We start from the raw sequence: 144179 nt of genomic DNA, 5'->3' as shown, positions 1-144179 counted from the left end.
GGGGTGGCACTTTGGGACATGATTTAGTGGGCATGGTGGTGCCAGGTCGATGGTTGGACTGGAATAATCTTTAAGGTCCTTTCCAACCTTAATGAATCTATAATTCTGTTTTCCAGCTAGACACAAGACATACAAGTGGTCCTCTAACTGAAAATCTCCCTTAATCTCCAGATGCTTCCAAAGAACCCAGTGACACTCAGGAAATCAGTGCCATAGACCATCCCATACCCTGGCTCTCCCCACGGGTGGATCACTCTACATCTTGTTTTATGCAAGGGCACTATACAAGGACACAACCATAGCAGGGCTCTCTCCAGACACATCTTTTGAAGCTGTGTTAGGAGAGAGTGGAAGAGAACCCCCAGATTAACAATTGTCAATGACAAATTGCTCTGAAATCAACCGATCATGACAAAATGCACTTTACTATGGATTAGTCACATATCACTGATAGCAATATTGGAGTCCATAAACATGCTTTTAATGACCAAATATTATTTAATGTATGCTGAATCTCACAGTAAGTGGAAATTAAATGGGCAATTTAATATATCCTCTCTCTGCACAGGCTCAGAAGCATTTCTCCAGTGGATAAACATTGACAGTAAAGCTGTTGTTCAACAGAGCACCACAGCTGCCAGATGTTAAAGGTTGTGGCCTTTGAACGTCTCGTCCCAAAGAAAAAGGTTGACATTTGCTGTTAAACTGGCATATATTCTGTAGTGAGAAAAAAAGGAGTTTCTGTTCTACTCTGAAGACAAGAAGGGCTGGTGGGTAAAGCAGAGGACCTAAAAGACAGAAATGATCCCTGTTTCCAGGCCTGTGTTTGGGCAGCTGAATAAACTGCTCACAGATACATGTCTGAAGTAAATTATGCTAGCAGCTCAGTCAGGTACTAGCCCTGACATTGAGACCAAGTTACAGCCAGGATAGGAACGATTTAACTTTCCTTGGCATGACTCTGTCCATTAGTAGTCCTATGACACCACCCCAACTTCAGAAGAAAAGAGTTCTATGCATTAGGTTCTTCTAACTTGTATTAACCCTGCAAAGAGACACAGCAATGAAAAGTATTAAATTCATTTGGCATGCAAGACAGAGAGCACCTGTTAACTTTCTGCTACCACTCCACATTTGCAGAGGTGGCTGTTAAGAAAACAAATTTCTTTTTTGATTTGTGGACTGAACAAATTTAAACTGGAGCCCTTGAACACAGTCACTGAACCTCATTGTGCTTTTTTGTTTAAAGACCAAAAATGGAGACACTCTTCTCAAGAAAATGTTTTAAATACAATGAACTTTGCAGTTCTACAGTTCTTTCAGAGTCCAGTATATTTCAAAAAAACTGGCAAATCCACATAGCCCTACAGTATTGTAGGCTGAGGAACCAGGTCTTAGTACATCTGCTCATGTTGAGGTAAATCAGGGAAGAAGTATGTAGGAGGGGAGGGAAATGAAAGACCCAGACAACAGTGCCAGCAATGTACTGAGACAGGCTGTATTCACATCAGGATTCCTTCTCCTTGACTGGTTTGGATGGTCATTTGCATTTAAAAGTAAACCAAATGAAGGAACCTACAGCAGGTCTCCCTCATTAATGGAAATTTCAGTCCCCAATACCTTCCTATTCTATCCATGCTGTGATCCCAAAGTATTATCAAAGCTAGACCTTTCAGTGGAAAAAAAATGCTGCAGTAGAATTCCTGCAGACACAGTGAGCAAGATATTCTCCTCTGGGGAGGATATTTACAACCCCAAATCAAAATAACTGGCTTGCAACATAAAATTCCCCAACTGAAGCTTCACCCTCAACTCTGCAAATTCTGAAGGTGGCACAAGATGCATTTCCATTTTCAGAAAATACTTTTTAAGATTCTTTGAATAAATACCCAGAGAGAGCCCTGTTAACTGTGACAGGACAAGAGGTAATGGATATCAACTACAGCACAGGAGGTTCCACCTCAACGTAAGGAGGAACTTCTTCACTGTGAGGGTCACAGAGCATAGGAACAGGCTGCCCAGAGGGGTTGTGGAGTCTCCTTCTCTGGAGACCTTCAAGCCCTATCTGGATGTGTTTCTGTGTGACCTGTGCTAGATTCTATGATCCTGCTCTGGCAGGGGGGTTGGACTTGATGATCTTTGGAGGTCCCTTCCAACCCCTAACACCCTGTGATCCTGTGAACTCCTTTGTGCACTGTGATATCACCTGTATCAGCAGCCAGCCTTACCCCTGGTGGGATCATGAGCAGCTGATCACACCCGTCTGATACCCTGCTCTGAAACAAGCCCACGAGAGTCTCCCCACTCTTTGCTCAGGCTCCTAGACCCAAATCCCCAGCTCAGCCATCAAGTCACAACAACGAGGTGAGGGAAAAAAAAAAAAAGAAATCAAATTAAAGAAAAAGGATTTGGTTGGGGCCCCCCATTTTAATATGCAAGCTTGTCCCATTGCACAGACTTGCCTTCATGCACTGGAGCTATAAATCTGGCCTGTCACTTTTATGATTATTAGTGGTTAGACCTGATGAATATTGATATGTGGCAAGTGCTCCTTCGACATTAAATACATTTGCCAATTTTCCTCCTCCAAACCCCACCCGTTAATGCTTCATCCAATATGAATCAATATTGGTTTAATAATTAACATGTTTAAACATTTTTTAATGTATATTTCATGATGAGAAGATCTATGTTTATTTTATGATGATAAAATATTTAGGGCCCAGGGATTTTTACTGTGCTGTCATCACAGTGTTAGCTGGGGCCTTCTCACTCTGCCTGAGGGGGCATCTCTCTGTCCCTCCTCCATAGAGCCAAGGCTGGAAAGGTTTCAGCTGCTTGTGCAGGATGTGGATCTGAAGTTATCTGAAATATGTGGTGGGACTGGAAGGGAAAGACTGCCAGCATGTTTGCTGCAGAGGGAGAGTGCCCATCGTCAGCAGAACTTGCTGCAACAGTGATGGAGATGAACAGGGATCTGACCTGGAGAGGCTTCTAACAGGTTGAGCTTCAAAAGCAATTCAGAGAAGAAGCTCAGAATTCTGGAAAACATGCACAAAGGTAAGGAAGGAAAGAGAGAGAAAACCCAAATGTGGCACTGAGAAGGTTTTAAAGAGCCCATGGTGCTTGGTGCATAAAGGGGGGCTTACTCTTCCTCTTGAAGCCAGCAGGCTTGACTTTCTGCTGCTGTTTCTGTAGTGGAAAAAGGAGGTGTTAACACAAGTTTCCTGGAGTGGGAGGGTTTGGTGGGATTTTAAAATCTCCCTACATGAGTCAAGGGGTTATATCTTAGTGCCTGTGTAACATGCAGAGGATCCTGACAGCCTGACAGGGAAGAACAATAACTGTAGGGTGGAAAAAGTTTAAGAAACACAGATTTGGTGTTTTGCTGCTTGGCCTTAGTAGTGTCTGACTTCTCAGATCCAAGACCTCACCACTACATCAACCTGCAGAGGACAAAGCAAAGAGTACAGACTGCAGATCCACAGAAATGGCATTCAGGTGCTGCTTTGGTTTTGTACGGGCTCTTACACAAGGGTAAATTCTGCTCTGGCTGCCCAGGGCCACTTGAGAATCAGAGATAATGAACAGACTGGCTCTGAAGTCACCAAAACCCAGGTGAAGGTTTCCTATGATACTGTGATTAATGTGCTAAAGATGATTATGTTTATTTCCATGTATTTGTTGAAAATTATTCAACTGGTCACAGTCCAGCAGCTCCTGATGTTCCACTTCTGGGCAGCAGAACAAACACCTTGTAGTACATCTGATCTGGCTTTAATCAGGCACCAGCCCTGACAACAACCCTCTCCCAGATGGGTTGGTGGAGCACTGCAAGTTGTTTTCCACAGGGCTGCTGGTTGCAGGAAAATACTTCTCATGCAAGATTTGCTGTGGAATGTGTTTGTTCCAGAAATTGATAAAAAAAAAAAAAAAAAAGAACCAAATAAACAAGGAACCCCAAACTCCCCTATCAAATTCACAATGTCTCCTGAGAAGAGGCTTCCTCATCGAGGTGTGTTTGTTTGATAGCACATCCAGATGTCAGAAATGGGATCTGGTTTCACACTTTTAGAACCCATGTAAGCTTCTGGCATTCACAAAACCCAGAGTTCTACAGCCTAAATGTGCATTTTTTGAAGCTATTAGATGCTTCATGGGAGGAAAGAAATACCATTGAGGACATTAAACCCAAAGCTAACACCTCTGACTCAGGCAATCCCTGAGATTGTGATCACTGGAGGCTGTGAAAGAGTAGGAGAGACATACTGCTACTTCCCTAGCCTGTTTAGAAGTCTTTCCTAGTGGCAATTTTTGGCCACTGTTGAACATATGATGCAGGGCTAGGTGGACTTTTGGTTTCATCTGACAAAGCTCTTCTTTTATACTTACGGAATGAAATGTGAAAGAGAGCTGAGGAAAAGTCGCTTATGGTATTGCTGTCTAAAAACACCCCAGGTTTTGACATGAGCTTAAAAAAACCTTTCTGAAAGTTAGAGAGGAAAAGGTGAATTTTTTTGTACATCCTCTTTGACATCAGAGAACTTCCAGCACAAATAAATAAATTCAAACAAAAAACAAACCAAACCAAGCAACCAAAAGCAACCCAAACCAAAATAACATGGAAAACACCCAACCCCTGACAGGTTTCAAAGGTTTTATTTAACCTTTTATCTAACCTTTATTTATTCTGATTATTTGCTGCAGCTCTGGTTAGGAGTAGCAATTATAATAATCCTTCTCCTCCAGGTTGTTAATCCTAGTAAAGCAACCTGTTGCTTGGTAGATTGTATGTTGTTAAGGAGCTCCCTGAGAACGTTTACTCGTGCTTGGGGAGAGCATTTCTAAAGCGTGCACTTTTCATTTAGGCTGAAACTCACCCTTAGGAAGGGGGGAAGTTGTGCTCAAAGCCTAGATATCACTTAATTCACACTTAAACCCTTCAAATCAGAGGCTAAAATGAAATCCAATGGAAAACTTCACTGATGTGGTTAAGAGACCTCAGTGCAGAAATCAGTGGGGCTTTGGGTGAGAAAAGGAACATCGCTGAAATTAAAATCGCTTCCTCTGAATTTGATGGATCTGAGCCGGTGTGAGAGGTGGGAGACAGAGGAAAGCTGCTTGCACAGTTATATGAGATTGTGTATTTATGCTCCAAACCTGAGTGCCTAGTGTAAATCGGATAAGACAAGTAAATTGCACCCAACGAGCGGTGAAAGCAGGCAGCAGCATTCATGCGGAATCTTAATTTACACCGCAGCTGGGGTCTGGAGGAGCTGCACTAAGGAGTCTGAATCACAATCTGCCTTTTTTTTTTTTTGTTGTTGTTGGTTTTGTTGGTTTTTTTTACCACATTTTTCTCTACTGAGACCAGCGAAAGAGAACTAGGAGGCTTCGAACCAGTCACCCATTGCCTGCAAAGTGTCCCACATCTGAGGACGAATTCCACATACAGCTAATAGCCTAAGAAAGATTTGCATGGGCACCGTGCTCTGACAGGGATTGCTGTCATTTCCATGTTAATATGCTGCTGTTCACCAGCCAGCAACCTTTGTCCTTGTAAAATGCTCCCGTGGCTTTGTCACAGCAGAGTGGCTCAGGGGGTGAGCCAAGCAGACTTGCTGCCTAATGCTAATGGTGATACGGTCCCTGACTTCTGCCTTTACACCTAGCAGGGAAAAAATCTAAATGCAGTTATTCTGAGCATGCTTAAAACTCTTCAGAACATGGCTGCATCCCAACCCCTTGCAGATCTTTCTACCACCTGCGTCCCACAAGGTGCATGGTCATGGTGGTAGTGGGTTGATGGTTGAAGTCGATGATCTTAAAGGTCTTCCCTAACTGAAACAGAATTGTGGAACCACAGAATGTTAGGGACCTCAGGAGATCTACTCCAGGGCTGCTGTCAGAGCAGGCTTACCCAGAGCAGGCTGCCTACGATGATAGTCTCCAGAGAAGGAGACTCCACCACCTCTGGGCAGCCTGTTTCAGTGCTCTACCACCCTGAAAGTAAAGAAGTTCCTCCTCATACTTAGATGGAACTTCCTATGTTCTAGTTTGTGCCTGTTACCTCTTGTCCTATGTTTATGTGATTCCATGATTGTGCTGCTCCTGGGGAACTGCTGATGGATGCTTTGGGTCTGAAGTCAGCAATAGGTCATGTGGCTGTGGATAGGCACTGTGGGATGGACCATCTGCACACTAGGGCTGGGGTTTGTCTCTTACTTTTAGCAGCCCTAAAACAACTGTTTTCAGCTGAGCTAGCCATCTAGACTCCCCTTAGAGTTGGGAAAGAGAAACAAGCAATTGCACAGCACAATTCATCTGACTTGTTTTTGACATCTGCCTTAGAAAGAGATGAATTGGGCTCTGGAAGTGACAGTTTCTCTGCCTTGATCATCAAGGGAGGCTTTCCAGCCTGCAGGGATGCAGCCCTCCAAGCTCTGGATATCTCTACACAGCCAAATCAGTCCCAGAGTAACGCCTCACACTGGTGTAGCCCAGGGGCCCTCCACTCTCGGGGTGTGGAGGAACACCCATGGTTGTGCCTTCTCCTGAAACAAGATCTCTTCTCCCCAAAAAAGTGTGAGGTCCCAGCTTGGAGGCTCACAGAGTCTCATTTCTCATGATCATGGTGGTTTGCTATGACAGATATTCCGATCTGTCCCTGTATAAATCTTTTCTGAAAAGCTGTCAGGCCATGTAAGAAAGAAAGATAGAGCTCCTTCTTGCAAAGTGCTGACAGGGTGCTGCCATGTACCAGCACAACAGGGCACTGCACAGGAGCTGGTCACTTCTCTTCCCACATCAGTCTTGCTCCCTTGCTCAGCTCCTCCTGTCCCCAGCTGAGGCAGGAGAAGGCTTTTTGTTTTGGTCTTTTAATTTTAGTGCAGCATTAGAATGTTTTTTTTGGTTGTTGTTGTTATTTGGTTTTGATTTTGTTTGCTTCCTGATGGTCTTATAATATTTAAATCAGTGTTTCATTCAATTATGTTCTTGCCAGGTGTTTGTTTGTTTTCTCATATCCCTGACTGCAAAGATATTATTCGTAGATTTACTTCCAAGGGAAATTTTATTCAGTGGCAGCAGACATCTTCCCCTGGAAAATATTGATGCAGATATTGAGTGCCAGCTGTCCCCCTGGATTAAGAGGCATTTTAGCTCAGTTCTCCACAACCTGCTCTTCCTAAGTGTCTCTAGCAAGCTCCACTCCCACTCCACTATGCTGCAGCTCTTCCTAGAAGCCTCATCACCCACTGGGCCCAGTTTCTCAGTGTTGACCCAGCATCATGGACACTGATCCAGCATCAGGCACAGGGACCACAGTTGTGTGATATCTATCTGACAACACTCTCTTCAAAAAAAAGAAGCAAGAGAAGGCGAAAAGAGAAAATATTCACAAGCTGTCAATGGCAGAGGTGCATTTTCTCTGCACACCTCTCTCCACACTCTTCCATGGTGCACAGAGATCATGAAGACATAAATGAAATGCAACTGTGGAATCTCAGTGTTTGAATGCTGCTCACCTCGAGGTGCCCAGGTCACCTTCATCCCATGGGCACTTGTGTGCACTCTCTGAGAGGTGAAACGTGTCTTTTCTTGCAGGTATCTGACTCCAAACTGGAGGAACCAGCCAGCATCAGGTGTTTTGGTCTTCAGTCACACAGCTCAGCTCTCTGCTCTTTGCCATAGGCTGTGTGGTAAGCAGTGATGTACATGCAGTCAGAAACCTCCTTTACACACTCTTTTCTGCTGCCTACAAGCTCTCTGCAGGCACACTGGCTTCAAAAGGAAGCACTCTGTATGAATGCTAGACACGTCCTGCTATACCTGCTGCATCAGCTGGACGTTTCTATAGGAGATGTATATACATCACACACACACATGGCATGGAGACACACAAGAATGGGAGGAGGGACTCATGGATATTTACTACCTCATATAAAAGTAGTGACACAAATGACATGAGCAGCCACACTTTATTTACTGGAAAGCAGTCCTCTAAAGATCTAAGGAATCTCATACATGCTATCTCATCTCCGTGCACAGACCTGCGTGAGCAAACTCTTTCCCCTGGATTTTTTGTGCTGCTCAGTCTTCAGGGGTAAATGTACCTGGTCTGTCTCCCAGATCTATCACATTCCAGGACTTTATCCAGACCCTTTCAGTGAGGTTTCAAATGTTTCTGGGCATGTTTCAATCAGTTCAGGCATGTCAGACAAGTAAGTGCTGTGGAGGTACCTGCAAATTACACCATCTGGCTGCCTCAGTGAGCCAAAGAGGCAAACTGCAGAGAAAGGGAGAATCCAGACTTTAAAAGAAGGAGGGGAACATAAAACTGACCATTTGCAGAGGAGGAACACTTTCAAAACACTTCAAATTACCTAGCAGTAAAGGTTTACCCATTTATTTTTATTAACAAATCTGGTAAGTGTGCAAGAATTTTCTTTGGAGTGAGCCCAGTTCACTGGAAGATCGTTTCCAGCTTAACCTTCGTGGTTTAAGTAATGCCAGGAAATGTTCTCTGTGGGGCAGAATCTGCAGATTCCCAGGTCTGGGCCTCTTGGAGTATGAATGGTTCAAAAGTGGATGACAGTGAGTTCAGTACCACTGATATATATAGCAGATGACAGGGCCTTTCCCCCCAGACCCATTTTAAAAAGAATATAGGTAAATTTTCATGCATGAGTCTTCATGAAGCAATGTCATTTCCAGGTAAAAAATAGGCTGGCCAGGCTTTTTTTTCTCTTCTGTACAGCATTTCAAGTTCTCATCAAAAACAACACCCCCTCACTCCACCTGTACAAGGTGGGTTTCAATTAGAACTGGAGGATGATTATGGGAAAAGGGGGATTTTCAGGGGAAATAGCTTCTTTTTTTTTTTTTTCCAGACAATGTAGAACTTTTCTTTCAGAAAGTTTAAGAGGAGTAAGGGGAAAAAAAATCTACTAGAAAAATGGAGAAAACCAGTTAAGCAGGCTCAGACTGGATTCTCAGACTGGGATGGCTGGATAACCTTCTGACTGGGAGCAGGTACTCAGAGGCAGGCTGGCTTGTCCAGATTGAGGGAAGGAACAGCAAGTGGCACAGTGGCCATGTCACCATGATGGCAACTGTACCTAATCTGGAGGTAAATCAGAGACGCTCATCTGGTGCAGTGTTGATCTGCTAATTTTCCCTTAGCAGAAAGCTCCTAGTGGGAAAAACAAGGAGGGGGAGGAAGAGTGTTTATTTGTTGAAAGGGAAGCCTGTTTCTGTTGACTCAACCTTCATTAAATGGCTCTCATTATTGCCGCAGTGTGAGCTGCTGGCACAAGCCTCTGCTCTGTCACTAAACCCCAAAGCCATCTGGAGAAGGAAGAGAAGAGAAGCAGGACAGAAGTGCCTGGGCTTCCATCCCTCTTCCCATGCCCCATTCCCCAAGCTTGTCCTGATCTGAAAGAGATGCTGTGCTGGGAGGTGCCAGGAGCCCCATGGCTGAGCTATAAATCTCACTCAGTCAGAGAGGAAGATTTATCCTCACAGCTTGGAAACAACGCCTGTAGCATGCAGACATCCACACACACACATTCCCGCCCAGCAAACACCAGCAGCTTTGCCAGAACTGAGAGTTAAGAGAAGGTGCAGTCCCAGGAACAGCTTAAATTGCTTTCATGACTTTCCAGCAGCATTTGGAAGACAAATTGGGGGCTTGTGTTTTAAATGTATCCCCAATTTGCATTTTGATTGGCTAACAGGCCATGCAAATTCCACAGTAAAGCACTGATTTGTCAAAGGCATCTGACAGTTTTCAACAATTGCTGAAATGGCTTTAAAACAGACCTGTGAGAGCTGGGGAGAGAAGGGGAAAAAAAAATAAAAATCAAAAAGCCTCTGCCTGATGAGTGAGTTCTTTCATCTGCTAAAAGCTCTCCAAGCCCACAAGCCTGAGGCTGACTTTAAATAGAGTCAATGGAGAAATATCTTCTAGACAGGGGAATGATGAAGGTTCCAATAGTCTCTCTCCCTTTAAGTCACTCTGTCTCACATATTTACCTTTCCTCTCTTTCTCCCTCCAGAAAAAGTCCCATCCAGGATAGTGCTGGGTGCACTCTCTTCTCATGAAAGTCATACAGGTGTCTGCCATTCAGCATCTCATGAGGTTGAACTTCAGGATGACCCTGCAGCCATGGGGTCATGGGATCTTGGTCCAGTTGTGAACTATGTTGAGGCCTTAAGGGGATTTTATCACCAGGTAAAGGGATTCTTCATCTTTTTGTCACATAAAAAGGAGTCACAAGGGAATTTGACACTAGGTTGCCGATCAGACACAATCTGTTTCTGGATTCAACCAAGAGACAAAATATTTCCTGAGGACATGTCATAGGGAAGCATTAAAATAACACTTGGCAGTGTGAGATGAAGCTAGATGCATGCTCCCACAGCAGACCACTGCAGCAGCACTTCAGCCAGAGCAAAAGAGGCTTTGAGAGGCAGTGGCAAAGGGCCCACAGGGCCCTTTTGCCAGCTTGTCATGACATTTTTGGGAGCTATAAGGCAACAGAAAGGGCTTAGGATTTTCTGGGGTTATAGAGCTGTGCCATGCTACCTGTGAACATTTCTCTAAGTTCGAAAAATATTCATTACCTACAGCAAGTTGTGAAACCAAAACTTCAAATCCTCTGCAAAGTAAACCAAATCTCTTTTGGTCAAGTGAAACTTTCCTTTTCAGAAGCCTTTTCCTTTCATTCTGTCATGTGTTGGCAAAGCCAACACAAAGCCCTTCGATCCCATCCTATGCTCAGCTACAGAACGAGAAAGACACTGCAAATTGCCATTTCCCACACTGCACAGGAGGTAACCTTTGGACACTTTCTAGCATCATGCCCCTCCCAAATCCTTGCCTTCTTTAAAAAAAAGTTTAACATGAATTTTCAGTTTGGGTGGAGAAAGCCCTGAAACAGTCACATCCAAAGAAGTAGGTAGGAAATAGGACTTTCAAGCTACCAAGACTCTAAACTGTGTCTTACTCCAGAGATTTAAAGATCTCACCTTTTCTGTGTGAAAGAAGGCAGCTCATCTTTGAGTGCCTTTTCGTGGCTCAGCCCACTGACCTCTGCAGCGCCCCTAGGCCATCTCCTTGCACACTGACATAATCATGATGGATAAGAATCATTTACCATTTTGGGGGAGAGGCAGAGCAAAAAAAACAAAGTTTCCCAGGCCTGCCCCAAACCGTGGAACCTGGCTCTGCACCAACCTGTCCCCTTTCCCAGAGCAGTGTGCAACTTCTCAACCCAACAGCACATTCCTCTCCCTGCCCTACAGCTTAGCTCTGATACCCCAGCAGCTCCTATACTTTTGACCTCACAAGCATTGCACAACTGCCTGTGAGCCTGTTTCTCCTTCTGCTTCATCTCGATGATGCAGCATCAGCCTTAGGCAAATTCAGCTGTGAAGCAATGACTTGAGGCTGCAAACCTTTGGAGATATGCATGCAGACTCTACCAGCTTCAACAGGTATGTTTTACCTGCTCACTTCTCTTCTCTTGCTTTTTGTGCAGGGTTGGCTTTGCTGAATGCCAGGTGCCCACCAACCAGTTCTATCACTCCCGTCCTCAGCAGGACAGGAAAATAAGATGGAAAAAGCCTTTGGGTCAAGATAAAAACAATTTAATAAAGCAAAAGCAAAAGGCCACAGTGGATGCAAAGGAAAATATAAGATTTATTATCTACTTCCCATCAGCAGATCATATCCAGCTGTTTCCTTACCTCTTTACTGTGAGGGTTATGAAACACTGGAGCAGGCTACCCAGAGAGGTTGTGGAGTCTCCTTCTCTGGAGCTTTTCAAAAACCTTCCTGGATATGTCTCTTTGTGGCCTGCCCTAGGTGATCCTACTTTAGCAGGGAAGTTGGACTAGATGATCTCCCAAGGTTGCTTCCAGCCCCCCACCATTCTGTGAATCTGTGCATCCTGGGAAGCAGAACTTCAGTGCAGGTAGCAGTTGTAATGCAAACCAAATGTCAGAATATGAATGGCCTCATAGCCTGTCCTTTCTCTCAGCTGTTATTACTGAGCAGAAGTCAGATGGTATGGAATATCTTTTTGTCAGTTTAGGTCAGCTGCCCTGGTAATGTCTTCTCCCAAGATCTTGTCCACCCCTAGCCTACTGGTGAGGTGGGAATGTTGGAAAGACAGCCTTGGTGCCATGGGAGCACTGCTCATCAGTAGCTATATCACTGGTGTCTTAGTGACACCTTTCTAGCCACCCAATGCACAGCAGAGCACTATGGGGAAGGTTAACTCCATCCCAGCCAGACACAATACACTCTTCCTGGTTTCAGGTGGGACACATTTCTTCTGCACAGTCCCTAGCACACATCCTGCTGGATGCTGCTATGTCATAAGGTGATGTGTAAAGTCAACATAACATGGTGGGATGAGGATAGAAGGTTGGCACTGAACAGGTGTCAGCTGGGAGAAGTTAGTGGCACCTTGGGATTAGCCATGTTGACAGAAATGTGTTTAGGAGCTATCTGTGAGTGAACTACAAGGCTGTGAGGGCAACAAGTCATTTGTAACATGCTGTGATTCCTAAGTGCTTCAGGACTTAGGACCTATGTGGTCCATGAAGACAATTAATGTTTCTTTCTATGCTTGTTCCAGGTATGATGATCCCACCAGGTTAGAGACAACTAAGTGTGGTGCAGAAGTGCAGAAAGTAAAGAGGTAGTCAAGGGGCTCCATCCCAGAGCTAATGACCCTGCCCCAGCTCTGTGCAGTGATGTATGGCTTTCCCAGCCTGCATTAGCCTGGCATTAGCAGTGACTGATGAATCTCTGCACCACTTTTCTTTGCATGCTCTGGATGAGGCCTCAGCAAATTGCTTCAGTCATCTGCTTCTCCTACACACAGCTCTGGCCTCACTGCAACTCTCTAGTCATCTCTTCCCCTCTTCTGCTCAACACAGCTCAGTGTCTCCTTCCTCTAGTGTTCTTTACCTGTTTAATCCTTAGCTAAGGCCATTGAAGCTGTATACTTGAGAGAGGGAAGAGCATGCCAGGTGCTTTTCTCACTACTTCCCCTTCTCCCTGGGCATTCCTTGAGGAGGATTTCCCTTTGGCCTTAGTTAATCAGCGGGTCCAGCTCAGTGAGTGGGGAGAGCTCCCTCAGACAAGGTTCAAACCTTTTTCTCCTCAACAGGTTCTTTAGCAGCAGGTATTTGATTACTGATTTCCCATCTCCATCAGGTGGATGGTGAATGTGGATGTCTGCCCTGGGAATTCATACAATTTTTTCACTTGTAAACAATCATTTTTAAGGTGTTGCCTTTGGCACAAAGTGGACATCTTGGTGGGTTAAACACAAAGAGGAGGAGGTTGGAAGGAGGGACAACGTGACTTCTATACACAACTCAGTGATTAAAACTGGATTGCTCTTTTCTTGTTCTTTCCCATTTTTCCCTTGTGCCTTGTAATGGTCATTGGGAGCAATTTGTGTCTTGCCATCCTGGACTCTGAGATTCCACAAATCCATTCATTGCAGCCCCCAGGAACAAATCCCATCAAGTCACCAGTTTATAAACTGCGTTTCAGATATGTTACATGAGCACTGATTGCAAATCTGAAGACATTTCCATTTTGCCTGAGGCCAAGATTTTTAATTTAAAGAAAAAAAAAAAAAAAAAGTCCTGTCAGGGTCTGTGCAAAGGCTCTTTAGATATTCCAACCAGCACAGTTTATTTAAAAATTCAATAAGGCAATTTTCATGGCAGCAAGGAAAAAGCAGCAGTGCTGGTGTCTGCACACCCAGTAAGGAGGAAGAAGCAGCCAGAATCTCATCTCCCAAACCCACTCAAGCCAGGCTGTGCTGCTACTTCATTTTAGTTCCTAACAGCCTCTGGCCCAAAATGTGAGGTACTCTTTCTGCTTGGCAATTAATTTTCTCCAGCAGTGGAACCAGGAGTAGGGAGCGGGGAGCAGAAAAGACTGTTTTAGTATAATCTGTTGCCCAGGAGTCACATTAGCTAACACAGAGCAAATACAACTGACCAAACCTCTTTCTAGACTCCATGAGGTTGGTGACAATGGTCAGAAGCAGAGAGTGGCTAACTTTGAATAGACATAGCCATGGGAAATGAAGAGAAGGTAAGTAGGATGCATATAAAATATAGTTATCTGCATTCTATAAACCATTGAGGGGCTCTCAGGGAAGTAGACACAAGACCAGAAATGAAGAAACATCCCTGGCTGCTCTTAGACCATGTAGCAAAGGTAGTTTCTTCTACTTTATGACTGTTGCTACCTTGTTATCTGTTCCTTAACCAGGCATAAACAACAGCCAAGACATTCCCTTGCCACTGGCATGGCATCAGGACACATCCACACCCAATTTTTGAGGTTTAGAAGGTTCCTATCTCATTGAGGAAAGAAGTAGCTAGGAATTAGAGGTGCTTACAGAGTACAGAACACAGAGACCTCAGCTCACATATCCACCAGAGGAGCAAAGACACCTGTGTGACCTCCCCCATGCCACACATTCTGGTCTCAGCCCACTAGCACAGGAGCTGAAGCACTTTTTGAGCCTGCCGCTAACGAGATCATTAAGACAAACACAGGGAATGCCTGAACCTTTCCCTTCAGAAGGATGAGGTGGGGTTTTAATTAAGGTAGTTATACTCAGCTGGAAAGGCTATTTGCAAAGACATTTAGAGTCTGCAGGAGGGTGCTATGCTGACAGCCTGGGTTTAAGAGTGGTAATGCTGATAGAGTGTGTGAATTGCTTGACTCAGGTGACCAACCCTGATTCTGTTTTTCTTGAGAAACCTGGTGCTATGTGAGAGAGATAAGCAATGCTTTGCAAGTGGCCCTGTCAAGGATGAGTTTGTGCTGAAGCATGTCCATTATAAAGGACACTGCTCACTCAGCTCAGGGGACTTCTCAGTGTCAGTGCTTTTCTTCCTCTCCAAAAGAGGACAAAGATTTTTAACTTCAGAAGTGTTCTTGGGTCAGTAACTTGTAGGGTGTAGGCAATATCTGTGTCAGGTCAGCTAGCATTTTGTGTTTGCAACTGAGTGCTTTGGGTGTGTTGCTTGTTTGGGTTTGCTTGTTTGTTTCTTAAATTCTTTTAGTGCAGTAATCTACAATTGCTATATGAAAAGCCACTGCAGCTTGAAATTGGGGACCTGGCACTCTGACAGTGTCACACTTCTGACAATTCAAAACTTTTATGAGTTGTAGGAGATGGGTCTGAAGTGACCCTGGCCTGCAAGAAGCTGGCATTTTAGCAGATCAGTGCTTTCCTATGGAAAATTTCTAATCAGCTCTGGCTGTGCCTGAGTTTTTGTTGGGTTTTTTTAAGGTTTTTCTGACTAAAAGCTGTTACAAACTGTGACAGTTCAGGCTGGGTGCCTCCTGTTGCTGCCACATAAGTTACACCTCCGAGTGTCCACCCAATAAGGTGGACACAGGCATTGGTGTATTTCTACCCAGAAATCCTGCACCCTATAAATCCATCTGCAAAGTCATTCTCTTCCTCTTTCTTCCCTCTCTGTTCACTATGCTTTGCAGTTTTCTGTAGTTTCACCAACTGCTTTTCCATTTAAACTTTCCATCACTCTCCAATCCGTTTGTGTGCATGTCGTTCTTTTGTCCCTCTCGGGGTAAGAGAGGATCTGTCTGGCCTCAAACCAGCACACAAACCTACCACCCCTTGCTACAGACCTGTCCTTCACTTCCTTTGTATCAGCTTGGCTGAGCATTGGGGGTCCACAATAAGGACATCTCATTGTTTCCTTCTCCTCAGCAAGAAAGACAGAGCAGATCAATGTGACTTATGCTTCACCCTTTCCCATTCAGTGCCGCCTCTCATTTTGTTCTGCTTTTTAATATCATCTTTATTGCAAGTCTGTTCTAATGCTGCCTGTTTATTTATGGCTATTACCAAGATGATGCTTTAATTGTCGGATCAGCGCCTCCAGTCCATCAGCAAAGGAACAGGCAGCTCTTTATAAACATCATTTTTTATTCAGCTCTGCCACATGCACACGCCATGAGCACACACAATTAGGAACAACAATGGTGTTATTCCCAACGAACCCTGGTGCAGTGCTGTGTAATCTTCCCCCTCTCTTGCAAAGGACAGCCTTTGAGTCTGTTTACTGTTCTCCCTGCACTGAGCATTTGGCCTTGTAGATCTGGAAAAGGGAAATTTAATTAGAGTAGTATTCAGGATGGTTTTTATATATATTTTCTACCAATTAGCATTTCATTAAGGCAGTTAAATTGCATTTGCCAGAGACAGACACAACCCATTGCAGAGTATTATTTTAAGATCTCATTTCTTTTTTCTCATCTTGCAAGCTGGAAATGAAATCAGGTAGTGATTGATTAATTATTAATTCATTACTGGTGATTGGGTTAGGTTGAAGCTGGTCAGGAGTGTGAGACAGGGAGGAAAAAGTGCTAAGACAATCTTGGTTTATTTCTTTGGACAACTTTGCAGGAGCTACTTGAGGTGGGCAGGCTCATCCTAAAGCTAAGTAGAGCTGCTGGGTTGCCTTGGATGCCTGGCACTGCCTGCTGCTGAGCATTTTTCATTCTGGCCTCCCTGCAGGGCAGAGATGGTAGGTAGGGTGTGGTAACACCTCAGCAGTATCACCTCTAAAATCTTTTGGGCAAGAATCATTCCACTCCTTGGTTAACTCTCCTCTTCCTGGTGATGAAGCCAATCAGTGGGATTAGTGACTGCTCTGCTGGTCTTTCTGGAGTGCTGATGAATAGGACACATGCCCACATGTGGCATGGTCTTGCTGGCTGACACTAGTTGTCCAAATGGCACATCTGCCTCACTCTAGAAGAGAGTTGAGCTCTGCCACCTTTCCTTTCTGCTGCTCTTAAGGCTACTCTCCATCCTTCTCTCTGTTTGCAGCATGGCTTTGTCTCTTCATTGCTCTCAAGGTCACCATTGATCAGATTGAGTACTTCACAGTTGCAGCCTTGGATGGGCAGGAAGAGAAATTGACTGCAGTCAGTTCAGCAGCAGATTGAACTGTATTGACTTGTCCCCTATTCATGCAGACATGGAGCTTTGCTACCTTTTAATTACCATGGCTTTCCCCTCTCACTGTCAATGGTTGGGTGTGTATAGGAGTGGGGGGATCCTATGGCCTTGAGGAAAGTCTCTGGAGGTGTGTAGGGTTTTTAATTTTTCTGACCACAGAAGATAGGAGGACTAATGCTGCTTGGCCAGTGAGGGAATCCCATGGATAGGAAATCTTCTTTCCTACTCTGTGTACAGTGATTTCCTGGAGGAATCTCTATCACTAAAAGTGATCTATCATCTATAGCAGAGGCCAGCTTCTCAGGAGAGCAGGCACCCTGCTGAAGAAATGTCAGACACAGGTGGTATAAGGGTGCTGCCCTTCTGAACTGGGCATAAATCAAGAAAAAGAGAGATTCATCTGACAAAAGTCACACTGAAAAACATTCTTTCTTCCCTGTCCCTGCCTTTGAGCACACCAAGGAGGGGCATGCTGCTGGAAGCTTTCCCCTGTTTAGCAAAGTCCTTTGGCCAAGTCCTGAATTCTCTTGTTAAGGAAGAACAACTGTTTTTATGGTTCTTGCTTACATCTGGAGATCAGAGGAGGATGGGATGTACATGATTGATTTCCATGGAGCTTCTCACCCTGGGTTCAGCTTCTGGCTCTGTCTGTGGGTTTTCAGGCTTTACCAGCTCTAGCACAGTAATTCTTCACTATCACAGAAAGTGCAGTTGGCATTTTTTTGAAAGGTGCAGGACTGGCAGCATTAGAAGGCTGAAATCTTCTGTTATCTACTGAATTGATGCCAGTAGTACCAGTACTAGGAGTGAGAGTAGAGCATGGCTGGTGAATAACAGGTGTGTGTTTTTTGTTTGTTTGTGGCTTGTTTTTTTTTTTTTTTTTTTGTGTGTGGTTTTTTGGTTTGTTTGGTTGGGTTTTTTGTTTGTTTGTTTTGTTTTTTAGCAAAATGAAAAGTTAAAACAACAAACCCAAACCCAAACCAAACAAGAACAACAAATTTCTTCCCATCCAGGGTCAGGGAATGTGTTACATTTTGATAAAGGTTTTTTTACCATTCAAAAAAAGTTGAATAAGATAACATTAAAGGAAATTTTAAAAGAAAATAACTTTCAAACCAGAACTAAACCAAACAGTTTAATGACAAGTGTGTATGTGTGGAAGTTAATTTGCCCTCCCTTCTGCAACCTTGCTTCCCTTCCCCTTTTCCCTTTCCTCCCCTCCTGCAAAGAGATCTGAAAGTCTGTGCAGTGCTCTGATGTGATCAAATGCACCACTCAAGCCTCCTCCCTGGAACCTGTGTCCAAAGCATTTCTCCCAGGACTAAACCCTAGACCTGATGCTGTTTATAAGCATGCTGGGTGTGTGCACCTCGTATCCAGTCACTGGAAGCTGGGCTAAGGTGAACAGTTCGTCATTGAAACACCATCAACTGGACACAAAAACAGGCCAAAGTTTCCCTTAGAACTCAGACTGATGACCTATTGGATTCTCCCAGACAGACCCTTATAACAGGGGGGATTAGTCTTGGCTGGCTGGGTAGGGATCCTGACTCAGTAGGCTGAGATGAAATAAGCAAAGGGGTTTCATCATTTCAATTACCTGCCAAAGATAATAATCCTTTATTTTAATCTTGCAGCAGGCAAATGTTCTGAGATGAGATGTTCAGTCTGTAGATGCATGACTGTAGTTTCAGCCCCTGCTTTCCAAAAGGTCTTTGTATGAAAGTCATCCTTGTCTTAAAAATAAAATTCACAAACCCTCTGGACAAAATAAAATGGGTTCAGCCCTGTTCTCCGGCATCTGTGATAGAGAGATGGGGGTGTTATTTTTAGCAGACCAATGTTATCTACTGGATTTTGCAATCAACATTGAAAGCTAACAGAGACCAGCTCTATAGACATCCCTCCTGCCCTTGGAGAGACCCTTCCTCGTTTCTTTGCATCATCCCAAAGGGAAAAAGTGAATTCCAGCAGTTTACAACTCCCAGAGAGAGAATGTACTCTGATAAACTCTCCCCAGTTTCTAGCTGTTAAAATAAATTCTTCCCATGTTAGTAAGACTCCCCTGAGGCCTCAGGAGAACAGGTGCTCACTTGACCTAAGTGTCACCTGCACCCAATATATCACAGCAGCCTCAGGGGGAGAAAAATGCAGCCAAAGCTTTGCTCCCCACACCCACCCAGGGGAGGCCTGGCTCAGCACAGCTGCAGATGGGGACCTGCATGTGCACTAGAAACTGCACAGTGTCCCTCTCAAGGGAGAGAGATGAGATTTGCTTACTGTGTCACTTAGCCTGCCTGCTGCCATGCTCCAGAGGTGAATGGTTCACTGTGAGGTTCAAAGGAATAATCATGCAAGGCTCCTCTTTGTCTGCTGCAACTCTTGAAGTGAGGCATGTGTACCAAATGTCCTTCTACCAGGTGGCCATCCACTGACTTCTTGAAGAAAGCCTCTGGGTTCTCATGGGTTTGTATTTCATAGCTTGTACTGCTGGTGTTGGACATGGTGATGAACAGCTTCCTCTGGCTTGGGTGAATGAACCTTTTCCTGTGATACTTTCTTAGAAGTGGAAGGAAATCAAACAAAAGGGAAGGGTAGATTTAGATCAGACACCAGGAAGAAGTTCTTTGTTGTAAGACACTGGAACAAGTTGCTCAGAGAAGCTGTAGACGGCTCATTCCTGGAAGTGGATCAGACTGGATGAGGCTTTGAGCAACCTGGTCTAGTGGGAGGTGTCCTTGCCCATGGCAGGTAGGGTTGGAACCAGATGATCTTTAAGGTTCTTTCCAATTCAAATAAAAATCTATGAAAAACTGTAAATCTATGAAAAAACTTTCTTCAGGGTGTATGTTTCTTCCTGCAGCTCTTCCTCTGTCCTCTCCCACAGCAACCTTTGGATGAAAAGCATTGATCAGAATAGCTTGAATCACAATGCAGCCAGAGACAACCAGTGAGGGGGAGTCTAAGCCTGAATATGTGACTCTAGAATTATAGGGGAATATGATGGAAGAAGTGTCTGTACACCTGGTCCTTGGATGCCCACAACTGGTTTCTGGAGGTGGGTTTAAAGAACACTAACTCCTATCTCTTCTGAGAAAGTTGTGAAGAAAAGAAAGAAAAGAAAAAATGCTATGCAAAGAAATTAGAGGAGACTGCACCTGGTGTTAACAGGGGATGGTGGAAGGAAGATGTTATTTTGTCTGAATAGCATCAAGAGATCCATTACATCATTCCACCAGTTCCCCCCAAAGCCACAGCAGCCAGGTTCTGCATGATGGGCTTAAAACACACTTTGCATTCTGATCTTGTCTGCTGCAGCCCAAACTCAAGGAGCACACATATTTAGGCTTTCCTTTTTGTCCACATCTAATTATGTGCACTAATTATTTAGCAGGTTATTAATTATTTTGCTAATTATGTAGACTCTGTATGCAACTGGTCATTCCAAATGATGTACAACATGGGTTAATTTCACACTTCATGCTGTGTTTATACCAAAGTCACAAAAGGCTTATGTTTGCTCGTGATTCGAGAGCAACACAGAGAGGTGATTGCAGAACAGAAGTTTCCTTGGAGACTCAGCTGGAAAGTCCAAGTGGCCAGCTCTCTGTGTACACTTCCAAGCTAGAGAGAATCATGGAATGCACTGAGTTGGAAGAGACCTCTAAAGGTCACCTAGTCCAACCTCCCTGCAGTAAGAAGGAACATCCCCAACTAGGTCAGGTTGAACAGACCCCCCATCAATCCTGACCTTACATGTCTCCATGAACAGTCATATTTTGCTGAATGCAATGTTGTGTGAGGTCATAAACTTCCTATAAGCCTCTAGTAACAAGAGCTTGGGAGCCATCATCTGATGAGGAATTAGGTCCAACCTAATTTGGACCTTATGATTTAAGGGACCGATGGCTGCACAGTAATGATCAGCTTGTGAACATCTCTGAGCATTTATTAAAAGAGGCTGGGCTGTGATGCTAATGTTTTTTACACAGTAAAGATACTTCAGAAAATTAAAATCTGTTCATGGAACACTCTGGCAGCAGCAAGAGTTTATATATGGCTTGTAAATTCTTCACCAGGCTCTAAGAATAACAAACTGCTTGCATAAAAAATAAATTGGAGATGCACACACAGAATGTGAGTAAATAGGAATCACTGCATTTATTAGGTGTCAAATGGTGAGCAAATGGAAGCAGATAAGAAATACACTGATGCTTTCAGGAAACTTCAGGTCAGTTTTTCCAGGTGGCTGTTAGTAATTTACTGCCTCACTTCCCATGTCCTGGTTAATATTGGTATTCTTTCAAGGGTTGATGTAGGACCAGGAGGATGGGATGAAAAAAAAGGAAGAATAGAAAGGGAAATAACCTTGTGTCTATGTCATGTCATCATGTTGCATGCTGAGCAGCTAGAGGGGAGAGGACAGCCAGCTCCAGAGTGTGGGTGGAAAAGGAATGGAGTAACTCATTCCCATCATTCTCGTTTTGCTCCCATTACTAAGGCACAGGGAAAATGCAGTCCTCAGATGTAGAGCTAAAAGTCTGTGTGTGTTTTGCCCTGTAGCAGAACTTATCAACCTTTCCTGAGGGCCACCCTTAGAGCAAAGCCTCTGTGCTGCAACCATCTGGAAGTCACTAGAGGCAGGCTCAATATTGTTGTTATTTATTTCTCTGTTTCCTGTAACCAATTAAACAAAAGCTTACTCAGTCCATAAAGAGCAATAGCCTGGGGAATGTGGGAGGGAGAGGTGGTGTGAAGAGGCGTTTTATCTTTGACACACACTCCTGGGCAGAGGATTGAAGGTCAATGCATACACATCATAGTGGGCTGATTACAGTGTTGACAACCATTTTTTTTTTTAAACGAAATTATCAATTGATCTGGGATTGCAGAATCTAATCAACGCTTCGAAAATAGAGAGGGTGGAAAAGCCAGTTGGGCTGGATTGCTTTTCTGCATCTGCTTCTGTGGGAGGGGTCTCTCCACAAGCCCTGTACCTTCCTGGGACAAGGGTTACTGCCACTTTCCCTTTTATAGCACGGTGGGTGGACAACCTTTACAATGGGTGGTCTTGTTTCATAGCTCACAGGTCATCCTGTCCCTTTGTGATGTTTTAATTCAAGGAACACAAATTTGCTCACCTGCTGCAGAAATGACATAGAATTGTGAACTATTGATTTTTGGCCAAATGAAGGAAGCAATTCTCATGTAATCAAAACAAAGCAAATAGACAAAGCCTTGGCATGATGGAGCTTCCACAAGCTGAAAGGAAACTGTTCAGAATCATGAAGGGGTTGCTCAAGCAGTGGAGTTTTGATATTTGAAGTAAAGCCTGTGGTCAAAGACCCTCCAGAGCAGTTTTCCACCTTCACAACCTGGTTTCCAAGCCTGTCTGGTACCCTACCACCAGTTGGTAGAAAACAGGTGGATCAGATAAGTCCTACTGCTTTTCTTTTTTCCAAGACCATAGTTCTCAGAAGGCAGCAAAGAAATGGGAGAGATTATCCCATGCCCTCTCATGACCTGACTGAGGTGGTTCTAGCAAGCAAATGTATTTCCACTCTCTTTTAAAAATAGTTTACAGTTTAATAAAATGGAAAATCCAATTGCAAGGAACAAAATGTTTTTCATAAACATCGTTGTAGGCAAAGAGGTCCTTTGGATAATAGGACTTTTATCTCTGGTTTTGAATCTTTGGGCTGCCCTAAATGCATGTAATAACAGTAAGTCATTCACAACATGCACATTCTCACAGAATTATTGTATTAAACAACTGTGTTAAACCTGTGGGGACCAAAGGTATATCTTTTATTTATTATCCTTGCAAGCAGAAGAGAAGCTTATTGGTAGAAACTGCCTTTGCTGCCACGGGTAGTCGAGATCAAAGCCTGTGGAGGTCAACTTGGACAGTCATTTACTACTCAAAGGCTCTGTCCTACAGTCATACAGAGCTGCAAGTGGAGGGAGGGAGATAAATGGTGACATTTAGGGAGCTGTAGTGGTGGAAGAGACTTTTTAATGTAGAAATTTATGCTTAGCAGATATAAGTCAAACTGGAGAGCCATGGGGATGAGGTTTCCTTCTTAATCAGAAATGTTAAAACAAATCCTCAGTCAACAGTGTCTACATAACCTGTACTGTTACTAAGGTCAGGATTTGGCTAAAACTGAAATGACTTTTAATTGTCACAGGTGAGTCACCAAACTGGAAAGCAGTGCGGGAGCTGGGGATGAAGGGGTGAGACTATTGTCCTCAGAGCACCTCTGCTTGTCCTGTCTCGAGTTAATAGTTTGATATGTTATTTGCAAGGGAAGGGACTGTGTCTGTAGATATGGATGTGTTCCAGAAGCAAAACACAACCATTTCTTAATGTCAGCCCCTGCCTGAAGTTTATAGAGCAGAGATGGGCAGAAATCTCACTGCAGTCCCCCTGTCTGCCTTGCCCTTTGTGTGTCAAAGGGGACAGGGAGAGTCACTTATTTGCTACCCACCTTCACCTTCCTTCCCACGTACCTTCAATATCACTTGGTAGGACAGAGAGTCAAGCACAGAGGATGAGAGGAGTGAGAAACCCATAAGGCTGTTCCACAATGTCCTTTCCTACAAACTCTACTTCAAGGAGCACTCTGCTTAGTACTTGAGTAAAGACCCCAAGGGCATCATGTGAGGATTGAAAAAGACTCAAGTCAGGGTCGCAGCCTCTGACCTTCTGGACTTATCTGCACAACCTGTGGTGGCACACTGAAAGTTTCTTTCCTTTTTTTTTAATTTTTTCTTTTTTTTCTTTAACTCCAAGTAAAATCCTGCAGCTGGGAAGTTTTGTTGAAACAAAGACCTTTTCCGTGCAAAGTTCGGAGTCAAGAGGCTGACATTTTTGAATGGAAAAAATCATCTCTTCAGGGAATGTCTACCTGTCTCTATTCTGTAGATATTGGTTGGCTTGTGTGTTTATATTGAGTGCTCAGAAGGAACATTTTGTCTCCTGTGAATGTGGCCTTTTTGGGGGAACCTTGGTTTTGATGGATTACTCTCAGAGTCCTCTGTTATTAGAAATGTTTCCCCATTTGGACTCCAAGGGGTGTAAAAGTTAATAGCAGGAGGCAGACCTATTATAATCTAGTAGGAATATTTCCCTTCATATTGAGAACTCTTCAGTAAAAATTGTAGTGGGGAATGATTTTTTTTTCTTTAAACTATAAAACCTTTGCTATCAGACCCTCAAGAGAAACACTGGCAGAGGCAGGGGGGTGGAAATTGGAACAGCTTGTTATCTTCAGGGTTTCTAGTCTTCCTTTGTACACAAAGCCACATTAGTTAATTCTTCACTTATTTCTGATGATATGAAATCATGGGGTTTGAGGCACTGTGGTCTGAAAGCTTCCATTAGGAAAAGGTTGATCCAGGGGTTAGGAAACAGGCTTGCTATTTTAGAAGTTAAATTTGCTGTCTGGACACATCTTTTCTATGTTACTCTACAGATAAGTCCCCTCAGTCTGTCAGGTTCTCATCTGTAAAAATGATAAGAATGTTCCCACCTTATCCTAAATGTGTTAGGAAATAAATCTAGAAGGCTGAGGCTTTCTGTCTCCCCATGTGCACACAGACATATCCCTACACTCCCTCCTCCCTTTCCACAGAGAGGTTACTTCATTCTTACAGAGGATTCATTGCTTCTGAGAGGCAAATAGTGTTGGCTTGTCCCTGAACCTTCTTTTCTCTTTGCTGTGTAAAATAACATTCTGAAGTTAACACACAATTCTGCCATCAGTCATCAATTTCAGAGTGCTCTCTGTAGCTGAGGCACATCCTGGTTGGATGTGGCTGTGAAGAAGCTCATCAAAAGAGGAGTTTGTCCACTAAGATCTGAGTCAAGTGGCACCGAGTATAACAACGTGGGTCAAAAAATAGTATCCATATTTCCTACTTATGTATAATATATAAATAATGGTCAAATATTAACCACATTCTGTATTATTAATTATAATTTCTCTTATTTGAGTCTGGAGAATGGTAACATAGTTTGACCTCAGCACAGATGCTTTTTCTCTTCTTTTAGTCTATAACAAGCTGATGTTTCTTTCTGTGTGGAGGACACAAAGATTAGAGAACTGGTCTGGGAAAGCAAGGATCTATTCCAGTGATCCATGAGGCTATTCTGTTTAATGTTCTGACAGCTCTTGCTTGAGTTTCCCTACCTGCAGAAGTAACATAGAAACAGTGTCTCATTAGAGTGAAGCTAAATTTAAGTACCTTCAGAACAGAGGTGTTTGGAGCTAAGTGTGTGTCTATGCACATTCTGACATTTCCTGGGAAAACAGACTGTAATAGAATATTTTGCCCAGTCAGAGGGTTTGAACCTATCTCAACATCAGTGTCAGAACAACCCTATGCCCTAACACTGCTGGTCTAGGGAGTGTCTCACCTTGTCACCCAAGTGAACATCAATGTGTTGTGGATACATAACTGGAGTCACACAATATTTGGGATTGCCTTGTACACAGTTCTCCATTCAGCATTTCAACATTGGCGAATGCACCAATTGGGTGTTTTGTCTGTAGGTATTGTACACAGTTCTCCATTCAGCATTTCAACACTGGCGAATGCACCAATTGGGTGTTTTGTCTGTAGGTATTGTACACAGTTCTCCATTCAACATTTCAACACTGGTGAATGCACCAATTGGGTGTTTTGTCTGTAGGTATTGTACACAGTTCTCCATTCAGCATTTCAACACTGGTGAATGCACCAATTGGGTGTTTTGTCTGTAGGTCTTGTACACAGTTCTCCATTCAACATTTCAACACTGGTGAATGCACCAACTGGGTGTTTTGTCTGTAGGTCTTGTACACAGTTCTCCATTCAACATTTCAACACTGGTGAATGCACCAATTGGGTGTTTTGTCTGTAGGTCTGTTTAGAAACCCACCTGCCATCAATACATGCTGCAGCACCTCTCCAACAAGGACAGACTGAGAGAGCTGGGACTTTTCTGCCTGGAGAAGAAAAGGCTCTGGGAGACCTTAGAGAAGCATTTCAATATCTGAAGGGGATCTACAAGTAAGCTGGGGAGGGATAGTTTGCAAGGGCATGTAGCATTAGGACGAGGGGCAATGGTTTTAAACTAGAGAAGGGCAGATTTTGATTTGACATTGGGAAGAAGTTCTTTACAATGTCAGTGGTGGAACATTAGAACATGTTGCCCAGAGAGGTGGTGGAGACCCCATCCCAGAAGATAATCAAGAGCAAAATTGATGGAGTTCTGAACAACCTGATCTAGTTAAAGATGTCCCTGCTCTCTGCAGCAGAGTTGGACAAGATGATATTTGAGGGTCCTTTCCAGCCCAATGAGTTCTATGACTCTATGATCAATAGGAACCTTTCCTTTCAGCAAGCAGGATTTGGATGTGATAGTTTCTAAGACTACTTGGGTCTCACTGGGATGAAATGTAATACAAACCCTGCTCCTTCTTCCCCACACTCCTATTCACATGGTTATAGGCACATCCACCTGCTTCAGTACACTGAAATGAATATCCACTGTACGAATAAAGCTTATCAAAGTCTAAACACACTACAATCAGCCTTCTGTGTAGATGCAAACCCATACTGAGCAGCAGCAAAAAGAATTAGACTCCACAGAGGAAGACAGAGACTCATTAGAAAGAGTTGCAACAAATCAGTTATCAGACATTTAAAGAATAAACTTGTTAGAATAAACCTGTTAAATAAATCCTCGGCAAAGCTAATTAGGTCGGTGTTCCACTGGCACAATGGCTCCCTTCTTCCACAGAAGGCTTAATGATAGCATAAGCCTGTTAAGGGAACACACTAAGTATACAATAAGACAGCTATTTAAAGGATGCTTCAGTCAGTTCATCCTCTAAATCTGACCTACCTACAAATTGTCACTAGTGAGAAATATCTGCTCAGCTCCAAAGGTCTATTGAAAACTCAGGCCCATGTGCCTTGTTGTTGGAGAGAGAGACATCCGTGGATGTGCTCCTTTCTCTGAACAAATGGACTGGTGATGGCCATGGAAGAGCTATGTGATTGAGGAGTTTTGTTTTCCTTTCTCTTTGTGTTGTACTCAAGGTGCAGATTAACCAACTGAACCCATTCTCAGAGCTTTAATGACAATATTGATCGACTATTGGTGAAGCAGCGAGGGAAGAAAGAGAATAAAAATAATTACTTTGCCCCTATATAGTGGTTTTTTTTTTTAATTTTTTTTTTTTGTCAGCACACGTGTAAGGAAGGATGATTTGGAGATTAAAGACATTTAACTGTTTTTGTTCCAGTTCTGCTTCTGGTTTTGTGTAAAACATGCTCTTTCTACATCCTGCTCTTAAATAACAGGGTGAACAACAGGGTGACTACTGCTTCCTTTTGATTTCACATGTTGTGGTACTGAGGTGTGTGAGGCAAGCCTTGTAACTTCCCTCAGGATCCTCTATAAAGCCAAAGGAGGCCTTAGCAGAACACATTAGCATTCCCACGATGGCTTAGTCTTGATAGAGTGGGTAACTGCAGGAGTGGAGATGCAAACCATGGTGCTCTCAGTGCTGATATTTCTCACAACTGCCTTAATGTGTTGCTACCATTGTCCCATCCTGCTGCTGTACAAAGCTGGGTGGGGAAGTGCAGTTAGCTCAGATATGGCTTTTAGGTGGAAGTTTTACAAACAACAATAATCCTGACAAGATGAGAGCATTAGGTGGGTGTGTTGTCACTTGCATTACACACATAGAAGTAGAAGGGAAAAAGTGAACCCTTTGAGATTATGTGGCCATCCAGCAGCAGAGCCAAAAAGAAAAAAAAAAAAAAAAAAAAAAAAAGAACTCAGATGTCCTGCATGTTTTATGCAATAGATCACTCCTTCCAGAGGTGAACTGGCTGATTTTCCTCAAGAAACATGGCAAGAGTTAAATGCTGACTGGCTTGGAGGGAAATGACCTAAAACTGGCAGGGAAAGAAATATTTAATTCTAAAGAATGTGTCACAAACAAAAGAAAAGCTTGACCACAAGAAATGAACACTACATAAAGAAACACTTGAGAGCCAAACTCCTTTAAGTCACCTTGAGTGTTTGAAGAATTCATTGCTGGCAACCAAAAAGCAGTGTTGGCTCTAAATATTGAACCTAGAGTATTGTAACAGCACTGGGACATTGGGAGTGACAGTGCTTCAGGGGGTGCATCTGGGCTGGTTTAGAGCTGCCATGGACAAATAGGTACCAAGAGGGAAAAAGATAGGAAATAAGAACCAGCAGGATCCCCTAGACTGAGTTTCTTCCTAATGTTCAACCTGCTCTTGAAGAAATGCAGTGAATGAAGTGTTTAGCATGGAAAGCTGTAACTTGCTGGTACCATAGTGTGTCTGAACAGTGGGAGGTGAAGGAGCATGTAGGCAAAGTTCATAGTTAGTAATATTGCCAGTAGCAGGGAAAGGTAGCAGCTGAGTTCAGGACTGCTGAGGGAGAGGTGTGCTTACACAGAGTAAGTAGCAGTCTTTGCTTTGGGAGGGATCCAAATAAAATAAACAAGATGGAGTTTTTATACACACTCTTTATACAACATGCTGCTTGGGAAACTGTGGCATAAAAGCTGCATCTAAACCGTCTGGAGGCTGTGTTTCACACTACACACCAAGATCTTGGTCCTAGGCAGCTGGGTAGGGTAGACTACAACTCATTCTTGGTTTACTTGACTGTAGTTCCAGAAACAAATTCTGGAGCATTTTGATTTGGCCTTTCCTGCTCTGATCACTAACCAGAACAGGCTGAGAGGCTGTGTTTATGCAGAGTGTTTTTGTAAAGCACTCAGGGATATACCTTTCAACACAGTTCCTGAAATTGATCACATAGGTGTTTTTCCTTAACACCACGAAAAGTCACTACTGTGTGTGAGAAATAACGTTGCTCAAGGCTTGTGGTTACTCTATGGTAACAATGACTCTACTTCTCAGGGTGCTGGTATGCACCAGCTATCAACCTTGTGACTCATTGGCTACCTGAGGCAAAGTGCACTTATCTCATAGTAGCAGCACACTCTAAAACATGTCATTCCTTCGTGATTCAAATTCAGATTTTCCCCTAAATAAATAACAAGTGATACCTAGCAGGGGGGAAAAAATGTACAGTTACTTCTTGCTCCTCTTCCTATATTCAGTACTTGTCAGGTACATTACTTTGTCCAAAGACAGTGGTGAAAGTCCATTTTGACCTACTCTTGATAAAAAAAGTGCAGGTGGACTGTATGAATCTATTGAGTTGATAGACTTCCTACACTGGTGATTTGTATCCTCAGGCTCCAGAAACAGAAATTACCCCCATTGCTGTATGGTAGAAAGCCAGGTGGCTTGGCCCTTACTCGTAATCCAGAGACAAAAAGACAAAGCCAGCCTTTCCAGAAGCTGAAAGAAATTGCCTGTACAATTATGATATATCAGCTTCAATTTAACAGTCATGCAGTCAGATGTGGAGCTTGTTCTGACTTGATTTCATGCTGTGGGTGGTAGCATTATTCTGCACTAACATCCAATTGTACAACCTTAGCACAGCCCTGCTAGATGTGCACTGGCTTCTCTTGGGTAAATCAGAAAAGAAGCATTAGCCCTCTAACTCTCATTGACATGCTTTAGAATTAGCTTAGGCTATGGATGACAGTGGCTGCCCACTCCCTCCAGCAATCCCTGCTAATCAAGCTAAGAGGTCTTCTCACGCCTGCTTCATAAACATCAGGAGATATCAGTACCTCTTGCTTTGCCATATCCTCTACAATGAACGTTTCTGGGGCTCAGGGAGATATGAAACAGATGCAAAAGAACATAGATGTGTTAGAGTGAGGAGTAAGGAAAAAAGCTCCATTGAACATTCCAGTCCTTGCGTTTGACTGCATGCGGTTTTCATCTACCGACATTTTTTTGAGTGGTCTGAAGTGCTGAGTGATTGCAGATAGAGGCAGAGTGAGGCTTGAAGCCTTCTGTGCCGTGTACAGTTCGTGATGGGTTGGGAGTTACAAGTAGTTCCCTTTTGAAAGCCTTAGTCCAAGTTCAGAAGGAAACTGAGCCGCAGGTGATGAATACTGATGACTTGTACTTGGTACCAGACAATAGTAACAATAGTGAATATGAAAGACTGCTAATAAAGAGGATGGATTTGTGACTAAGATGGGAAAGTCAGCAGATATGGATTCATTTGTGTGCTCTTCTCTGTGCCTCAGCAAGCTCTAGAGGACAGTATTCAACTCCTGTAACTTCATCCCTCCAAAATTTAGGAATTCAGTGGAAGCTGGTGATTTGTCTCCCTTTAGAGTCAACACAGAGGGCACTAATTTTAGAAGGAAATTCATGTCATGTTGAAGATAGTGTCTAAGATAAGAGGAAGATTACACATGTGGAATTAAAATTATTCCTTTCTGTTAACTGGGGAGAATATTTAGACAAATACCTGAAGCTGAATGCTTGGCCTGTTCTAATTCCCCATGAATTCAATGGATCAGATCATTAAATGAGAGACAAACCACTATTGTTTATTTTCCACAAGATATCTGCTTCTTACCTAAGACCAGTAGGAAAAATACTAAAAAAGCTAATCAGAAAGCTAGATCTCAGGGGACAAAATCTCATTCTGCAATCCCCAGAAGCTCACAGAGCTCAGAACAAGTATCCTGAAAGGCAAGTGCCTAGGACAGCTTCTGTTCAATTTAGAAGCTGTGACATCTCTTCCTTTGTCAGTTTGATGCTGGAAAGGGTTCTACCTCAGAAGTTAAACTTGGGATATTTAATTTAGGAGCAGTGCAAAGATGGGGAAGCACCTTCTTGGAAAGTTTAGTGAGTTCAGTGTCTATCAGCCTTCCACACTGAAGGATGATTCAGTTTAATGCAGAGGAAGCATCTATGAAAAAATCCTTTCAAGAAAAAAAAAAAATCCAACTGTTTCTCTCTACTCTGCTGGGACCTATCAATATTTTTGTTTAGCTTGACAGGGCGTTCCAAACTTGCCCCAGGGATCAAGCCTTGACTGGAAACCTTTAATTCTGCATTGTGGATGGTGGAAACAGTCTCTGCCAGCTCCTTGCCTCTTAGCTCTGACCTTTGAGCCCACTTCCAGACTTCTTCCTACCATCCTTCAAAACAACCTGGTATCTGCCCTTTGTGTCACCCACCTTGCTTTGTGAACAGTGAGACAACCACCCATGTGTTGTGGAACACCAACAGCAAATGAATGTGGTTGAGTCTTTGGAGCTGGATATCTCTGCAGACAACACAAAACAGTCTAAATAAGATCACTATTTACTGTGATATTGTTTGCAGAGGCAAAAGAGGAAATACATTTCACAAGAGACTAGGAGAGCACCAGAATATCAATACAATGCTCACAAAGCAAGTTTAATCCATTTTTAGCCTGTAATAAACAATGAAGTCTGCAAAACCTTGACAAGAATACATTCTGCATCCTCGAGGAGGGAAACACAACAGGATATGTGGAAAAGAAGTTTGCCAGTAGCATGAGAAGAACTCAGAGAAGGGTCTGATTATTTTCACCAGCTCATGGGACTCTGAAGTGAGTTTTTGCTGCAGAATCACGAAGAGAAATGAAGTATTCTCCAGATGCAGCTAGCATGCACAACTCCTTTTGCACTAGATAATGGTACTTTGTACTGGCCTGGCTGGGATATAGCACCTCATGCAGTTTTGTGGTTGAGATTTGTGACTGAAACAATGCCCTTAACCTGCTGATGTTTTAGCTGTTGCTGAACAGTGTTTGAGCAGCATCAAGAACTTCTCTGTTTTTCACTCTGTTCCCACAGTACACAGACTGGGGTGTTTATAAGAGACTGGGAGAGGATGCAACCAGGTGGATGACCTGAGCCAACCAAAAAGATATCCCATGCTATATATCATCCTGCTTAGTGATTAAAAATGGGAAAAGGGGGGATTTGGGGACTGGAAACCTGATGAGTATTCATCTACTCATGGGAGGTGGTGAGTGATTACCTTTACATCACTTGGTTTGTTTTGTTTTATCTTTCTCATCTTGTACTTCTTCAGTTAAAAAAAAAAAAATCCCTCTTGATCTCTACATTTTCTTGCTTTTGTTTGTCCTTTTTTCTTCCTCTATCCCACTGAAGTGTGTGGAGAGGGAGGGGAGTGAGTGAGGGGCTGTGCAGTATTTAGCTGAACACTGTAGTTAACCCATACCAACCACACACTTGGAACACAGAGAGGAAATCCATGTGCTCATTTTTGTGGCAAGCTATATGTGAGCAACATGAACACTTCTCTCTGCTTTCTAGATATGTTTCATGTGATGTCTTCCTAAATTTCTAATAGTCCAAATGATTGTTTCCTCATTCTTACCATCACCTTAACTGTTGAGGGTGTGGGGATTTTTTGTTGCTGTTTTGGTTTGGTTTGGTTTTTGATTTTCTTAGTTCTTGCAAGAGGGAGACTCTCTTGTTGCACCATGACTGTTGTGAATTGCTGTTCTCTTTCAAGGCCTCCCTTGATTGACTAGTTTCCATTTTCTTCAAGGGTGAATATTATAGTTTAAAAAATATCTAAACATTAAAGATGTCTGTTGGAAGAGAGGAGAGAAAAAATAAAAGAGAATTGAACACTCAAAATTGTTAATAGCTCAAAATAATGGAAAAAAAAAGTCCCTACTGGAAGGAGAAATGCAAATGCTTGTTCAATGGAGCTTTCCTGATTTCGGGTGAGGATCCAGGCTTTGTTCATTGCAGAGAGAAGGTGAGCTGAAATATCCAAGACTAAAAAAACAGAGACTACTGAAAAGAGGAAGCTACTGAAGTGAAATAATTTTGTTTTTAGAAATGGCATCCAGAAACCTTATCTTTGACACATAAGAACAGACACATAGCTAAATATGCTGTAACCTGCTTAGGTTTCCAAAGCAGCAAATTAAACCAGTGGACTATGCAGTGAGTGTCCATTCAGATGAGCAAAGCTCATTGAACACAACAATACTGTAAGGGAACATGTTGAATACTCAATGCACCAAATAATCCTCTTTTGATCAGACACAGTAAAAGCTTTTTGGAAACAGGCAACAATAGTGTGTGCATGATTTGGGGGGAACAGAAAAGACGTTCTGGGACAGGAAAATAATAAGCAAACCTACTCTCTTTGCTTTCTTTATGTTTTCCTCTTATATTTTTATTCCACTGATAGCAATTCTTATTTCCAGGTAGGATCGTGGTCCCAAGAGTTTATTGATTCAGCCTTTCTGGCAGAAAATGTTACTTTCTAGACAATATTTGTTGTTGTTCTCTAGCTTCATGAGACATTTGGGTGCATGAAGAGTATCATCTCACCTGTTTTCTCTCCACTCATTCTCCACAGGAATATGAAATGGCAGGTTGGATGGTGCCAAGTCCTCCCCAGAGGTAGTGAGGAAGGATATTCAGTATTGCTGCACTAGTTGAATTGGTAAATTCTGTGTGATTACAGCACCTGTTCATGGAGACTTTGCTTTGATTTCCAACAACCTCACTTGGGACAGAAGGATTCCCCTTCCATTTCTGGTAAATACCAAGAGCACCAATGCCAGAACTAGTGGTAACCCCAAGCACCATTTACTCATTTAAACAAGTGCTTTGCATTTGTTTATATGTTCTGCATGAAACCTGATCTCCTGTTCTCTGATGTAATGTAACCCTCTGTAGCCTGTACCATAGGAATTGTTCAGCCTTTCATTTGAGACAATGTGACGGAATCAGAGGTGGCTTTCCACAAAGTGTTCTTTTCAGCTGAACAGTCACTTGGTAAAAAAGTAAAACTCAGGAGCTTTGGGTGTACTGTAACTGAGATAAGCTAAGCTTCAGCCCTATCAGAACAGCCTGGAGTTTAACCAAACAGCTTCTAATTCTGCTTAGGAAAGATTTGCTGAAGATTTGGCTTAAGACAATGTTCTGTAGCCACAGGGGACGAGTGGGAGGACAGAGCGTCCTTGCAGGCCAGAGAAAGGGGATGGAAGGAGGGCGTCTCCTGTTGCCCTCCTTGCCCTATATACCGTGGTGAGGTGCTTTCCTTCTATCAACACAATACAACCAGTGTCTGACTCATCTGAGGGGTCCCTGGCTGGAAAACCTTACACGGTGCCAGGGATCGTTCAACACTCTTCCTACGTTGAGACTACCCCGGCCGGGTCATGCCCTTGAAACACTCTCCCCTCCGTTCCCCACCCCAAACACTCCTTGATCCCAGCGGCGGGACTTCCTTCCTCCCTATTACGGCGATCCAACCGAGCAGCCGGTCCGGGAGCCGCCGGGAGCCTAGCTGGCTGCCCGCTGCCTCCTGGAGAGGCTCGGCTCGGCTTCGCTCCCAGTTGCTGCCGAACGCTGCCAGCGGAGGCAGGGCCGAGAGGCGGGGGCACCGGCGGGGGAGACGGACGGGCTGACAGACACACGCAAAGGGGCATAGACGGACAGGGACAGACGGACAGACAGACGGACTCAACCAGAGGCATGCGGGTCCCCGCGCCCGGTGCGGCCCCTTCTCCGCCCCGCCGCTGTCCGCGGTGCTGAACCGCACCCGCCCGGCGGGGATGGGTGAGAGGCTTCTCCTCCCCCTCCCCGAAGGATGGAAGATGGGATCTCTTCTCAGTGTGGAGTTAAGATGGGGGACAGCCTGCCCTCATCCTCCATCCCCCAGCCATCAGCTCCCTGCTCGGTGGATCGAGTCCCGTGCTGCCTGGCTCTGCCGAGGAGAAAACCCAAAAGGTGGGGGTGGAGAGAAAAATAAAAATTAAATGGATGGGGGCTTCCTGGAATCGCAACCAGTCTCGCTGAAGCCTCCTCACCATATCCGAGGAGCAGACAAGTTTAGATCACCCACAGCCCCGTCCAGAGGCCCTTCCTGGGCTCATCCTCCCTTCCCACGGCCCAGGCTCCGTCTGGCCGGAGCTTAAGTCCCTCCTTTTTGCTGCCCCCACCCTCCCCGCCCCTCCCCTTCCCTAATTATATACAAAACACTTCTTATAATAAAATGGCCAGGCTGGGGCTCCTCCCTGTTTGCCTCTTCCCCATTCATCCTCTCCAGATCGCTCCAAGCCCCTCCTCCAGTGGCAAGCCCAGCCTCTCGCTTCCCTCCTGGAGCCCTTTTCATTTTTATTTCTAACCCCCTCTCCATTCTCCCTGCTGCCTCTGCTCCTTCCCCCGATGGCTACGAACTGAGCAGCAGAAGAGGGGGGAGGGGGGGCACAGGAATAAAGCAAGGAAAAAAAAAAGGAAAACAAGAGAAAGGAAGGAGGGGGGGGGGAAAGATTTTTTTTTTTTTTGCCTCTGCCCTTAATGCCCGCGATCTGTATCAAGGAAGGGGATTTTCTGTCTGAGCATGAAAAGGACTGCTAGAGCCCCAGGATTTTCACGCCTGCATTATAAGCCCAGCACCCAGTATGCAAGCTGGACACAGAAGCTCTCCCACAAGTTCCTACCGAGCCGAATAAAACCCGCGGGCGAGCAGATCTCCGCCAGAGAGGGACATTAGCATCAGGTAAGGCGAGCGCTGCGCTGCGGCTGCGGCTCTGCCCCGGCTGCGGGCACCAGCCGCGCTCCCCCGTCCTGCTTCGGCCGCGTTGTGTAACCTCCCCCAGCCCCGCACGCGTTCGCCTCTTCCTTGCACCCCCGCCCTGGGCAGTACGGAGTTGGTGGCAGCAGAGGCTGGGGGGTGGGGGGGGAGGGAACTGGAGTCTCCGATTAGTAATTGTGTGTGCATGTGTGGTGAGTGTGAGGCCGAGTTCGCTGGTACTGGGAAGACTGGGAGCATTGGTTTCTACTGGGAAAAGACCTGGCCCCTGGAGGATGCCTGGCAATTGAGGTTTAGCCCCCAGCTCGGCGTTGTGGGGGTGGGAGGTAGCCAGGCTCGTTCTGTATTCGAAATATCAATACATCCCAGGGTGGGGGACACTGTCCCCAAGGAGATGGTGTCATCCTCACTTAATCCACTGCTCCGTTTTCACAAGTGACAAGCAAATCGCAGAGGAAAAAGGAAGTCTGTCTCCTCGAATCCCATACTGGGCTGATCGCCTTTACTGCTAGTGGGGAATGGGAGAGAGCGGTGGAGCCAGCGGAGGGCAGTGATTGGTGGGGGGGCTGCATCCCACAGTGCAGGAGATTGGTTTTCCCTGGCTCAGCTCTCAGCTCTGTTTGTGAGACTGTTGTGGAGCATAACTTTGCTTTTGCAGTCTGTGGGGAGTGGGGGACTGGGGGCATCTCCACACCATTACATCATCCCCCAGGTTCAGCACAGCCTGAGTCTAAAGACCTAGCAATGATCTGAGGAAAGGAGGGCTGTAGGTGTGAGCATGTGTTTTGGCTTTGGAGAGTCCCTCAGTGCTTTATTTGGAAGTGGGGAAAGGAAGAGGGTGTCACTTCTTAGATGTAGTCTCCTCTTCCTGGAGAGAAACAAGCAACAAGATGAAATGCTGGCAGAATTAATGTATGAATTTAGCCTCATGATTGACATCTGTGCTAGGTAGGACAGGAGGGTCCTTCATGCTTTGCTTTGGCTACTTGTCTGGGTGCATAATAATAATTTGCTAATGGCGATAAAGCTGCTTTCCCAAGAGTTGTGGAGAAGTATTTGGGGAATGGTGAGAGAAAGAGGTAGTGCATAAAGAAGAAAGAAGGCTTTGATGTAAGAAATAGGAAAATATTTCTGGTTTTTGATTCCTTATAAAGGAAAAGGATTGATCAGACCTGCTTGTGAGCGTCAGACAAACCCGGACTCTGCCTCCCACGCACCACATCGACGAGCAGTCGTGGTCTCCCTGGCACGCATGTACAGGCTAAGCACACAGAACACATGCTGCCAAACTCGTACAGTCCACCCCACGCAGCATCTTGGTCTCACTCTCACATGGATGCCAGCACCTCTTCATGCTATGCAGCCCCGCAGTTCCCCCACATGCAGACACACAGACTTGATCTACACAAGCACACACCGCAATGTGCAGGGTAACTGCGCCCATATCCTCACGATGAGAATCACTCTCCCCTTCTCATGAGCATACACATGGTGTCTTCTTTGCGGGTCTCAATAGAGGGTTTGCTTCTCCATCGTAGTCTTCTCCCTTGTAGTTAGTTCCAAGGATTGATCTGGGGTTTGTCTGACTCCAAAGTCCTCTGCCACTCAGCAGAAAAAGCAAACTACGTTTGGTGTGTCTGCGTTTGTTTTACTGCTCTTTGCATGTTCCCAGGGCTTGCTAATGATCGCACTCGTGGACAGGCAAACAAGCAGCAGATGGGAGCAGGGGAATGGCTGGGGGCAGCAGTGGCATTCCCATACCCATCATGCTCTCTCTGATCAAGAGCTGGAGTCTGTGTGTATGGGAAGTGCTCTGCTAGAGTTACATTGCTTTTTTCCATGTGTGAGTGTCTATGTGAGCAAAACCACAAACAGCTACATCACACACAGTGCAAGGCTCCACTGCAACCCTTACCCTGCTTCAGAGCAAAGCCCTCCCATCTTCCCTGCACAAACACTCCCCTGCCTTTGCAAACCCCTTCGAGCCAAACAGGTATAGTACTCACAGGGGAAATGATGCCACTGGTGTATTTAATTAACGTCCCTCTCTGACCTTCCTCCCATTACCCTCATTCCATAGGGCCTAATGAGGAGGTTGTGCAACCCTCCAAGAGCAGGAATATAATGGGGCCAACTAAAATCTGTGTTAGAACTTTGAAGAGGAGGAATGGCACATGGGCTTGTTATAGGTAAAAGATGTCCCAGAAGAGATGATGGAGCATGTCTGTGTTTTATCCTCACCTCCACTGTTTACTACGTTGGAAGTAGGTGTAAGGCTGGTGCTCAACACTGTGTGGGAATGGGTCTGCCAGCAGACAATAATCGTAGTTGTCTGTGTAACAGAAATAGTTCAAAGCTGAATCCTCACATTGTTGCTCAGGCACCAGTCCCACTGCCTGCTCTGACAGCCTTGAGCTGGAAAGCACTGCAGAAACTGACTCCAGTTCAGAGCTGGTTCATCCATACCCATCTTCCAACCCACTTCCAGAAACAGATGTGGATTTCTAGAGTTTATCCAGGGCAGTCTGCTGGCATGACATTTACAGCTGATGTTATGAAGGCAGGGAAAAATATTTCTTTTTTTAAAATAAATCTCTCAGAAATTAGGGTGAGGAGCCCCAAAAGCACTCTGAGGCACAACATTTGTAGATGGAAAATCAGGGAGGAACCCTTGCCGCGGCAAGTGGGGAGACACCTCCCGCAAATCCCCAGCCCCATCACTGCGCAGCTCCGCGCCCCACTGCGCCAGTGCGGAGTCCTTCTCGGGAAGAATCTACCTCCCTGCAGCCGCGTAGCTCCGCGTCTCGCTGCTTCAGAGCGGGGCCTCTCTTCATGGGAAGGGCCCCCCTCCACCTCTCAACCTCTTCGAAGCCTTGCAGATCTGCACCCCACGGCTGGTGGAATCTCACACCCCCCTCCCCCCGTCCACCTCTCCGCAGCCGCGCAGTTCCGCACCCCGCCGCGCCAGAGAGGATCCTCTCCGCGGCTGCTGAGCGGGCTGCGCCACCGTAGCCCAGGAGGGGGCGCTGTGGCTCCACGCAGCGGCCGGGCGCGGCGGCCGGGCGCGGATCGGCGCGGAGAGGCGCGGATCGGCGCGGAGAGGCGCGGAGAGGCGCGGAGCGGAGCGGCGGGGATCGCCCGCCTCCAGCCATCCCCCACCACCTGCCCCAGCATTTCTCCCCCACTCCGGGCCTCCCGGAGCTGGAGCCAAGCGCTAATAATAACCTGGGGGCCGGGCGATGGAACACAACAGGGCTCTCTCTCTCTTCTCCGAGGAGCCCAGGTGCAGCTGAATGGGTTAGGGCCGGATCCTTCCCGGCTGCACACCCGTTTGGATGAGTGCGGGAGCTTGTGCTGAGGATCTGGCCCGATCCACGCAGGAATCTTTTAGCCTGGTGATGAAATGCAGCTACTTCTGGGACAGAGCCCAGCAGCTTTTCTGTGCCAGCAAATACTACAGGGGAAGTGAAAAATCACTTCATGCATTGAAAGTGCAGAGATGAACTTAGTGAGGCAGAATATAAATTACCCAGAGTTAGGAGGCCTGTGCCCTGGGGTTTGATTTACACCATCTCTCTTGCAAAAGTAGCACCAGATTTTTAACAACCAGAAGGACCTTGGCCCATTTTTCCTTCGAGGGCAAGCAGAGAAGCTTCCCAGAAGGGGAGAACATCTCTGTGCAGGGAGATCTGGCCTTTAAGGAGGACCATGGTCTGATCCTGGTGGTTCTTACTCCTGCATGGAAGATGGCTGCTGGAGTAGGATGCTGAGGTACTGAATGGGCCTGTGCTGAGTCAGGGCAAAGCATCTCCTCCCAGCTCTGTGTGATACCTCAGCTGGTTCAGGGATGCCAGGAGAGGCTTTTCTCTGTTGCTGTGCCTCTGACTGCCATGTCCAGCCAATCTGCTGGGGATGGAGATCAACTGGACAGGGCTGCAACAGGCTTTAGGTTTGTAGTTGGAGTAGAAATGGGTAAGATTATTAAGCAGAGAGGCTTGGGGGAGTGAACTGAATTTATCTACTGGATTCTTCTGTCTGGAGAGAGTCAAACATTCATCAGGGTTCAGGAGTAGGCACAGAATGGCTCCTGCTGACTTCATGGACTGAGATGGACTGTTCCAAGGAAGAAAAAGTACCAGGACTAGTGGGAGGGAGGAACAGAAGAAAGAAGAGAAATCACAGGAGCAGCTGATTTAGACTGAGCTGAAGACATCTGAAAAACTCAAATTTATTCTGGGATGCTGAATCAGATCCTGAGTGAAGGTGGCATAAAGAGTTATGCCCAGGACTCCTTCCATGTCTGGGTTGGGGAGTTTAATAAAATCACTGCAGCCCCCTCCCAGTGAGCTGTTTTCTTGCAGCCTTGAGGCAGAACCTGTAAGCAGCATCACAGGAGATAGAGAGAAGGATGCTTATTTATTTTTGCTATTTGTTCTTCTGAAGTCATGTGCTCTACATCCATTTTATTGTTGCCTACAAGGCGCAGCTGACAGAGCTTAGCTCTGCACAAGGCTGCTGCTGTGTCTGCTGACAGCCCTGTTCTGAGCCCAGTGCTGGATGAGAGCGGTACAGTGGCACCAGTGCCCCTGAGGCTCCAGTTGGCATGTCCCTAGGTATTGACACAGCTTTCTTCAGTGCTTGAACTTTCCTACGCATTATTCTTTGCTCTTATTTAAGAAAAAAAAACAACTAGTTGCACAGCTGATGGATCACCTCTTACACTGGCAATAGAAATAACAGTAAGTCAGAGTAGCTGCAAATAATCTAAACCAGCTTCAAACGGTGGCTTCCAGAGGTGGACAGAGTGAATGGCCTTTGCCAGACACACTCTGTTGTTGTTCGTGGTTTATATTGGTGATAGAAATGCTGGGCAGAGGTAGAAACTGAGGTGCCAGCAGCTCCAGTAGGGCTTTCAATTCCTAGAACAAATTCTCTCTGTGTGTTAGCAGTGGGCACTGTTCAATGGACTACTGCCATCACAGTGACATTGTTCCTCCCAGAAGTTCACAAATGATAGCAAAGCCAGCTCTGGGCTGATGCATAGCAAGCAATGCCACAAAAGCTTTCAAACCAAGCTATGAGAGGTTCTCATCCATATGAGAAGCTCCAGAAAAAAAAAAAAAACAAAACAAAAAAAAACAACCCCAACAATTTGCTCCAGGGCTTTTTTTGTGGAAATCAAAACAAAACGTAGGAGCAGAGGGAGCTCTCACAATCCCACCCATTCTTCCATATTGCCTGAATTCCAGCACATTGGCTCTGGTTCTTGTGGTCTCTTCATGCTTGGGACCTTTCTCATGGCTATCATGATAGAAAGTCTGTTTTTTCTCTCAGTGTTTATAGAATATAAAGCCTAGACCCTTATGACACATCTTCTTAGAGCTTGGACTTTTATATCTATGCATATTGCAGCTGAAATATGTTGCACAGTGAGTACCTGAGCAAAGCTTGGAACCGTCTGCTGTAAATCATCACAGCCTGTCAAAACCAAGGAAGTTAACTGGCTTCATGGTGAGTGAGGATCTCTTTCTTAGGGTTTGATTTAGAGCATGATTTAGAACCTGGCCTGTGCTCTAGATTCTGCTGTGTCCATCACGATTTTGGATGCAGTTTTGGCCAGAAGTCCTGAGTCGGCACAACTGATCCCATTTAGCCATCTCTTTACCCTGCCAGAGCTGTGTCTGAGATTGTCAGATACATCACTAACACTGGAGACCTCTGTGGTAATTTATCCTTGCAGTTGTGGATGCTGACTTGCTAAGCAGGGTGGAGGACTGCAAAGGCAAGCTTTAAAGCATTGCCTCTTCAGGCCAATACATTCCAGGTGGGCTGAAAGAACAGAAGAATAAATAAAAGAAGTTTATTCAATACTTCAGAGGAACAGCAAATTACAAAGAAACTAAAAACAAGCAAGGAAGGATGGAAATGGATTGTGATCCTAGGGAGGGAGCTGATGATTCAGGGCAGGCTGGAGAACCAGGATGAGCAGGTGTGAACCTTTAGCTGGACTTCTGGGATCAGTGGGATTAGACAGCAAGAGGCAGGCTATGAGTGCTGGAGCAGCCTGGAAGCTTTCGGCACGTAGCTGCTCCTCGAGCAGGTACAGATGGTGAGCGGGTAAGTGAAGCCCTCAGACATATGCTGGGGTACATATGTGGCTCTGGGTCCCTCTTGTCTCAGACCACCTCCTTGCCTGGAACATGAGGATGCAAGAGCTATTGTAGATATTTCCCACATTGCTCTGTGCTGAGGGAGATCTGCAGTCAGAATCAAAGGAGTGTTTTGAGGGAGCAGGGAGAGCTTAGGAGTTACAAGCTGTGACTGGAGAATGCTTGGGGAATGCTGAGAAAGTGGAAGGAAAGAACTAAGAAAGCCAGCACAGTATTTGTGCTAAAATAGTGACCAGAGATAAGGAAGCAGCAGCAAGGATATGCCTAACATAGCCTTAAGACCAGCAGCTATTTCTAGAATTGCTTATGTCATGTTGTCCAAATTCAGACTTACTTCTGCAAAACAACTCCAGGCTTTGCTGGTTTATGCCTGAGAATGCTGATAATGTGTTTATCTGCCATTTCCACTCTCCTAAAAGAGAACTATAAAGTATTTGAAAACGGTGGTGGGTTGCTGTACCATATTTTAGGCCGGGGAATAGATAAATCTAATCAGCCAGGGAAAAGCCAGCAGTTAGGATTCTCCCACAATATTTGTACAATGCTGGCTTAAAGTAACCTAACAGTTGTAATTTGAGTTCTCATAAGTATTTTGATAAAATCCTTTCTATGCATTTTAAGATACATGTGTATCAATCCTCTTATTTGCTTCTTGGGGAGAAGAGTTAACATTAAAAGGCATCCAGAACTGAATGTGTTGCTCAGGGTATTTGGAGCGACATGGAGGAAGGAATGATCTGTTTTGGTGATGGAATTGGACAGGGTTTTGTTAAGACTGGAGAAAACTGAGAAGTGGTCTAACCAAAAGAGCAGGATACTGAAGGGATCAGAAAGGTGTGGATGGGTGCTACCAGTCCTGGGATAACCTTTCAGCTCTTTGGGGACATGAGATGCAGGTAGCTGTCATGTGCAGTGTCACCAAGAAGCCTAGATCTTGTGGATGTGGCTATTTCTTTCTTAAGTCATTTTATGCTTCTGATTTTCCATATTTCTGCAATAATGCAATTAGTGACAAGTTGTGTGCCAAAGTATTTTGTCTGAGATTTTCTGTAGACCTGGTACCACCTAATTTCCTTGGGCATCTCCAATGTTCTATTCTCTAATATTCATTATCCATCTCTTCCCTATCTGTGATTGGATAGACATCAAATCACCCCCCCTCCCCCCAATCTAAATGGCATTCATGCCCCACTTCTGTGGGATATGTCACTAGAGTGTTTAGATATTGCTCAAAAAAATACCAAATTTAGGCTTGTTTCAAATGTGTGCTCAAGTGTCACTTGAACAGTGCAGTCATGACTGCAAAGGGCCTGATCCTGCCATCTGAACCACTCAGAGAAATTTGTAATTACAATCCCACACATATAACAAAACCTGTTTCCAGGATCCAAGCAGCAGCAGCAGCAGCAAATCCATCCATGTGCTGAGTACAGAGCGAATCGTGTTTATGATCTGCTGAAGCTCATCTGCTTTGTTCCAAAATGCTGGTCAGGAAGGCAGAAGAAATATTCCCTGGGATATTATAAAGACTAACATATCATCAGAGGGAGAATCAATGAAGATTGATGGCAAATTAGATGGATACTTGAGCCATTAAGAGGAAGGATGGAAAATAGAAGTGGTATTATAATTGAACTGTATTAATATATTTTAAATTGCTTTACAAATATTAACAAGTTAAATAAGGGAAGCCTGGAAATAATAGTTTGTTTAGCCTGGGAAAGCTGGGAGTAAGTGGGGGAACAGTCAGGTTCCAGCACAAAAAGTATATGAAGGTTGGAATGAAAAGTGATCAGAAACATTTTAACACTTTGATGATACAAGAACAAGGGGACACACCAGAATTACAGGGCACCACTTTTAAAGCAAATTAAAAGGCAATAGTCCTTTCTTCAGTGTATAGTGAAGCTACAAAATTCCCTGCTGCAGGATGTCTCCTAGATGAAAGTCCAGATGGATCTGAAGTGTAAAAGGCTATATAACTTTGCAGCAATTAATAGCATTTGCAGCTCTGCAATTTAGGACAATGGTAATCAGATCTTATGCTTCAAAGCAAAAGCTGACTGTCTTCTGGGCTCAGGAAGGACATTGTCTCTCTGCATAGGAAGAACATAATATGGTTGGCCAGGTAATATGACTGGGTATGGTCGATCCCACTAGAAGCTAAGTCAGCAAGAGATTAGCAAATTGCTTCTGTGGGTGCTGGATTAAGGTATTATAAAAAGGTTTTCATCAATGTCAGACAGAATATCAATCCAACAATCTCTTCTTCTGTGTCAACTCCCACAAAAGTAATTTCACTGATTACAGTAGATATTGAAGTAGGACATAAAATGGGTGGTTATAAACAGCAGCAATAACCCTGAGCTGCATGTTTCTGTTTCCTCTATCACCACTCTCATCTGCAGGGTGGTGCAGAGCTGAGATGAGCCCAGACTCTCCCAGCTACCCTACAGACTGTCAAAGTACTCTCTGCTCTCAAAGATCTGCAGTCCAGACAGAGGAGGAGGAAAGGAAACAGGGAATGCTGTCACCTCTGCTCAGTCCCAGAGGGAGTGCAGCACAAGGCTCAGGGATCAATTCAAATCCCATTAGAGTCGGTGGAAGCATTTCAGTTTGCAGGAGCAGGAGCTCGGGCTTGGCCTTGACAGGTTCTGAAAGCAGGGAACATTTTATAAAACAAGGCCTTAAATACCACAGTGGAAAATGCTGAATGCTTGGAAAAGCAGCCTCCAAGGTGTGGGTAAAATACTACCTTAAAGAATTTGCCCAAGCTTGTGCAGGAAGGCTGCAGCAGAGGGAAATGCCAGGGGGCATTAGGTCTACAGAGGTAACCAAACTAGCCTGCTAGGAGGGTCAGACTGGAGAGACATCAATTTCAGAGCCCATTAGTGTTTTGTCTCCTCTCCCCACATTTTCTCCACAGTGCCACAGCCCCATGCACTAGAGAGTCCCAATGGGTCTTCTCCAGGCAGAGGTCCACCATGTCTGCCATGTGCTGAACACAGTCCTGCATCCTGCCCATGGCCTTCAGCTATTGCTGGGGGCATGTTGGTGGGAGGAAGGACTAACTTGCACTTGTCCACACTCCCTCTCATATCAGCCATGTTGCTGAAGAGAGGGCAGGCTGTCATATACAAACAGCAGGGTTCAGTTTTGACAGGTGACACTTGCTGAGGGCAGGTACTATTCTTCCACAGCCATCTGCCCTGGAGCTGAGACAGGTAATAAAACTGGGTTCCCTTCTGAAAGGTGGGAAGGACAAAAAGCTGATAGCTGTGAAGAAAGCCCACAGACTAGATGGAATAAAGCTGTGAGAGAAATCTGTGACTGGGGCTGGGAGGGAGGGGAGAGCTGGCAGATAAGAGCACAAAGTTCACCGGCAAGGCAAGAGCAAATGCTGAGACAAATTGCCACATGGGGACAAATGATTCTTTTGCTTCCTGGATTGCAAATAAGAGAGCTGGGACTGGAAGGTGTTAATTAATCTGGCCACGAGGTGCTGTGTAGGTGTGATGATTGCTCTCCTTATGGTCTTGGCTGGAAAGGGGAAGGATGGACAAGGGAGCTTTCATTCTGTGTGCATGAGAAGGGTGCTTGCAAAAAAAAAAAAAAAAAGCAGAAAAAAAAAAAAAGCTCTGAGGTGGGATTGCAGTTTACCTCCATTATTAGAAGACTGGTTTCTGATGAAAGGAGCAGAGAAGGGAGCAGAATAAAATTTTATGGATGGCAAGAATGGGGATCAGAGCTTTAAAATGGTAGTTGTGGGTTAGTATTCTTGAAGGATTGGTTCAAATGCGACTGCAGAGACTAGTGCTAGTTTCTGATTTCTAACCATCTGCATTTAAGAATGAGGGAGAGAGACCAGCAGTGAAATTCTGCTGGATTTCCCTTGAGGAATCAGAATTGTCCCTGCATTTCAAGTACCTGGAAGACTTAAAACACTGACAAGGCTGAGAGGTGAGGTGTGGGTAGAAGGAGAATGGCTGGCAGAAACAAGTAGATTGTAGACTGGGCTGGATAATTCAGGGATCTGTAATAAAACTGCATGGTGATGGACAGTGAATAAAAGACTACAGGTATATTATGGTTTATGGAGCACAGGACAGATGTGTCCCTAAGGAGACTGTGATAAGGAGTGGAAGGTAACATCAGATCAGGTGCAGCTGCTGCTTTGGGATGCAGCAGCACCGTGTGAATAAAGCAGCACTGTAGCGAGATAGTTCAATCCTGATGCTGTCAACAATGTGTTATAAATGACCTTGGGTAGGTCACTTAAGCTGATATCTTTCAGAAGAGCTTTTTAAATGCATGTGTTTCCATGCATAGCAGCTGAATTTCTTACAGTCAGTGCTGTGGTGCTGAGCCCTCCAGCTCACACACTGGATATGAACCACACAGGGAGCTTGGCTTCAAGTCTGGCAAGAGGAATGATCTGGATGCTTTGGAGAATTCAGCAACCTGGGAAATATAGCCCCCCACAGACTGGTATTCAGCAGTGCTGAGTCTCTACATTTCTGGATTGCATGGATTGCATCTTCCTCCTCTCCACTCCAGCAAAATGGCTTGATATTCAGAAATCTGGCCTGAATTAATTTCTCCTCTCATTGCCTAAGACCACTAATGAAGTTGGCCTTTTACTGGGATATACAAAGACGGAACATGCTAATTCTACCTCTTTTCCTTCCTTGCACACAGGTGTGGGGCTTTTACTTGTACAACACACAATGAAGTGTGCAAAAGCATGCATGTGCACACAAACACACTTACACAAACACGCACACACAATGTGCATTGCACTTTAAAGAGCCTGACTCCACACTGCTCTTGCAGTGCAGCATATTAGTCCTTTTACCACTTTCAGCATTTGCAGTGTGTAGCAACTAATGATAAAGTTGCTTACATTAAAAAGAAGGGCAAAAAAAGACCTTCCCACTGGTGGATTCTCCTGCAGGGCTTCTCATTACTTTCTTTGTGTTCAAGTTTGAAGGGAGAAATTTTGTCTCTGGCATTGTTTTTCTCTCACTGGTGCTCCTCCAAAGAAGCTCTTCCACAAAGCCTTGAGAGCAGTGAAGAACAGTCCCCAAATCCTTCTTGTCACAGGTAACAGGACTCTTCTTTGATGCTGGGAGCCTGACCCTCCCTGGGGTGCCATAATAGAGATGGACAGAAGGGCTGGGTGCAAATTCATGCTCTGCTGCCCTTGCAGAACCTTACTGCTTGTCTGCAGAGATCCTTAAATAAAATTTGGAGCTAGGGAAAAAGAAACCAACAGGGGAGCTGAAAGACACTCTGGATTTTATTTTTACGTGTAATTTTTAAAGTCCAGGCTCATGAAAGGATATGGAGGCTGATTTCCTGCTCAGTAATGCAATCTTTTTGTAGCAAGATGCTCAGGATGCATTTTCCATGCCTTGTGTGTACAAGCAGAGTGAGGCAGTGTCTTCTGGGACAGTGCTGAAGGACTGTGGAAGATGACAATAAGTCATTGGAGAGTTTATGCTTGCTCATATTGCCCAAAACTGATCTTAGTAAAGCAAAATATACCCAGAACTAGATTTCTTTCAGTGGAAGCTTGTTTCCTCCTGTGGGAACCTGAAAATCAAACTAATCCAAATGCAGTGTGTGTGGCTTAGGAATGATGTAGAGACATTTAGATGCCTAACTGCTGTATACACATCTAATTGTTTTTAAAGCCACTGGATGCAGGTGATGCTTCCCTAAATACCTCTGGAGTGAGACTGCCAGCGGGTGGCTGTGAGCAGGGTCCTGTGCTTGGGAGATCAGACACAGGAATGAAGCCAGACAATGCCTGAGGAGCAGGATCCCTGGCACATGCTGTTCCCATCCCTGCATGTCTGTGCCTCATTCAGAGTGCAGTTGGGTGGTTTGAATCAGGCATGGCTGATTGCAGGGGAGGGTTAGGCTTTTTATTTATTTATTTATTTTCTTTACTTAATTTTTTTTTCTTCTGATGTCTTTGCTTAGACATCAGACGTTCCTATTTTCTGCAGAGATTTTGTGCCTATTTGGTTTTATGTTGGAGACAGTGGTGCTTAAAAAGAAAAGAGAGAGAGAAAGGGCCAAGAGAAGTGAAAAAATAAAAGAATTCAAAGAAATAGAGAGTGAGAAAGGGATGGTGTGACAGCCATAAAATAAAACAGCAGTTTCTAATGGAAAAAGTAAATCCACTCTCAGATTATCTCCTGGGAACTTTTCTCTCATTTTTGATGCAATGATTTTCTCATTTATTTTGCCATAAATCTAATTATTTCACTTTAAGTTCTCTATTGAATGCAGGTTTAGACTAAAAGAGAGCAAAGGACTGTGACAGTCATCAGCTTAAGAAACTCACAGAAAACCAGCCTTGCTGAGATGCCTCATGTTGTTATGAAGATCTGACAGACAGTAATTGTAATTGATAGTAGGGATAGGTGAATAATGATTTCTCTTCTTTTTTTCTTTTTCTTTTTTTTTTTTCTATATTTTTGTCAGTTTGCTTCTGAAACAAGAAAGTGGAGGGGAAAAAAAATTAGCAATTCAAACATAATTGAGGTGGAGGGGAGAATGAAAAGATTATTTTTGAATGTGGGGCTAGAAGGAATTTAGAATAGAAAATCACTTCAAAACTTTGCATCTGGCAGAAATGCAGAGCTGTGTTTCACAGCTGTATCATTTCAATGCTGTTTGGGTTTTTTCTTTCATTTCCTTCTACATCCACTTTGTAAACATTTCAATAGGAAGCATTTAAGTTAAGGAATAATGCAGTCATGTACTTTGATTCTTTTAAAATTTTCCCACCCCATTTTTTTGACAGTAACCATCTAATGGATCCAGCCTGAATTAATAAACAGTGTCAGTCAATCTCTAAGCACTTTTTGTGCCTAATTTTAGTGCGTGTTAAAAACAATGTCTCGCATCTTTAGTGCCTAAGATTGCAATTTTCTTTATGCTCCACATAGTTAAAAACAATTCATACCTCAAATATATACTCACAGGGTGCATGGCAGTGAGAGATAAAAGGAGAAAATAAAAAGATTTGTCTGAAGAGTAAATCAGAAGCAGAAGCATTTTGGGAAGTCTATGATCTTGTTTCCCACTCCCCTGCTCTCTCACTAGACTGCAGATTAATTATAAATCTCTTTCTCACCCATTATATTTTCCTCATACTTCTTCTACTCCTGCACTTTCTCATTCACACTTTCAACTCTTTTTTACTCTTCCTTTTGAGTTGCCTGACTCTCAATTTTTGCATGCTTTCCTCTTTTCTCCTCTGCTGCTCTTGTAGAAGATCACTGATCAAGTGGCAAATGTTAGTTATGCATTTTGGTTGTGCCTTCTGTGATGGATGAAGAAGGAATAAGGTAGGTGAAGGAGAAGAGTACCAAAGAAGGAGGGAAGGGAGTGATATGAACTGATTTCAGATGTCAGGAGAATCACAGAATCATTAAGGGTTGGAAAAGACCTCTAAGACCATGAAGTGTAACCATCAACCCAGCACCACCATGTCTACTAAACCATGTCCCAGTGTGCCATGTCTACATATTTTTTGAACACTTCCAGGGATGGTGACTCCACCACCTCCCTGGGCAGCCTGTTCCAATGTCTGATTACTCTTTGAGTAAAGAAGTTTTCCCTAGTATCCTATCTAAGCCTCCCCAGTGCAACTTGAGGCCACCTCCTCTTATTCTGTTGCTATTTACCTGGGAGAAGAGACCAACCCCCACTTCTTTATAACCTCCTTTAAGGTAGTTGTAGAGAGTAGTGAGGTCTCCCTTCAGCCTTCTCTACTCCAAACCAAGCAACCTCAGTTCCCTCAGCTGCTCCTCATAAGGTATGAGGTGTGCAGGAAGGCAGAGGAATCAACTGCACAGTTGGACACCCTCACTGCACTGGGAGCACAGAGTCCAAACTCAGTGCCTAAGGAGGAGAGCATGAACCTATCTGAAAGGTGGGACTTGTACCCTCAGGGAGGCAGGGGCCCAAAGAAGAGCAGAGGCTTAAAGGATTGGGAGTTGCATGAGCAAAGGAGAACCAGCAGATTCCTCCTCTTTGCTGTGACAGGGCCTCAAATGTGGATGTCTCACACTTTGTTCGTCTGGATGAGTTTGTGCAGAGGGACTTGTTAGTGCTGGAGCACAATCAGATGGGAATATGCATATTCAACCAGACGGGGTTCGGGGTGCTCTCTGTGTGCTGGGCATTGCCTGCTGGCAGGGATTAGACAGCCATCTGCTCGGTACAGTGCACATCATAGGCTCGGTACTGGAGTCTGGGATGTTTCTGGGACTCCTGCTGACTTGCTCAAGTCCTGCAGGATAACATTTTTGTCATTGGAACCTCTGTTGTATGGCAAGCGGACAAAGCTGGAGAGAGCCTGTGGATTTAGGAAGGAGAGGGAATTTAAGGGGCAAATAGGAGAAGAGGCTGAAGCATTCATACCTTGAGCTGATACCTACAGCTCCCTGAGGAACACAGGCCAACCACACAACAGCTGGTGGGAGGAAACGGTGTTGAAGACATGAGAACAAAGCTGTTGTCTAGTCTGTGATCCAAGCAGGAGGAAAGAGAAAACAGAGATGTAAACTAGAAGGAAGTCTCTTTGAGCTGCTTTGGTCCAAGAGTATTATACTGAGAATAAAATGCCCGAGAATAGTTTGTTTGTCATTGTAAATAGTCATGTTAGACATGATAGATAAATTCAGGCTATGTCTTCCTGGGCAGAGTAAACTCTAAATACCCTTCTTTCTTTGAAAACTCCTTCCAAACACCTTTGATTTCCCAGGTATAGGCCAGGTAGCTGTATACCTGTTCTGTGTTTGATTTACCACTCATAGAAATATTTTTGGCTAGCTAGCTCTTCGTTATTTAATTCCATGGCTGCAGTCGAGGGAAGTCTGTTTATCCCTTTTCCACAGCAGTGTCTCTTCATCCAGCAGCTCTGACTAGCTGCTAGGTGCCCTGGGGAACATCGAAGCAGAATTAATTAATCATGACCAGTGATGGAGGTGTTTTTCAGATCTGGATTCGGCCAGCTGACTGCACAGGATCTTTCTGGGAGTCAGGCTGTTGGAGAAACAAATGTGATGCCTGCACTGGGTTGTTTTCAGGCAGAGTCACTTTGGGAGGCTGCAGAGGCATCTATCAAGCAGTGGGGAAATTCTGGCAGCAGTCAGCAGTGTGCATGCTGGTGGAGTGGACTGCTCATCCCTTTGGCAGGACATCATGCCAACAAAACTGTAAAGTACAGTTTAGCATGTCCTGTCCTGTTCCCAGCCTACAGAGGTGTGAGTCTTTCAGCATCTACAAGAAAGCCTTCAAGGCACTCATTCTGAATGTCACCTTTGGAGCAGTAGTTGTGATGGCACCTGGTGCATGCCAAACTGGAAGTTACCCCTTCAGCATGCCCATGAGTGATGGCAATGCTGGCCAACTGCACAGGCTGTGCTGAAGCAGCAGTGTTTGTTTTACAAATAGCTCTGAATTCTTCCAGGCCCTCTACCCTGCCTTTGCAAAGCTTGGTAGAGCATGTGCTATTCTTCCTGGTCAGTGATTTCCTCCTGGCGATGGAGAAAGGTCAAGTGTCCACGCCAATTCTTTTGATCTGTCAGCAGCCTTTAGATCTTCTGGCAAGGGAGGGCTAATGATTTGCAGTGTCTGGCATGGACTGGCAATCTCTGCCTGCAGGAGCATTCCTGCTTTCCAAAGAGACTCTATAGTGTGCCTTGGAGTAATGAAAAATTGCTTTCCAGGTCTTTTCTGGGGGGTAAGTCAGTGCTCAGTTGTACAGCTCCTGTCAGAGGGATGGGGCTCCAGCATTACAGATGTGCTGGTGACAAGGGATAAGATTTTCAAGTACATAATTCCCAGTTTTCAGAATTCATCCTCCTCAAACGTATTTTTTTTTCCCTGCCTTCAATTTGTTCCATTGTTGCCTAAAGCAGAAACAAATTGAGGCTCTTTGCTCCTTTCCCACCCCAGAGATGAGGCCACAGGTACAAAAATGTTGGCTGGGATGAAGCCATTTGTGGGGCGGGGAGGTGGAAACATCATCTCTTAATGGAAGTCTCAGACTACAGCAGTACTCACCACTAGCACAAAGCTGTAATCTGCAGTGACAGGCCAGCTGGAGCAACAGTAGATAAGCAGCCAGATCTGCATGCAGAGGTGCAGGTCCAGCAGCTGCAGGGGGGAGTTCAGATTTCCATCTACAGTGCCTGGCAGTAGAGGCATGTCCCTTTAACAGGTAAAGCAGACACTAAAGCCCTTTGCTTCTTTAAATCTCCATAGTTTGGGGATGCTTCTGTTATTTAGTCTCACTGCAGAAAATACCATGTTCAAGCCTGCAAGCCCGCGTAGTAGTCAGGACTGATCCCTCTCTCCCAGGGCTGCTGCAATGGGAAGGAGCTTCCCTTGCTACCTATTGAAACATTCTTTTGGCCTGATAGAATCACAGAATGGGTTAGGTTATAAGAGGCTTCTGAGATCATCAAATCCAACAGTTAGCATGGCAAGGTCAACATTAGACTATGTTCCTCGGCACCACATCCCCACGGCTTTTAAATCTCTCCAGGGGTGAAGAGTCTACTACTGCCCTGGACAGGGTTTGACAACACTTTCAGGAATATTTTTTTTTCTAATATCCAACCTATTTTTTTTTTCCCTAATACCCAACCTAAACCTCCCCTGGTGCAACCTGAGGCTGTTTCCCCTTGTCCTATCACTTGTTCCTTGGGAGAAAAGACCAACACCCACCTCACTCCAGCCACCTTTCAGGGACTTGTAGAGAGCAATGAGGTCTCCCCTAAGCCTCCTCTTCTCCAGGATAAACAACCCCAGTTTCCTCAGCCACTCCTCACAAGATTTGTGCTCTAGAGTCTTCACCAAGTTCGTTTCCCTTCTCTGGTATGCTTTAGCACCTAAATGTCCTTCTTGGAGTGAGGGCAAAAACTGAACCCAGTATTCAAAATGCAGCCTCACCAATGCTGAGTTCAGGGGGTCAGTCACTGCCCTAGTCCTGATGAAAGGGAGAAGGGAAACAAGGGTGGCCATTCATAGCCACAGCTCTCCTTCCACCATCACACACAGCCTTGAACTAAGGCTCTGCCTCTGTGGATATAGTTTTCTGTGCATCCATTCCAATGCACCCTCAGTCCTCTGTTCCTTCAGCTCTACACACTGGTGCTGGCAGCACCACGGTGCACAGAGCTGGATACCAAGACCTGCTGCCCTTCATCTCTAATCAAACTACAATGAATGCACAGGAGCCCTTGGGACATTTTTATCCATGCAATGGGGAATCAATAGAGTTGCCTCATTACAGGCTCTGCTCCATGCTGTCATTCTCTCCTTCCCTTTTGGTACTTGTTCTTTTTTTCAATCCACTTTTACCACTACCTACACAGACTTGATGGCACAAATTCCCGGGTAGCAATTCCCCTCTGCTATGCACAGAGGAACAAAAACATGGTTCAAAAGAAGAAAAAAAAAAAAAGCAAATCAGGTAGACTTCCAAGAAGGAGGTGGAATATATCTTTTAAAAGTATGTAAGTGGTTTGGAAGCCAAAGGCCCCAGGAGGTCAATAGTGTTCAGACTTTGAAATCTCTGATGCTCATGAAAATGTTACATACAAAGTCCGCCCTGGGAAAATCTGATTTTTCTTATTTTTCCTTCTTATATTTTTTTCTTTTCCCTTTTTTAACAAGCAGAGAAGGTTTCCTGACATGTAGAGGGGGGTGGACCTATGCTGTGTAGTCACTGAGATGACATAGCTTCTTGGAAAAGGGATATGCTGTTTCCTTGGGAAATTCATAGAATCATTTTGGTTGGGAAAGACCTCTAAGACCATTGATTCAGATTTTGATTCGTGGTTGGTTTTATCTAAGCTGCATTTTGAATGAGAACCATGAGCCACAAAGCTCTTATGGCCAAAAAAATTTCAGAACCCCCCCCCCCCCCCAACAAGTTGAGACCATCAATATCTTCTGTTTCTATGCTGTGGGAGTTATTTAGCATTGTACAATGCTAACACATGTGATAACTAAACCAACATCAACTGTTTCATGCAGTGTGTAATATATTTTAAAGCATACATCAAAACACCTATCAAAACAATACAGAAGATGCAAAAATGTCAAAACAAATTAGTGGAAACAACATAAAAATAGTGTGTTTGTCTCCTCAAAATGAAACAGTTTGGTAAAACTGAAATGAAGAGAGGGAAAAAAAAAAAGAATCAAAATTTGTTTTGACACTTCACACGCAAAAAAGTTTGTCAAAATTGACATGTTCCCATGCAACGTTTTGATTGCAAGAGAACTGCATTTTCCTGAGAAAAACTGTTCTGTCAAAATTTTTTGACCAGCTCTACTCACAGTCTATCTAAACAGACAAGCATCACAGCCAAGACTCTCAAACGCTCCAGGTGGTCAGGCGATAGATTTAGCACAGAGCAGAACAGTCTCAAAGAAGGAAATAAATAAAACTCACAGCTAGAGGTGGCCTGGAACTTGGGCACCAAACTGCTTTCATGTTTGAGATGCTCAGACCTGACGGGTTGTGTGCTTTACTCCTAGCAAGGACTGAATTCCTTCAGTCTTCAGCAAATCTGTGTGGCAGGATGGGTGTGCTGATGGAAAAGGCTCTTCGGGATGGTGAGGTGTCAGTGTAGATTCTCTATATCCTCTGGGATTTTTCAATTCTTGGCATTAGTTGGGGTCTAGTTATTAACAGCCCTCTGTGTTTGACAGATTAACACTGGTAAGCATGAGATGGCTTTATTTTTCATGCATCCTCCTGTCTCAGTGAGAATCCTAGGCTTAAAGCTCAGGGAACAGGCAGAAATGCTGTGCTGCAGGTAGATTGGCTCTGGGATTCAAAGCTGATGAGAATGGCTTTGGCTAGGAGTTCTCCCACCTTCATGAGACACAGATTTTAAATCTTCTCATTATATAAATGTAGTTTCAGGTTAATTTGAGTTTCTAATTTAATATGCTGTTCTGAATTAAGAGTTAATATGATATTTGATTATCTTTTTGCAATGAGATCCAACCCAAGGCTCATTGACTTCAATAGACCTGCCAGCAGAACTTGTGACTTGCAGAGCCTCTCTAGATGCCTGCTTAGAGCAGGAGACCTACTCTCAAAATTTCTGGCTTCTATTTCAGAAGCCACCAAAAAAATAGTGTTATTTGGGGTTGTTACACATTCTAGCTCACATTTCTAGCCTGAATTTAAGCACCTTTGTATTAATGTGCATGGAGAGGCAGGACAGTGAAAGGATCTGGACCTGGGTGTTTTCACCCTCCAGACTAAATACTTAAATCAGCAATTCATGTAAGATACCTACTTGATAGCATCCTTCAGGTAGTTGCAAGGGTATCAAGCCCACATCAGTGACAAATTGTCCTCACCCTGGTTCTACCTGCAGCTCTGTTCCTCTGCAGAAGGATGAGCCATGCCACCCTTGTGAGGTCTGCCAGCATGTCCTGGCAGAACTGTTGCACAACAGTCTAAGGCAGTGGCTGCAGGATGGCTTAATGTACAGGGAGATTTTTATAGCCACAGCAAATTCTTCTTCCACTCAGTGTAATGAGACTGATCTGCTCAAAGACAGAACATTCAGCTGCCAACAGTTTGGGGTCCCTTTTCCTGCTCCTCTTCAACTGCCCCTGGTTCCCTTGGCTTCATCCAGCAGGAATAGTGGCAGAACCTGGTGCCCATAGGAAGTGCTGAGTTAAATGGTGCTTTTCATCCTGGCAGTCATTATCCAAGCAGCAGGAGCTGTACCAGAAGCAAAGGCCTGTGGGTTTTAACCCCTTCTGCTCCTTCAGTGACATCTGAGGAGCACAAAAGACCCAGGTCAAGAGCCAAGCTCCTTTCTGAGGGATAAGAAAACCAGGAAGATAAATAATTGACAAGGCTCATTAGGAAACCTCAGCTTCCTAGCATACCAAATACGCAGTGTTAGCTTGCATTTTCTGAGCCCTGAGGAGCAGGACCACTTCATGTGGCTGTGGTGGTAAAGTCCCTGCCCAGGAATGAACTCCAGAACAACAGAAATATTGCAAAATGTGTCAGCTGTGGGATAACAGTTGACCTTTTGGATTGAACCTTACAGAACTGCTCTTCAAGGCAGTTTTGGCATTGATTTTTTTTTTTTTCCTTCAGGGTCTCTACTTTTAAAGGTCCAAATTGTTGCAATGTCATATGTTGGGAAGGCAAGAGTGGTGCATAGAATGTAGCAGGCATGAAAACAAAACCCTGGGTTATTATATTCTGACATGGACCTCTTTGGACTTAACTTTCAGGATCCTGTCTCAAATTTCCAGTAAAAACTGTAGGGAACAAGGTGATTTTTCTCCAGTTTATTGCATGTGGTTTCTTGCTCCAAACAGCAAGCAAAGTATTAAATGAATTTGGACATTTCCCTTTGTGCATAAATTACACAATCTATTTTGGCTCAGTCAAAACACACTGCGTAAGAAAACACTTCCATTTGATTTTTAATGTATATTACTCAACATGTAATGAAAAACAAAACACAATCTCAAACTGATCCTTTCCAAACAGAGCACTCCACACATTCTGTTCCAAAAGAAAAGCTGACTTTATCAAAATGTGGAGAGGGTTTTCTTTTTTTTTCCCTTTTTTCCCCTTAAATCAACAAATTTCTACAAAGCGTTTTTGCCTCTGATGAATTGGCATTTTCCTGACATAAAAATGAGCAATCCAAAAAAAAAAAAAAATTCTAAGCAGCTCTGTGGCAAGTCTTAGCTAATTCTGGAACAGTAGCATGAAGGTGCGTAGGAAGGGTACTGCAAGGAGACGTAGCATTGAGCTGAGACTTAAGAGATTTGGGTTGAATTGCTGAAGCAGTTATAAAACGATCTGGGACAAGCCATTAATCTACCCCATGTCTCAATTCCCATTTTGTGGAGCAGGAAAACCAGCATTTCCTCAACTTCTAAAGTTACTGCAAGGATAAAAACCTCGTAACGCTTATGAGATTACTGGATTGTGATATGAGGTGCATAAATACTGGGGAAGATAGAAGAGGGAGCTGCATTTTTGTGTAACTTAGAATGAAATTATGGGGAAGTGGACTTGCTTGGACAATAATTTAATAATAGTAGGAATAATTTCAAGTTCAGGGCAGTGTTTAGTAGAAAACACTGTTCACTACCCACCATATTTTTTATCTTTTTTTTTTTTTTTTAATAAGCAGCTCAGAAAAGTGCAATTTATCATTATTATTAGCATCTATATTCATTCTATCTCTGCCACTTCACAAATGAGAGGAGTTCCTCACACAACATCTACAAAGCTAGCTCATTATCCAGCCTCCCTATTTATAACTCTCATTTATGACAATAGCTCTCAGAATCTTGCCAACAGTAGGGCTGCTGGTGTGCTGACACCACTGCTCCACAGCCCGCTGAGCGGTTTTATCTCACTGCTCCCTTGTGTTCCCCCATCTGTCCTTGGCCATCTGCTGTCCTTGGGCTTCTAATTAGATTGTAAACTTTTTGGGGCATGGACCATCTTTCTGGTTTCTGTTTGTACAGCACCTAGCACAGTACCACCCAGGCTCAGATTCAGCAGGACTGTCTCCACGATGTGATGCTTCGCTGTGTCTCGGTGTCCACATGCTGAAGTTCATTTTAATTCGGTTCCCTGTCTTCACCAATTCCCAAGGTAGGAAGGCTCTGCAGAAGCATGTGGACAGGCTGGGTCAATGGGCTGAGATCACTTCTGTGAGGTTCAACAAGGACAAATGTCATGTCCTGCACTTGGGTAGCAAAAATCCCATGCAATATTACAGGCCTGGGTACAAGCGCCTGGAAAGTGCCCAGTGGAAAAAGACTACAGGGTGTTGGTTGACAGCATCTGAACATGAGCCAGCATGTGCCCAGATGGCCAAGAAGGCAAGCAGCATCTTGCCCTGTGTCAGCAATAATGTGGTCATCAGGACCAGGAAGTGATTGTCCCTCCGTGTACTCAGCACTGGGGAGGTGGCATCTCAAGTACTTGGTTCAGTTTTGGACCTCTCACTCCAAGAAGGACATTTTGGTGCTGGAGTGGGTCCAGAGAAGAGCATCAAAGCTGGTGAAGGGTCTAGAGAACAAACCTTATGAGGAGTGGCTGAGGGAACTAGGATTGTTTAGTCTGGAGAAAAGGAATCTGAGGGAAGACCTCATTGGTCTCTATAATTACTTGAAAGGAGGTTGGAATGAGGTGGAGCTTGGTCTCTTCTCCCTGGTAACTAGTGATAGAACAAGATGAAATGGCCTCAAATTGCACCAGGGGAGGTTTAGATTTTATATTAGGAAATTTTTCTTTCCCAAAAGAATGGTCAGGAATTGGAACAGGCTCCCCAGGGAAGCAGTGGAGTCACTGTCCCTGGAGTTGTTCAAAAAGTGTGTAGACATGGCACTTTGGGACATGGTTTAAGGGCCTTGGTAGTGCTAGGTCAGGGGTTGGACTCAATGCTCTGGGAGGTCTTTTCCAGCCAATGCAACTCTATGATTCCATGACTCTGATGAGCACTGTTAGATGGATCCTCTTTCCAAGCAGGGACCTGAATCAAGTCTCTGTAGATTTTGGATGTCAGAGCTGTGGCTTTGGCACCTTGGCTAGCAGATTTATGATGAGGACTAATAGAGTTTAATTCCTCCTGTCCAGCACCACCTGCTGTTGTGCCTTGCAGGCCTGCCACAATTCTTCACTTTCAAGCTGCTTCTCATCCTCGTCATAATAACACCAGCAGTTTATAATTAGCTGAAGTGTGGGGACAAATGAGTTGAAAACAGGTACCTGGTTGTTATCAGTGTGATTCTTTCCTTGCTGTAGGCAGGGAGTAATGAGAGTTTCTGCACAGAACCTGCTCCTTTTAGGCTGCTTCTTGAACTACATTCATAATGAAGGATTCGTGGGGTGGTTTTGGTTCACTGAATATTCTGACAAGTTGTAAGTAAAGTGTTGACAAACTGAAAAGAAAAAAAAACCTTTCCTCCTCCAAGTCATTTGGAGTCAAAACAAGTATTTTTATCACTGGTAAGAGGCTGGGAAGACAAAATCAAAAGGAGAAAAAGAAAAATCTCTAGTAGTTTCAAGTGGAGATTGGGCTATTTTTCCCCTTGGTGCTCTCATAACAAAACCACTGATGTCTCCCAATCATTATTTTTTTCAGCATGAATAATTTGGCAAAAGTGAAGTGAATTCATGGACTGTGTTGATATTTTTGAGAGGTATTTCTCATCCTTTCCCTTTGTCTTTATTCAACCCAAAATCTTTCAGCTGATGAATACCCCTCAGGTCTGACCACTCGTGCTTTTTTTTTTAGTCTGATACAGTTAAAGAATATGTTTAAATTTGTACTCTGATCGGTGCAGAATTACCAAGGTTTGAGGAGGGGTTCAACTGAAATGGAGAAATCCTACTTCTGAAACAAAATAGCTTTACAATCATTTGGGATTTTATTATGTTGTATGCCACCATCACCTAGAAAGTCAGAGCTGCTGTTGAATTGTAGCTCCATCTCTGACTGCAATAAGGTATCAGTGTCTGTAGTTTGAGCTATAAAGAAGTTTAGGTCAGAAGTGGCCAAATTCTGTTTTCCAGAATCTCAGGTTTATCCACAGAAGTTCACGTAGCTTAACAGACCCCAACAGATTGGCTACCCCAACAGACTGGATTCCCCATTCCCTTCCATCCATTTTGGCTTAATCACTTTAGGACATATTTTGATGGCCATGGTGGTGTTAGGTCAATGGTTTGACTCAATGATCTTCACAGTCTCACAGTATATCAGAGGCTGGAAGGGACTTCAAGAGATCATCAGGTCCAACCCCCCTGCCAAAGCAGGATCACTTAGGGTAGTCTGCACAGGAAAGCATCTTAGAGGCCTTTTCCAACTGAAATGAGTCTATGATTCTGTGATTCTATGATGTTGTGTCTTTTCCCCTGTCCCTGACACAGAAAAGATGTCCTCAGCCTGGCTGGATCAGTGGCCAGCATTTCCAAAGGGCTGATAAAGATGTTTCGTGGTTGGCAACTGCTCTTTTTTGAGCCATCTCTGAAGGAGGTGCAGGACATAAAGGTTATTGCTCCAGTTTCATCCAACGACCTAACACATGTCCTAAAGGTGTAGGACAGCAGCCACCTGTCTAGCAGGATTGTGAGTGCACACTTAACTTGCAGCAGGGGTGGCAGAATAAAATCCAGAAGAGCATCTCCTGTGCTTAGAATTAAGAGATGACTTAAGCTGTTTGTTGAAATGAGGTCAGACGTTAGGCACTGTACAGGGTCGAGCTCTAAACTAACATAAGCTGTTTCATCTCTCCCCTGACACTTCACTCTTTTACTAATTTATCAGCATCCTAAAGCAGTGTGTGAAGTTGCTGCAGAACAGAAGTGTTTCAGATACAAATAGCAATTGTTAGCCTCTTCCCTCTGGTAAATGGCAGCAGGCAGAAACCTCTCTCAACCTGCCAAGAACCAAATGTGGGACACAAGAAAGAATTATTGGTGCATGAAGCTTAAAGAGAGAGAGGACTTATTTCTTTACTGCAAATAATGTGTCCAGTAATTTCTCCTTCCTGAGCCTGCATTTCTGATGGAAGTAGTTTACAGCAATGAGCATGAGAAAACAGAAAGGATGTGTACAAGATCAATTTGAATCTAATAGAAGGGATAAATGAGAGGTACAGAGGTCAGAAGAAAGGTAGAAAATCCCAGGAGGCAGAGGAGTGGTGGAATGCTCACGGTAAGAAATGGAGAGTCAGAGCTCCTGTATTCTGCAGTGATCTGGGGCTACACAGCCTCCCTCATATGAAACAGACCTTGCAATATCATTTTGTGCAAGATCTATCATTCTGAGCTATCCCACTGTATAAAAATTACCTTTTAAGTGGCTAAGTAGACACCCAGCTTCATTCCTTTCTTCTTATTTCAAGAAACAATGGGAGTAACAGCACTTGCCTGCCTTACTAGAGTGCTGAGAGCTTTAATTAATGTCTCTAATTCAATTTGAACTCCTTGGATAAAAGGCACTGCCTTGTGACAGAAAAGGTATTGCCTAAAATAGAATATAATTAACACACAGATATCAATCACCATGAAATTAAGTGTACATTCAAATACAACTTGCACTTTACAGAAAGTACTTGCCTATTTTTCCTCCAAGAGTCCTAAAGACTCGTAAGACAAGGGACATTTAATGTTCCAGGCTGAATTCAGATTAGAAGAAGGCCATCTTCAACTACCCAGCAGACAGAAAAGGGGTTGTAACAGAAATCCTCATTTGCACTGATGGATGTTCCTTCATGATGGGTGAAGCTCGAAGCTGGCAGTTACCTGACTCACAGTCATGGACCTTCTCCCAGCACTGTGTGAACTCTGTCCTGTGTCCTACCTCACCTAGTGGATCCTGTCTCTTAACAGATGTCACAATTGCATGATCATATTTGCTGACACGAACCTGAAGGACCCAGGTGACTGCATTGTCCTGTAGTGGTCCTGAATGGAAATGGGGTTTGTAGCTTGAGATTTTGTAACTGCTGCATTACAAAGCTGACTGACACCTTGAGATGGTTGTCATGCACTGCCTGTAGGACAGGAACACCTGGGGAGCCACGTGGGCAGCTGGACTGTGGTGTGCTAGGTGATATGTCCAGCTGATGGCTTCTCCAACAAGTTCATGGCCCAAGTAGTCAAACAAATACTATTTTGTCTTAATGCTGATAAGGCAAAAAAGCATGTAACCGAAGAGCACAAAGCATGTATGGGGCAGAACTGAGCAGAGTGATGAATTTCTGAATCAAAACCCTCTATCTGACCCCTCTGAGCCTCCCTTTTAGTGCAGAATTGTCTTCTGAGCCAGATTTAGCTTTTAATTAATCTTGGATCTCCTACTCAAAGGATGTGTACTTGGAGACATCACCTCCTTGCTCCTTTTTCCCCTGTTTCTTCTGCAATATCCCCAGAACATATTTTGCATCAGTGGAGCCTTATAAAGACACCTAACAAATTAATTTCAGATTCAAACTTGTTAGGAGTTAGATTGAATGCACCTCACAATATTGGCTTAGACACAAAATAATCCCACTTTAGTAAGCTTTATATCCTCCATGGGGACCAGCACCAGGGTGTGTATTAATCTTTAATGTGAAACAACATCTCCACAGCAGCTACAGGGGGGAAAAAGATACTACTAAAAAATTAAAGTTGATGGTGTGATAGTTGTCTAGACCCAATTGCACTCTGCTATCCTCCATTGCCTCAGGCACCATTCCCTGTTCTCAGCACTGATACATCCAGATTCCAGACTGGAGATGTCTATTTCTTCTAGAGATCTCAAGGCTTCTTCTCCCTCTGTCTTAACCCTTGCTTATGAGCCATCTCAACTAGAGTCATCGACTCTAACTTTGACCTAAAAGGAAAGGAAAGAAGGATAAAGAAGTACCTGTGGAGAATTAGTCAATATTTCTTCTTTTATAAGCTGATATTTCCCCAGTGTATGATGCTCACATGTGGGAGGACTCATTGGGACTTCTCTGAAATCCATTTCATTTGGCTCTTCTCATGTTTCAACTCACACCTGCACTGCACTGGGAGCTGGAGGTGAGCTATCACTCCACTTCAGTCTGTAAAAGCTCCCTTTCTCTCTTAGCAGTAGAAATTCAATAGAAAGTGATATGTTGAAAGAAAAACTGATCCAGGCTGGCTGATGAAGGGAGCACCATGGACAAATTTAATGAACAGGCAAATTCAGACGATGTTTGCAGAACAAGTGGTCATTGCCAGCAGCAAATCTGCATCCATGTTTAATGGCAAATATGCTGAGCTGCAGCTGCTTACTGTGATGGGACAATGCTGTAGATCTGCAAGGAGCAGAAACACAGAGAAGTAGTCTGGATGGAGAAGCAGGAGAAACACACTCCTGAACTGGAGTTTGGAAATGCTGAGGGTGGGATGTAGCTGGGAGAATTTCCCAGTAATCACCTTGGGTTTATGACTGCTGTGAATGGGAGCAGAAATAAAATCATAGAACAACCGAATCATTTTGGTTGGAAAAGATCTCTAAAATGACCGAGCCAAATCATTGACCTAACACCACCATGGCCATTAAAACAAAGTGCCATGTCTACACATTTTTTGAACCCTTTTAGGGAAAGCAACTCCACCACTTACCTGGGCATCCTGTTCCAATGTCTGACCACTCTTTCAGTATATAAATTTGTCTTAACATCCAATCTGTACCTCCCTTCATGCAACCTGAAGCCATTTCCTCTTCTTTATCACTTGACACTAAGGAGAAGAGATCAACCCCCACCTTACTCCAACCTCCTTTCAGGGAGTTGTAGAGAGCCATGAGGTCTCGCCTCAGCCTCCTCTTCTCCAAAACAACCCCTATTCCATCAGCTGCTCCTCACCAGACCTGTTCTCCAGGCCCTTCACCAGATTTTCTGCCCATCTCTGGACATGATCCAGCATCTCAATGTCCTTCTTGTAGTGAGGGGCCCAAAACTGAACTCAGCAGTTGAGGTGCAGGCTCACCCATGCCAAATACAAGGGCAGATTTTTCTGTAGCTCACTTGAAATATGCTCTGCTTCCCTTAGTGTGGGGCTAGAATCTCCCCAAACTTTAGTTTTGTCAGGTAAAGCAGAACCAGGACTTTCTGAGATGCTGAAGCTGAAAGCACCAAGAACTGCCACGTTTATGGGTGAAGGCTAATATTAAAGACATGCCTCCAGAACACGACATCCTCCCCAGGATTTCATTAGGTTTAATAACAGCCATATTCTATCTGCAATTGGGAATAAGTGTACATATGCCCAAGAGAAAAAAAAAAAAAAACCAAAGGCTCACAGACTTTACTTACTTTCTGTCCTTTCCTCATCTGAAGCAGCAGCTGACTGTCATTTTTCACCAGGCTCACACCACTCGGCTGTGCCGAGCGCCGCTGAGCTCTCTGCAGCTCCACAGGCACATGCTGCGCACACGTGCAGCCTCCCACACGCCCCAGCACACAGGCACACTTGGCACTTGTGCTCCCTGCCACACTCCTGGCTTCAAACCACCCAGGCAGTAGGCACACACACGCTCACTGCTGTGGCCTGCAGCTTGGCCATGCTCCCCATGAAGGCTCCTGGAGCAGAGGAGACAGCCATGCTGACCATGAGTTCTGATGCCCTCCTGTCTATACTATGCTGCTCCCACCAGCCAAAGCCTCAAGTTTGCAGCCAGTGCATGGCTTCTCCAGCACACCTCACTTTGATCTTCCTTGTTCTCTTACCAAAACCTTTTCTCTCTGGGATTTGCAACCTTCTATGGTGATTATGGTAGAATTCTTGGTGGTGTTTAGGGGATTGGAGCATCTATCTTGGTTTAGGGGATTGGAGCATCTAGGGGAGAGGAGGAGAGAGCTGGGACTTTTCAGCCTGGAAAAGACTGAGAGGGGATATCAGTGCATTCAAATATCTACAGGGTGGAGGTCAAGAGGATGGGGCTGGACTCTTCTCAGAGGTGGCCAGTGATAGGAGAAGGGGCATTGGGTATAAACTGCATCACAGGAGGTTTCATTTGAACTTAAGAAAAAAACTTCTTTGAGGGTGCCAGAGTGCTGGAACAGGCTTCCCAGAGAGGTGGTAGAGTCTCCTTCTGTGGAGACCTTCAAAACCATTCTGGAAACATTCCTGTGCAACCTGATCCAGGTGTACCTGTGTTAGCAGGGGGGTGGACTAGATGATCTCCAGAGGTCCCTTACCAACCCCACCATTCTATGATTCTGTGACTCAGACTCAAAACCAGAAAGGTTTCTGGAGACATGCAAATAAGCCTGATGTTAAATCTCACTGTAGCAGAGCTCTACATAGCCTGAGTTCTTTTCCTTTAAAGAGTAGCTACAGTCTCTCTGTGCTGTGCTCTGCAGACATAGGGATGTGTCACCTGCCCTGAGGACAACTTTTGGCCAGGTTTGTGCTCCCAGGGTGGGGGATGCAGCCTCAAGATCACTCTGCTTGCCCGGGCATGCCCACTGTGTTGGCACAATCTCCACAAAACTCAGCAAGACAGCCAGATGGACAGGAGGTGGGCAGGAGGAGGAACACATCCTGTGTATGGAGAGGACTTTTCAGAGCAGCATCAGCAACTCCCAGTGACAAGGAGTACAAGCCAGTGAGCTGGGCTGCCGTTGCAGCTGCATTGTGGTTAGGAAGCAGAAGGGGAGGGGGTCTGTGCCAGGTGCAGGGTGCCAGCTAAGCATCCTCTCACCTTCCACCAACCGAGCACGAGGCTTCATTCAGAGAAGGGCATCATGCCAGCAGCATGACTGCGGAGGAGGATGATCTAATGGCTGAAACACTGGAAAAGGGAGTCAGGAGGCGAGGGCTCTCTTCCAGCTGTATCTGTGGCTTGCTGCGTAACCTTTGGCAAGGTGTTTCACTCCTCTGTTTTCCTTCCCACTCATCATATGTCTTGTCTGTTTAGCCCTCAAACACATTGGGGAGAGGAGTTGGCTCATAGCAGGGCTGTGCAGCCATCATTCAATGGTGGGGTGAAGCAGGATTCAGCGGTGGGGTGCAAGAGGACAGCCTCTCTCCCATCATGTAAGCCCCAGCATGCCCTGCACCAGGTGCTGTGAAGCATCCCCTTAAGCTCCCCAGTAAATCTCCTACACCAAATGTGCATGTTCAGTATGTCACTCTGCAGAGCCTTGATCTTGGGAAGAGCCTCAAGGTCCTCCCGTAATCGAAACAGCAACAGACCCTGTCCCCCTCCACCAGGCACACACCTCCCAAACACCCAGGCAGGGAAAGCAGGTCGAGGTGATTCTTCTCTGTCAAAGTTTGGCAGGGTTGGCTGTGTCTGTGTGTCTGTGCATGTGCATGTGTCTGTGTGTCCCCATGTGCTCAACACTGAGGCCTGAGTAATTATTTGGGTTTGTTTCTTTTTTTTTTTTTTTTTTTTTTTTTGGAACACTTTAAAGAAAAGAGCTGGGTCTTTATAGATTGCTCAGGTTGCATGGAGCATGGATTACAGATCATCAGAGAGACATGAAAGCAGAAGACAGGCTTCTCTGGCACAGCATTAAAGGGACAATAAAGGGGTAATTGTAGCCTAGGGTGCGGCCACCTCCTGCGCCCAGCCTTCAGCTGCCTTTGCAGCACGGCAGAGAACTTCATGAGGGGAATGATGGAGAAGCTGTGGTGAGGATGTCTCAGGTCAGGACCTGGAGATTTCAAAGGTGATATATGCTCAGGAGGTTAAAGGCACCACTTAGGTACATGAATAAAACACTGCCAAGTACTCTAAGCTGTAACACAGACAGAGTGAACTCTTTTAAATCTTGATTTTTTTTATGTCTGTTTTCGCCCTGAGAGACAGTTGTCAAAGGATCAAGGCAATTCCCATTTTTGATCTCTCTCTTTCTCTCCCTCCTCCCTTTCCTCCCCTCCATTTCTCTCTCTCTCTCTCTTTCTTTCCTCCTCTTCCCTCTCTTTTCCAACAGGACTCCACAGAATGGAGCAAGAATGAGAGGAAAAAGGCAGACAGAAAAGCATGAACTGGAGGCTTGTTGAGTTCCTCTACCTCCTGTTTATATGGGACCATATACTACTACAGCCCTCCCACCAGGACACAGCTGCTACCAACCAACATGTCTCCAAGGAATTTGATTGGCTTATATCAGACAGGGGGCCTTTCCATCACTCACGGAGCTACTTATCCTTTGTGGAAAGACATCGTCAAGGATTTACAACCAGATATAAAATATACAGGTACGTCTCTTTCCTACAGCTCCTGTAGCTTGGAGAAGTTGTTAGGTGGTGGGAACTCAGCCAGTTCCCACAGGCTCAAGGCTCAGAGTCAATGGGAGAAGGATTGTAGTCAACGGGAGACGCAGCATTGTCCCCGTTCCACCTGGAAACATTGCTTTGGTTCTTCAAGGTCCTCAGCTGGCAATGCAAATTGGTTCAAAGTCTGAGCTGCAGTGCTCTGGTAGTGGGATGAAGGCACTGCAGTACCATGGCAATGTGCACAACGTGCATGGAGATAAAAAGGGACCAAGGGTGTGGGTGTGCTTCACTTGTGGTGACAGATCAGTTCATGGGTAGGTTCACAAGTGCATTTTTCAATTTTCAGAGAGCCTGTGGGCAGGCCAAGTCTCTGTACTGAACCCATACAGGTGAACTGCCAATAGCTTCAGTTTCACATGGGCAAGAACAGACATAAAGATGTCAAGACACACATCAGTATCTCGTTTCTCACACTGTTGTGCATAAGCCATAGCTGTGTATAGCTGACCACAGACCCATGTAGATTGTCTCCATGTATGAGCTGAACATGGGCCCTGAACTGTGATCTTGGTTTAAGTCTTCCAATTAAATACCAGCAGAGAACAGGCAGAATTTGGACTTGCCTTAGCTTTCTATGCTTCCAAGCCTTAGTTGTTTCCTCTTTCAAGTTCTTCTTGCCAGCTGTGATATCCAGAAGCACACTTTTCTTTTTCCATTTTGCCCTGAAAAGCTGGGGTTCTCATATGAGTCTCTTATTAAAGCAGCAAGAGCTTTGAAGTGAAGGGGAATAAGCCAGAAAGCATCATGAGGTTTGTGTTGAAACCCAAAGAGACTGCAAAACTCTCACAGACGTGTGTGCATTTGCATAATGATGTAGTCCTGCTGTGATTCAGAAAGAGACTTGGAAACACAACCATGCAAACCAGTAGCCAGGAAGGTGCTGGTGAACAGCCCCCTAGCAACGTGCACAGAGATACCTGTACAGGATGGCTGGGGGATGGTGGGGAGGGCACAGAAACCACATGTGTGCAGGCAGTGTCCTCCCACGGGCAGAGAGCCAAAAGCACTTGTGGAGTGATAATGACATCATCTAAGTGTAGGGAAGAAAAATGAGTTCTGCCTGCCCCATGGCCTCCGGGAAGCGCAGCGTCTCCCTCCCCTTGCAGCAGCCCAGAGAGCAGGGGCAGGCTAGCATGGACTGAAGATACTGTTCTGGCTTGTCCTCTTCATTCCAAACACCTCAGGGGGAAGAGCCCCAAAAACTAGACATTATGCTGCCACACTTCTACTAAGGATGCCTCAGTGTGTTTGCTTGCACAGAGGAGCAGAGGGAACAGACTTTCTTCCTGCTTGTGGATATCCCCAACTCTCCTCCTGCTCTGTCTGACAACATCCACTCTGATTGAGACTGCAGATCTCTGCCCCATGCAACGCCCCTGGCAGTGGCACTGCCCTTTGCTAAAGAGCTGCTCAGCCCTGAATGCTACCACAGCAGTCTACAGGGGCTGCAGTGGGAGAGAAATTCATGCAATGAATGTATTCAGACACATCTAAGAACTGTCACTGTAGGTCAGGCCAGAGATCCATCAACCCTGGGATCCTGTCTCTAAGAATCATGGAGAAACGGATCTGGAAGGACCTTGAGAGGTCATTTGATCCATGCCTCTTCCTCAAGGCAGACTCAGACATACCTGTGTCACATCTGACAGGGGGTTGTGGGTAACCTTTCCTGAAAGGTTTTCCATGAGAGAATTCACACCCAGAACAGGCAGCCTGCACTGTGGCTTTGTTGTCTCCACTTTTATAAAGGAGCTAAAATCTTGTTTGCATGCAAAGCCTGTGATTTCTAGTTTTCTCTGCTATCAGGAACAAACTCCCCTTTGGTTTTCAGGAGACTGGGAAGAATTTGAAGGCTTGTCTTGGATCAGGATGTACTTTACATGTGGGAAGCAGAAAGTGATTTGTTTTTCTCCATTTCTGCTGGATGTTGCCAAAGCACTTAGGAAAGGCACTTGTAGCATGGGAAGGACACAATGTCCTTCTCCTTCTAGCATGGGAGAAAATGGTCAGCAGCATTCTGCATGCATGGGAGCCGTCTGAAAGGGTCTTGTGGATGGTCACAATGCTGGAGAAGTCATTATTCACAACACAAATTGGAGATGGGACAAAGTCTAATGGAAGTAGTTAGGGAGAGAGCTTAGAGAGATATGGGAAGACCTCAGGGACACCTAGGGAGGCATCTCATGGCCAGATATCATACACTAAGCTGAAAGAGGGGGCTGATAGCTTGGAGAAATCCAGCCATGTGTGTCATGGTTTGAGCTGCTGGGAGCTGAGCTCTTTGGATACACTCTCGTTGGGACTAGCTATTGCTCCTGCTACAGTCAGCTGAGGAGGAGGGGAAAACCTCCTGTGCTTCAGTCGAGCAGATGGAGCCATTAGGTAGGAGGCTGGCTAGATGTTGGATGGCTGTTTGTTTATAGTATCAGCCCTGATGGCAGAACTGGTCACTGAAAACTGGGGCCATGCATTTTTGAAGGAGTGTTAAAGTCAGTCTAGCTGTGGTGAATTAGTGGAGCCACGGCCAGTTCCAGCAGTTAAGAGCTGGACTCTGAGACCATCCCCCTCCAGAAGACATCATTTGACTGCAGGGGAAAATCTCATTTTGTGGGCTCCTTAAATTGACTTCGAGAACCTGCAAAGCTGTTGGGATTTTGTCAACTGTTTAATTCCAACATAGAAGCCTCTTTCCTCCCAAATGATGTCTCTCAATTGCTCTTTGCACTAGAGTAGCCCAAGGGAGGCACATATCCTACATTAAGGATATCACTCCTTCCTTTAGAAAAGCAGCTGATACGGAGCCTGGGAATTTTCTGCGTAGCCTTCCCTGACAATGTTCTTTTTCTCCCATACTTGTTTTTTGGTTGGCTGCTTTGTTCTTTTTCCCTGGGTCAGACAGTTCCTTGGGGCACTTGTGAGTTTGTGGAATGATGCTTGACCTGACCACTGCTCTTCTCCTAAGGACAAAAGCAGCAGACCTCAAACCAACCACAGCAACCAAGGACCTGGAGTGGATGTGAAATCAGGCGAGGGGACCTCACCCATCTCTAATTGAAACACTGGCTCTTGTTTTGTGATGATTTCCCCAGTGTCTTGCTGTGCTGGAGCATGGACACAACACATTAGGACCATGTCATTTACACTGGAACCCACAGAGATGAAGCCACTGTCCATGCTGCAGGGCAGCACGCAGCAAAACGCAGCATTTTCTTGATTTCACAGGTGGTGTTGAAGAGGAAGCAACACCAAACACACAACACTTCTCCTTGCATCACAGCTGAAGGCCAGCAGTCTGTCAGCAGCAGGCAAAGAGCCTGTCTTGGTTAACAAGGCTATTTTGTATGCTGGATGAGCAGAACTGCTGTGGAACAGCATCACTGCTGATATCTTTTCACAGGATGCCTGGGTCCAGATCTCCCCTCCTAGCATGGCAAGTTCAGTGCCACAGTCTCCAAAGGCTCATTCCCTCCTTCTGAGTATTTCTTTGTAGTTGTTTTTTCTCTCTCTCACACAAAACTTGGACAACTGATTTTCGTGGTACCCTCAGTCAAGGTTTGCACCTTTCATGTGATATTAGGAGGAAAGCAAGCAAAGGGGGAGATGTTTTCTATTAAATCCTGAACAGTAGGGGAAGATACAATTGCATTAAGGAAGCACATTAATCAGCATTGAGTCACACTAATAAGGATGGTTTGGGGGGGGCCTCTGGCAGGAAAATGCTGCTTTGATCATTATCTGTGCACTCTGATGCTAATGGAGATAGGATGGCAGATGCTGAGAGTGGTTTGTGGGGTATCTGAATATTCATTATCACCATCCTTGTTGCTGTTCCTAGTCATGAGAGCCTTGGGTGCTAGGTGCTGCATGAAGGCTGGAAAACAGATGAAGCTCAGCTTGGCTTTGAGACTAGGGCACTGCTCAGACCAGAAAACATTCCTGTTACCATGAGACAGTAGCTAACAGCTCCAGTCCACTGTGAAGAGTATTGTCATGTTGTCCTCTTTCCTTCTCCCAGAAACTGATTATTTAACCACAAGGCAAAGCAAAGGAAACAGCAGACTGAGCACTTGAACACACTATGCAAATGGCCAGGCAGAAGCACTGCCACAGAGACATTTCACTAATGATGCTGCTCATTTTAAGCAAGTTCTAGAAAACATAATCTTCTCCACTATATATATATATAGGGCTTGGTTGTTCAATGTCAGAGGTGAGGCATGGGAGACTATGAGAGAAGCAGTAAGATGATCTCTTCAGTTGGGTAGCCAAGCTGCCACTGCCACTTTTCCTACATCAAAGCAGGGACAGGAAGCACCACCTTGGAAAGAGCAACTCACAGCTGGGACCACCTTGGAAAGAGGCACTCCCAGTCAGGCAGAGGGATAGTGCAGGCAGTATCCATACATTTGTCCCAGGTTTATGGTGTGGCTGTGGGTAAGCTCCCATCTCACTGCCTTGGTTCCCTCCCACCACACAAGAATGGGAGCTGACAGCACTTTTCTGCTCTGTGTTGCTGGGCAGACTTAATTAAATGCTGCAAGGTGCTTGGAGGTAAGGGACGACAGCAACATAAAGTGGATGATCACAGAGGGTTGGAAGGGGAATGTGCATGTGCAAGAGGAAATGTGGATTTTCCTCATGTGGGAGTTTAATTCCCTTTTCTGAAATGATAGTAAGGACAGGGAAATCTGGTTCTCTGTGTAAGAGAGCAGGGAAACCCTGGGGTATGAAAAGGAGATCTGCTTGCCTTGCAATTTCTCCTGCAGCAGGACCATTTACAGGCTGCTGCTTTCATGAAACCTCCAAATACAGAATAATTCTGGCACCTCTGCCAAGTCTGGTTAAAATGCACCCACTGATGCAAAGCTAAGTGAGGGATGTGGCAACAAACCAGGCAGTCCTGCCCCATCCCATGAGACCCAGTTTTGTCCAGTGACAGGACAGGGCAGAAGGTTCTACTTAAACATAAGGAAAAAAAATCTTCCCTTTGGTGGTGGCAGAGCACTGGAGTAGGCTGCTCAGAAAGGTTGTGGAATCTCTGTGAAGGCATTGAAAACCCACCCAGGCATGTTCCTGGGTGATCTGCTCTAGCAGTAGGGTTGGACTAGATGATCTCCAGAAGTCTCTTCTAACCCCTACCATTCTGTGTTCACTCTGCCTGAAGTGTGATGGGACCAAATGTGCAACCATTACAGTAGGGTCCTTGAACATACTAAAAATAAAATAAAATAAAATAAAATAAAATAAAATAAAATAAAATAAAATAAAATAAAATAAAATAAAATAAAATAAATACAGCTCCTGTGATGGGAAAGGTTGTGAGAAACTGGCTGCACAAGCCAGCTGTAGATGGATTGGGATGGTATCTGGAGAAAAAAATCTGTTTGGTTTTGTTGTTTGAAGTTTATTTGTTTTTATTTTTTTTTTCCCTCCAAAAAAGGATGGTGCAGGTCTGGGACAGGTCAATAGAGAGTTGAGGGTTATCTCCATCCCTGGCAGTTTTCAAGGCTTGACTGGACAAAACCACAGCTGATATGCTCAAGAGTTGGTGATTGTCCTGCTTCAAGCAGGAGGTTGGATTAGGGCCTCCCCAGGGTCCCATCTAACCAACATTTCTATGATTTCCCTGTCTCTGATTCAGAGTGGACACTAAACTGGGTGCTCATAAAGGGATTTGCACTGCTGAATGCATTCAGCCACACTAGAGATTTTTATTTAGTCCTAAAAAAAAAACCTCACAAATCTGAGCAGCTACGTGCTCTCTAAATGTGTCATTCCCTCACAGAAGGGGAAGAGAATAAACATGAAGCAAGGATCTTTGCTGTACAATTGACTTAGAAATGCACATGCTGTTCTGCTGCTTAAATTTTCCCTTAGAGGAAAGAAAAAAATATAAAAGAAAGGGGAGGAAAAAAAAGAAAATCTGGCCTCACAAAACTGTCCCAGAAAACTTTCAAAGTTTTATGGCACCACAAATTAAAAACAATGGGCCAGATTCTCTGTGGCATAAATATGTGAAGCTGCTGACTTCAAGGAAAATTCACCAATTTATGGGCTGGAGAAGCTGTTGTAGTACATCCCCAGCACTGCCCAGAGCCTCAGGACCTTCATCCACAGCAGCCAGGTTTCTAAGGCTGCTTGCTCTGGCTCTCCAGCTGGGAGCATTATGAGCTTTTAATATGTCTAAGCAGAAGCAGACTGCAACTCCTACATTCAGTCACAGGACTTGGACAATCTGGCCACTGAATGTGAGGACTCTATGAGTAATTTTAGCAGCTTTCATTACAGAAATTTTGTCTTTCCTGAACTTTCAGGCAAGTTTCCTGCAGACCTGTGATATCCACAGCTGAGGAACTGACAGAAAACCAATCTGGCATGGAAAAAAAAAAAAAAAAAAAGAAGAAGAAGAAAAAAAAAAAAAGTTAATTTTCAATTAGATCACTTCTGCAGTTTTGTTCATTGTGTGGTGAGGTGACACCAACCCCATGCAATGCTCCAGGCTTGGAGAACAATAGCTAGAAAGCTGTCAAGTGGAAAAGGACCTGGAGTTGCTAGTCAACAGCTGTCTGAAGATGAGCCAATGTGTGCTCAGGTGGCTGTGAAAGCCAACAGCATCCTGTCCTGGATCAGGAATAGTGTGTCCAGCTGGACCCAGGCAGGGATTGCTCCCCTGAATTTGACACTGGTGAGGCCACACCATCAATACCAGGTTCAGTTTTGGGCTTCTTACTCCAAGAAGGACATTGAGCTGCTGGAGAGTGTCCAGAGAAGGACAATGAAGCTGGTGAAGGGTCTGGAGAACAGGTCTGGTGAGGAGCAGCTGAGGGAACTGGGATTGTTTAGTATAGAGGAAAGGAGGGCTGAGGGGGACCTTGTTGCTCCCTACAACTACCTGATAGGAGGTGGTAGTGAGGTGAGGGATGATGAAGTTCAGGTCGACCATTAGGAATAATTTCTTCCCCAAAAAGGTTGCCAAGCCCTGGAACAGGCTGCCTGGGGAAGTGGTGGAAGGGTTTCAGAGCTGTGTAGGTGGTGGTGCTGAGGGACATGGTTTAGTGGTGAACTGGCAGTGCTGGGCTAACAGTTGGAGTGATGATTTTAAAGGACCCTTCCAACCAAAATGCTTCTGTGGTTCTAGGTGACAGTAAAGGGGCAGAACTGTGTGGATGGAGGCAGTAATGGGGCTAACAGGGCTTGGAGAGTGCTGTTTTCCTCAGCAATGTGGATTAATGTCATACTGAAGTGGCTGTGAAAATGCAGGCTAACTTTTGGCAAAGACAAGATCTATTAGAGCTGCTTCCACCATTTTTTTCAGTCCATTCTTCTTCTCCCCTTTCTCCACTCCTCATTGACTCTTTTTGCTGTCCCTCTATTGGATTGAATTTAATCTACTGGTCACTAGAGCTGTACAAATAATTGGTTTTGTGGTTCACTGGTTGCAGGGCACAAAAATAGCATTAAAAAGGGGTTGATCTGAAATGGATGTTTGCTCAACTTTTCAGTAAAATGAAAAAATCAAAACATTTCATTTTGGGCTCTCAGTGAAAGGTTTAAGCTTTGTTATTTGTTTTGATTTTATTAATCCAGTGAATTTTTTTTTTTGGGAGGGCAAATTTTAAGGCATAAAAGCTCCTCTCAAAACACAAAGTCAACAAATACCTCTTAAAAATGTCAAAAGTGAAACATTTTGATTTTGGGTGTATTTTGTTTAGCTATTTGCTCTTCAGCTTGCTCCTTCAATTGATGTGGAATTGGAAATAGTTTTGATGCCCTTGAAATAAGGAAGGAGAAAGTAAAAAAGCTCTGGCTGTCCTTATTCTTCACTCTGCTACTCTGAAATCTTAAAACTCCCCAGGCTTCAGCTTTGACTTCCCTTGGGCTCAGCTTTTAGCATCTTAAGATAAAAAAGGAAAACAATCCTTTCCCCAGCACCACTGGGCAAGGGAGGCACAGCTAGATGAGCAGCAGGGTTGGAGCTTTGGTCTGAGAGGGCTCTTGCTTGTTCAAAATGAAGCTGGATGCTGAGACCTGACTGAGACAAACTGTACAACATGGGTGCAGACACAGTTCCTCTCTCACACACATATCCTGGCAAGCTTTCAGCCCTGTTCCAGTTGTTTGAATGCTCGAGGCATGCTAAAAAGCACCATGAAGGTTCTTCTCAAACAGCATTAAGGTGATGCTTTGCACTGGTACAAATTGATAGGCACTGTTTGGCTTTTTCATCTTTGCTTTGGCTTTTTTAGTCATGCTGAAGTTCTGCTGACAAGGTTTTCCTATTAGGTTTTTATGCTATGTGCTTAAAGGGGACATCAACTTTTATGTTTGCCAGTCAGAGGAAAGGTTTTTTTTTCTTTTTATTTTTTTTTTTCTTCCAGGAGAGGTAACACAGCAACTGAAGGACAGAGGGAGCTGAGATGAAAGGAGGCTCTTGCCTCTGTGTGGAATGAGCAATGGAAATCTGTGTAGCATCACATGGCAAAAGAAAAAAAAGTCCAAAATCTCCACAGTTTACATTATGCATGTAAACGAGTGGTGTACATTCGTTTGTAATCAGTAAATGCCTTGTAAGTAAATGTGTGCAAACCAAAAATTTAAATCTATTTCCATAGTGCATGTAAACAATGAAGCTTTCCAGTGCTCTCTTCAATGTAAATGTTAATCTAAAAATGACATTGCTACAAGTTTATGCAACTTTGCAAGAGAGCCACGATTTACATTCCTGTCTCACCAGCTCAAACACAGCAGCTTGGCAAACAGGAGCCATTCAGTGAGGGGCATAAACCAGCCAGATCCATCACTTAGCTTCTCCTTCAGCCACCACCTTCATTCTTCATGCAGTTCAGGGACCAGTGTCATTACATTCCCTGCACAATGCCTCTTCCTGAGCATGGGAAGCTTTTAATGTATTTGCATAAGCAGAATAAAGGCTGAAGCAGGGGAAGGCAGAGAATGAGTCGAGCTGAGCTGTACAGTGCTCAGTTCTGGGGCTGCTGGGCTGAGCTTAGCCCTCAAGCCCCCCTCACTGGGGCTGGAGGAGCAGCTGCTCCGGCTGTGTTTGGATTCAGATGGTGAGGACTTGTAAACATCACTGCCAGCTGCAGGACTTGACAGAAGGACACACCTCTCCTTCTCTTTGATATTCTTGAGAACAGAGGGCAAACGGAAGGATGAATATCACCAGCCTTTTATGTGCTCAGAGCTGCAAAGACATTAGAGCAGAACATCTGGCCAGGCTTTAGGGAAGGGGCAGACCCTCATCTCAGCGTGGCAGTGCACACCCAGGCTGTAGGGAACGGAGCAGAAGCAAGGCACTGGATGAGTTTGTGTTGTGATAGGGTGCTTGTGGTGAGGACATGCCATTTCCTCTGGAGGAAAGCAGCCATGGAAGCTGTGTGTTGGGAAGGGCATCTCACTGCCTGGCTGCCCTGCCTGCTGACCTGGGCAAGCTCCTAGATGGATGGGCTGGGTGTTAGCACGCTTCTGCAAAGTTGCATACTCAAGCACAAAACCCAAAAACTCCCTCTCTGAACCAGGAATGAAATATTTTAACTGTGATCCAAATGAATCCCAGAAACAGCAGAGGAAGATATTTTTAGTCAGTGAACCTTTCCAAAGAGATCTGCATCCTGCTGGCCTAGGAGGGAGCTTCCTACACAGTCCTCTCCAAGACCTTGCTTGGTGAGGGGATCTTTTCAGCTCTGCATGAAAGGTGGAGTGCTGTGCTGAGCAGGCTTCCTGAGACTGCTCCTCAGAATGCTGCACAGCAATGACTCTGCACGTTCAGCTCAGATTTCTCCAGACTAGCAGACTATGGTCCAGTAGCTTGGGAGCATATTTAAAGGCTAACAAGGCAAGGAGAAACCTTCAGTCTTTTATCTGTGAGCAGATTATTAATTCTGCTTTGAAATCAGGCAGATGCTTATTTCAGCAGAGGAGCTGTTACATTAGGAAGGGGGAAAAAAAAAGGCATCCAGTTAGATGCATGGAATAATTTTGTTCTGGCACCAGTGCAGCACTGGGAGATAGTATGACTGTACCTATTACAGGGGGTTTTCTATTTCTGGATCCCTCTAATGTTTCCCTTGGGTTCCAGAAAGTAGTTTTGTTGCGGGTTTTTTTTCCCCTTTCTTTTTTGCTGATTGCCACCCACCAGCCTCTGTAAATGGAACAAGATGTGTCCCACTGGGGCAGTTGGAGCCATCCAGGCTGGTTTCCTGTGTTAAACTGCTAAGTGCAGGTACTGATCCCAAGGACACATCTGAAAAGAAACCCAGGAACCAGCCTAGCCTGCAGAAGGGAAGGAGAAGGGTTTGGGTCAGCCCTTTTGTGCCAGGATGAAATCAAACATACCTTTGTGAAGCCAGCTTTTTCTCTCTGTGCTGCAGCATATGTGTACCTGGTGAAGGAGCTGACAGCATGTGGGTGGCTTGGTGAAGCCTTGGCTTCCCCTATGGAGAGCCCTGGGCAGGTGGAACTTGATCTGCTCCTGGGGAGCAGGGTGATGGCAATATTTAGGCTGCCAAGTCTGCACCAAGGACACTATTTACAAGTCTGGAAGCTCTTTGTCTCAGGTCATCAGACCTGGATTCCAAATCTGCAGCACTTCACAGCCTTCTACTGCTGACACAGTGACCATCATTTACAGGAAGATGCAATGAGGTTCCCTTCACCAAGGAGTCATTTTTGCCAGTTAAATACATCTCATCAGGCGAGAAAGAGAATCACAGACTCATAAAATCAAGGAATGGCTTGAATAGGAAGGAACCTTAAAGATCATCTTATTCCAATCCCTCTGCCATGGGCAGGGCTACCTCCCTTTCTTGCTCAAAGCCTTAACCAGCCTGGTCTTAAACACTTCCAGGGATGAGGTTCAACAACTTCTCTGGGACTTCCAGTGTCTTACCACCCTCGTAGTAAAGAACTTCCTCCTATTGTCCAATCTAAATCTACCCTGCTCTAGTTTAAACCGTTTGCCCCTTGTCCTATCACTACAAGCCCTTCTAAACAGACCCTGCCCAGCTTTCTGGTAGCCCCCTGCAGGTACTGAAAGGCTGCTATAAGGTCTCCCCCGAGCCTTCTCTTCTCCAGGCTGAAAAGACCCAACTCTCTCAGCTGAGAGGGAGGGGAGGAGAGGGTTTGGGACAGGAGCTGAAGATCCCACATGGTATTAACAGCCATTGAGATGGCTGGGCCTGAGGCTCTGAGCAGCACAGGCTGCAGGCAGGTGCTTCCTCCTCCTCCTTCCCTGCCAAACTCCTTGCAGCTGCCTTGGCTCACCAACCACTCTATTTCAAGAGGACAGAGGTCCTCTGCATTATCCCAATGCTCTGCAGTGCCTCCATCCTGCTCTAGCAGCTGCCCTGAAAGGCAAGCCTTGAGGTCTGAGACCAGCAGCTGGGAGCAGGGCCAGGCTGGGGCGTAGCAGAGGGATGGGATTCTCTAAAGTCTCTGCTATGCTTCTAAATCAAAGTCCCGCTGACAACACAGAGCACTAAATGCCTGCCTGGGGCTCTGCTCCTACAGTCATGTGACAACATCAGAATTTAAGCTTTAATTAAGAAATGAGCAAGGGGAGGGAGGGAAGAGTCTCTAGCCTTTCTGACTGCAAAAGGAAGCTTGGAAACATGACCCGAGTGCAACCAACATCTGCTTTAACGTGAAGACAGCTCCCAGCAGAGGGGTAAGCAGCCAGAAGAAGCCATTACATGAAATTCCCAATCAGGGCAGGCCTGCTTGTGCTTCTGCTTGCAGTGAAAGGCCTTACATGGAGGAAAGAGGGTTTCCATGAAAGCTGTGCTATGGGATAGTTACATCAACATGTCCTCTCTTGCTGTCCATGAACCTCAGGCACCCTGGCGGGGCCAAATTTTACCCTAACACAGACTCTGCTCATGGACAACCATCATGTAGGTGTGGCAAGAGCCAGCTGGCCACCACTGTGCCCCTGCAGGCTGAATTGTGCCCATGGTGCACAGCATCTTTTAAGCAGTGGCATGCAAATTCTCCTCTCTGGGATTGTGGCAGGAAGTGTTTTGCCACCTGGAGTTCCTTATCCCAAAAGTGGATGGACTCCTTTGTTACGCCTATATGGCATGCTTCACCCTTCAACACTTGACATGCTTGCTTATGCTGTGCTGTCTCCTGACATCAGTTTCAACAAAGACAGGGAGCAAATGGACATTTTAGAGACCAGTCAAGAAGTTTCTGGATGCTTTCCATCTCCCAAGCAAGAGAACCTTTGCACAAGGCTCATTGAAGAAGAACCCTGATTGCTGGCTATACTTTCAGCTAGCACACCAGGATCAGGTGTGTCTCATATTGTAAGAACTTCTTTCATGGTATCATGAAAAGCCAGTGGAAGACCTATTCCCCTGCAACTTACAGCTGGGACTTGTCTCTAGATTCTGAGTTAGGGATAGCTCTTGCAAGCATTCTGACACTGCCTTCTCTGCTGCTGTGGCTGGAGATCTTGTCATTTCTTCAATCAAAGCATCCCTTTTCATGCTTCAAAGAGTACATATGGGTTGGTACTAGCCTAGTACAAAGCACTACTGGACTTGTAGTGACTGGCAGGTCTGCTGGAGCACTGACTGGGGTTAAGCACTGATTTCAGTAGCTGACCATCAGAGTACACTCAGGGGATTCACCTTGGATGAGGGTGCAAACACTGACCAGGAAGGGACACAACATCCCCACAGCTACCTGGAGGAGGAAGAAGCAGCACTGTGTTGTGTTTCCATTGTCTGTGTGTTCATACCCAACCACACCTTTTTTTTTTTTCCCTTTCTGTTTCTCTTGTACCGGTTCTTTTGCTCCCAGCAAAGGGAAACTTGCCTATTGAGTATTCAGCATTAAATATTTCAGTGCTAGCTTCCAGCTCTTGAGCAAAACCCCAGAAAGAACATTACTTTCTACTCCCTTCCAAATGTCTGGGCCTCTCCCTGGGGAGTATAGGTGCACAGCCTGGGTAAGACTAATAAGAGATCTTGGTACACAGGAAGAACTGTGTGTTGCATGGTTAAGAGCAAGCAGGAGAGACAGGAATACGAGAAGAAGGTTGTTAGCTGCATCTCTGGTTAAAGCAAAATGAACAGTCCACAGCAGGCTAATGTGTTCTCCATGTATTTTGCCTCCCTTCCCCCCTGTTTTCTCCACTCCCTTACCCCCCATTCATGCACAGATTATGAGGGTTTTCCTATCTCCTACCCTAAAAGACTCCTGACTGCTTCTTGGGAGCATTTGATATTTGAAATCTGTGCTGGAGCGTTTCAGCAGGCGAGTGCTGCCGAGTCACAAGCTGAACTCTATCTCAAGACTATTTAATGTCTTTTCAAAGCCCACACTTTTAGAGTCCTGTGATTATGTAAGAGTCTCAACTCTTTTTTTTTTTTTTTTTTTTTTTTTTTCTAAAGTAAGTCTATGGGCCTCATAATTGCTGAGGCAAACTTGATAAAATGACTCCTACATACTCGGAAAGAAGAAGACAAAAAAGAAAAAGGAAGAAGAAAGAAGAAAAAAGAAAAAAAAAAAAAACCCAACCTGAAGTTTATCAGATTTAGAAAGTCTCATGAATTTTAAAACCAATCTCTTAATTCTTTTTTGGAGCCTGACTCATGATTTTCAAACAGTTAGCAATATGGCTGTAGGGATTGTCAGGCTGGTTTGTTATCTTATTAGATAACTTACATAAAATATCCAAACCCATGGAGGCTCAGAGATTGAGCACTGCACTTCAGCACACAGCTGGAGAGAACAGTGTCTTTTCTTCTGCATAGATGCTGAGGATCTCCACTTAATCCAGGTCTCTAGTCACCACTGCAGCATAAATATTTCCCCAAATTATATTATTGCTAATCACATGAATGAGAATAGCCATAATATTGATCCTCATAATACTTAGGTTATTAAATTTGAGTTTGAAGGTAGTTTTGCAGGGCAATTCATAACAGTAAATCTCGTCAGCATGCATAAGCAGGGAAAGCAAGCCACAGAGCAATAGCACTGCAAACCCAGAGAGAAATGTCTTCTGGAGCCTTCCATCTCACCATAGGATTGCACACTGAACAGACAATAAGAAGTGTGAATAAGTGTACAATACCAGAACGGAATTTTTGCTAATTATTTGATAATCTCAGATGCATTTAATTGATCCAAAAGGGGAGAAAACAACCTCTGGATGTGGAATCAACTAGTTCCACTGTTTTTATGAGGTATATGCACCACCCAGGAGCACTTTATCCCTGGAATGGCTACACACACAAAGACAGGGATGTTGGTGTGATAAGATGAAAGGGGGTTGCCACTATTATCACTAAGTGGTGGCCTTGCCTTTCACATTCATGTTCAATCAGGTTGTCCATGTTCACTTTAAGACTAATGCAGACTGAAGAGTTAGGGAGGTAACAGAGCATACTGTGCTTGTAGCTGTTCACAGAGCCTCACAGGTGGCTCTGTGCAGACAAAAGCATTGATGTTTGAGCTGCATGCAGATAGGGTGGCTGAAGCATCTTGTGTAGCTCAGAAAAATGAGAAGGCTCTATAACATGGGACAGGAAAAATCTTGCTTGCTCTTCTAGGGTTAGCAAAGGAGGAACCAAGAGTGTGGAAGAAGCTAAATACTACTATGTAATTAGCTTACAGGACAATTCCAACTGTATTTGGACTTAGTTTTCTTCTGCAGCAGAGTCATAAAAAGAAGTTTATTATATTCAGTCCTGGGGACTGAGATATTTGCCTCATGCCTTTTAAAAAAGACAGTGCTTTATCTCCTGTATCTCTGGGTGTGAGCATCCAAAGGTAAAGAATTTATATGCACAGCTGCTCTCTGCTAGCTGGAATAGAAGTTTCTCAGCTCTCTGTCAGACTCTTGCAAGTGTTTCCAACACTGGGGTGGGATTTTCACTCCTAGTGGTGGGGATTGTGCACTAAAAGGGGAGTAGATCTGATGAAGCTCTACAAGGATGGAGGAAGGCAAATGACAGGATGTCAAAGTCTTTGCATTTTAGGTGTAATCATATTGCCCCAGTGAGGCAGAAAAAAGATTTTCTCCAAAGTAAGGTTTTGTCAAAATGTTTTATTTTGTTAGTAGTGCAGTGTTTCAGGCTGATGAATTGGATTCAACATAGTTTTGAATCCCTGCCCTCTCAGGTAATTAGTGACTATGGTGAAAGAGAGAGATCTAAGAAATGAGCTGTTTTGACAAAATTTTGTCTAATGAAAACATTACAAACTGTTCCAGATTCTTCCAGCATGGAACAAAGCCAGATTCTACAGCCTTGGAAATATCTACAAAAAGGAATAATCTCCTTGGACAGCTCCAGCTGCAACTGAAGTCAGAGCTCTCCCATACGTGAACGATTTAAGCTTTGTCTGGAGACACAGAATTGAAGCCCTTACCAATTACAGATGAGTTATCATCAGGTGCCACAGGGACTGAGTAGTAGAGGATTAGCCAGTGCACACAGAAATATTGAGCAACTCACTACTACCTCCTATTGTGCTTGTGCCAGTGGAAATCCTTCTTAGAATGGCATATTTTATTCAATTTTTAAGAGCTCTCAATTTTTCATGTAGGAAAGGAAGTTGGAGCGGCGTCCAATCTGTAATCAATCAGTTCGCCTCTGCAGAACAGCTCTGAGGAAGCACTCTTGCTCTTTGGTCCTTTATCTCCTCTCTGAACTCTCAGAAATTGTATTTCTGAATGGGATTAGTGTGAGGGAGAGGGAGAACTATGGCCAGGGCAGTCCTCAAATGAATCTCATAGACCACCATCCTCTAGCAAGTGGCCTCACCAGAACTATTCCTAACCCACACACCTCTGTCTCTAGTCGGAAGCAGCAGATGATTTTCAGATAAACTTGGCCCAGAGTTATAAAGCAATATTTAAGCACTTTGTGTAGGTGCTTAACTACCTAAGTGTTAAATTCCTGTAGATTTTAGCAGGCATAACAAAATCAGGAGCTTTTGAGCAGGATCTGTCATGATCCTTAAATGAGGCTTTCTATAACATAAGCCAGGAATTTATTACCCCTGGTAATAAATCACTAGAAACACACCATGATAAAAGGAAGAATAACAGACTCAGCTCATCCAGGGTCCTCAAAGCTCTTTGCAGCCATTACTTAGAGTTCCTTATGATAGCTGGGGGGAAAGGCTGGGTGTTGTTTGTTTGTTTAGAATGAATAAATTAATCATTAGTAAAATATTATGCGGTTCATCAAATATATTATTCACTAGCTATTTGTCAAAATAACAGCTCAGTCATACATTATCCAAACTAAACAGCTATAGTGTGTGCATATCTACTCATCAGATGATTTATTCAGCCTTTTGTGGAACGAGTTAGTTATTGACCGTGGTTTAAATCACCACTCCCATGGGAGGTGGAGGCTTAATAGGTTGTGACCTCTTGGTGAACTTGGACGATCACTTTCTGATGTGGTGGTGTCCATCACCTGACACCACAAGCAGAGTCCTGTGTCTGGGCTTCCTTTCAAAGCTCCTTCAATAAAAGTAGTTCTGGTTCTATTTATCTATAACCCATGCAGGTCTATCTCAAGTAGAGAAACTCAGCTAATTGCTTAAGATCAAACTATGATGTGCATTCTCCACGTTCTTGTATAAACAGAGCCTGAAGCCAACACTAAGATCCCCATCTCAACAGGTTAGAGTCCCTCTACTTCCAAGCTGCAAGAAAAGAGATTTAGGAATCCCAGTTCATGGCTCCATAGGACAGATCACACCATTTTAATAATGCTGGGAAAGAACAGAGGAGCTCTTTACCAGGTCCCTCCCAGCTTCCTCTCCCATGCCAGCAAGCTGGACTTCTTCCAAAAGTGCCTCAGCAAAGCAAAACTACGTGACTGACACTAGCTCCCCTTGTCAGTCGTGACCAGCATCCCAGAAGGCTGCAACTTCTTCCATTGCCTTTATTGGTGTCAAACACCACAGCCTCTCCCCTGGGTTTTATTAGGGAAGCTGGTGCCAAACCACCCAGCTTCCTCCTACTCGATAAAAAATGTTTATTACCCAGTAAATTCTAACATATCAGCCGCTTGTTATGGAGGGAAAAGGTCACTGGAAGAGAAAGGAAAGGTGGCCTTCCATTGGAAATTCTGGCTGGGTAGGCATGAAGGAGTCAGCACCAGGAAAATATCTTTTGATATGATAAAGTCTCATAATAGAAAATGTTGCTGCAATACAAGCCTCGTTTCTTCAGATAAATATTTAATATAGATCACTAAAGATTAATCGAGTACAGAAAAGAGTCTCTCCTATGGTTGGTGTAAAGAAAACATCTTCTTGTTAATTTATTATGGAGCCTGAAATGAGAAAAAATCCTATAGAGAGAGAGGGAGAGATGCTGGGGACGGTTTCCATAGAGAAGCAGAGCGCCGCACCACAATTTATTTAGTGTGTGGGCAGAGGCCTTCCCAGAACCAGCTGCAGCGTGGCATTCGCATGATAAAAAACCCCAATGTAGGAAGAAGCCCCACAGACTCCTCGTGTTTTGCTGCTCTGACTTGTGCACATCCCAGAGGTTCCAGAAATGGTGAGACTGTGGGACCTATAGGCTCTCAAAAGCATGCTCCAGCTGGGATGAAGAGTGTATGATAGCGTGTGTAACATCCCATGGTGCTCCTCCAGGAAAGGGCATTCAGTCCTTTTGGGAGTTAGGTGGGACCCCAAACTCATTGTGGGGAGATAAGCCTTGAGTCTGATCCTGTAAGTCTGCTTGCTTTAGCCAGAAGTTCCCACAAAATGCTCCCTCCAAGTTTGTCCAAGTTGTTGTGGCCATTCTCCTCTGTGCTTCTCGCTGTGTTGGGCATCAAATACAGGGTGATGATATGAGATTTCTACCTCCCATGATGTTGGGATGTGTTTATTGACTTCCAACATGATGGGTAGATGACAGGACCCTTCTACTTTCTCCAGCATCATCTACAGAAGCCATCTTCCCAGCCATTTTGCAGCTTAAATAGGACAGTTACAGAAAGTAAATCATGAATAGCAGGAGAAAGAGCATGAAGGAGAAAATAAGAGACAGACATGGGAGGAGACAAAAAAAAAAAATACAATTTCAGCTGAGACTGAAATGGAACAAAATCAATGAAGTGGAGAGATACATGAAGGCTGTTCAGATGGCCATCCCCACTGATGTGAAACCTGTTGCACCACCGGCATCTTGTGATCAACTTGTGAATAAGGGAGGACCATTTGCTTTTAGATCAGCAGTGGAAGGGGGCAGGAAAATCTGTCAGATCTTTCTGTGCTCAGGAGTGGGGGAAATTGAGAAGCCTCTTCCTGAAATGCAGGTTTTAGAGGCCAGAAGCACCTCTGAGAAATAAAGAACCCATTTTTATTTGTTTCTCTACAGGTCATATTTTGTTTTCCTCCCCAACCTTTTCCTGTTTATATCTTCCCTGAGTGGGGAATGTTTGTGTTGAGCAATTGACAAAAGAGTAGTCCACCTGTTTAGCTCTTCCCAGCAGAGAGGCCAAGGGAGGGAAAGTTTGATGCCACCAACCAGATCCTAATCATGCTGCTTTCAGACATTCAGGCTATGTAGCTAGAGGAAGAAGGCAAGAAGAAGAATGGTTAGAAAAGAATGGTTGCCCTTCCTTTGTGTGGCATATGTAACTGATATCACAGGATGCACATTTGTTTCAATCACAGGGATGATCAGAGAGGCTTTAGCATCTGGTATCAGAGAAGCTTTAACCATCTGCAATGGCCAGGGGACTAAAAGGACTTTCCAGGGTTGCAGCAGTAGTCTTGGCACTTCAGGACATGGTTTAATGGACATGGTGGTATTAGGTTGATGGTTGGACTCAATGATCTTAGAGGTCTTTTCCAACTGAAATTAATCTGGGAACACTTCAGTGGTTTAGCACCAAACTTGGTAGAGTTTGACTCAATGATCTTAAAGGTCTTTTCCAATCAAAACAATGCTATGGTGATTCTATGATTCCCACCTCACACTCTGCCAGGAACAACTTTTTGCCATTTGAAGAATTACAGTCCTACACCTGAGGACAGTCGTGGTGGTCTCTTTTCAGAGTGCATCTTGAAGGCTTTGTCTGCTCCCAGAACCCAAGTAGCAACCAAAAAGCTAAATAATAATTCTCACTAGTGCTACCACAGGCTGTTGGATTTGATACAGGTGTGAGTGGCAGGCCCTAGCCTGGGGCTTTCTAGGGGAAAGACTAACAGATTTTTAATAGCAGCAGGGACTGTTGCAGTCATCTAATATAAAACTAATCTGTGTTTAGAACATTTACTTGTGGCATGTATCTGGTCAGGAGAATTGCAACAGCTGAACTACCCCCCAGGATAAGCCATGGCTGATCAAGGGGCTCTCATTTTCATCTCTGCAAACACTGTGACTGCAGTTCCACCCCTGTCACCTTGGCAGTGGCTTTCATCAGCCATGCCCCTCTGACTCTGCCTGTCACGCTTCCTACTCCCACCCCAGTGAGCCACAGAGATAATCTATGGAACACAAACATGATTTCATAATAAGTTTTCTATGCAGCCAGGATAAAGTGCCAAACAGAATCAGAAAACAATCAGTCAGCGAAAGTCGGCACCGCCGGTGAGCGCACAGCTTGTAATGCTTCAGTGCCCAGGAAGATGGAGGCTTTAAATACAGCCACAACCTGCCCTTCCTGCACGGGATGAGGGGGGCAAGGAGAGAGGGGCACTTCAGGGAAGTGGGAATACCCAGTGCATCTGCTGGAACAGGTCCAGAGGAGGCCACGATGTCAGTGGGAGAACTGGAACCCCTCATTCTGTGAGGACAAATTGAGAGAGTTTGGGTTGTTCGGTCTGGAGAAGGCTCCAGGGAGATGTTTTGTTAGGTTTTCACTGCTTAAAGGGGGCCTACAGGACAGATGGGGACAATCTTCTTAACAGAGCCTCATGTGACAGGACAAGGGGTGAAAGTAAAAAGGGAGACTGAGATTAAATAGGAGAATGAGATTAGATAGAGGGAGATTGAGATTAGATCAAAGAAAGCTTCTACACTCAAGGTGGTGAAACCCTGGCCCATGCTGCCCAGAAAAGTGGTAAACCCCCCATCCTTGGACCAAATCCATGTCAGGTCATTTGGGGCTCTGAGCAACCTGCTCTAGTTGCAGATATCCCTGATAACTGCAGGGGAGTTGGATTAGATGATTTTAAAAGTCCCTTCCGACCCAAACCATTCTGTGATTTTATGAGTCTATGACATCCTGTTTGGAGTAAGTTAAACTAGGAGTAGAGCAAAGCTGCAGAGATACCCCAGCATGGAGTTGCTGCTTCTTATGTTCAGAAATCAGCAAGCACACCAGCATCTGGATTTTGCAAAGACCAGTGTGAGAAGCAGGGACAAGTAGTTGTGCTACAGAGACAAGCCTTTGAGATGAACGTGCACTTATTGTGGAGGCCTCTGGGTGATGCTCTTGCACAGGACCGCATAATTGATTCCCACTGTAGGCAGTTTGAGGATGCATCTCTCTCCCCCATCGTCCTTGCAACAGCCCCTGCCCTGAGCTGATTGAAGTTTACATCAAGTTCTACGTCTTGCCAGAAGAATATGATCTGTTATACCCTAAATTTGTTCTCAACACAATGCAATAGCTGGGAGATAGGAAAAAAAAAGAAAGGAGTGCTGGGAAGCGTGAGGAGGGGAAGCAACTCCATAAAAAAACAAACAAACAACAACAAAAAATCCAAACAAACAAACAAGAAACGAAACAAAAACAAACAAACAAAAAACAAACAGGAGAAAGAAGAAAACCAAGTGCATGGAGGGGAGTGTTAAAAAGCATCCTGCTGGCCTGAGCAGCAGCACAGCCAGTCTGGCAGTCTACCCTAGGTCAGGAGGATTAGGGCTGTACCCCAAGAGTTAACTTGCTTGTGGCAAGGAGAATGTTTCCCCCTTGCTCCCTTCTTGCTGGTTCACTGACAATTGTGAGGTCTCTAGTCAATCAAAGCAAACATTTGGACCAGCTCTCTCCCAGACTGCACAGTTATTTTATTTATTCATTCTTCTTCAGTATTTGTAAGAGTAGGGGGATTCATGCTCTTTTTTTTCCTGTCTTCTTTACGCACCTCAGGCTTGAGTCATGTAATTGTCTAACTCACAAGTTCCATTTAAGACATAAGAATAGGCTGTCTGGTAGGATTGCAAAGAAAACGCAAGTCTTTAAATCTCAGAACCCAGAAGGCAAATAAAAAGCATTGCAGACATTGTTGCATTGTTCAGTAGATAAATATATACATATGCATGTGCTTCAGAGTCCTGGGGTCCAGTTCATTACTTCTGAGCAGAGGCTCAGATGTGCAATAGTGCATATCCCTTATTCAGCCATATGTATGGCTTCAGATGGCACAGGACTGCTGCTTCCACTTTGCACAGCTCTCAGCCCCTTAAATAGCTGAGAGGGGAGGTCTTCCCCTTAGCTTTACTTCAGCATCTGATACCCCCAGCCTAAGTTTTCAGTACTCAGCGAGAGCCTGGCTTTAACTTAACACAAACAAAAAAGCTTAGCGGGAAAGAAAGCGCAGGCAAGAGAGGAAGGATCAGCTTGGTAGAAGCTCCCACCCAGACTCAGCAAAGGATTCCTGAGCCATGGTAAAAGAGCAAAGCAAATACCTGCCAAGCCAAAATGAAAATCTGAGATATAAGAGCCTTTATCCTCTATTTCACTCTCTACTAAACATAAAATAAAGTCCCACCAAAACTCCTCCTAATAAACACAAAACCAAACCAGCTCTTCCCTCACCTGCCCTGTACTCAGGGAAGGGGATGGTGTTCTTTGGGCTCTTTGTCCCAAACCCTATGTTTTGATGCAACAGAGTAGCTCTGCTGACAGCCTAGAGACCTGCTGGACTTTGAGACTGCCTTTTCATGTGGGGCTGGACACTGGCTGCACTGAAGTTGAGGAGGTCTCACTCTTGACTTTTCCGAGACCTGGATTTCACACCTGAACCTCAGCACGGGAATGGGTTTTTTTTTTGTAGCTGAGCAGGCACAAGCACAGTGTGCAGATGCCTCAGACAGTGAGTTCAGCCTTCAGGGTGGTGAGACACTGGAAAGGATTGCCCAGGGAGGTCATGAATGCCTCCCTGGAGGCATTCAAGGCCAGGCTGGATGAGGTCTTCAGTGACCTAATCTAGTGGAAGGTGTCCTTGCCCATGGCAGAGGTGTTTGGAACTAAATGATCCTGAAGGTCCCTTCCAACCTAAACCACTCTGAATCTATGAGTCTGTGATCCCACCATCTACTGTAGACCTTGTTGGTGAGATACTTTGGCCTGCCTCTAGGTCTGGGTTCATTTTGTTCATGGCTGTGCTGTGTGCTGAATCTGCCTTTTGGAAAGTTGTTCATCTCCTGCTGCTTTTGCTTCTCTGTCCACAGTGACACATTTGTTTAACAGTGCTTTGAGATCCATGTGTCAAAGTCATAAACAACAACTAAAGGAAATGTGACTCGTGACTGGGAAATTGCTAAGCATGAGCCTGAATAACCAAGTGCCTCAAAGCCTCACAAACAGATCCCAGTAAACAAAAGCATTTGCATTCACTTGTCCCTGTTCTCTGGCTAGGACAGAACAAGAATAAAGCTTCTCCTTTATGACATGCTGCCTGAAAAGCATGGTTGTCTTTTTTTTTTTACTATTTTTTTTTTAATTCCAAGGCACTTTGCAACATGCAAAAAGATTGCCTTTCTTCAGGAGTCTCTGAATTTTATTGTAGTGTCTGTTTCTTTCTTTTTTTTCTTTATTTTTATTTCCACCATCAAAACATGTCTGAGTTTGAAATGGCAGGACTAGGGATGAAAATTAAATACATCAAACCTGATTTTTGTCGAAATGAGATTTTGGAGCAACCGGGGGAACGTTCAAGGCTTTCTCACAGCTTGTGTTCAGTTGTTGGTTGCTGGTTTTTTTTTCTTCACTAAAGAGGGATGTAGTCTGAGGAAATGGGTTACCTTTTTCCTAGAGAAAATTTCTTCAATTTTCCTGTAATTCTGAGATGTCAGAGGCTTTTTGGAACAGGCTTGGTTTTGTTTTAATCTTGAACAAAGCACAAATATCTCTAATTACAGATGGCTTGAATTTTGCTGCAGCTATGCTCTGCAGCCCTATTTTTTTAGCCCTTCACCTCTTACATTATGCTTTTTGCTAGTAATTTCAAGTTAGTGACCATCTGAATCCTCCACTGAGGGACATTCTCTGCTCATAGACACTGTGTATATTCCTTCTTGCTGGACACCATTGTTATATTAACCCTTGATGAGTGGCCTGAATGTAACAGCACAGCTTGGAAACTAAACGGGTGTTGAGCCACAGAATTTAGGCACAGAAATGGGTGTCCTGAGGAATCATGGGGAGGAACCACTCTTTTCTCCCACACCAACTTGGAGGAAGTAATGTCACAACAGCATAGGTGTAAAGCAGCAAGGATCAGAGTGGGAGAGGAGTGTGGGTTGTTTCACAACATCACAACAGGTTTTGTTCATTTGCACTTTCCTACCTCTATCATGTACTCATGAATGTGTTCTGCAAGATCCCTTGCAATGGGTGATGATTCTGGATGATTCTGAGGTTGGTGACCCTGTGTCACATCTAGTCAGGCCCTAAGGAGCAGGCAGTGATTGCTTTGTCTGCCCTGTTTTGTCTCTGCAAGTTGTGATTTCTCTACATCTTCTCTCCATGCAGCCTGGAGCAAGCCCTTCCATTTGAAGGATAATCCACCTAGAGTACTGTGTCCAGCTCTGGAGTCCTCATCATGGGAGAGACATGGAACTGTTAGAGCAGGGCCAGAGGAGGCCATGAAAATGATCAGAGGGCTGGAGCCCCTCTGCTGTGTGGATAGGCTGAGAGAGTTGTGGTTGTTCAGCCTGGAGAGGAGAAGTCTCCTGAGAGACCTTCTTGTGGCCTTTCAGTACTTAAAGGGGACAATAGAAGCACAGGGAGGGACACTTTATCGAGGCCTCTTTTGACAGGACAAGGGATGATGGTTCTAAACATCAGGAGGGACATTTAGATGAGATAGAAGAAAGAAATTTTTTACAGTGTGGGTGGTAAAACTCTGGCACAATTTGCCCAGGGAGATGGGACATGTTCCATCCCTGGAATCATTCCAGGCCAGGTTGTTTGGTGCTCGGAGCAACCTGCTCTAGTTGCAGATGTCCCTGCTGACTGCAGGTGGTTGGACTAGATGACTTTTAAAGGTCCCTTCTAACTCAAAGCATTCTGTGATTCTGGGGATATTTCCTGACAGGGAAGGATATGGATCCCCTTCACTTCTCCTAAGTTGGGCAGAACTCACTTAGCTGGCCTGAAGCAAAAGATGCCTGGTGTAAACAGGTGGCTTTGCCAACTGGCAGTCTTTGTGTATCTAAGCCACCCACGAGCAGGAGCCTTGCATGCTCACTGGTGTTTCCATCAGCTGAGAATGACTCAGGGACGAGGATGTGGGCGAGAAAGGACAGGTTTCCTAGCACTGCTGAGCCAGCAAGTGTGGTAGCTCTGCCCAGGTGGCACTGCCAGGACTGCCTTCAGGGCACAGCTGAGTGTAGGAGGCAGGGTGGGCTTTGTATTTAAATGTTCCTTTTTATATTGTCCTCCAGTCTTGGTGAATTTGAGCCTTTGCCAAGTGAGTAGCACAACTGACCAGAGGAGGGTGATGGCTCCATTATCTAACAACAGTTCAAATTTTGAAACATGGTTGCATGCTGGGCTGGAGGAAAAATTTGTGCTTTTTGAGAGAAAGGGGCAATCAAAGCTTAATTTCCAATCCTTATTTTCCCACTGTTGACAAATGCTGGGCGTAAGTTGCCAGCAGTGCAGAAGCCAGGTACCCTAGCCTGGAACAAGAGAAATCAAAGTTCAATTCTGCATTTCTCAGAGTGTTTTTTCATCTGAATTTAGCTCTGAATCATAAATAAAGAGCAAAGTTTGGGGCTGTGGTGTCACAGGCTGAGGTTATCAGCTTGCTACAGGTAAAATAAGGGGAAAAGCCAGTAGTGCACACACCTGGATGTGCAGGAAATGAAGCAAGTGCAATTTAATAAAATGACTTGTTCCAAACTATTCTTGTTACAGACTTTGATTCACACTGCTCTGCTGATGTGAACACTTGTAGGCAGTGAATCTAGCTGGTGAATTTTGGCGTAAAGAGTGCTCACTGTGACCTAGTGTGGACCAGTCCTCTCTGGGGTGATTTAGCTGCTCTCTAAATTAATATCTCTCCATCTCCCATTTCAAACTTGATTTCCAAATCAACAGATTTAAACACTTTCATGTGCTACTTAGCCACAGGAAGAGGGACTTCCTCAAGAGTTTAATCCTCTAACTTACTGGAGTCCAAGCAAACACTTCCATGTGAAAAGGTCCCCTTTCTTCTTGTGATTGTTGGTTGATTGTTTTCTTTTTTTTTTTTTTTTTTTCTTTTTTCCCCCCGTACCAATTGCTACAGCACAAGACTGAACAATCTGGGGTCTTCTCCTGTCCATGCCCCATGATCCTAACAGGTCTTGGTTAATTGCCTCACCATCATGCGTCTTAGCTCTCTTTCAATCTGTTGTCCAAGTCTAACAAGCTGATGTATGCTGTCAGATCTCAGACATGATTTTATGTATAACAAAGGTGTACAAGAAGGGAACTGGAAGAAGTGTAGAGAACAGAACCTAAAATTATATCAATTACCCCAGGTTTCCTCGAGGTAAAATAAGGGGAAAAGCCAGTAGTGCACACACCTGGATGTGCAGGAAATGAAGCAAGTGCAATTTAATAAAATTACTTGTTCCAAACTATTCCTATACCTAAAATTCCTGCTATGACTCCTGACAGTTTCATCCTTTGCTTTAAAAGTGTTGTTCTTATAAACCATCTTCTGACAGCTACTTGAATTCCCTGAATCAAACTCGTAGAAATATAAGTGCAAGAAATCATGCCCTGAAAAGTAACCTCAGTGCCATTGCAATCCTAACTGGAGAACTCCAAATGTCTGATTCAACAGAGGAGTTTCTCTAGGCTAGCTCAGGTATCTTAGTGCAGAATTATTTTGTAATGTTTATGATGATTCACAGTGAAGGAATGGGTGTTCCTCTTTTGTCCATCCCAGACCCTGCAGCCTATTAGAACAGGGTCCTCAGTAACTTAATAATCCATGTCTGCTTTAGGTAAGCTTTTAGGAAGAAAACAGCACCAAAACAGAACATTTCTTACTGTTGATAATGTTTGTTAAGCTGCAGTGGTGCTAACAATGCTGGGAGCTCTTGTGGAGATGTCACTCTGGCTTCTAGCAGCTAGGATCAACCACTATGTAAATTGTAGTGGCTTGGAAGAAGTGCTGTCAGCCCAATGCTGCAAACAGCTGAAATGGTGTAAAGTGTAATGGGAACTGCTTAGAAGCAAGTCTCCAGGGTGGATGAGGCTCGTGCTGGGAAGGGTAATCTCTAGTGCCCGAGGTGTGTGCCATTTGCACTGAAATCTGCATAAAGAACATTGTGGGGACAGTTGAGTAGAATAAATGTCCCACAGGCAGGCTGCACTGTCACCTGACGAGTGTGATGAAAGGGAATTGCAGCAGCTGACTCAGGTGAAATATGGGAATGGATCAATAGATTACAGATTAAGGTAGCTGGGGAGTGTTGGAGAAGTTGAGAAGCTACTTTGTGTTTTCTGAGGATGCATAAACATGCAGGTAACCTTGCTCGGTTGAATGCCTTGTTTGCTTGTGATTTTCTCAGCTGTGTTTAGCATTGAATGCAGAGCTAGGAATCACAGGCACGTCCTGGCCATGATCAAATTTAATAGTAAGTAATCTTAGTAACAGTCAAATTTAATGATCTAACTTTTAACTTGTACTTACCTATGCTGAATCACTCTGCTTTGAATCTCTAGTAATAAATTTATTCCAGCTTCATCTTTTTTTAAACAAATCAATCTTTTCAGCACCCAACCATTAGATGTTGCCTCTGAAGGGACCCAAGTGTGTTCCCATCCTAAAAGAGAACACCAGGCTCAGAGTCATGTCTGTGTGATTGGTTTTTAATTCAGTGCTGGAACAATCTGTTTACCAAGGTGCTCTCAAGGTTGCATGAAATCCATCTAACTTTGAAGCAATTTTCTTTCTTTCTGCTTCTTGCAAACTTCATCACTGAATAACACTAAATAATCACTCTGGACATATTATTTACCTCCCTCTCCTACAAGAAAAAAAACCAAACCATACCAAACCAAAACACAAAATTCTCAACGTTTTCAACTCTGGAATAATTTCATATTTGTAAGAAAAATATCAGGGAGATGAAAGCAAAACTGTTTGCAACAGGAAAATGCAACAGGCTGAGAAGTTTGCCTGGAAAAGGGGAAGGAGCTGAGGTTTCAGATACCTCAGTCAGCACCCAGCACTTGGCCAAAGTGCAGACCCAGAAAAAGACAAACACACAACAGATTCCTCCATTTTCCTGTGGAGCCAGGTGAAGGAGGAAGTAGTCCAACAGTGCTGTTTTATTTCTGCTATATGATTCTGTTGAATGATGGTCTTCTCCTTGGGTTCAGTCCTTTATAGGTAAATGCCTTTACAGGAATACAGCTGCTGCAGACAGCACAGCACTTATCAATAGATCAATAGTCAATTTATTTATCTTATTCACCTGCCAGCTGTCATGTGTGAGCCTGTCTGCTTGCCTGGTTGTTATGCAAAATGCTGTCAGGCCTTCAGCTTAAGTGATTTCTTTTTCATACCTCACTGGAATTAGATTTTCATATTATTTTTCCCCCTCTCTTTTATGGCAGAGCTTCATTCTGTCTAATTTAGAACTAGCTTGAATCTACAGACTGGAATTTTCTTAACTAGATTAGGGAGGCTGAGTGCCAAACCCTCACAGGAAACTAATTCTTGTAGGTCTTTTGAAAAGCTCAGCTTTGAAGACTGATTTCTTCATGCTGGCCTAGATAGGGAAGAGGCCAAGCTGTAGAGGAAGCTGCTGAAGTAATATTGCACTGCTCAGCCTGGGGCTGTCTGGCATTTTGAGGGCACAGACTAGAAATAAAACATCCCTGACCCCACCATAATCACAGATGCTCCATACAGACTCCGATTAAGGCAGATCTGGCAGCAAGAGATCAGCTCTGTAAGTGCTGTTGTCATGCTCGTGTCCTGGCCCCATGGCATTGTTTGCAGAGTCAAAGGCTCACAGTAACCTGGAAGACCTCTCACCCTGAGGACTGAAGATAACTAACCACAACTTTGTGAAGCTCATGACTGGGAAAAAGGAAAGACAAAACAAAACTCTCAAACCAACAGCTTTGTTGTAGGAGCAACTGGGAGGATTGTGGAGGTCTTTGGACTAAGTTCCTGATGCTAGCACAAAATTTGTTTTTCTCCTGTTTCTGTCACACTCCTTCTAACAAATGATAACACAGGGGTGTCTAAAAATGTTCTGTCAGTGTTGGTGAGGTGCTTGGATGAAAACGAGGGGCAGAGACATGTCTAGTCATATACCACTGAATATATACCAAAATCCAAGAGAACAGGAAGGCTCTAGGAGTTCTGGATCTCTGACTGAGGCTCCTACAGACATCAGAGAGTCAATGTGTGCAGTATGCCAGGTAGAGGACATTAAGCAATGTTTGTGTCATGCTCTTACTTAGAAGGATGTTGCCTTTGGAAAGGCTCTGTCTGCTCATCACCTGAGGCAGCAGTTGAAGGCTTTTGAGCTATGTTCTATAAAACACAAAGATAAAGAACTGCTGAGCAGAGAGGAGCTGGTGCCTTCTCCTTGCCCAGAGTCCAGGGAGTGGTGGGACTGGTCCTGTTTGCTGAGCATGCAGTGTGTGTTATGCTCTAACTGCCCTGCAGCCCCTGCAGGCCACATCACACAGCAGGAGGTGTTGGGATGTTCTAGTTAGCATGACAGTTACAGGCTTTGTTTGGTGTCTTCCAGCTCTGCTTTTTTCCCTTCATCAGCCACACTCTGTCTCCATCATAGTTTAATGCATTTCTTTCTGGTTTCAAGTTCCAGCCCCCGAGGTCTGTACTGAACTTGTTTCTTCACTGATGTCCTTTACTTGTCTTGGCCATTTTAAGATGGGGAATTTAATTTGCTCTGATGGCCTTTCTCTTTCAGACTTCTCTCCCTGGGTAGAGATGCTCATGCCCTTAGAATCTGCATGGGGGTACCGTAGGGGGTAAGGGTGATGTAACCATTCCAGGCTTTTGGATTTTCCTTCCTCTTCACTATTCTCCCCCCCCTTTTTTCTCTTTCCCTGGAGGGGTCATAGTGGTAATGAGCACTGAGACATCCCTCATGGCTCCCTCTCTCTGACACGCATGGCCTTGATGGCGAGCTCATTAACACAGACTCTGAAGGGCCAAGTGTTTTCTCAGATAAAGCTGTATACAAATAAAATGTATCCCCTGCCTGTAACAGGCAGGAAGGGCTGGAAAGGCAAATCTGCCTCCCTGAGGCAGTGCTTCATCCCTCTCTTTCCTCTCACCTCCCTTCCCTCTTCAGGCATTAGCACTTTCTCCCCCTTCCAGCCATTAGCAGAGTGGGCTCTTCAGTGCTTTCACCAGGCATTAGAGAGCAGACTCCTCTCTGCTGACCTGGCAGGCATTTTCCTGGGGATGCTCCACATTAGCATTGGCTGTCTGCACTACCCAGACATTAGAGCATAAACAAGCGCCTCTGCCCCTGCTACTCAGACGTTAGGTCATGGTTTCTCCTTATCCCATCTCTGCATCAGGAAGAGAGGCTCTTCCTCCTCCTTGCTAAGAGATTTAGGATTTTTCCAAAACCCTTAAAAGCTTCCCCACTGGCAGAAGTTCAGGTCCCTGCCAGGGGTTTCCCCTGTGGGTCAGAAGGCTGTACTAATCCTGACCGTATCATGGGGTGCCATCATAATCCTGGTCAAGTCCTTGCTACTTCTTCACCTGGAAAATGAATATACAGTGCAGTACTTGTCCTGTGTGAAATGCTTTGAGATCTGTAGAGGCCTCACCTGTGCCTTCTAGGCAGTGGCATTTATACTGTGGTGTCACTGATGGTTCTGAGAAGCAACAATCTGTGAAACAGAATCAAGGATCGATTTCTGGGAGGAGCAATTTCCGTGCCCTTTGGCACACACCATTCATAAATCCAAGGCTTTGGTAGATCTTCCAGAGATTCACAGATTCAAGGATTCAGTGGTGACAAACAGGTGACATCATGCTTAGCTAGCCCAGTGCCATGAATTCAGTTTGGGCCAATAGCAGTTTCTTCTGCAGAAAATGCAGTTAAGTCTAGAATCAAAAGCCAGTAGAAAACCTGTTCTTGGAGGTGTTCCTTCATAAACTTCAGGAGTTATAGATTGGATCATTCCATAAAGCTGGAACTATGCTAGTACCTAAAAATATATATCTTTTTGTATCACCTGAACAGTTCTAAACATTTTCACTGGTCATGTCCATTAATATTAAAGCTATTTTCCCAAACCGTACCCTAATCTTGACACTGGGTGCATCTTACACCACTGAGTTTCATAAGTTGCTTGGAAGCAGGAGTAGGGAAGTGATTGTCCTCCTGTACTCTGCACTGCTGAGGCCACACCTTGAATAGTGGATTCAGTTTTGGGTCCCTCACTACCAGAAGGACACTGAGGTGCTAGAGTGGGTCCAGAGAAGGGCAATGCAGTTGGTGAAGAGTCTGGAGAACAATATGTGTGAGGAGCAGCTGAGAAAACTGGGGTTGTTTAGTCTGAAGAAGTGGAGGCTGAGGGAAGACCTTCTTGCTCTCTACAGCTACCTGAAAGGAGGTGGGAGTGAGGTGGGTGTTGGTCTCTTCTCCCTAGTATCAAGTGACAGAATGATAGGAACTCGATGATCTCAGAGGTCTTTTCCAAGCTTAACGATTCTGTGTAGTTAGAGGGCTGCTTTCAATGTAAAATGTTCTGGAACTGGGTAAGCCAAGTCTGAAATGTGTTTGTGGCCACCCATCAGGAAGCTCAACAATGCCATACCGTTTGCTTGACCATTCCCAACCAATCAACAGCAACAGAAAGAAAGAACAAAGCCAAATACTATGCAAAGCCTTGAAAATCAAGCTTGAAAACTGTCACTAAGTAAATTCAAATACTGTATAAATTAGAGGGAGATGCAACTGGCTCATGGATATTCTATGAGCAGAAGATAAACATCTAAGTTAGTTGCATAAATTATTCATCATAACGTATTTGCTCAGCTTTTCTCATCAGCTATGAAAGCCTCACAGCCAAGCATTTGAAGAATACAACAGAACTGGGCTTTCACCTAAAGACATGCCCTAGGACTGGGAGCCCTGTGGAGGGATGGCTTGTATAAGAACTGAGAGGAAAAAAATCTCCTTCACTACAATGTTTTGGATGTGGATTATGCTAAGGGCTTGTCTACTGAATGAGTGGAATCTGAAATTGTCTCTTGGCAGCAGACAAGGTCGATGCTATGGCCATGGTTTCTTCTAACCTCCTCCTCTTACCTCCTGCCAGTGGTATCAGGAGATGATGGACCTGATGATGGGTTCCCTTTGGACCCAGTTTACCACATTTTAATTCTCTGTTCCCATCCTTACTGTTCACTGCTTTCCAGTCCATGGTCCTTGTTTTTACTGTGCCGTGTTGATCTCCACATGCTGAATGAAGTCACTCCTAGGCTTTGGGTGTCAATACACCAAGAGAGCTCTCCTTGATCAGTTGCATGTTTCAAATCTGTGATCTTTGCCTTGGCATAGATAACCTGACAGTATCAAAAACAAACTTTGTATTTTGTTGGGAGACATGAAGCATTCCCCCAGCCACTTCTGGGGTTCTGGAGGCCTAGTGCCTCCTGACTTTATTGCTAGTGCTTGCAGGAAGAAGTAATCTGACAGCAAATGTATGCTGGAGTTCTACAGGAAGCTGTAACAGTCTCTTTGGTAAGGAAGCACAGATGGCATTTTTCCTATGCTTGCTTGTTATGAACTTTATGACAGCAGTGTGGGAATCTCTATTTATTATAAAACCTTGCTGGCTGTTTGGCACCCAGCTCTGCATCTTCCCATGCAGTGTAGATGCTGAAGAGACCCTTCCTCCTTCATGCAAAGGGGATTTCCCTGTACAGCAAAATCTGGGCTTGCAACTAACCAGGAATGATTAGAGCAACCACCCTCTGCAGTCAGAGAAGCTATTTTGCTTTACTTTTAAGGTTTTATCTATCATAAAAATCAGCTGGGGGACCTCCAAACGTAGGTATCACCCTTTCCAAAGTTACTAATTACCAGACTCTTGTACTGTTGAGAGATCACAGAGGAAAAACATAGTGTTATCCTTACGTTGAATACATGGCCATTGGTTATCTGCAGACAGCTTTGGAGCCAATGGTCTGTATTTCTCCACTCCTAGTACTAAAATACAGGTGTTTCTTTTGGATTGGGTTTTCTTTGCCATTTTGAAGAGATTTTTCTAGGAAAAGCTGATGTTTTGTGGATTTCAACATTTGGCACTAATGACTCTGAGGATGTGGTAAGAGGAGTGTTTTGTTTTGGCATTTTTACTCAGCTTGTGAAAGCCTACGAGCTACAGAGGGGGCATTAGCTGGGCTGTAAGGAGATTCTTTTTGAACTAAAAAGCTGGCTCTTTGCTATTTTAATGCTTGCAATTGCTGTTAGGCAGCCTGGGGTGCTGTGATGGGGTGCAATCAAAATAAATACATGTGTAATTGCATTAAGTAAAACAACACAACACACATAAAATGGACTAGATGTAGAATCAGCCTGGGAAGAAAAGATTTGGTTTGTGGACCTGGCTTTGCAACTGGTGTACAGCATCTCCTAAATCTGTCCACATGTCATCTTTTCTACCAGCAAAATGGGATTTCCAGTGCTGGCTGACAAACATTGATGGCAAGTACCATGTCAGTGCCAGATATTGTCATTCCTATCGTTTACATGATTTTTTTTGTCTTAAACCCGAGTTACAGGAATAAATGAATGAAAAGTGACAGAGAAGCTTTGTGACTTGATTATCTAGGAGATAGCTTAAGGTAGGGCAGGTGCATTGCAGGAGAGCAGTTATAAATAATATCCTTTCCTCTTAAGAAGGTCTTGCTCAATATTTTTTTTTCAAAGGACATTAATAGGTTTCTCATCTTTTAATTCCTCAGCTGGTGATGTTTCAGAGGCCTGACTTTTAGATCACAGGTGTGCAAGGTTTTCTCTAGGCACTTCCCTCTGTCGTTTCAAAATGTATTCCTGCAATAAAGAGCTGCTTTTGCAAACATTAACTTGATTTTTTTTCCCCAGTTGCTCTCACTTTAAAAGAAGAGATTTGAAAAATCACTTTATAGGCTGTTTTTTTCTTTTGCTTTTGCTTTTTTATAAGAGGAATAAAACCAAACAACTTCCATTTTCATCCTGGCCTCTGCTTATATCTGAATCGATCCTTTTAGATGGTTTATCAAGCCTTCAAAACTACTGGGTTTGAAACCACTTCAAGACAATCTTTTGCTGTACTTCTGGTGCTGAAAGATTAGGATGTTTAGAGAAAGTGTGTTTTCTTCAGCCTTGCTTTGCAAAAGCACATCAGAAAGGTTTGTGGACAGAGGGATAGAGCAATGATAAGATTGATCTAGATCTACAGCCTAAATGAACGACTTTTTTGATGAGAGAAACCAGAATTTGCTGGTTCATGGGAGGTGTAAGACCCCAAAGTGTGTGAGGGGGAAAGGAACAATCTGTTTTCTTTGTAGGGAGATGCAACTCTTTGCCACACATCTCTGGAGATTCTGAGGCTTGTCCTCATCAACCCAGACCCTGATCCTCAAGGTGTATTATGTGCAGCAATGTCTCACTTTTCTATTCTCATCTCCTTTCTCCTCTGTCTAGCTTCTGGTCTCACACGTGAAGGTGTCCCACAGAATTGTCCCCAGCCTCACCCTTCTTTCCTGCCCTCGATGGCTTTCCCTGCCCCTCCAGCCTCAAAGCCTCACCTCTGTTGTGTTTCTGTGTTGTTGCACAGGGAGTTTGCCCGTTGGAAGGTGAGGAACACAGCCATCGAGCGGAGGGACCTGCTCCACAATCCACTGCCCCTGATGCCTGAGTTTCAGCGGAGCATCCGCCTCCTGGGCAGAAGACCCACCACACAGCAGTTCATTGATACCATCATCAAAAAGTACGGCACCCACATCCTCATCTCTGCCACCCTGGGAGGTAGGTGGCAACCTGGGCGGTCTCCTTACGTGGGTGTTGGCGGAGGGGTAGTGGGGTGGTTTTAAGACTATGTCTTCAATTTTAACTCGCAGAGTTCGAGCAGAAAAGTGAAAGAATGTAAATAAATCACTACTGGGTGTAAGAAAGCAAGATAATGATTATTCTGAACCCTTCCACTGGAGAGAGAGAAAAGTTTAAGAGTCAGTACTCAAAACAAGGTGCAGGCAGTCTCTCTCAGTCTGCCTGCTCTGTTTCTCCTTCTGGCTGGATAACACACACACCTGCATACTGACCTTGACAAGCTAAGTTTAACAAACCTCTCTGCTTCTTGGCTTTCTACCCTTTTGCCTGCTTGGGAAGGAGGGGGTAGGAAAGAAGCAGGGCCCCTCAGAGAGTGGGGCCAGGGTTTGTTTTTTTTTTTTTTGTGCTTTTCTGTTGATTGTACGTATTTGTAAATGTTGTGAATAGTGTCTATTTGTACAGATTCATTGCATTTCATTACAGATTGTAGTTTTGCATGTAAACACAGCTTCATTTGCTTCCAAACTGAGTTAGCCTGGTTATTGTCAGCGTGGAGGGGGATTCCAGCTCTCCACGCTGTAGCAGGTAGTGAAGGCACTGGGCAGCACCTGCAAGCCTTGGCCATGCTGGTAGTACAGAGTCAGGCTGCAGCTCCTCCAACTAAAGGCCAACTCACCTATCAGACAGTGTGAAAATCTCCAGGGTATGGCAAATGAATTCCCAGTACAAGGTGTGTGAGGTGGGCATCTGTGATACCTGTGCACCTGAGCTCCTCCACCAGTGTGTGTGTACTGCTGTGCAGCAAGATAAACATGCTTCATTTAGCCCAGGAGCCTGCCTGTCATTCCTCAGCCTCCCTCCCCAATCTGACAATAGGAAAGCATCCTTTCTTGCAGGACTGGAGGAATGTTAAAGAGCTCCACAAAAAAAAAAAAAAAACAGTTCAAGGAGTTGGGCAGGGAGCATGTGCAGCAGGGGAAGAGATGGCCAGAAAGGTCTATGTTGAATCAGAGAATGGTAGGGGTTGAAAGGTGACTCTAGAGAACATTAAGTCCAACCTCCTGCCACAGCAAAGTCACCTAAGGCAGGTCGCACAGGAACACATCCAGATGGGGCTTGAAAGTCTCCAGAGAAGGCAAATCCAGAACCTCTCTGAGCAACCTGCTCTAGTGCTCCAGCACCCTCACAGCAAAGTTGTTTTTCCTCATGTTGAGGTGGAACCTTCTGTGTTCAAATGCCCCCTTCTCAACACCCACCCTGCAGATATTTGTAAACATTGATAAGATCCCCTCCCAGTCTTCTGCAGGCTAAAAAGAGCCCCAGGTCTCTCAGCCTCTCCTCCTCAGACAGATGCTTCAGTCTCTTAATCATCCTTGCAGCCTCCATGGTATTTCCAGTATTTCCCTGTCCCTCTTGAACTGGGGAGCTCAGAACTGAGCACAATACTCCAGATGTGGTCTCACTGGGGTAGAGTGGATGGACAGGAAAACCTCCCTTGATCTTAATGCTTAATTGAAAGCAGTATTGTGAAGTAGACTTTGGATAAAGAAATAGTTATGTAAGACTCAAGGACCTGACAATTTTAGAGCTCTTTTCTAACCTTAATGATTCTAGGAAAATGCAAAATGTGTATGTAAGGGCTGAAGAGAGATTTCCACGTGCAAGCAGAACGTGTCAACGATGATGTAAGGCAGAAGTACTGTGAGGGCACTAACCCATGAGCAAGCACTGGCATTGATGCTGCACAAACATTTCAAGTCCTGAAAAAAGAAGAACCCCAGAAGTGAATATCAAGAGGAGCTGTTCATTTTCACCCCTCCTCTTATCAGGAGTTGAAATGTTTATGCAGCACCAAAAACTCAACAGCTCCTCTTGATATTCACTGCTAGGTTTCTTTTCTTTTCTTTTCTTTTTTTCCTTCCTCTTTTTACATTATTTTTACCATTCTTTACCCCATTGGAGTATGCATGTAAATGCCTTTCTTTTGAGAACTACTATCAGTAAAAGGAATTCTTCAGTAGTGAAAGGTCTTAACTGCAGTACAGTTTGTTGCTGTTGCTTCTCCTAATGTACCTGACCTCCAGCCTTGCCATTCTTCAGCATTGATAGTGAACTTTGAGGAATTTCTGGCCATCTGTCTGCTCCCAAAGCATTCTGCAGACACTGGAGTGAGACATAGATGAAATTAGAGGTGTGCATATGATTCATGCACAAATTATGTGGTAGGTAAATTGGCAAGGTTCCACTGAAGTCAAATGGCCTCTCTATGTGACATGTGTCCTTCAAAGATCCTCAGGCTGTCCTTCCAGTCCAGGTATTCAAACCTTCTGCTCTGTCAGCAATAAATGTGAGATAAAGCAAGTTTCCATGTGTTGAAGGGTACAAGTGACTGCCAGCATCAGCTCTTAATGAAGTCTGGATAAAGATAAACTCCTCTTTATTGAGGAAATTTCTCTTCAGGATCATATTTTACAGAGCCCCAGCCATGTAAGAATGGGGTGAAATGTTGAGATTACTTTTTATTTGTGGGTGTACTTTTCTTTCCAGTGACAAGTCTTTTTCCTTCTTGCCACTCACATTCATGGAAATTCAAAATAAGAAAGACCTTTGATGGTAAAATATATTTTTAATTTTGCCTGGGTGAGGTTGTGAATTATTCACAGGGGCTTGTTTCTTCTTCTGATTTTACAACACAACAACTTTAAATATGCAGAGACTTGTAATGAGAAGTGGTGTTGGAGAGGAGTGTTAAATGCTCCATCAGCCCAGAGCATGGTGAGCAATGGTAAGGGAGAAAAGAAGGATTTATCTTGGCAATGGCAATCTGAGAGAAAAATGTAGATGAAGCTGGGCATGCATTATGCAAGAAGGATACACTCTAATCACAGTCTGTGGGCTAAACAAGACCACTGGGATATAAACCCAGACATGTCCTGGCACTCTTGCTCTCCAAAGGCCTCATGTCTCCACAGAAAAGGTACAAGAATTCTGCTTTGGATTACAGTTGTTTGTATCTTAGCCTGATGTCTTATTAAGTTGCAAACAAGTGACAAACACACAGGAAATTGTTTTGCTTTAAAATGCCAGCTGTTGCATGGACCCCAGGAGAGTGGGTGATGGATCAGGCCAGTCCACCTGAATCCAGCAGCTATTTTCACACCTGGCCACATGAGGACCAGCTCTGATGCCTTTCAACCTGCAGAGCAGCTGAGTCCCCCTGGAGCCTAATAAAAATCCAGCTCTGCTCCAGTTTAGTTCTGACAAAGGGATTGGTGAAGGGTCATTTTGAGGGCATCCATGCTCTGGGATGGAGCACAGAGCTGAGAGCCAATTTGCAGGGAAAGCCCTGAAGGAAAGACAACTTTGAACATAGCATCCACTTAATAAACGAGAAATTAAGACTTAATAATGCAGCAAAAGTCTATTAACCTCTCCCAATCTAAGGGTTGCTTTCTCATGTGCACTCTCCATGGGGATGTTGTGCCTTTCCAGGTCTGCACAGATGTACACAGAATAAGTTTCCAGCAATACTGGGTTTGCTCAGTGCCCTGCCCCCCTAGGAGCAGTATTTTTCCCTCAGGAGAAGCATCAATTACCTTAGGCTTTACTTTCCTGTTTTCTTTCTCCCATTGGAAAAATTCCAACACCTCAGGGAGGAAACATGACAATTTTTGTTGGAAAATACTGATTTTTCACTGCCCTTGAGCACAGGTTTCTCTTGGCTGATATCTAGGACCTATCTTGGTTGCTCATTGCCTGCTTGGTGTTGTCTGGGGACCAAAACCTAATGGTGAATCTCCTGGTGATTTGAAACTGCTCCTATGGCCTGATGTGATTCAGTCCATGCTTCCTGGATGCTCTCTGTCCAAGGGATCTCCAATATCAGCATCTCTCTGTTAAAATGAGCTGATTTGGACTGAAAAGGTCCTGAATTTTGCAGCTTGGTTATGAAAAGAAGGGATAATATTTTTTCCAGAAAATGATGGGTTTAGACCAGCTACTGGTGGGACTGAGTAAGAGTTGATAGCTGGATCCTACAGGTTCCTCTGAGAATTACAGCTGAGGGGAAGATTATTCCAGATCTTCCCTCTTCTTTCACATCTTCAGGAAATGGAGACAAAGCATTGTTTACGACTGCTGCATCTGCAGGCAGATAAGTAGTTCCATGGTTTAGTAGTTATGAGGTCTTGGGTGACAGGTTGGACTTTGATGATCCTTGAGGTCTTTTCCAACCTTACTGATTCTGTGATTCTGTGATCACATGAGAGAGACAAAACTTTTGGCTCAAAACACAACACTTCCAAACCAATCCAGCCTACTTTCCCCTAGGCTTCTTGGCTAACTCCCATGCAGATATGCTCTTGGTGACAAATGAGTTGCCTTGAAAAAAAGTAACAAAGTCTGACCTTCCTTCAAATCCCCCAGTAAAATGCATTCTAAAGACAGAACCTGAACCTGCACTGGCAGCAGCCAGGCACCTGATGTGTGGTAACCACTGTATCTAGCACTAATCACACTCACCTCCTTATCTTGTGCTTTGCTGATTGTTGCACCCATCTGGTGTGCCTATTCAGGTACGTGGGCTTTAAATCCTCTGGGACAGGAACCATCTTTCTGCTGTTCATGTGGATAGAGCCTGATCTGAGAGAGCCTTCATCCCTGCCCAGGCCTCCCTCACACTGCTCATCTCATAATAATGTTAATGGTGATCAAGGAAATCAGTGTTGGGAAAGTGGGTTTTGTGAGAAGTAACAAGGGTGATACTGTTACTACCACAACTCTGATTGTGGTCAAAAGACAGTAGGATATTTTAAACAAAATATTAAAGGGAGAAAGTTTTGCATGCCAAATTTCTCTGCTTAGCTCTTGTGAAGCCAGTTAAAAGATTTCAGCTGATCAATTCTTTGTATCTTTCTCCCACAAAACCTTCACATTTTCATCTAGAGCCAAAGGCTCAACCATCAACATATCAATCGCCTGAGAAAATTAAATTCAATTAAAAAGAAAAAAAAAATCTTGCTTTACAGCCAGAATATTTTTGGTTTGTTTTCAGGCTTTTTGGCTTCCAGATAAAAGCTGGACATTTTCCAGGCAAAGCAAGGAAGAAACTTACTGGCTTTTTAAAGGTGTTGGATTTTGGGGTTTTTTTGGGTTTTTTTTTGCATACATGCAATGAATGAAATTATTTGGACAATGATATGATTTTTTTTTTTTTTTTAAGAAAAGCAAGGGCTTCTTCTCTCAAAAAAAAAAAAAAAAATGTTGAAAAGCAAAATATTTCTTGGCCTAAAAAGTGGTGGTGCATTTTTTGCCCATGCTATCATCGCCAGAGGCAGTGTTCATCAATGGATCATCTATCAAATTGGAACAAGCACCGTTCCTCTCATTAAGAGAGCTGTGTAGAAATGGCACATCACTAGCCTAGGAATCTCTCCTCTTCATTTGTTAAAATCACAACCTCAGGTATTAGGAATGCAGATGATATTCTATCTTTTTACTCTTTCTATAATGCCAGTCTTACATTAAGGATGAGCTGGATTTTAATCTGGCTCGTACAGCATAAATCGAACTTTTAGGTAAATATTACTTCTCAGCTTCATGTCCTTTTCATAGCTTTTGTTAGGTTCCAGTTCTTGCTAATGTTTGGGATGCTTGGTGCTATCAGGTCTCAACTGCTGCACTCCCAGATTCCTGGGATTACTGGCTCAAAGACACTTCTTCTCCCTTATCCACTTTGACTTCATTTAGATTGACTGAAAAAGGCTCTAGGAAGGGGAAAAGAAAAAAAACAAACACCCCCCCATAAAAAACCAACCCAAAACCCAAGCAAACAAAACCCAACAACAACAACAAAACCAACCCAAACCCAACCAACCAAACAAAAATAAACCCCAAACACAACAACAACAAAACCCCCAACAAACAGAAAGGGTGGTTTGGTTTCACCTAACTTTCCAATTTGCTTTTTCCTCTGCCTTCCTTTACTCAACCTTCTGCTTTTACCTAAGCTAAAGAGATATAGCCAGCACTTTTTTATCCTCTGGACCCACCAACCTTCCTACCTACCTATGTCCTATTTGCATCTAAAATCAGCATTTTTTCCCTCTACAAACCAGGTCAGAGAATTGCATAAAAGTGGCCTCTTCTCTGGTTAGGTGTGCATCCTTTCAGAGGCACTGCTCACAGAGAAAAGCATTCCTCAAGTGAGACATATGGTCTGAATCCTTTCCAACAGCTGGGGTAAAGCTATAAACTGGCTAATAAATATCTAAACTGTTGCTTACTCAATCCAATGGAGCTGATCCACAAGTGTGGTGGACCTGGCCTTCTGGCTGAACAGAGAAGGAAGCTCATATATAGTTCACTGAGGTTCTGCAACTGGTGGGGAAGGCTGGGTTGATTTCAGAATGTTTTAGGTGCTGGCCATGTCTTTCTCTAGGTGTTGTACATGTTTTTCTTCAGGTGTTGGACATGTTTTTCTTCAGGTGCTGGACATATCTTTCTTTAGGTGCTGGACATGTCTTTCTGTAGGTATTGGACATGTTTTTCTTCAGGTGTAGGACATGTCTTTAGGTGTTGGACATGTCTTTCTTCAGGTGTTGGACATGTCTTTATGTGCTGGGCATGTCTTTAGGTGCTGAACATGTCTTTAGGTGCTGGACATGTCTTTATGTGCTGAACATGTCTTTATGTGCTGAACATGTCTTTCTTTAGGTGCTGGACATGTCTTTATGTGCTCCATGAGACATCACATGTTCCTGCTATGATGACCCCATATGGCAGCTTCCTGCACCTTAATGACATCTTTTCTTTCTTCTTAGGTGTAATATAGGACATCATGTGCTCCTATTAAGATGATCCTACATGGCAGCCTCCTGGACCTTACTGAAATCCTCTTTTCTTTCTGCTGCAGGAGAGGAGGCCTTGACCATGTACATGGACAAAAGCCGCCTCGACAGAAAGTCAGGAAACGCTACCCAGAGCGTTGAAGCTTTGCACCAGCTTGCATCCTCCTACTTTGTAGACCGTGATGGCACCATGAGGAGACTCCATGAGATCCAAATCTCGACTGGAGCAATCAAGGTGCTGTATCTTGCATTGGAAATAGAAGGAAAATTGCATGTCCATACCAGTACTGTAGGGATTTGAGGCAGGACTTTGCCAGTCCTGTGTGACGACTGTTTTGATCGCAAACTCTTTTGTTCCCACACTGATTTCCCAGGGTAAATTGTTCTCTTATAGACCTTACTGAAGAAGTGATTTCCCCAGGCCCAATAATATCTGGAAAGAGATGAGAGTTCAGTGTGATGGGTTTGAAGGACAGGAGACATCCATTATGTGTGGTGATGACTGCTGGAAGGGAAAGGGGGAACAGATAATCCAGCTGAGCAATGGAGTTTGGCAGAGAAAGGCAGGTCTGTGAAATGGTCAACCTTGTACAACCCAGGAGTATTTTCCTCTTGTGGGTGTAAGACTGTTAACATCTCTCAGAGGAGTTTACTACAAGAAAAGGTGAAAAACTCAGTGTGGCATTACTGAGGTGTCTGGAATGAAATGGACTGAGAGACAGCTTGGGGGTTGCAACAGGAAGGAAGGGGAGCTGCTCAGAGCATACAAAACAGGGAAAATGGCTCTGCAGACAAAGGCTGCCTTCTCTAAAAGCAATCATCCTATACTGGGGAGGGATTTTATTGTTGCAGCGTTCACTCCAGGGAAGGAGATGTGGATGGAGTCGTCATTGTTAGCCATTTCTGAAAGGTTTCAGCCTGGTTATTGTTCTGTGGTGTCTCATGGATGAGTCTGTTCCCTTCTGGATGGGAAATCGAATTGAGATATTGAAACAGTGACAGCAGATAATCACCCTTTGTGAATTCAGGAAGGGCAGCTCTCCTCTATGGCTGGAAACCAACAGCAACAACCACAGCAACAGCACTGCAGGTCATCTGTGCCTCCATCCATCCTCAGCACAAGGATGGTATGCACATATGTTGTGGGAGCATTAGGCACCATGGTGGGCTGGCAATCCATCTCTGTATCTTGCTTTCCAGCAAGAGAAGCCAGGGAATAATTCCTCTGCTGGCTTCTGATGTTCTCCAATGGAGATCCTCTATGAGAAACATCAATCTGCAGGATCTCATTGCCAAGCTCAGAGTAACATGCAGTACCATAAAGGAGGCAGATACCATCACTCTATTTTTTCAGCTTGTGAATGTGCCAAACATTAGCTCTGTCTGTTCATTGTGGGGCATCTTTTTCTGTTAGGGAAGATGCATTTTGGATTGCACTAGTGGTGACAAGGGATAGCTATATTACAAGGTCTGAGCCTGCCTGGGGAAGATGTGGTGATGCAATCAAAGGGAACATTCTTTCTTTTTCTGCATCCTCCACAGGTAACAGAAACTCGGACTGGCCCCCTGGGCTGTAACAGCTATGACAATCTGGACTCTGTGAGTTCTGTCCTTCTGCAAAGCACTGAGAGCAAACTCCACCTGCAAGGTAGGGCACAGGAACAAAGGAGATGGTAACTGAGAGCATGGAGTGTGTGTTTGTGTAGGGTGTATGTAAGAAATGAAAGGGGACAGTATAGTCTTTTCTCTAGCCTTTTCATCTCCTCAGTTTGCCTGTGATCAGCTTCTTCACTGTAAATTCCCTGAAGCAGCACTGGTGGCTTCTGGTGGCTTCATATGATGCTCAGCACATCAGGCTCAACAGGGAATGAGCTGAAGGCACAAGAAGCAGTAGAGTGGAGCTCAGTGAAGTGTTTGGGTGTCCCTGCCATTGAGTTTTGATGGATTTTTGTGCATGAAACACATAAATAAATGTGACCTTTTCCATTACCCTTGAAGGGGAATTCTGTCCACGTCTCTCTCTGTCCCTCCCAAATTGCTGATCTGCGTAAGAGGTTTGCAGATCAGATTTTGGGACTCTCTAATGACTGTAATCTTTGGGAAAAGTCACAGAGGTTTTATTTGGATGCTAGAAGCCATGGCTTCAGTCCCAGTTGGGGAGCCAGTCCAGAAGTCAACAGATAGAGGTCATGACTGAATTAATAAATAAATACATGCTGGTTAACAAAAAGTCAGCTTCAGAAGAAGGAGGAAATTCACTGGGCCTGTAGTTTATTGAGGTTATTCCCAAGTTTTTTTTGACAAAATAAGGAAATGTGGGATTTAATTGCTCATTTGCCCAGATGGTTTTATTTCTGGAATCCTTGTACTTGCACAAATTTTAATTTTTCAGATGAATGGGCCACATTACATCTTCCGCTTTGAGTATAATTTGGCAAGTGCTGCTTTAATCTTGGTTTCACAGAAACTGGGTTTCATTTACTGAGTCATGTTGTGGATAGATTATTATTGTTTTTATTATTTGCCTTTAAAAATAATGGGCAGGTTGTTTTCACTGTTCCGGTGATTATCTAAATCACTGAGTTCTGGTTCTTACCTAATGAACAATAAACAATTTGAGGCTTTTTATACCCTGTGATGATGACTGCTAGTAATGAAAACCTGAGGAAGGCACAGCAGATAACTAGGTAAGCAGCTAAATAAGCAGAAAAACTGCTAAGTAGGTGAATCAATAGAACTCAGTTGGCTATCTGAGAAGAGAAGAGAAGAGAAGAGAAGAGAAGAGAAGAGAAGAGAAGAGAAGAGAAGAGAAGAGAAGAGAAGAGAAGAGAATAGAAGAGAAGAGAAGAGAAGAGAAGAGAAGAGAAGAGAAGAGAAGAGAAGAGAAGAGAAGAGAAGAGAAGAGAAGAGAAGAGAAAAAGCAAGATGCCTGAAAGAGCAAAGGAGATGGAGAAGGAGGGAATAGTTAGGAGGAAAACATGTAGGGTGGATAATTTCTGATGGGAGTAAATAGGATCTCAGGGTCAACCACACGTGGGTTTCATGGAGCTTCATGGCAGAGAGAGGCTAGACCCAAGTCAAGGGAGACAGCAAAGGAAGGGAGGAAGGTAAGAGCTCTTCCTAATAGAACAAAGTGACCTTTAAAGTTACACTTGAGTGTTTTCTGCCTAATCTGGAGTGCAGTTCTTGGGATAATTACCCAAGATCCTTCCTCTGCTCTGAGAGGCCTCATTAAGAATTAGTCACAAGGCTGCAGGTAATGGATCATGACTGAGTCTCCTCTGATCTGATTAGCAGCTGAGCATGAGCTCCTGACAGAAATCCATGTCTCTACCTTCATGTCACTCTGCCTTCAAGGCCAGCTCAATAAAAGAGCAGCATCTCTGTGACAGGAAGAATTTCTGTTTCTGAACTTGCTTGCTGCTGCCCATCTTGGACAGTCATGGTTTTGAAGATGTGCCCTTTAGGAGATACAATGGCCAGACCCAGAGCTAAGCTACCTTCATGCCTGCATATGGGTTTTGAGAAGGTCAGCCAGCCTGGAGATTTAGAGGAGGCTGCATGCACAGTGCAAGGTGTCTGGTTCTGCACCTATGGTTACATGCATGAAAAAGCATCACTAATGTATAAAGCAGTATCCACATGGACCCAGCATGCATGTATGGTTGTCAGATGCCTGCACTGGGGTAAAAATTCAGGGACGTTTATCATAGTATCTCAGAAGGATTCCCGTTTTCCCAGCACTAGCTGGGGGCAGGTTCCCTCTCCTGTGCATGGGGAGGGCTGTGCAGTGATGCATCCTCCCTGCAAGGGACTGAGGAGATCCAGTTGTGATCTCACAGGTGACTGCACTTATTTCCACTTCATATCCTCTTGGCCCTGCCACCAGCATGAAACTATTCCTTCATCTGCCTCTGCCTCCAGCACAGCTGATGCATGAGCTGCCTGTGCTGCCTGGAAAAGGAGTAAACTAGAGCATGGGAGGGGAAGATGTTAACAACTCTACAACTCTCCTACCTGGAAAACTGAAAATTGCAGTGAAAAAACACCCCTCAACCTTTTGACAAGTTTTGGGCAATGAACACAAAGTGGAACACAAGAGGTTCCATGCAAACATAAGGAAAAAAATCCATTACTTTGAGGGTGACAGAACACTGGACCAGGCTGCCCAGAGAGGTTGTGGAGTCACCTCCTCTGGAGGCATTCAAAACCTACCTGGATAAGTTCCTGGGTGATTTACTCTGGGTGATCCTGCCTTAACAGGGGGGGTGGACTAAATGATCTTCAGAGGTCCCTTCCAACCTCCACCATTCTGTGTTTCAGTGCAATGAAAATTCCAGGGACATACCCTCTTGGACAGTCTGATCCTGTATGCCAATACTGCCACATGGACTGCTTCAATAGAGTAAAATCCTTCTGTCCTATTCTAAATGTTGTGACATTAATGAGGAAATATTTCCCATCAGGTAGTTTGTTACCTCAAATATGGCAAAAGAACATTAACATTTACATTACAATTAAAATTAGTCTCTTCCAAGATGGGCAGAGTGTTAATGGCAACACAAAATGTTTCAGCTTTGCAGCAGAGCAGAATGAGGAGGTATGAGAAATACATTTAGACCTTTCTCTGTCAAAAGTGCTTTTGGAGTCGACCTGCTCTCACAAACTGCTTCAATGAAACTGCATTTCCAACAGTGAACTCTTCTGTGAAAAACGTTTCAGATAGCTCTAATTTAGAGCTGGGGAAATTTACTTCTTTTAATGCAGGAAACCTTTTATATACAATCCAAAGCCAAACATCCCTCTCTAATAGTTTTTCTAGGTGAATTAAGGACATTTTCCCTTGTCAAATGCTTCGTCGTCTGCCTGTAGTTAAGACAAACTTATACCAAATCTGTGCTGCTCAGAGGAATTTTATGCTTCACAGTGTGGCAAAATTCCTCCTTCTGATCAGTAAGTTACCTTCACAACTAAGATATTCTCCCTAACACTTGTCACCAGCAAACTTACTTTCTGAATCTATTATCAGCTGTAGAGGATGAGCCCATTCCTTGAGCACCTTGGCTTTGGTTGAGTTGTATACCTCAAGAAAATTATCTAATATCTGAGTCTTTTAAGACCAACCTGCCCCTCTGCTTAGCTGCTGACATGAGGTTGCTTTATCAGTAGACAACACTGTAAGATTAAAATTACATGTTTGGGTTTTTTTAAATGTTTTCAATATTCAAAGAAATTTCTTAAAGAACAAAGGCATCTTGAGATGTTTTATTAAGGTTGTGGCTGTCAGTTGGGCTTTCCCAGACTTGGTAGTTAGATAATGGTTGGGTGTGATGATCTTAAAGGTCTTTTTCCCAACAAAATGGTTCTGTGATTCTAGGACTGGATGCAAGCTGCCCTCTGGGACTGGTGTGCTGTTACAGTCCTTGGGACTGCAGCTTTCCTGTTTTAAAGGTGCCTCCAAATGCCAGGCTGGAAATTCTTCCTTGTGCAAATGTCACAAATGGCTTCTCCACCAAGGGTTGCTCTGTGTTCATCCTGTCTGGCAGCTGCCACTGCTCCACACTTGGCTGTGAATTGGGTCAGACAGTGGAGCAGCCCCTGACGACCACGCATGGTGCTCACAGAGAACCTGGTTGGCAATAGCAGGAGGGGAGGAGAAGCAGAGGTGTCTGTGCCATCAAAAACCTCAAGTATGATCCCCTCATACTCGGTCTTCCAGAAGGACCTCATCAAGGCTGAGGTGTCTCTGTGGAACGAAAAGCAAAAGGGTAATGTGGGTTCCACTGCTTTTCTCTTGTCTGAGGTGAACATGACCCATCTCAGAGATGGGCCTGAACCCCTGAAAGGAGTCACAGCCCTTCCTGCCCTTCCTGAACACTCTCAGCCTCTGAATTATTGTCTTATTTTCATTCCACTCGGATGAGCTGTCAGCCACGGATACAGTAATTCAGCGCACCAGAAACACAAACAGATGGGTAATTGACCTGCGTGCCTTCATTACACTGGAGTTCAGTGCTGCTGTTCAAGCCATAAACTCCTTTATCTGCCACTCCAAAATCCCTCTGCCTTTTATGAGGGAGGTGAGTGGGCCAGGCTTCCCATGAACAGCTTGCTCAGAGTTATTGTCCTCTCCTCCTCAAGCAACACAGGCACTGACCAGGTCTGACAAGTAGGACTCACCAGGTAGAAGGAAACATCTGTGAATCCTCAGGGACATCTGTAAGAAGCTTAGAAACAGGAGCTGGAGAAGGACAGGATGGAAAAAAACATTACTCTGTCCATAGGGCAAACACTGAAACTATTCTCATATCCTCTGGTGCCTGAGTAAGCCTTCACCTGCACTAATGCCTACACAGATGGATGGATACACTAACACTTGCTGTGGAGAAAGAGACAAGGGGATAGATCTCTTGGTTAATGTAAATCTACAGAGCACCACTGTAATCATTGGCATGAAAGCCATTTGCACTTTTATAGGCTTTGGCAAGTAGCTTTCCTGATAGGGAGAGAGCTGAAAAGCCTGAGGTACCCAGCTCTGCTGTGTGAGATGGGCACTTAGCTCTGCAAGGGTCTTTTATGAATCCCTCCTGGTACTATTTTCCTTTCATCTGTTTTCCCTTCTTTCTTCTTTTCTCTTTCAGCATGGAGTTTGCTTGTTTCTGTGGTACCAAACCTCTCTCAAAACAGGGTAGAAGAGTATAATGCTCATCACTTCTATCTAGCACTTGGTTGCACAATGTAAAACGACCCTGGGAATAAGGGAGGTTTTGCATTCAAATGCTTTGTGCTGTATTGGGATCCAGAGCTGGAATAAAGAGGGTACACTGCCCATTGGGGAAGGGAAGTTACTTGCCATCCTTTTCTCAGAGCAGATGGGCTCTGCTTGCAGCTAACTCACAACTTACAGTGAGACATGCAATTTGTACTCTACCTTCCTTACTTATGACATCTCCACAAGAAATATCCCAGCAGCTTTTAATTCCTCAGCATCACTTTCCCAAGCTGTTAATGAAACAGGTTTTGAACAGAAGGACAGATACCTGAAATGGCTTTTTTTTTTTTTCCCTCCTTCATGTTCCTGTCTCTTGTTTCTATGCCAGGTCTCCAGATCATCTTTCCTCAGTATTTACAGGAGAAGTTTGTCCAGTCTGCCTTGAGTTACATCATGTGCAATGGGGAGGGGGAGTACATCTGCCGGAACAGCCAATGCGGCTGCCAGTGCGCCGAGGAGTTCCCGCAGTGCAACTGCCCCATCACTGACATCCAGATCATGGAGTACACCCTAGCAAACATGGCCAAGACCTGGACAGAAGCCTATAAAGATCTGGAGAATTCAGGTAACTGAGCAAAACCCGTCTTCTGATTGATGTATTTCAAACAAAACATGTCACAGAATCACACAGAATCATGGAGCCCGGTTGTTAAGCCTAACACAAGTCCTCCACTTAACCATATCCCTAAGCACTACATCAGCATGACTCTAAAATACCTCCAGGGAGGGTGCCTCCACTGCTGCTGTGGGCAGCCTGTTCCAATGCCTGATTAACCCTGTCAATAAAGAAACTAATACCCAACCTGAAATTCTCTTGGCACAACTTGAGGCCATTTCCTCTTCTGTCACTTGCTGCAGGAGAGAACAGACCAAGAGCCTCCTCCCCACAACCTCCTTTCAGGGAGAAATGAGAGAGCAATGAGGTCTTCCCTCATCCTCCTTTCCTCCAGGCTAAACAGCCCCACTTTCCTCAGCCACTTCTTATAAGACTTGTTCTACAGACTCTTCACCAGCTTCATTGCCATTCTCTGGACATGCTCCAGCACCTCAATGTCCTTCTTGGAGTGAGTGGCCCAGTACTTGAGATGCAGAGTCAGATTATACCAGTTACAGATTGTTTCTTCCCTCAATATAATGCCACAGTTTGGATGAAAAATGGAGGCTATTGAACCCAAATACATGATCTCAGTCTTGAAGGAGTGACTTTTCGTTCTCTTTTACAGGTACAGAGAAAACACACACCATTCATAATTCTGTGTGTGCAGGGATATTTTCCGTGGAAAAATGTGTTTGATTAAAAATCTGATTTTTCATGCCAAACCAACTCAGAATCTCTCTTTAATAGTTCTACACAGAAGCTTCCACAATATGAATGATGCAGAAATTGCTTTTCAGATTTGCATGAATGATTTATTCTGCTTTGGTGAAAGGCAATTCACAGAGAGAGCACACAGGCCAGATGACACCTCATTTGAGACAGAGAGAAGGGAAAATGACTTCTCTCTCCTACACTGCTGATGCCTGCTAGTGTGAACATTTCTCCTCTCCCTCTGCTTTCTTCTAGTGTGACACTGGGGGTGTCAGTGGAGTTTATTACACATTGAGGCTGGTAACATCCACAGTAAATGCGCTGTAATGCTTAGGCACTCTCAAGTGTTTGAAATAATAAAGCAAGCAAAAGCATCAGTGCAATTGCACCCTTTCCTTCAGCAAAAGGGCTGCCTACCCTGAAGCCATGTGGGTGCTAAGGAGAACTTCCCTGAGAACTTCCCCCTCTGCTGACACTCATGTCTTAGGGTTAGTCAATTACTTTCCAACACACTTTTTTCAGTGGTTATTGCCATAAATCCCCAGGTTTCCATGTTAGGAAGGAAAACTCTGAGGAAGGGATCACCTAGCTCCACTAAGGGCTCTGAAGAATTTGTCAGAAGTCTTCCCAGCAGCATATTCTTTCTTCATGTTGAAGGTCACCTTAATCTCCTTAATGGTTGAAATGAAGCAGCCTATGCTGTGGCCTCAATGGGCTGTTGAGGCCTGCTTCACACTTCAATATGTGGACCCTGCTGGCATGTCTGCTGTCACACAGATTCCTATGTCCAACTCATGCTGTCAACTTGATGCTCAGCTGAGCAAAGTCAGAGTAACAGCTAGTGGCCAAAGGCTGGTGAGCATCTTGATGAGATCCTCCCATAAACTATGGGGAGCCACAAGGCTGGGGCAGTTCCAGAAGTAGGTCAGTGGTGTTCTGGGAATTTCTTTAGATTTATGGATGGGATAGGGACACCATGGCAAAACAGAAATGTGGATTCCAGAAGCTTCTGCTTGCTCAGTACTCCACAAATTAGGATTACTGGCAGTGCCTGCCAGCGCAGCTCTGCCACTAGTTACGTGTTACTAGTTGGCACTTCTAGTAACTATCTTGTCTAAAGATGTTCAAGAACCACATGTTGGCCACTACTCAACAAACCCCTATACATTCCCAGCAGATCTAACACAGGCACTTAGACCCCTGTGGAGAGAGAAGTTTCACAGTCCCACAGTAATCCTTTTTACTGGTTTATTCTGTACTTGTTGCACTTGATCTAAGCAAAGACTGTGGTAGATAATTATATTCAGCCTCCTTCCCCTTGAGACTTCCACAGGGGAAGATGTTTTTCAACTGCCATGCTAAAGTGACACATTGCAGTGCAATTCTCTGCTGTGCTCCAGCCATATTCCACCCAGGGTTTGAGGCTTTGCAGGGCTAGATGGAGTGATTATCTTTATGTGTAAAGCTGCTGCATCTCATTCATCACTTTGTTGCATCATGCGTGAACTTATCCTTTGAGATGAAAGTTGTTATCACAAAAGACTGTAGTATTAGTATTTTGCTGCTTTGTTTTAATAAATATTCCCAATAACTAGGGGATTTTCTTCATTATGAAGAGCAGAGAGGAAATCTCTAACGACATCTGAAAGCTTTTCCAATAAAGTGGGCTGAAAGGCACATGAGTGCTCTGAAAGCAAATACCACTTGTGCAGGAAGCTGCTGATAGCCTAAAAGATCTATTTTCTGGTTTCTGATGTGTTGGATTCTTATGTCAATCTGAAAAAAAAAAAAAAATATGTGTAGGGCCAACCAGGAGTTGGTGTGATTTGGGAGAGCGCTGTCAAAGTCAAAGAGGCTGCAGTGAACTGATGCTGCTTTACATCAGCGTGGGAGCACTCTTGGTCCTGTGCTTCACTGCTCATGTGTAAATTGAGAAAAATAACACTGCCTTACTCTTGGCATTTTAGTATTAGCTGGCCAAAAAAAAAAAAAAAAAAAAAGATAAAAGATTCTGCAGCAGAACTGCAATACTGGGTTTTAAAACAGCCTTTTGATTAAAAGTCGTGGGCTTGTTATTTTTTTTCCTTGCAATACTGTTGCTTTCTGAGGAAAATGTGATTTGTTTGTTTTTAATTGAAAAGCACTAGGGGAAAAAAAAAAAAAAGAAGGAAGTTTCATCTTTGGAAGAGATGTTTGACATGGTCATCTCACTGTGATGGCTCCATTCTCCTCCCGAGGCTGGACCCCTACCAGCTGCAGTGCTGAGTCATTGCCATGGGACTGCCTGCAGGGATTGGGTGACTCAGCAAAAAGATCAACCATGCTGCATTATGGGAGGTGTAGTCCTAGCTATCACCGAACTTTTCCGTGCAGATAAATAAAATGTACCCAAAGGCAAACAGACTTACTGGAAATTCTCAGTGTTAAGAATGAGCTATTCCCAGAAAGGCACAAAGCTTAGCACAATGCAGCCATGGTCTTGGCTGGGATCTCCAGGGATAGTTATAAATAGATAGAAATAAATAATGCAGAAATTATTCTTGTTGGAAAATATTCTTTTTCACCTCCCTTTCTTTAAAACAACACTATCCAGCTTTTTTTCTTTTTCCTTATTTCCTTCCTTCCTTTTTTTTTTTTTTTTTTTGGCCAGATTTCTTTACTCATTTGTTTTCTCCCCAGCGTTGCACTGCAGTATCAAAATGTGCACACTGCACTGAAACCTCTCCCTTCCCTGTCTCCATGAAAAATGTAGCACATTCATCATCAGAAGGAAAAGTGCTTGGTCTTTTGCACAAACAGGCTTTTGAGGAAATTGATTTATAAGGGGCGGGAAGCAAATGCAAAGCTTTTGCTGCTGAAAGGTACCATGAGTAACCAGCACAGTCAACAGAAACAATTATACATGATGATAGTTTCACAAGACTGCTGAACAGGAGAGAATCATTTTGGGGGAGGAGAAGGGCACTGAAAGCAGCATTGCAAGTAGTGTGAAAACCTGAGAGATGATTAAAAAGAGAAAAAAAAATGTCAGTTATCTTTGAGGAAGAAGGGAGACAAGAAGGTGTCTGAGGGATCTAGCAGGAGTAGGGAAGTCATTGTGACCCTGTACTCAGCACTGGTGAGGCCACACTTTGAATACTGGGTTTAGTTTTTAGCCCTCACTCCAAGAAGGACATTGAGGTGCTAGGGTATGCCTATAGGAAGGCAATGAAGCTGGTGAAGGGTCTGTAGGACACATCTTGTGAGGAGCATCTGAGAGAACTGGGATTGTTTAGTCTGGAGAAGAGGAGGCTGAGGGGAGATCTTCTGGCTCTCTAAAGCTGTCTGGAAGGAGGTGGTAGTGGGATGGGTGTTGGTCTCTTCTCTCAAATAATGAGACAAGAGGAAATGATTTTAAGCTGCACCAGGAGAGGTTTAGATTGGACATTGGTAACAATTTCTTTACTAAAAGAGTGGTCAGGAATTGGAGCAAGATGCTCAGAGTGGTGGTGGAGTTACCATCCCTAGAGGTGTTCAAGAAACATGCAGACATGGCATTTCAGGACATGATTTAGCTGTCTTTGTAGTGTTGGTTTGATGTTTGGACTTGATGATATTAGAAGTCTTTTCCAACCGTAGTGCAATGCTGATAATCACTATTTTTTAGGTGTTTGGTTTCACCATGTGATGAGTAGGACACAAACATCCATTTAACATCTATGTCATGATGGTGCTGACTAATGCAGAGAGATTCTTTGTCAAGCAGTGTGAACCGCAAATTATTAGAAGACAGAAAATCTGTTATGCAAATACCTATAAGCACTGTAGGACAGGCTGCAAATCATCTGGTCTGAATTTCTCCAATGTTTCTAGGGATTATTTCTTTTTGTGAAAAGGTATCAAGATTTACAAGCTTTTTGTTTTTTTTTTTTTCCTTTCCCGTTGTCTTCTTTTCCTTGTGAATATGAGATGAAGAAGTTTTAAAAAGAAGGATTAGGAAAAGAAGAAAAACGATGTGGATAACTTACAAGAAAAGTTGGCTGTATTTCTTGTGGGATACTTTGTGAGGGGTACAGAAGTGCTTTAGTCCAACATCCCTCTAGAAGCAGAACTACTACCTGCACTAGACCAAGTCAGCCATGGTTTTGTCTAGCAGAGTCTAGAAGGAAAGATTCTTCTACACCTCTGGGTATAATGTTCCAGTGCTGCATAACCTCCAAGTGAAAAAGCTTTTCACTAAATCAGTTGAACTTCTCAAGCTACAGACGGTCTTATTGCATCATCTATCTCTCATAAGAGGAGTTTCTCTTCTTCATATTTATAAGTGCCTTTTAAGCAGTTGTAGGCTGTAATTAGATTGCTTCTTGGCCTCTTCTTCAACAGATTAAACAAGTGCAGCTCCTTCCATGTGACCTCATAGGACTCATGTTGCAGGCCCTTGACCATCTCCACAGCCCTCAGCTGTGTCCTCCTTATTTTTTCAACACAGCTCTAAAGCTGGCAGAGAAATACAGGTGCAGGCTCAGTATTGCCAAGAAGAGTGCAATATTAACTTCCTCAGCCTACTGGATTTAGCACAGTATGCAATTTGTTTTATTTCCAGTAAGAACATTGTGAAGGTGTTGACTCACCTTCAGCATGGTGACCACCATAACCCCCCAGGACCTTCCCAGCAGCTGTTATTCAATTGATTGTTTCCAAGCCTGTACTGATGTGTGTGCTTGTTCTCTCCTGGTGCAGAACTTTGTTCTTTCCTTTATTGTACTCTATAGGGGTTTAGGTGGCCCACTCCTTAGATTTCTCAGGGTCTTGATGTGTCAAACAGAGTTTTCTGGTATCAGAAATCAGAATATTTTCTACTGGAACTTGGAACCATCTGTTTTTTTACCATGTGAGAATGTCCCATCCTGGTAATCAGAGTCTAAGCAAACTATGCTTCTCAATTAGGAAGAAAAGAGTGGTCAGAAACAGTATCAGATTTTCTGTTTTGTGATGAAAAAAACCCTCAAACAAACCCTTATCAAACAAAATCCAACAGAAATAAAATGATCACTAAACAACATTTAATGACATATTTTTATATCCATTTGAGGTTTTCTTTTTTCCTTTGGCTGAAATTGTCTCATTTTTTTCCAACCTTAGGCTGGCAAACTATTTTATTTTATATTCATTGTTACATAAAGCAACTCATTTAACTTCAAATGAAGTTAAATTAACTTCAAATGAAGTTAAATGAGAAAAAAATAAAAGAATCAGAATGCTCTTTTTAAAAAATGAGAAAGCAGGACATTTTAACACAATCCAAACCCTTCCTCTGGGGATTTTTTTTAAAAGCTTTTCCAATCTCTCTCTCTCTTTTTTTTTTTCTTAATGACACAGTGGAAGTGATTTGACTTCAACAACAAACAGCATTTAGGTGCAGCTGAAAAACAATTTAAATAAGAACTCTTTAATTGACAATGATTACAACTCCCTGCTCTTTGTTCATAACCCCTAGACTACAATCTCATGCTCTGGGGAATTTGCTTTTTCCTTTCCACCACCCTCTATACATTAACTGTATTTTTACTCCCTCATACTCTGGTTTTCATTTCCCACATGAGAGCAGCAATAGCCAAGGGATTAGTGGACTTCCTGGGGCAGAACGATAGACCAGTGACTCAATGGGCATCACCCTCCTCTAGCAGAGCACTGATGGCCTCATACATCATTGCTGTTCCTCCATCCTGCTAATGAAAAGCTTTGTGCGACTGTTATAGTTCCCAAACCTCTCTATTTCTCCACATATTTGTGTCTTCCAGATGAGTTTAAATCCTTCATGAAAAGGCTACCTAGCAACCACTTCCTGACCATTGGGAGCATCCACCAGCACTGGGGGAATGACTGGGACCTGCAGAACCGTTACAAGCTGCTGCAGAGCTCCCTGGAAGCCCAGCGCCAGAAGATCCAACGCACTGCCCGCAAACTCTTTGGCCTCAGTGTCCGGTGTCGGCACAACCCTAACCACCAGCTGCCTAGAGAAAGGTACCTTCATCCTTCCTTGGGGATCCAGTGTGGTGTGATGGGTGGCTGACGGAGCTGAGCCTGAGTTTGGACATAAAGCAAACAGCCTAAGTGATTGGATGTATGGTGTGCAAACATGGAGGGTTGGGGGGAAATGGGAAAGCCTGGGAGTGAGTTGAATTTCTGGAGGTGTAAGTAACCTTTATTGCATACCTAAGCATGTTCACATCCCTTCTGTGTGGTCTGACCTACCCAGGTGAAGGGCACCCACTTATTCTGTAGAGTTCTTAGAGACAATCACAGGGCTGACATCAGGCAGCCAAGCAGACTAAGATGCGTTTTAGGTGGTTTTGCCTCATGTACCACAGCCAAGCTTTAAGCCTCCGTTTCCTGTTAAAGCAGACAAGTGGACCACAAGATGCTTCAGCCCAGTTATGAGCTGTGCTCCTCAATGGCTATAGCCAGAGTGAAAGAGAAGCTTTAATTTCACTTGGAATAGGTGACATCTCTTTGACAAAATGCAGACTGAACTTGCAGAACTGCATGGAGCAGAAGCCTAGCAGTGTTATAACAGATGGAAAGAGTGAAATTTCCATTACAGCCACAGCAGCTATTGATATCCAATAATCACCTCCTGCTTCCTCCTTTCAGCCCTGGCCTATGGCTGAATTTAACTTTGCTTCCAATACTTTTTGGAGACTTGTTTTTGTTGATTTTAGTAAACATCTCTTGTTTCTTTCTCATTGTCTGGAGTGAGATAGCACTGAAAAGCTTGTGACAAGACGACTCCAAGTGCTTTTTCTTTCATGTGTCTCTAGGAAGGGTCAGGCCAAGTTAACATTTGTAGAGGAACTGTTCTTTTTTTTTTCTTCTCCTTCATTACATAAATATTCAGTCTGAAGAGGAAATTAACTGATTGCTGCTGTCTTCTGTTATCATCCAGCCCTCTGGTCACTAAACACACTGAGTTTTCATTTCAGCAGCAGCTCAGGAAACTCTTCCAGGACTTAACATCTCTTTAATTACCAAGAAATCTCATGTTTCTGGGCAAAGACTTTCTGGACTTACTGGGGATGAGGAGGAATATCTATTAAATTTAAAGGATTATGAAAAAAAGTCTTTGGAGACCTTCCTTTAATCAGCCCATTCCTGCCAGTTGGCTGAGCTGCTCTGAAGGAGTCCAAACTGGTAGAGGAGTCACAGGGGTGTCCAGGCATTGTTTTGAGCTGTGCCACAACAGCAAAGTGAAGCAGTGAGCAAGCACAGATCCAGCCAACCATGTTGCTGCCAAGCCTTCAGATAAATATGTCTTTAACATTTCCCTTCTATTTTAAAAAGTCAGCCACGCAGAAAGGGAAGCCTCCGACTTCAAGCTGCAAAATCTGGGGGAAGGAGGACGAAACAGATGATGGCAGCTGGGTTTTTAACTGACTGATGTGCTTGATTTGTTTAAGTCAACATCACCAGGCATATTATCATTTCCTTTCTTATTTGTCATTCTGCATTTGTAGCTAGGCAGGGGAGGGGCTGGGGAGGCAGATGTGTAGCAGAAGAGGGCTGCAGCTCATCGCTCTTTTCACAGGGCTCGGGAATGCTCTAATTTTCTAATTGCCACCGTACAGAACGACAGACGCTTATCAAGCACGCCAGTGGCTTTGAAAGGATGGAAAGGTTCTGTTAAGAGCAAGCCTCTCTCTCTTTAATACACATAATAGTAAGCCTATTTTATATATTCAAAAGCAATGTGAAAAAGTAAATAGGACTGCTGTTGATATTCCACTGGGAAAGGAAGAGGTGGCGCTTCCAAAAGAAAGAAAGAGTGGGGATTTTGGCAAGCAGGCTGATTCTCTGTGACCTTTTTCAATAGCTAAGAAGGAAATGGAAATATATCTATATATATATTTGCTCTGCATTGCTTTTGCTTAAAAAAAAAAGAAGCCAAAACACCTCTCTTCAGGCAAGTTTGTTGGTCTGAAAAAGAAACCACTCCTCGGTCGTTAAAGCTTCAATGCTGAATGAGAACCTGTAGTTGTATTTTAAACCTCTGAATGTAAAATATAAATAACATCCAAAAGAGAGGGGGGGGGGGGGGTGGAGGGGATGGGGTGGTGGTTAATACATGCTCTGGGCTCCAGCCAAAGTGTCATTAGTTAAGAATACATCTCACAGCTGTTGAGAATAAAAAGATCATTTTTTACTTCGCTGTTCCATACAGAAAACCCAAAAGTACCTCCGCAGCAGCTAGAGCTGGTTGCAAAGTACAAGGAGTTTGCAGAAGAAAACTTGTAAATCCCTACATTTTTTTCTTGCAAGTAAAGAGAAGAATCTGTCCTGCTGGATCTGGTTTTTTTGACTGAAGGAGGGGGTTAATGTTTTGGGGATGTTTTTTCTTTGGTTTTTAGTTTTTGTTTGGTATGGCTTGGTTATTCAATCATCTCAGACACCATCTAAAGCAAAGTTGCATCTTTATCTCAGGGGATATCAATCAGTCTCTTCCCCTCCCCAAACCTGATTAATCTTGAAAGGAGGAAAGAAAATTATTCATCGCTGTTCTGTCTAATCTGACCTCTGCTTCTGTTCTGACAGCCCAAACTGTCCTCCAAAACATGTTTTAATTGTCACAAGTGATGGGTTTTAACTGGTGAAACAGCTCTGTGTGATTACCTTCCTCCCAGTTCCTGGCATTGCCGAGGGACTGCATGTCTCTAGTGAGCAACAGCAAAGCAACACTGCAGAATTATCCTTCCTCACAACTTTGCCTGGATGGAATTTTTTTCTCATTTTAGTTTGGAATGTAAGATATTAAAGCTGAATGTAAAATTGCTCAACAGAGTCCTTTGAAGACAGAGTTTTCCTTTCTTTTTAATTTCACACCCCCTAGCACTTTATGCAGCAAACAAAGCAACTTTTGCGATGAACTTAAGAGGGAGGAAGATAAACTGATGACTCCTTAATGAAAGAGGAAATAATGAAAATAAAATCCAATGGCTGCCCTGCTACCGGCTTTCAGCTTTTCAAGAGTGGCTCTTTTCAGCTTCCTTCTGCCCTGACATCTCTTGGTTATGTTCTCATGAGCCTCAGCCATCACAGGGGTGTATTTTCAGAAGTTGCCTCCTGTCAGCTGAAGGGCTGTGATTGCTCCTGCCTTTATTCTTCTCCTGTCCCAGTTGCAAGGCAAAACAGGGTAATTTATACCACTTTCCCTCTCTCTCACTCTATCACACTTCCCATTGTCATGTTTGTAGCTGATGCCCAGCTCTGCCCTGGATTCTGCATTTTCATTTAATTACATCTTTTATTGCTGCCATCAGCAGATGGTGGGTCGCCTTCTATTTTTTTTTGTCCTACTTGTGTCTTTGCTGAATGCTAAGTTACATACACACACACACACACACAAATCCCCAATTCTCTTTTTCCTGTTTGTCTCCCATCCTTCCTCTGTAAAGTTTGTCTGGGGAACAGGAAAATTGCTAGTTTTGATTGCAAGATATCAGATAAGACTCTTTTCTCCTTTGCTCTGGCTGTCAGCATAGCAGAAGGACTTAAGGATATCTTTTTTAAGTGCTTTTTCCTCCAAGAGCACACCTAATACAGACAGGATACAGTCACCTGACTAATTTTTATTGTGTCCCTTGCTGTGTACATGGCCGTGCTGGTCTCCATCAACTCAAAGACATTACCACTATTTAAAACCTGTGGAAAGCATCAAGCCATCACTGCCCGTACAGCCTGGAAATCCTGTGCACGAGCAAGTGCAGGAGGATATCTGGAGAGTCATGTTCACTAGCACAGAGCTGGAACTGAGATTTGTGCAGGGTAGTTGCTCAGTGTGTGTTTGGCTGCCACTTGCATAAGCAGCTGTACAAGGCTGTTGGCAGCTGTATGGCAGTGGTGGCATTGTGTGCACACAGACCACTTCTGACAGTGCCGAACACCTCATCAAACCCACCTCAGAAACCACCTTTAGTCCTATGAGCAACCATCTGGAAGTCCAGTCCCACAAAAAAAAAAAAAAAACACAATAAATGTGACCATGAAGAAAGTTGAGGAGATTGGAGAAATACTGTCCTCACCTCATGGACAGGGGTAGGGATGCTGAGAGGGTACCTGATGGAGCTGGACATCTACCATCTATCTGCCACCAGCCTGCTGCCTTAGCTTTCAATTTCTCTGTGCTGCTGAGCTTTTTATTGTCTTGGTAGAAATTACAGTGGGAGTGGGAGACAGGGAGGAAGCTTAGGGCTGCTGCAGGTGTTGCCTTCAAAGCAGCCTCTGATTTTCATTGTCACCAAGCCCAATCATGGGAAGAAGCAGTATGCAGGAACCTTATGCTTCCCTTCAGCAATCCTCCCACCCCAGCAAACTCAGGCAGCCAGCATGGTGTATACTGGAGGGTTGCTTTGGTTATAGTTCATTCTCCACTTGTTCTCATACCTGGATCACTCAGCTTCATACTTGGATTCGTGGTTAGAAGCAAAGAAACTTTCAGGAGGTGCATGGAGGAATCAGTGTGGTTTTAGAAAATCTTAAGGAGACTGAAACTTGGAATCTGAGTGCCTTGCTAAATTCAAGTGTGTTTGGCTGGCTTTTGAAGAGGAACTGCAAGGCTTCAAATGGAGTAAAAAATATTTGTATTGTTGAAAAAGTGAGCAAAAATTCACCTATGAGCAGATAGCAGACTTAGCCTGCAGGAGATGGTTTTGAGAGTGCTGCTGTTGTCAGTAATGTGTTTTGCAGTCACACTGTGTTGTCCTCTCCTTCCCTCTCCAAAGCAGAGCTGTCCTAGAAACCAGAAGGAGCCAAAAGCACTTTTCCTAGGGACCAGGGCTGTCACCATCTCCATGTACAGCAGACATTAGTAGAGGTTACTCTCTTGCTCCCAAGCTCCCCAACCAACCTTCCCCTAGCAGAGCTCTCATTAGCTGTGAACAGGGGAAAGGGACACTGCCAGCCCTGTCCCACAGGAGGAATGTAGGAACTGTCTCTTCCCACATCCAAGGCTTCAGAATTTTCTTGCTAATGCACTTCCTTTTTCCTCACTGTCTCATTTTTCTCCTTTCATTCAGTTTTTTTCTTGCTTCATTTTATTCCTGCCTGTTTTCTGTCTCGTTGCTGCCTAGTTTCCCCCTTTCTCCACCCCTATTCCTCCTTCCCACAGTTTCTCACCCATTTTTCCTTTTACCTGCACATTTTCCCCCTTCTTTCGTCCCTTTTCTGCTTCTGCTTCTTGATTATTTCTTTCCTTCCAGCCCTTTCCTGTGTTTTATACTCTTGTCCCTCTGCTCACTCCCTCCCCCTAATCATCTTGCTGTTCTTTGCTGCTCTATCATTTAATGCCTTCTTTGATACAGCCTGCAGCTTAATGATTATTCGGAGGTCAGGCGATGCAGGTGCCACAAATTTCACTAATCCAGCTGTGAGAGCCTCTGTCCATAATCACTCCTCCCATTCTACAGGGACTGAATCCTAATTTGTCATTAGCCAGTCCTCTCACTGCAGCTCTACCGAGAACTTTTTGCTCGGAGGAGACAATGAAGTATTCATTAGCTGAGGGGAAAGCAGAAGGGAGGGAGTAGGAGGCTGAAGGAGGCTGAAAGCTGCTGAGAAAGGAGTCGCTGTGCTGAGATTTCCTGGGGAGGGCAGGGGGGAGGGTGGCAGCAAGGCAACGTTGTGAGTGGATTGTACAGAAAGCAAGTGTGGGTTATGGTGTCCTTCACTGGGAGTCATTCCAGGGCTGCAGGATATGGAGGTGAAGGTGTTGATACAGCAGTTACAGGAGTGGTGGGGCCTGGGAATGGGCAAGTGTGGCTACTTGGGGAGGGGAGAGGCTCTGAGAGGAGGTTAGTGAACAGCAGAACTTTTTAAAGAAGCTGTTCGAGCATCTTTGTCTCTATTCACATTGCCTTCCACCCTCTCTGCTACTGTTATTGAGCTCTGCACCATAAGCAGATGTTACTGATCATAACAGAACGCACTGGGATGGAAGGGACCTCTAGAGGTGATCCATTCCAACCCCCTGCAGTAAGCAGGGACATCCCCAACTAGATCAGGTTGCCCAGAGCCTTATCAAATCTGACCTCGAGTTTCTCCAGGGATGGGGCTTCCACAACCTCCTTGAGCAATCTGTTCCAGTAGTCCACCCCTCATCCCATTACAGACCTAGTTTTGGGGAGGGCAGTGGAATGGATATTAGGGAGAGGAGTTCTCTCCTGCTAACTTACAAGTTATGCTGACCTGCAATGTCTGACAGAACCTCAGTCTCTGGGCATAGTTATTTCAGCTCCATTCCCACAGCTTAACTTTGTCACTGTGGCCCTGATGGGATCCTTGGCAGGACACTTTGCCAGTCTCAGCTCCTAGAGCAGTGTGAAGAGAAAGACTTCAGATGACCAGTTCTAACTTCTAGCTACTTCTTACAGGTCTTCTGCTCTACATCAAAGGAGTATACAGCAGATGAAAGTTTCAGTCTAGAATAGGCTGGAATATTTCCCAGATGCCACAGCAGGGCATCAGTGTTCTGAGAGCTCTGCCTCAGGTGTATCCCTGGAAACATTGTAGCTCCAGAGAGCGTGAGGCTTTGCAATTCTAATGATTTCTTCTTCCCACTTGCAGGACAATACAGGAATGGCTTACCCGGGTTCAGTCCCTGCTCTACTGCAATGAGAACGGGTTCTGGGGGACCTTTCTGGAAAGCCAGCGGAGCTGCGTTTGCCATGGTGGCACCAGCCTGTGCCAGCGTCCCATCCCCTGCATCATTGGAGGCAACAACAGCTGTGCCATGTGCAGCCTTGCCAACATCTCCCTCTGTGGCTCATGCAACAAGGGCTATAAGCTTTACCGGGGTCGCTGCGAGCCTCAGAATGTAGACTCGGAGCGGAGCGAGCAGTTCATCAGCTTTGAAACGGACTTGGACTTCCAAGACCTAGAGCTGAAGTACCTGCTGCAGAAGATGGACTCTCGCCTGTACGTTCACACCACCTTCATCAGCAACGAGATCCGCCTGGACACCTTCTTCGACCCCAGGTGGCGCAAGCGCATGTCCCTCACCTTGAAGAGCAACAAGAACCGGATGGACTTCATCCACATGGTGATTGGGATCTCCATGCGGATCTGCCAGATGCGCAACAGCAGCCTGGACCCTATGTTCTTTGTCTACGTCAACCCCTTCAGCGGGAGTCACTCCGAGGGCTGGAACATGCCCTTCGGGGAGTATGGCTACCCCCGCTGGGAGAAAATCCGCCTCCAAAACAGCCAGTGCTACAACTGGACCCTGCTGCTGGGCAACCGGTGGAAAACCTTTTTTGAGACCGTCCACATCTACCTACGCAGCCGGACTCGGCTGCCCTCCCTACTGCGTAACGAGACTGGCCAAGGGCCCGTGGACCTTTCTGACCCCAGCAAGCGCCAGTTCTACATCAAGATCTCGGACGTGCAGGTGTACGGCTACAGCCTGCGCTTCAACGCCGACCTCCTGCGCAGCGCCGTGCAGCAGGTCAACCAGTCGTACACGCAAGGCGGGCAGTTCTATTCCTCCTCCTCCGTCATGCTCTTGCTGCTGGATATTCGGGACCGAATCAACAGACTGGCGCCTCCCGTAGCCCCAGGGAAGCCCCAGCTGGATCTGTTCTCTTGTATGCTCAAGCACCGCCTGAAACTCACCAACAGCGAGATTATCCGTGTGAACCACGCTCTAGACCTGTACAACACCGAGATCCTCAAACAGTCGGACCAGATGACAGCCAAACTCTGTTAGCCTGGACTTTTCAAGTGGACATGTTGGTGGTTGATCCTTTTGCTGTAAAAAAAAAAAAATAAAATAAAATAAAAGAGAAACGAAACAAACAGAAAAAAAAAAGAAAAAAGAAAAGAAAAAAGAAGTAAAAAGAAAGAAAAGTGTGGGGGGGAAGTACATAAAAGGGGGAAAAATAAGATTTGTAAAATGTAATTAATATACAAAAGAGTAAAAAAAAGAGAGGAAATTCTTCATTTGTTGAGAACTAAACCCGTTCTAGCAGCTGTATAAAACTGTCAGGCATGTTTGTTATTTCTATAATCCCTCATAAAAGGGTAACACCTTACTCTCTCTTGACCTCGGGGGTGTTGCTTGCTGGTCCTCAGGGGCAGCAGAGAAAATAAAGGGAGGAACAGAGAGAGGGGCAAACGTCTGTGATGAACTGTGAAGTTTTCTGCTATGCAGGTGCCAAGACAAAGAGCCACACACACAAAATAACAAAAACAAAAACTCCAAGCAAAGAAAGAAATCAGAGTTCTATGTAAATGTAAAAGAGCTGCCATAATTCCTATAGTGGGAGTAAATGGTTAAAGATAAAAGATATTTCTTCTGTTGAGATTTATGCCAGCTTTATGTTGAGTTATTCATGAAGCCTTTGCTGGGCTTTGCTGGAGGACAGAAAGTGATGGAAGTCCTCTGAGAGTAAAATTAATGCCTCCTTGGTGAGAAGACACCTAAAAAGTGGAGGGTGGGTGCAGGTCTCAGGTGTCTTCTCTTTGGGATTTCCACCTTGGAAGACTTATTGCCAGAGTTAAAGTCTCAGCACTGGCTGAAGAATGGAACACGTCAGGTCCCTTCAGCTACTTTGCTGAACTGGAGTTCATGCCTTGCACCAGATTGTTGTTGCCTTCAGTCATGTCAGAGTTTAACCTCTTGAGGATCAGCACCTGTAAATCTTCAGTCAGTCATCTTTGTGGTGCTGCAACAGAGTCCCTAACACAGAGAAAGCCAAATTCATGTGCCAGTTTGATAAACCTAGACTTAAATCAAACCTGAGTTTGGTTTTTTGCCTCAGGTCTGGAGTTTCTGATACCCCTGGGAAACCTTCATCACCACAAAAAAAAAAAAAAAAAAAAAAAAAAGCACAATGCAAGGAAAAAAAAACCAGCCAACATTTCCAAGGAAACCTGGGCACACTGAAGGGTACACGTGTCACGTTTATTCTTTGGGAAAGGAAAGAAAGCACTTTTGTTTTCTTATGTTACCATGGCTGTGAATGAGATCCTTGTTTCACTTGCACTTTCTTTGTTCACCAAAAAAAAAAAAAAAAAAGAAAAAAAAAAGAAAAAAGAAAATTACAGAAAACAAATGAGAAAATTGTATTAAGATATCTGCAAAATAGTAAAAAGGAGTGATGGGAGGGAAGAGCATGGTAAGCAAATCCGAATTTGCAAGGTTAAAGTCAAATTACAAGGGTAGAGTTACCAAAAAAATAATTACAAGTACTAAAAGGTGGGTAAAATTTCATGAAGTGTGCATTCAAGTGTGTTTGAAGTTTAAAATAATATTTATTGAGTGGGGTGGCTGAATGGAGAATCAGCTGAGCTCAGTGTGAAGGTGGGAGGTGAGTAGTGGGGTGTTTCTCTTCATCTCATTGCCTTTTGGTTAGTGCTGATTGTGAGAAGTGCTAGTGAGAGCCTAGAACCTCTGGCCTCCCACAAGGGAGAAACAAATCTCTGATACTGTTGATTTCTGCAGCTGGAGGAGTATCCTGGGCAAAACACAGGCCTGAGAAAGAGGGACAGGCCTGATCCAGAGTCCAAGATTCAGATCTGGCTTGAGATTTAACCTCTTGATTCAGTCGAGTTGGAAATGGTCTTGAGCAAATCCTTAGCTTCTTATTGGAAGATTTTGGCTCAGAGCCTGAGAATAACATCAGTTCTTCAAGAAAGAGATAAATGCATTGTGATGTTATTCATGTGACACCTGGGACATAAACAGTCAAGTCTGGCTTCAGGTTGAGTTTAATTTGTGTGCCTTTGGTTGATGTTCATCCAAACTGAGAAGGAATTAGGTACCTTGAGGAAAATAGACATTCACTGAACCCTCCTGCTGAATTAGTAATTGAAGGCATAAGAGAAACTACCTGGAGAGTTAGTGAGAAAAGAAAGAGGATTCCTAGTCACAAAAGCACACATCAGTCTCCATCTGCCTACCAAAATGTGGGGATGCAGGCATCTGAAGAAGAGCTGGATGAATTAAACAACAAAGATGCTTCTAGGGACATCCATAGTTTTCTCTCAGTAGTGACTTTGTGTTTTCCATGACTTGCACCGAGTTCTCTTTCTATCCCTACTGGTCAGCCCATGTAAGAAGTTGCAAGTTTGACTACTTTGCCCAGGGTGTTCATTTGTTTGGTTTTCATCTGATTGGTCTTTGCTTTGTATAGTAGAGGTCCATGCTTATAGATGCCACCATTCAAAGAGATTTCTTTACAGTTGTGACATTCCTGCATCAGCTTACTGAGAAAATTCCCCATCAATAGTATGCATGGAAGTGAGGTTTAAGGAAATAATAGGGAGTGTTCATGGGAAATGAATGTCAAATCTGTAGTTATGAGTGGAAATTATGTTCCTGACAGTTACATCCATCCAAGCAGGGAATAGAAATGGACTGTTTAATTCACATGTATGACCCAAAGAGCTGACACTGAGAAGAGCTATAGTTATTGCTCTGAAAGCACTGAACGCTGCTTACAAGCAACCTATAGCCTGAGATGCAGCCTGCATTCAACAATGGATTTGTTTGTGGCTGGGAATAGTGCATGTGCTGACACACAGCAAAATTAATTTGATCAGTTGCCTTCCTGTAAGATAAGGATCCAGCACTAGTGACTAGAAGCCAAAGAAGTTGCAATTAAATCTCAGATCTTGAGGGTAGCTAACAACATGTTAGCTCCATCCTGTCCCCTATTTGTGGGACTGTTAGGGATCAAATCAATTGCTCTCATGTATCTCATGATGCTTTGGGATGATCAGCCCTCAGTATTACTGGGCTTCAGCAAGGTTGGCAACACTGTAAACCTTGAGCAAGACATGAGGCACCAACAGAGTGTTAAATGACTCCTGCCACTTCAGATTCAAGCCATAATAGACAGCTGTGGTGTTAGAGAGACATGGTCTAACATGAGCTAACATTTCCACTGTGGCTGGGAGCAGTGAAGCTGGAGTGTAGAAAACCAGTGTGGGGAGATAGAAGGAAGTTTGGTATAGATCTGCTGTTAGAGAATGGAACTTACCTTGAGAGAGCCTGGTGGGGCAACATGGTACCAGGGTGTGGTGGCCTCAACACAACAATCTGGAGCTGTGTTGCACTATGCTTAGATGAAATTTTGTGATGGAATGAAACAAAAACATCAAGAGTAATTTTCCTTGTCCTTCAGGGTAGGGGAAAATGAAGCTATCTGGCAGCTCAACTACCTTTTTGGGCTCAAAGTTTATGTCAGAGAGAAAAAGGAAAACTAGATCCAAACAAATGTGGCCTGGACCATGCTGCACTCTGGTTTTGATGCTCAAAAAGAAATGTCTTCACAAATAGGGCACATGCTCTGCATCCTCTGCTCAGTTTTATAAGCCCTTCCCCAGGTAAGGGAAGAGTCTGCAACCACAAGTTACAGAACCAGATCCGACAGGTTTCTTTTAAAGTATTGATTTTGCAGTAACAGAAGATCTGAAGGCATGTGGCATACTTCTGTCTCAACAGAAGAAAGTAGCTCAGATCCCCCTAGAAAGGCCACACCAGAACCATAGTGGTGCTAATGGGCTTCTGAGGAAATGATGTTCAAGTCCTCTACTTGGTCAGAAAAAGATGTTTTACCAGACAATGACTAGAATGGAAGGTAATTGATAAAGGAGAATTAGGTGGGTCCCAGAGAATCCTTTCACCCATAAACGTTGCTTCACTAAACTGCATGATCTGCAGGCATGTTGTTGAGTTTAGTGACAAAAGGGACATTGACACTTTGAAATAGGAGCAACCATTCTCTAAGGGTGTGAGAATGAAATTCAGCTTCCTTCCTCTGTACAAGAAAGAATTAAGGAGCTAATACAGAGATGGTCCTACTAAATTATGGCAGGCACTTGCTCCTTGCTGCAGTTAAGTTCAGGGATTGTAAGAAGGCTGAAGCTTCTAAATAACCCAGAGGGAAAAAAAAAGAAAAAAAAAGAAGAAAAGCCAGATGTTAGATGTCCCAAAGGCAAAGCATGGCAAAAAGAACAAAAAAAGCATCAGGTAGAGCAGAATCTGCCTACTTCTTCCCTTCAAATGCAGAAGACTTCTGGGATCAGTTTCTTTAAGTCACATGAGAGAATGCCCCAGGAGCCTGCTAAGAAATGAGCTTTCTGTAAGTTATTCAAATGTAGACCCGCCAGCCGCTGTGGCAGAAAGCAAAGGACGTCAGCAAGTCTTATTAATATGCTGATGCTATGGCTTCAGAAGTGTACAGAATGCCCACTTGGATCAGGGCTAAGAGCACAGCATGGAGTTGCCATGGAAACGTGGGGAGGCCATTAATTAGCTATCACATGAAATCACCAGGAAGAATCTGGACCTCAGCAGCTTTGCTCTCCTCAGAGGCAAAGGGCACAGCCCCAGTGACCCCCCCAGTCAGACACAGTGATCCCTACATAGCTCCAAGAACAGCCACAAGTAAGGGGGGAGGGGATGACAAAGGCAGAAGACAAGGAAGTAAAGAAAGGACAGAGACAGTTTCTCCCTTCCCAGAAAGCCTGTTTGCTCTTGCATAAAAGAACACAAGAGATCTGCTGCTTTTTAACCTGATGGGACTTGTGCCAGTGACTCAAAAAAAAAAAAAAAAAAAAAAAGTCCAGACTGGCCACAAGGCCCTGGTGAACTCCATTAATGGAGTTACATCTTCTTGTGTGGGCTTCACCTGGGATGAGTGAATGCCAATGCTTCCTGGTGCCCTCCTGCTCCCCAGAGCCATTTCTGGCCATGATAAACCAGGAATCCCTTTCCCCAAAGGGAAACACATGCAAGTGAGGGAGGCTTATTGGCTACTTGCCCAGCTTCCCTCCATAGCCAGCATCTTGTAAGTGAGTTGTGATGGACTTCAGCTGCCATGCACAGGGTGTTCTTTAGAGCTTTTTAGCCTCTTTGCTCAAACATCACTCAGGAGGACATTTGGCAGATGGCATCTCCTGCACCAGAGTGTAGCAAGATCCCCTGCCTGGCTGCTCAGCTGCTAATGCTGAAGGAGAAATGCAGTGGCAGTCCAAAGTGTGTGCTCCTGTCACCAGATAAAACACTTTCCTTGATGAATCTACCCTGGACCTTGTTGAAAGAAAAAAATAGCACAAGGACTAGGTGATGCTGTTTGACAGGAGAGGCAGAGGAGAGTAGTCAGTGGAGTGGATTAGGAGAGAGGTGAAAGGAAGACAGATGACATAAGGCACAAGAAAGTCATGAGAGTGATAATTCCATGTTCTTTCTACCCTGGAAAGTTTTAACTGATCCATTAGACCTGCTGGACCCAGTCAGATTTTAGACTTTCTTGTCCAAGGTACTTTTTCTAACCCACCTGTCAATTAACACCCCCTCACATTTTCTTTGTGGCTTTTTCCAGTACTCTTTTTTTTTTTTTTTTTTTTTTTGTCCAGCATCTAAAACTTCCTCCTCTTAATGCCACATGGATTATTTTTCTTCTGTAAATTAAACAGAGATGGAAAACAAGGAGGACTACAAAGCTACAAAAAAACCTTGTTAGAAGTTCCAGTCCCTCCTCAATTTTTGACTGACCAAACTTGGGTGCTTTGTATAAATACATTGTTCAACCAAAACCAAAACCTTCCTTTTGTGTAACAGAAAGCCCCAAACAAATGACAAATGGTACCAGTCTATGACCTTTGGATATGCAAAACAAACCCTCTCACATACAAGGCTGCCCATATGAATCCTGATCACAAGAAACAAGAGAGCAGTGGTGCTCCCCAGCCTACCAGCTCTGCTGCTTCTCAGGTAGACATGGACAGAGTGGGGCTCATAATTGGGGTATTTTTCCAGTCTGAGCTGGATTAAGTTCAGCAGGACACATGAGATGGGATATAGCTACCTGAATATCTTAATGGACTCTTAAAGACATCTCCAGGAGCAGCTCCCCAGTTACACTGATCTGTGTCCCCACCTTTAGTATTTATCTGTACAGCAGTGCAATCACAGTTTGGTTTCTGTTGGTCTCCACTACTTGTTTTTGAGAAAAGAAAGAAATTTGACCTTGAGTAGAGACCTAGAAAAAATAAGTCATGGGTCCCTCCCCAGGAGAACTACAGAAAGAATTGCTAGGAAAAGTAATCACAGCAGCAGAACCTGTGATGGAAGGTTCAAGATCTGGTTAGGTGACCCTGGACAGATACAGGCAGGCAGAAAAGAAATAGGATTGCTGACCTCAGCACTCAGGGAGGATTTGTACTTCTCCTCAAACCCATCCTGTCTCTTAACATCTTCCCTTTTCATATTTGGCTTAGAAATGAACAAAACCAGCCCATTAGGTATTATATATAATACACATCATGTAAGTGCAGCTTAAAATAATGTTTTAATGCCTCCAGAAAAGTCAACCAAATTGAACTGAAGAAAGAAGCAAAATGAAATGGGAAAAGCACACAGGCCCATTCTGTTCATTAGGGATGATTTCGCCAGTGATAAATTGCTGTGAGGTGCCTTAGATTTTAACAACACGAGAGTTGCCTGTAAAAAGTGTTCAACTGAATTATTTTTGACTGAATTTTTAAAGCAGGCCTAGAAATAGAGAATTTGAAGTCAGAATTTTCTGGTTGAAACACGTGGGATGGGTATGATTTGATAAGTATCTGAGCTGCCCCTGGGTTTTAGTAGTCAGTCATAGTTTCTCAAAAATTGATCTATATAAATAGGAAAAAGAACTCAGCTGGGATGATTTTCCAAGGTGCTCCCAGATCTCCTTGAACAGGGTGTGCCAAAGAGAGCTGAGGATCAAGAGTTCTCAAAGATGCTGCCAGGAAGAGAGGAAAGAGCATCTGGATTATGGTGCTGCTAAATTCAAGTGAGGAAGCCAAGAAGAACTAATGTGACACCACAAAAACAGAAACACAGCTTAGACCTTTTTTTTTTTGCTTCTAAATACAGATATCTATTTAGTTAGTGTTTGATGTATTTATATCAGATATATTTTAGCTCATTCATGGATATCTATTAATTTATCTAATAATCAATACTTTGAAGTCTCAATTACAATCCAAGTCTCATTATGTTTGATCCTGGGCATAGACAGAATTAATGCAAGATTGTCAAGTAATTATGGTCAGTTAAAGAGCAACCTGATTTTTATAGGGGAGAAAGGGAAGCCCAAGACAGACAGAGACTTCTTGCTATGGCAAAACCTGCACAAAACTGGGACCAGAGTCTGTCTTGAGTCTCAGTCTTAATACCATGACCATGGTATGGAGAGGAGGGAAAACAATAGGGCAGGGATGGTTGTTCCAGGTGTGCTTTTATTTCCACTGATAGTTCCTAATGTCTGAGGGTCCCACTTTCACATGCATTGATAGTGACCTGGAGAAAGGTCTGTAATGATGTGCTCCCACAGTGTGGATTTTGTTTCCAACTTGTGACATCCCAAAAGCTTAGGTCAAGCCTGTAAGAGCTGCCTTTGCTTCACTTGGGTGCAAAGAGAAGCCCACAATAGCAATTTTCTAGAGATGAAGCAATCATTTTTCAGCCTGTTCTTCTTGACAGCGTGCACCATCTTCCCCTGAGATGGGCTGTGGTGTGATTTAGGAGTGAATCTTGTTCTGCAATGTGATGACAGGATCATATTATACAAATGTCATGCATCTAACTACTGAGATCTGGTTTTCAAACCTCCCTAAGACATTTAGACTCAGGGTTCTTTTAAGATTTACTCCAGGATGACAAAGCAAAACCTGGGTATTGGGAGGGTTGGATTTAGGCACTAATTCTGATCTTTTTGTGTTCTTACAAGCTACTTAACGAAGGGAGTTCACTTCTAACTTCATCCAGGATACCTAGGAGTGATCTCCACATTTTCAGTCTCTCTTGATATGAAAATCTAATCATGTTCATTGCTTACAATTAACTCTGGTTGAGGACTTATTCAAAAAGACACAGCCTAAGCAAGCAGCTTGTTCAGGAAACATAGATAAGAAACCCTCATGGGTTGCTTTGAAAGTCAATAGACTTGGTTTTAGAAGGATTAGGGAAGGGCTTAGTCCTGAAAGATGTTGAGCATGATGGATTGCAATACTGAGTGTCTATATGTGTGCAGGCAGATGTATGAAAGTCAAAGGGACTGTTCAAAACCATGTGAGTTAAGATGTTGCCCATTTTCCTGGCTCAAATTTAGAGTGCTTAATAATTGGTAATGTGTGTTGAGTTCTGGGGAAATCCCACATCTCAGGGCTGTAAAGGCCCAGGAGTCCCACCTTGCTAGCCCGAGTTCCTTTTCTCATCTCAGTGGCTGGGTTGGGTTCAAGTAAGCCTTGGCATCTGTGATGGAGCATACAGAGTGTTTTTCAGAACAAGATGAACTCTTACATTGCACCGTGGAGCAGCCAACAAAATGCACAACACATGTTCAAATGAACACCAATTTCATCAGTTCTTAATGAGAATTAATATCTCTAATGTAGCACTGGGGGACCTCAGTCATGCACCAAGACCCCAGAGTAGCTGGCATTTAACTGAGACGTAAGAAAAAGGAGATCTGCTTTCAAGAATCTTCTCAGAAGAGCACTAATTAAGAGGAAGATGCATGTGGCATCAGCTCAAGTTCCCAGTGGGTTTTCAAGGGTCAATCCCATAAAGGTGGACCAGTCCTTCATCTCCTTCTTAGGGTATTTTTTTACTGCCCTCTCTTCCCAGGAAATGCTGAATAAGAGCCATTGCTGTTACCACTCTGTATGTATTTCCATTTATATAGTGTGTTGGTTTTGTTTTATTTTCACCTCTCTCATAGTGTTTATAGAGTGAGGAGCATTTCCTTCAGGTCACCTTTATTTGTGCATTTATTATAAGGTCCAGTTAATGCTGGAGAGAATCCAGTGGAGAGCCATGAGGATGCTTAGGGGACTTGAGCATCTCCCCTATGAAGAGGGACTGAGAGCCCTGGGGCTGTTTAGTCTGGAGAAGAGAAGACTGAGAGGGGATCTCATCAATGTCTATAAATATCTGAGGGGTGGGTGTCAAGTGGAGGGGGCCAGGCTCTTTTCAGTGGTTCACAGAGATAAGCCAAGAAACAATGGGTTCAAACTTGAACATAGAAGATTTCACCTCAACATGAGGAGAAACTTCTTTACAGTGAAAGTGATGGAGCACTGGAACAGGCTCCCCAGGGGAGTTGTGGAGTCTCTTCTCTGGAGGCTTTCAAAACCCATCTGGATGCATTCCTGTGCAGACTATCCTAGGTGATCCTGCTCTGGCAGGGCAGTTGGACCTGATAATCTCTTGAGCTCCCTTCCAACCTCTGATATACTGTGAGACTGTGAGACTGTGAAAATAAAGACCAGCAAATTCAGGACAAGAAAGAGAATAGAAGCCAACCAAGATGACGTGAGCATGAGAACTTCATGTTCAGGAAAGTGTTTAAAACAAGACAGTGGGCAGATGTAGATGCTGAAAGAATCATAGAATTGTTTGAGTTGGAAAAGGCCTCTGAGATCATCAAGTCCAACTGTCAACCTAACACCCCCATGGCCACTAAAGCATGTCCCAAAGTGCCATGTCTAGACATTTTTTGAACACCTCCAGGAATAGTGACTCCACCATCTCCCTGGGCAGCCTATTCCAAAGCCTGACCACTCTTTCCAGGAAAAAATGTTTTGTGGAAGGGTTGCCTGTGGGCATGTAGTTACTGAAGGGTCTCTTGCAGCACTGCTCTGGTCATACCCAGCCCATGTCAGTGGTCTTCAATGTCTATACCTACAGGGGCAACAGTCAGCTGGGAAATTTAGGGTTTGTTGCAGGGCAAAGGGAGATAAGAAGCCAAAGCCACATCCTGCCCTGTGGCTACTTTATTTACCAGTTGTAGAACAGCTGTAACTTCTCTGAAATATCAGGTATTGGTCAAGGCAAGGTATTAACCTCCAGAGCACCCAGGGTTTTTCTCAAGGACCTGACATATCCTACCTTGCTGCAATCTCATAATGCCATTTCTCCCACCATTATGCATCACATACCACTTGGGCTGTTCTTTTACAGCTCTGACCTGAATCTGTCACTTTACAAGAGACTCCTGTAGGATTGCAGGTTTACTGCCATATAACTGCTTTATTATACATGGAGGGCTGCAATAAGCTGATTACAGAACCTTTTTTTTTTTTTTTTTTGAAGACTTAATATGTACTTTTCTGACATCAGATAAGTACAAAATAAACCTGAAGCTTCACTCCACATGCATTATGCAAAGAAATCTGTCACTATAAAAAGCCTAAACCACGCAGGGCTCCCTGTACCAGCTCTTTTCTGCACCACCTTGGCTGTATAAGAGGGAGTCCTGTTGTGGCAACTGTTAATTCTTTAAAACCTTGAGTCAAACATCCTTTCTATGATTCAGCTGCTGCAAGACACCTTTCTTCCCTAGAAATGCAGCTTTCTGGAACAGTATCTTTAGTTTGAGGAGGAAAGTTCTAATGTTAAATGGAAAGTGCCATTCTCAGCTTTTAGGGTGAAAGGGAACATCCTATCATATATTAGCTCAGGAATCTCAGGATAACTTTCCTGAAGGGAAGCTCTGGTAAGTGATTGAATGGGGCAAGACCTTCTCTGCTGGATTTTGATTGCTTCATGCCAGATGAGACAGAACTGGCCGAATGCTGAAATGGAAATCAAGTGTTTCAATAATTTCCCATTAAGAAATGACAACAAAAATCAAATCTTGCTGAATTTGCATTTCTGTGAGAGAAAACTGTTCAGCTGGGAGAAAAATAAAATGGTCAGCAGTGCTGGTTATGAGAACTGAAGTTCATCATATTTGGGCTAATGGGGTATGGAAAGTTAGCCTCACTGGGTACACTTAGACCTTTCTTACTGCTCCTGAGAGATCCCAGAGGAAGGAATGATCCCTGATTACTCTGTCTTCTGTCTACTCAGCTCTAATGTGCTGATCCAGATAGGACTGGGGTGTGAGAAACCCACAACTCTTCTTCATGTCCCTATAAAACCCACCCTGATCTTCAGGCCAATCTGCAAAAATCAGTGTCCATCACTCTTTCCAAGACTAATGCTTCACAGAGGGAACAGCACCCAAATCAGCTCTTACCTGGCTGTGGCTTCCCAATGCCCCAGAAAATTATTTTGTGTATAATTTTTCACCTCAAAGTGGTGGAGGTAGCAAAGGAGCTGTGTTGTAACCTTGCTAACATGGCACAGAGGACATGCTGCTTGCTGCGTAACGCCTCATGAGGATGGCTGGTAGTGATATGAAGAAGTCTGCTCTGATAGAAGAACTGTTCTGGCTAGAGAGAACCAAAGCTGGTACAGATATGAATATCTAAAACAGACTCAGGAGCAAAACATCTGTAAACATCTGTGTTTAAATTAACCTAGAGGGACCTAGGTGATTGCTCCAAGAGGAGTCAGCTATCCTGTGGCATGTGGTTGCCCTGGATATAGGACCTTGGAGCAAGATGGTGGCACAAATGGCCAAGAGGAACAGCATTTTTTTTGCAAAATAGAAGGCAGAATTATGCTGATCATCTACCATATTTTAAAGCAGAACTTTAGAAGTTGGAGCCCAGCTTAAAAAAAGAAGTCTCTCATCTAAGCCATCACTAGTGGCAGGGTTTTGCAGTGTGTGCCGTACAATCAGTGAACAAAAGCCCCAGATATATTTCTGCTAATCAAAGCTCCTCTTTTGAATCTGTTATTGGTTTTCTTTCTTTTTTTTCCCCCCTCCTGTTGCAATCACTGGCCAGCACAAGCTGAATTACAGTCTTCTTTATTAACCAGCACGGCTTGCTCCACCTTAATTAGTGCAGCCCAGTGGAGTGAAGGTGAATGAGGCAAACATTAGCTGCAATTTTCTCACTGATGTTGAAAAGGCAGCCAGACCTCAACTTTCCTCTCTGTAAGTACATGCTTTCCTTTTGTGAGATGATCAATAACACTTCCACTGGAGGGGGTGGGCAAAGCACCTTTCAGGACTGATAATTGTGCGGGATCCAAATCTCTTCTAATAAAACCTCTCAAAACCTTGACAAAATTTCTACTGAAGGCCAGCATTCCTAGGAGACCTGTAATTATTCAGAGCAAAGGAGAGAAGGAGATGAGAGTTATCAACCTGCTTCACATAAATAGGACCATTTCAAGTTAGGGACCTGAAAGACAGGGATGTGGACAATGAAAGAAGAGTGTGTGTGTGGGGGGGGGGGGATAGTAATAAAAGAGCAAGGATCAATATCTCCAAAGGGAAAAGAAAAATAAAAAGGGGAGGAAAAAAAAAGACCATTTAATTTTATACAAACCATAAAGCATACACACATTCTGTGATTTCCCAGAGGTCGCCTGGTTGGTTCTATTTTGTTGTAAACCCCACATCTTTACACACTGCATCCACAACTCCTTTTTTAGCAATATAAAATGTACATTCAAACTACAGGACATCCCAGGAGATTTCTTCCCTTGATGCTGCTCTTCCTCTCCTTTTTCATGTTTCAAAGTCAAATATTTATCAGTTGGCATCTTACATGTTTTGCTTTGATGCTTGAAAGAAAGAAAAGAAACCTTCTCATTGTCCTCACTCCAGCAAACCATGAAGGCAGAGGCACCATGATTTTCAATCATAGAATCATTAAGGTTGGAAAAGACATCTCAGATCAAGTCCAACTATCAACCCAACTCCACCTTGCCCACTGAAATATGTCCCCAAAATGCCACTTCTACATGTTTTTTTGAACACCTCCAGGGATGGTGACTCCACCACCTCCCTGGGCAGCCTGTTCCAATGCCTGACCACTCTTTCAGGAAATAAATTTTTCCTCCCCTGGTGCAGCTTGGGACCATTCCCTCTCATTCTTGTTGCTAGGCAGAAGAGACCAACACCCACCTGACTCCTACCACCTTTCAGGGAGTTGTAGAGAGCAATGAGGTCTCCCCTCAGCCTCCTTTTCTCCAGTCTAAACAACCCCAGGTCTCTCAGCCACTCCTCCCCAGCTCTGTTCTCCAGACCCTTCAGCAGCTTTGATGCCCTTCTCTGGACAAGCTCCAATAACTCAGTGTCCTTCTTGTAGTGAGGGGTCCAGAGCTGAACCCAGTATCTGAGGTGCAGCCCAAATGCAGTGGCCAGAAAAATGCAGCAAGATGATCACCTTAAGACAGCAGAGAGAAAGAAGGCTCTAAAGTATTTTTTTTCTTTTTCTACAGACTGTGGCAACATGTCAACATACTGAGACATTCAAAAGCTTGGCATTCAGAAGGGAAATATACTAATGCAGATGGAAGAAGACACTCAGACACCTTCCCTTACCCTTGAAAGCATCCATTTTAAATTCACAGCTTATATATTGTGGCACAGCTTGATTTGTGCTGAATCATCTTAAATATCTGTCCCTTTCTAAGAAGAGTAGAGACCCCCAAAAATGTGTTCCACACAGTATGGTCCTATGCTTTTGTCTGCACCATTAGTGGAGAATGTCTGTGGGAGGCCTGTTCTAAGTTTATCCTGATACAGAGATGTTTTCCTTCATCTAAATTTGCCTGGACCACTGCCCAGACTATGAGAAATCAAGGTGTTTATCCTGTCTCCCTGCTGACAAAGTGTGATATAGGTAATTAGTGAAACTGTGTGGAACAGTGTGCAAAAAGGGCCAAAAGCAAAAATGAAAAGCCAGTGATGTGTTGCTCCAGCACAGGCAAACACATACAGACCCCTCAGGAAGTTCTGCCTGTGTCTGCTGCCTCCAGGGTGAAGATCTGTTGCAGAGGACTCTCATGGATGAGGGCAACAGTCTTCCAGCAGCATCCCTGCCCCACATGCAGCATCCCTCAAAGATGTTTCAGCCACAACTGTTATCTCCTTGGCCCCAATGTCCTTCAGCCCTTTTGGAAGTCAGCCTCTGGTTTCTTTTCACACATGCTTGCCTGTGGAGACTTTTGCCACTTAGTGCAGAGGTGAGAGGAGACTAGCCAAAAAGGAAAAGGTGAAAAACAAACCAAAGAGGAGGAAAACACACACTTAGCAACTACTGAAATCCTCCTCAGGTGTCCATACGAGAGCTAGACTCTCTGAAGTACCCTCAGCAATAGCAGTAAGGACAGGAGGTGGGAAAAAAAAGGAAAATAACAATAATAAAAAGAATCATTCCACTGAAAACTCGCTTGAAAGAATCATGGAAACATGGGGCTGAGCCTGACTGCAGCCCAGCTTCCATTACTGCTGCTGTATTGAGCAGAGCTCATCATCCTGTGTAGTGCTGGGAGCTTCCAGGTGATTGCTCTAAAAATATCTTATCTGCAATGGTTAAAAATAATTCCCTCCTTTCTATTTATTGACCTCCCTCTTTACCTGTATGACCTCCCATTCCCCAACAACTCCCAAGTATCAAAAATCCCCCTAAAACCCAAACCAAACAACCCAAAAAACAACTCACAACACAGTAGGTCTTTCTTCTTTCCTTCCCAGCCTGA

General features: G+C 44.2%; 1 protein-coding gene across 1 annotated transcript; it reads left to right on the top strand.

The window, feature by feature from the left end:
- Window positions 1–66321: 66321 nt before the first annotated feature.
- BRINP1 (BMP/retinoic acid inducible neural specific 1) lies at window positions 66322–129503 on the top strand. The gene is made up of 7 exons (XM_054393468.1): window positions 66322–66539; window positions 100628–100818; window positions 107753–107922; window positions 109230–109335; window positions 114788–115024; window positions 121549–121771; window positions 128363–129503. The coding sequence occupies exons 1-7, from the start codon at window positions 66322–66324 to the stop codon at window positions 129501–129503; spliced, it is 2286 nt and encodes a 761-aa protein (XP_054249443.1).
- The last annotated feature ends 14676 nt before the right edge of the window (window positions 129504–144179 follow it).

This window comes from Indicator indicator, chromosome 28 (assembly GCF_027791375.1).
Source record: "Indicator indicator isolate 239-I01 chromosome 28, UM_Iind_1.1, whole genome shotgun sequence".
Classification (NCBI taxonomy): Eukaryota; Metazoa; Chordata; class Aves; order Piciformes; family Indicatoridae; genus Indicator; species Indicator indicator.
The sequence above is the reverse complement of the archived record's forward strand: the minus strand, read 5'-3'. Positions and strand labels throughout refer to the sequence as shown.

What these genes read in the sequence shown, in the direction of transcription:
- BRINP1 (XM_054393468.1), top strand. Translation starts at nt 66,322, where the DNA reads ATGAACTGGAGGCTTGTTGAGTTCCTCTACCTCCTGTTTATATGGGAC. An exon ending in GAGCAAACTCCACCTGCAAG is followed by an intron (nt 109,336 to 114,787) that starts GTAGGGCACAGG and finishes TTTCTATGCCAG; the next exon opens with GTCTCCAGATCATCTTTCCT. An exon ending in TAAAGATCTGGAGAATTCAG is followed by an intron (nt 115,025 to 121,548) that starts GTAACTGAGCAA and finishes TGTGTCTTCCAG; the next exon opens with ATGAGTTTAAATCCTTCATG.